This window comes from Ochotona princeps, chromosome 7, assembly GCF_030435755.1.
Source record: "Ochotona princeps isolate mOchPri1 chromosome 7, mOchPri1.hap1, whole genome shotgun sequence".
NCBI classification, from domain to species: Eukaryota; Metazoa; Chordata; class Mammalia; order Lagomorpha; family Ochotonidae; genus Ochotona; species Ochotona princeps.
This window is the reverse complement of record NC_080838.1, coordinates 33,129,144-33,248,974: the sequence shown is the minus strand read 5'-3', so window position 1 is coordinate 33,248,974 and position 119,831 is coordinate 33,129,144. Positions and strand designations below refer to the sequence as shown.

The 119,831-nt window shown below is 39.8% G+C and overlaps 2 protein-coding genes across 3 annotated transcripts; both read left to right on the top strand.

Annotated features, from left to right (window-relative positions):
* The first annotated feature begins 1,867 nt into the window (after positions 1–1,867).
* Positions 1,868–34,521, top strand: MYOZ2 (myozenin 2). The gene is made up of 5 exons (XM_004594530.3): positions 1,868–1,980; positions 14,353–14,522; positions 19,628–19,757; positions 23,151–23,334; positions 34,264–34,521. Exons 1-5 carry the CDS (start codon positions 1,905–1,907, stop codon positions 34,496–34,498), a joined length of 795 nt encoding a protein of 264 aa, XP_004594587.2. The 5' UTR covers positions 1,868–1,904; the 3' UTR covers positions 34,499–34,521.
* Positions 34,522–57,557: 23,036 nt separating this feature from the next.
* On the top strand, positions 57,558–118,808 carry USP53 (ubiquitin specific peptidase 53). Of its 2 annotated transcripts, XM_058666907.1 has the most exons (16): positions 57,558–57,671; positions 72,633–73,307; positions 78,751–78,843; positions 79,249–79,383; positions 82,092–82,205; positions 82,286–82,368; positions 85,385–85,490; positions 87,725–87,871; positions 88,630–88,779; positions 93,293–93,455; positions 94,237–94,389; positions 95,598–95,744; positions 97,028–97,763; positions 99,750–99,826; positions 113,604–113,700; positions 115,406–118,808. In XM_058666907.1, exons 2-16 carry the CDS (start codon positions 73,164–73,166, stop codon positions 116,376–116,378), a joined length of 3,318 nt encoding a protein of 1,105 aa, XP_058522890.1. In that variant the 5' UTR covers positions 57,558–57,671; positions 72,633–73,163; the 3' UTR covers positions 116,379–118,808. The 2 variants fall into 2 exon arrangements, with proteins under 2 accessions (XP_058522890.1, XP_058522891.1); XM_058666908.1 differs by lacking the exons at positions 57,558–57,671; positions 72,633–73,307; positions 78,751–78,843; positions 82,286–82,368 and having other exon boundaries at positions 79,362–79,383.
* Positions 118,809–119,831: the final 1,023 nt, after the last annotated feature.

The following is a 119,831-nucleotide window of genomic DNA, read 5'->3' as shown; positions in this document are numbered from 1 at the left end:
CTATCTTTTTTTGATTTGTTTTTTTGGTTGTTGTTGTTGTTGGTTAAGTTTTTGTTTTTGGAGTTTTCTGTCACTCCATTGGGCTTCAGTAAAAGAATAAGAAAAAAGAGGAGTAAGAAAAAAGAGGAGGAGGAGGAGGAAAATGATGCACAGTAGGTGACTAGAGACTGGCAATGTGTGATTATAATTATTATTTTTGACAGGGTACTTGGGGAAGAATTTTATGAAGAATGATATTTAAGCAGAGTTTTTAATGCTTGAAGGAGTAAGCAATCTGGGTAAGCATATTCCAAGAAGTGGAGAATGGTACAGACAGAAGCATGCTTCAGTGTAAACCAACAACGAAGATGACATGACTTACTTTTCTAACCTTTTATCCTATCACTCCATCAAATAGAAGTCCATGATATCTCAGATCTAGTAGTGACTGATCATTTCACATGAAGGTTGATTCAAGTCCCAGCTACTCCACTTGAGATCCAGACCTCTGAATGCACTTGGGAAAGCCATGGAAGAAGGTCTGAGTGTTTGGACCCTGCCACTCTCACGGAAGACTAGGATGGAGTTCTAGGGTGCTAGGTTCAGTTTGGCTCAGCTCCAGCTGTTGTGGTTATTTGAGAGACTGTGCCTTTCAAATAAGTAATAAAACACATCTGAAAAAAACAAAACAAAGGACATGATCCAGTCATGAATCTAAACTTCCATATGGTTTCTTGGTCCAAACCCTTAGAGTCCATTTAAAGATGCTCTTGTACTTCACCAGAGATCACTTATTGTTCTGGCTTAAATTCCAATACCTGTTTAAGGGCTGGCTCCATTGGTTAACTTCACATTGCTTTCTTTCTTCTGAAATATCCATATATATTACACATAGTGTTCAAGCTAACTATGATTAATATCTCATTCTAATTTATGTGTGTGTGTCTTGTCACCTCAACTGGGATGGAACAGAAGAACTACATGTCAAAAAGTTTTTTAAAGTCTCTTTTGGCTACTATCTGTTCAAACAGAAGGTGTTCAATAAAAGCTTTCTGCAATGTTTCAGTGTCCCAATGAATGAACATTTCATGCAACTGTCTCACAAACTAGAAACACAATGGAGAGAGCTTAATCTTTGCCTGTTCCTCGCTTTCGCCAGGAAGATATGAGTAGCTAAAGTATTTGGTGCTATAAATAGTCACTTGATGTCAGCTGGATGCCAGTCTCTTCAGAAAGGCTCAGTCCTCAGTTTGAGTCAGAGCTGGGGACCATGCTGTCCCAGGTTCAAGGATAAAAACCATCGGGCCCAAGTGCCATCCATAGTCCATCTCCAGAGTCCTCCTCCACAAGTGGGATTCATCCTTGCTGAAAAGCACAGTCTAGAAGTAAGGTAAGTATATTGTTTCCTTACATGTTTTATTAGTCAGTTGTGCAAGGCGATTCAGAGTTGTGACTCATAAATGGGCATTCTTTGCTTGAAAGGACAGCTGTTGATGCCAGTATTAAACTATTACCACAGAAGAGTTCTGGTTTAATCTGGTGTCTCCTTCAATCCTACAGTTTGCTGGAATTGATGTGTTATGATGCTGGTACAATTGAAGGAAACAATGACAGCTTAATATAAGCAGTAGAAAAGAGGGAGGGAGGAAATAGGAGGCCAGCTCTTTCATTGTCTTTCATTGCCTGATGGTCATTGTACTAATGAACATATAATTCTGGGTGTGAAACTCTATCATCCTCTGTTCACTGTGACACATTTTTTCACTGTACAACAAATGCATATTTAAATTTCTCAGTGGAAAACAATAACAAATCCTTAATAAAGACCAAAGGCATTCTCTTTCAAAAGGATGATGACACAACACTCTGAGTTCTTCAGGTGGCCTCAATAATGTCCCTTTATTTCCCACAGGGAACAAAACACCATGCTATCACATAACACCTTGATGAAGCAGTCGAAACAGCAAGCATCCGCCATCATGAAGGAAATCCATGGAAATGGTATTACTAAAAACCTTTCATAGCGTTAATGTAGCTCCTCCCTGATGCTATTTAATATTCTAGAGTTTACTGCCTTGAAATTCTTGCTGTTCTGTCCATGACAAACCTGGAGCTCTAAGGGACTTAGGGAAGCCTATGGCAACTAATCCTTTTGTAGTCATCCCTCCTCATTTGAAAGCTATTTTCAGATGAACAACTGCTGGAAAGGGAATGAAGCAATCTGACAGCTGATGTACATTCTACTTGGCTTGCCTTTCACGTTATAAGTTATTAGCACTCTCTATTTTCTGGACAGTTCTCATAAAATTTTTTCTTCCTTGTCTATCAATACAGCCTACCTTGATTTCTTTCACCTTGCAGTTCATAACATTCCAAATAGGCTCTGTCATTGTTTTTTAAAAGCAACAATTATTAGTTAAGTTGGACTTTATATGCGTTGCCTATTTACTTAGCTCTGAAACTAGCCCCTATATATGGTTAGTGATTTATTAAGGCATTTTACTTGCAAAACTACTTTCATTTATAAATTTTAAGAAAGCATAAGGCATTGTTTGAAAAATTTTAAATATGCAATAGATGCAAGGTAATATTCTATTCTGAAGTTAAAAAAATCTGGCAAGTAGGTTTAGAAATCAATGCTTTATATTTTGCATTTTGGTTGTTATGAAGCAAATTCAGTTTTGCTCATGAAAAAAAAGGATAGCAACAATTTTAAAAGCTAAGGAAGTAAAATATCTAGATTCTTTGAAGGATGTATTTGGGCCAGTACAGATATATTTGTGGAATTTCCAGAATGCCTTCCTATTTTTCTCTATTGACAAGGAATGTAGCCATTCACCACAACCACTTTGGAAGGTAAAAGCATGTGACCTGAGGGAGACAGCTGGAAATGGGATTGAGTACCATGTTGTAGCTCCTATAAAGCAAGCTCATCAGAACAGATCAAGGACTTTTAAATAATCTCTGGTTCAATGTAGTCATTTCATAAGGGTCTGTACTGGATATACTTCATTGCCATGTTTTAGTGTGATGTCAAACTAGTTTGTAATAAAATGAGAATAATTCTAAATAATATACTGAAAAGTCTTGGTACCCATATAAAGTTTCAAAACTTGTGTGTCTGTTCCATTTCTATTCTTCTCTGTATTTCCTGCTTTAGGTGGTTTACTTGAAATTGTATAGTTTTCTTGATCTACAAGGCAAAAGTCAGATACTATCACTTGAATTTGAGACTAAATTGTTTACCTAAAAACTAGACTTTGAATGAGTCATCACTTGCTGATTGCATTATCATCAAATCTAACAGTTTGTGTAATATATTCCCAGCCTAAATTATGTATTGAATTTTTCTGAGTGCTGCACTGATCTAGGCCTATAGGACAAGTATTTTCTTTTTCTTCTTCTTCTTCTTTTTTTTAAATAAACATCATTTTTATGAAACAAAGAAAAGAAAATATCCCAAGGGGAGAAAGCTATTCAGAACTACTATCTCATCCCCAGTAAACACTAGCCCTGTCAAGCCAGCTGGAGTCCTCCTGGCATCGCTGGGAGAGGTCAGGAGTTACATGTTCTGCCTTTGTTGGGATGTCAGGCATTCCAGATAACACAGGCATAATCAGACTCTTTACTGTCTGGATTAAATATCTGCAGCACCTTATGAAAGAGCTCAAGGGTTGAACTTTCCTCTGAAAGTATGGAAGTTGACAGTAAACTTCATGATGCTTAGAGACCTGAAGTTAGGGAAGAAACACTCTAAGTTTGTAGAAATGAGACATGAACTTCAGAGGAAACTTTCCTTGACAATAATTCTGCAAACTTTCAAAATCTGGATGCTAAAATCTGGATACTTTAAGATAATGAGGGTCAACTGTTTGGATATTAATTTTAAGACCAAATGAATGAAATTTGAATTGCATAACCCTTTGTGGAAATAAACAGAGAGGGACATTCAGTATTGTGTTTCATTTATTTATTTATTTATTTATTTTATTTTATTTTATTTTTATTACAAAGTCAGATATACTGAGAGGAGGAGAGATAGAGAGGAAGTGGAGCTGCCAGGATTAGAACCAGCAGCCATATGGGATCAAGGCGAGGACCTTAGCCACTAGGCCACACTGCCGAGCCCCATTTATTTATTATAATCATTCTGCAAACACTTCTAACCTGGAGAAGGAAATTCGGCAATCAATGGGCTAGGCCAGTTGTTCTCCAATTCAGTTCAGTTCTTGTAGGGGAGAGAGATTCTAGCTGGTGAGTCTTTGAGGTGGATCAGTAGGGAATATATAAGAACAAAGAGGGAGAGTTGTACATTGAGCACCTGTTCCATTAGGAGAGAAAATCTATTCTTATTGATGAATTCTAGAAAGATAGATAATTCCCAGCTTCTGCTAATAGCACTCCAAATGATGGCTTCTTACGCATCCATCATGACATGGTGTTGAGTTACATATCACAAACTAACATATCACTTCCCTACCAAATAATAGATACCAAGCATCCTCTCACACCAAGGCTGTGTACTCTCCTTTCCTTGCCATCATGTGGCCTTCGTCCTCATCATGGCATCATCCTAGTCACCTGGGCATCATCACACTAGCAAGAGTACAGCAGGTGGTGACATTTTGGTGGGTTCACTATTGTACAACAAACCTCTGTGCTTTCTACAAAATGTTTCAACCACGGTTTCTGCCATCTAACAATGATCTTTGGAAAAGAAAGGCAAAACCTGCCATTCTCCAGGCATGAGTTAGTTGTGGGGACAAGAAAGGTAATTGTAAGAGCCGCCTCTCCCCAGCCCTGTACAATCTATCCCTCCATCTGTACATGCTTTCCAATATTAACCATGTTCCTTTCTCACTCAATAACTCACCTGAAACTTGCATATGGAAGACTGATAGGGAAGAGTAAAATGTTGAGAAGCAATAAGCAAACTGATAGATGCAGACATGAGGCGTTAAAATGGATAAATTAGAGACACTCCTGAGCAATTAGTATTTGTTTAGAAATGATAGCGGAAAGGAATTGCAACAAAGACAACTGCATAAATTGGGACAATGACGTTACCTGATTTTTTCCCAGCTCTTGCTGCTAGTTTAGAATAAGAGCATCCTAAGTAGGAAAGACCACAGTCCCACATTCCCACAGTCCCACAAAAGACTACTTCTGTCACCCTTCATTTTCCTCACCTGGGCTTGGAAGGGCTTTTTTTGGGTCATGTTTCTGTTTGGTTTTTTTTCTCGTCAGAATGGGCAAACAGCTTTCCTCAGCGCATAGAAGAGCACTGGACAGATTATTTTTGTAACTTCAGGAAGGGAGTTAAGCTTTGTGGTCTGAAAACAGGAAGACCATGTTTTAAATGGAGTGCTGTTTTGATGGAGCATCAAGAACCCTGGGTTCCAGACCAGGCATCACATTTCTTACTAGTCAGTGAAAAATGCTGAATTTCTCAAAAAAAAATCTGATTTTAAAACTCTGTGTGCTATGTGCTGAATTCAGACTTCGGTATATTTGATTTTCTCTGCTAGGAACAAAGGAAATGAAAACAGTGAGAGAAACTGTGTGTGCCTTTTGTAAAAGTACAAAGACCAGAATTTCTGGTGAAAGATTAGAAGATTCCTTTTGTGTTTCTTTTATGAATGAATCTTAAATTGAAGATTTTCAAATCTATCAGGAAGGTCTTAAATACCTCATATCAAATATTAAAGGTTTTTTTTCAGGGGGGAGGAAAACTCAATGTTCAATGCTCAAGTTCGTTAGTTTTGTTTAGTTTTTTCATAGTTGAAGTAGGATAAAGTCAAGAAAAACCTGAGCTAGGAAAGTTTGCTTGTTTTGAAAACTGATAAGCAGCCATATCTTGCGAACTCATAGACTTTTGCAGCATCTAGCCTCTATCAAGGCTTCCTAGAAAACTACCACCAGAGAGCTGGGCATTTGTAAAAGTGCATTTTATACCAGTGTTGAAATTGCAGTGCTTAATCCTGGCTACACTATTCTGTTATCCGTGTCCTGGAATGCTTTTTTACCCCAAGATGCTCAAGATGTATCACATTTGAAAAAGCTAAATGATAATATTTGTATAATTCAATACATCAGCCACCTCATTTCTTTTTTATATATATATTTATTTATTGTTATTGGAAAGGCAGATATACAGAGAGGAGGAGAGACAGAGAGGAAGATCTTCTCTCTGATGATTCACTCCTCAAGTAGCCAAAACGGCCAGAGTTGCGCTGATCCGAAGCCCGAAGCCTGCAGCCTCTTTGGGGCCTCCCATGCGGGTGTAAGGTCCCAAGGCTTTGGGCCGTCCTTGACTGCTTTCCCAGGCCACAAGCAGGGAGCTGGATGGGAAGTGGGACTGCAGAGATTAGAACAGGCGCCCATATGGGATCCCATAGCATGCAAGGCAAGACTTATTAGCTGCTAGGCCACTGTGCCAGGCCCTCAGTCACCTCATTTCTTAAATGTTTATAGGTTTATACCAAATTTACATGATAGTATTTTCAGTAGTGGCAAATATGTGAAAATTATAAAGTAGTCTTATAATTCAAATTGGGGCAAAGATACATGAAAGAGCAAAGCAAACAATCACAGAGTGGTTTAAAAATTATATTTATGTAAAGATAATAATCAGTAAGAACTTTTTTTAGCAATTGAACTCTTTTTAGGCATTATTCAAAACCAGTCTAGACTGTGATCTTTTATGTTATACGTAATAGATGCAATATTACATAACAATATGTATTTTGTAGACTCTTATTTAATTCATGAAAGCTGTCTGTAATGATATAGACAATAGAATAGAAACAAAAACACAACAAATCTCTTAATCATCATAAGGTTGTTAAATAAATCAATAAACCCACCCCAAGTGATAAGCTTCAGCCAGCTCTCTCCCTGTGGTTTGCCCATTGTATCAGAACTGCAGTTGCCAGCTGAACACGGGGACATAGATTTAAAAGCTTTTTTGTCCTATCACAATTAGTGGTAACTGGGGTATCTTTATACACTGTGTGCTGGATCCACAATCTAAATGAAGTACTACCATCACTATAGATGACAGCAATAGGAAAGTATGCCTAGCAAAATTATTTTCAATAGATGATCTAATGTTACAAAGACAGCCTTCTAAGCCATGAGGACAAGGATATGTATCCTGAATAAGACATATCATTTATCAGGCAGCGAGATTAAATATACTAGTAAGACACTGTGCAGGGGTTTGGAAAACAGGGAAGGGAACAGCTGAACTTGGAATCAGTGTCCCGTTGACAGCATTCCTCACTGGGGAAGTTTAAGCAGTGTGAGGGATGGTAGGTGAGATTCCCCAACTCACAGATGGTCCTGGGATTCCTGTCCCAGTGACATCATAATTTGACTATTAGAAGAGAAGGGAAGGCAACAAAACCATAAATACAAAGTTATCAATGGGCTGTTCTTTCAATCCTTCCCACTATCACCCATGCTGCTGAGTTGATTTGTATCTGCCTGTGGGGTAGAATTACTACTATTGATACTTTGTAGTTATGATTTTGTTCTTAATGTACTCTATGTAATTAGTAAGTCTATATATTTTAAAAGCATATTTTCACTAAGTTTAACTACTTGACTAACAGAATTCTGAAAACTTTATCAACCAACTCCTGTGAATCTGTACAAGCTAGTTCTAGTGCATTACTAGATTTAGTATTCATTGCTTCTGGTCAGAAATACCGAAAGTGCCTTTCCATTAACTCACTTTGTATTATCTATAATGTAGGAGGGACAAAACTGAGGCAAAAGGGAGATGGATTAAGTATTAAGACAAGAAAAGAGGTTTGAGTGCATCTTCCCCCTTATTTCCACTTTTGTCTTTCATTCTCCTCTCTGGTGATGAAATACGTTTATTAGTACCTATGATTGTGCCTGTAGATTCTATTTTGTGGCTGAGCCACTGAGGACAGCTGAAGTTCCCATGCCTGTTTCTGTGAAAGTTAGTGGTGGCTGCAGTGCATTGCTGAAGAAGAGTGAATGTTTCTACTGAACCCAAATGAGACTACCGTGAGGGGTACATCCATCTTTTATGCCTCTGCCATCTTCCCTTTTTGCTATAATTTAAGTTGCAAGTAACAAGAATCAGACAACAACTAGCTTAAACAATATAAGAAGTTAGGAATCGCACCCACCAAAACCAAAGGCAAATGCAAAGATCATCCCAGTAAAATAACAACAGAACACTAAATCAATGAACAACCCATTGCTAAAATGACAGAACCAAATTACCACCCATTATATTAGCCCTGAATGTGAACAGCTTAAACTCCTCAATCAAACATCAAAGATTAGTAGACTGGATCAAAAAACAAAACTCATCCTTTTGTCGCCTACAGGAGACACATTTCACCAACAAAGATCAGTGGAAGCTACATCTCATGGATTTTGACATTTTTTTTGTTAACTTCATCTCTTCAAAACACTTTCTTCTGATTAAATTCTGCTATGATGTATAGATCATACAGAAGCATCATTTTCTTCAAGAAGGTTCTTGATTTTCTTTTTCATTTCTTCAGCGACACATTAGTCATTCAGTAGCCTGTTATTTAACTTCATGGCATTGTAAATTTCTATTTTTCTTCCTGTCATTGATTTTGTATTGTGGCTTTTCATAAGGGGATGTATAGTAACTGTGTAATGGGGACTGTCATATCCAGATGTGAGGATACAATGCAGTATGCATCTCTACTTCCAAAGATGAACTCCCAATGAAACTGTTTACTATATCTTGACAATAGGATGCTGGACTCTCTGCCATTGTCTGTGCCTGCAATGATGAACATATGACTGTGTATGAAGAACTATACTATAGTAATGATATAGGGGGACTCAGTGAAGGGGGAGGGTGTTAGGGAGGGAATAAGGGAAATCCCAGCACCTACGGAACTGTATCATAAAATGATAATAATAAAAATAAGTAAAATTAAGAAAATAAAGGAAGTTTACTGGCTCTAATAATAGAGAAGTTCAGAGATGATTCAATGGCTGCAGTGTGCTACCAAGACATTGACCCTTTCCTTGTTTCTATTCTGATTTCCTTGGGGGAAGCTTCAGCCCATCGCTGGTTCTATCATTCCACAAACTACTTGGCACCGACTTTCAAGGCAATATAATTGCTTGTTTATTCCTAGCAGGAAAAGAGAGTATTTATAAAATAATATTTGTATACTAAGTCCTGACATTCACTCTACTTGGCCTAGGTCAGATCACCTGTCTATTCTAGGTCAATCTCATAGATGATTAATTGTCCATCAAACACAAGCCCCATCTACTGTAAATCACAAGAACCAGAATGAGGCTAGTATTGTGGCATATCAGGTAAAGCTTCAGCTTGCCACACCAGCAATTCACTTCCCTACTAATTGCCCTGGAAAACCAGTGGAAGATAGTTCAAATCACTGGGCTTCTGTCATCCACATGGAAGACCCAAATGATGGCCAAACCTCTGGCTCAGTGACCTAGACAATGAACCAGTAGATGGAGTAATCTGTCCCTCTTTTTCTCTCTTTTTTCCCCCTTCTCTCTTCTTCCTCTCTCTGTAACTCTGCCTTTAAAATCAATCTTTAAAAAATAAAAAATAAGAGTTAGCATGACAAAATCTACTTATAAATTATGATAATTCCAGAAATGTTAATGGAATCACTAATACTGAGGTCTGTCAGAAAAAAAATGAGAACATGTTCTCAGATTTTTTTTGACATCTCCGAACTAAACTCATTGTATAACTTGATGTTTGGGACTTACAGAAATCAACATGTTATTCCTGCTTTCAGCTGTTCTATTTTTATATAACTGTTTATGATGACTCACATTACTCCCACTGATAGCAAAAAGGAAGAGAAGAAAAAAATGATGTTACTGTTCTGGTTCCTTACTGAAAACTTGCATTTCAATAGCAAGGAGATAGATCCATTTCTGAGAAGTCTGTCATCCCTGAATTATCTAATGGGGGTCTGCTCTAGGATCTTTCCTATTTCATCAAAATATGTCATTACAAAGGCTTTTCAGGAAAAAAAATCATTTAAAGACATGATTTAGGGCTGAGTGTTTGGTTCAGCAGTTAAGATGCCATTTATGGGGCCCAGCGCAATAACCTAGTGGCTAAAGTCCTCGCCTTGAACACGCTGGGATCCCATATGGGCACTGATTTTTTTTTAATTTTTTTAACTTAAATTTTTATTTTAGTTGATTACATTGCATTATGTGGCACAGTTTTATAGGTACTGGGATTCCTCTGCCCCTCCCCAAACCCCCCATGGTGGATTCCTCCACCTTGTTGCACTACCACAGTTCAAGTTCAGTTGAGATTCTTTCATTGCAAGCATCTACGAAGCATAAAGTCCAGCATCTTCTTGTCCAGATAAGTTCAACTGTTTCTTGGGGAGACCATCTCTGGTCTGAAGGTAGAGCCGGCAGTATCATCCCATTCAATTAAAAGCCCCGACATAACATCAGTAACAATTTATAACGTTATGGAATTAGTTGACATGGTATTGAGTAACCAATATGTTAAAAGAGAAAAAGAAAAAAAAAAAAGAAAAAGAATGTAAGTTCTGAACCACATCCTGTAACTTCTACATTGACATTTCAATTATTAGTTTATATACAACCGGGCTCTATGCATCTTAAAATGGCTATAGATTACTATTTAGCTGTCTCATGTCTATTTTAATTTTAGCATTTAGCAGTTTATAGCGTTGAAACGTGATTTTGCTGAACCTGGTTGTTTTTTGGGTAGTCTAATTCTATAACTCTAACCAGACATATGTCAACAGTTTAGGTGAACATTTTTAGGAGGGGTGTGCAGAGAAATCTTCAATACCCCAGTAAGGAGTAACTAATCTTTGTGTCCCACCCAGTGAGGTATAAGTGCATCTCCGCTGGCCGTTTCCTGTCTGATTCTAAGCTTTCCTTGTTGTTCTCTGCTTATCTATTCTAGTTTATTTGTTTATTTGCTTGTTTGTTTTGAGGGGTTTCTGGAGCAATCCTGATGGTCATTGCCAGAGAGAGTGGGGACCCAAAGTTGGAACCAGGCAAGTACCAGAGAAAGCTCCTCTCCCTAGTCCCAAAGGAAGTTTATTGTTCTTCTGTTTCTGGGGACTGCTCAGTGCTACTGGTAGTCGTTCAGATGACCTTGGATCCTGCAAGGCAGGATTTGGGCTTTTTCTATCCCATGTGGTAGATCCAAATGGGGTGGGTGACCTCAGAGTTCTTGGCCTCCGAAGGCACTCCAATTCCCCGTGGTATCCTTGGCAGTTGGGATGTATTCCTTGGTGATGGGCACTGATTTTAATCTCAGTGATCCCACTTCCCATTCAGCTCCCTAATTGTGACCTGGGAAAACAATCGAAGATGGTCCAAAGCCTTGAGTATGTGGGAGACCCGGAAGAAACTCAAGGCTCCAGGCTTCAGACTGGCTCAGCACCAGCCATTACGGCTGCCTGGGAGTGAACCAACAGATGGATGGTCTTCTCTGTCTTCCCTCATCTCGATATATCTGACTTTCCAATAAAAATAAATAAATGTTTTCAAAAGATGCCATTTATTACACCTGTAACCCACATTAGAATGCCTGGGGTAAAGTCTTAGCTTTGTTTCTAATTCCAGCTTCCTGTTGATGGACACCGTGGGAAACAGCAGGTGATGGTTCAAGTAGCTGGGCCCTGCTGCTCATGTGGGAGATGCAAGCTGAGTACCTAGATCCTGCCTATCAAAACCATTATTTGTAATACATGATTACATGGTATAGACTGTGCAATTTTAAAATAATTAGATGGACAAAATCTGTGGCCTTCAATGTTCTGTGCTAATATTCTACTCTTTCTCTTTGCTAATTGGATGCTTTTCAGACGCTTGTCAAGGTGGAGATTTTATTTTCCCATAGGGTTATATCAAATGTATAAGCAATGTGAGTTTCCTTTACCTCTTGGGATTTAAAAGGCAGTAGTATTTTTATTCCAGTATAAAAAGTCAAGATAACCTACCCCCTATCACAATGAACAGTAGATATGCTGAACACTAATCCAGCTGTTCCTTTAGTCATGTTCTAATACAAAGTGGCAAAGACTCACATCACTTGCAGATAAACAAAGATGCATATTCCCTGTAGCACTTGGTAGAGACATTAGGCAATCCCAGGAACCTGTGAAATACCCTTATCCTCTTCCACGGGCTATTTCAGCTATCCTTGATGATTGTCCTGTTTTGGTATCCCAGAAAGCTGGAAAAAAGCTGTCCTGCACTGCATTAGGAAGGGGTAGAAGTGTGGATTCCACACTTCTAGCTTTTTATGGGACGCTCCTTAACACTGGGAGGGGAAGCATTTTGGTTCCCATGTGATCACCACTAACTCTGCCAGGGGGAAGCACTTGTTGCTCGCCACAAGGATGGCAGTCTCAGTCTCCTGCTTGGCCTGTTTGACACCACCCCATGGGAATAAAAGGGAAGCATGCTATAGCCTCACGGGGTATAGAATTCTGTGCTTCCCACTCCATCTTTGTTGAACAGTGGTAAGGCAAATGTTTCCCCAGTGATGATTGACAAAAGTAGAGGAGTTATTCAACTGTTTTCTGCTTTACCTGGTTGCTACGTTCCCGGCCCTTTGGCTAAAGAGCATGGCTTTTAGTCAGTTTCCTCTGCACCTGTTGTTGCTCCTGGGTAACCAGTATCTTCAAATCTCAGATATGTGAAGTTAAAGAAAATCTAGAGAACTCCCCAACATGTTATTCCTAAGATCCTGGCCTCCCTGGTTGGTCTATCTTCTCTCAACTTTCCAGAATCCTCTTATTTCTGTTTTATACATAGTTTTAAGGTGTATTTGTTGTGCTTAGTAGATATGCAGGGAAAAATACATCTACTCTATCTTCCAAAAAGTGCAAGTCTTTTTAAAAGAGATTCATTTTTATTTATTTTAAAGGCAAAACGACAGAGAGGGAAACATAGCAAGATAAAGAGATCTTACATACCTTGGTTCACTCCCCAGATGGCCCCAATGACTAAGGTAGGAGTAGGCTGAAGCCAGAGGTCTGGAAAGTGAACAGTCTCCCTTGTGGGTGACAGGGCCCAATCCTTTGGGCCATCTCTCTTCCTTCCCAATAGCATTAGCAGGAAACTGGACAGGAAGCATATGAGCTAGGATCCAGAACCACCACTCCTGATACAGGATGTGGGTATTAAGCAAGTGGTGGCTTAACCCTGCAGCTCACTGCTCCAGCCTTGAAGTGGGAGTCTTGACATGATCTGCAAGCATGTAAACAAATTGAATTTTGGAAATCAAAATGAGGAGAAAATATAGGAAGTACTTCTATTGTTTTATGCTAAACACTCCCAACAGTCTAGTGACTGGCTCATTTTGTCACATCATCCAAGAATTCTGCCTCAATCAATCAAAATTATTGAAAATTAGTGCCCAGTTTTAATTCCAGTGCATTTAAAAGCTGTCAGCAGTGGCAAGAAGACTCTGTGGGTTATACATTACATTCCAGATTTTTAAAAACCAAGTGGAGGAGTTTTACTGCTTTAGAATTTTGAAACGACTCTTCAGTGTTAAATATGGAAAATAACAATCATTTACCGAATACTTCTGATGTTTAAGTACAAGAGGTACAAAAACTAAAACCTAAAGAGAATGAAAAGCATAAATCAAAGTCAAGAATACAGTGCTAAGGAAATACAGACAAGGTGCCAACAATCATGAACAGAAATTTTTAGAGAAGGGTTTTACAGAAACAGTATTAGCTAGATTGGAAGGATTTCTGTTACAGAATTATTGCTTGCCTACTTAATGCAGGTTCCTCAGTGCTGGATTCACAATAGATAGTGTTTTGACTGGGACTGGGAAAGGGGATGAGGTAGGAGGTTAAGTATTTCAGTAAATATGGATAATTCAAGCTGAAACATTAAAATGTGGGATGAATAACGATGCTCTTTACATCACGATGAAGCAGTGCTGTTTGAAAACTCACTAAATATTGGAAGACTAAATTGTACTCCTAGTAGTGAAAAATTTTATATGTTCTTTCTGTGTGCTGGGTATCATACAAAGAGTGTTTGATTTGAAGCATTTTATTTAATTCTCCTATCAACCCTTTCTTGTGGTTATTATTATTATTACCCACATTTTAGAGATGAGGAAATTGAGCCTTAGAGAAAGTAAACAACAAATGTGTGATCATGTAGTTAGAAAGTTGTATCACGAGGATTTAACCCAAGGCAGTCTGACTTAGGGTCTTGCTTCGTAATCACCACAATGAAGTTTAGCAAGATAAAAATGGCAGATTTAGAAAAACAGGAAGAAGTGCTGGCCTTGAAGTCTTCACGCATGGGCCTATTGTTTTACAGATGTGGATGGCATCGATCTGGGCAAGAAGGTCAGCATCCCCAGAGACATCATGCTGGAAGAGTTATCCCATCTCAGTAACCGTGGCGCCCGGCTCTTCAAGATGCGCCAGAGAAGGTCTGACAAATACACATTTGAAAATTTCCAGTATGAGACGAGAGCACAAATAAACGTAGGTCTATCTCAATTTGTACCCAAACAAGTACTCTGTATGTTTTCATTTGGCTGCTTCTGCTAAATGTATTTTTTGTTTGTTTTTTTCCCCACAATAATGAATAGTGTAGGTGGGTAAGCAAGGAGTGCTATGTGTGAAACAAACATATTTTCTTTCAGTTTGATAGGAATTGGCACTGATGAGCTGGTCAACTCTGCTAGGAGGAGAAGGAGTGGAAAGAAATGTACTTGAAGTTTCCACATCTTATCGCCAGTAGAAAATGTTTGTGATGGAAACATTTCCAAAGCTCATCGTGCTCTAGAAGGAAGTAACATGTCAGTTACTGAATGAATCTTGACCCAAGACAGACTTGGGGACTGCAGAGACATGGATCTCTTCCCAAGCATTGGTTCCACAGCACATAAGGAAATCTGGTACTTTGTAAGGACTAAGCTGAAACTCTGGGGACAAAGAGTTAGTTCTTCAACTGAAAGCTACTAAACATATTCATTAAATTATTGGAGACTGTACTAATATCAGATTCACTTGAGTTGCCGAGTCAGAGCTCCTGTAGAGATGGAAAGTCATGGGGGGCAGGCATCTAGCTTTGCAGAAATGGCTTTAAAATAAAAGACAGATATGAAAAATCAAAATGGAGTAGTACACAAGTTGAATATTTGAAGAGATAATGGAGATGACAACAAGCACAAGTTGAATTTACTGAGAGTCTGTAAGCTCGCTTGCGTATTTAAACTTGAAAATTCACTGGCTGCCATCATTAATGACAACATTACTTCTTGACAGCAAGTTTTATTACCATTACTGCTAAAAACCATCATTACAGAAATTAAAATTGACAGCAAAGTTTTTATTTATCCCCTGTTCTCTATTTCCATGGCTATGTTTCTAGTTAACAATGAATGCTGAGGTTTCAATATGTGAAAATAATGTGAAAAACTACTCACATTATTGAATATTTTAACATTACAGATGAAATCAAATTATGATTGCTAATTCATTTGGACCTCAAGTCTCATTTAACTCCAGTATTCTTTAGGGATAATTTTTCACTCGAATTCATGGGTAAATGTGTTTCATTATCCCATAATTATGTCAATATCCTCTTATTAGAAAATGTGACTAATACAATATGAGAACAAAGTAACACTTTTTCACTATTCTTAGACATGAGGCACTAAATAAAATAGCCTCAAGCAGGCATATGCAATAAATAATTATATTAATAAACAACTCAGAACAACAGGCAGTAATGAAGTGTACAATTAAATAATGTAACATAACTATGATGTCTAATGTACTCTCTTGTTTAGAATGAGGAAAGTAGTATTCAACAAAGTATATTGAATTAACTTAAGCAGCATTGTAATCATTGAAATCAATCTGTCAGAATCCTGGGGTTCTGGGCACCAACACCTCTCACATTGTAATGAAAACAAACCCTTGCTTGGGAATCAGGACTCCAGGGTTGGGTTCTGGCTTTCTTACCAGGGCTGTGATTTGGGATTAATTTCAGTTTCTTTGGTTTTTCTGGGTTTCTTTCTTTTAAAAAGAAGGATGAACTCAAATGCTCTTGAAAGTGCTTTCTCAATTTAATATTCTATATGTTCTCTGACCTTAATCCTCAAAGTGATCTGTGCATACAGTCAAACTTTGAGGAAGATAGTAAACCAGTTGTATGATAGTAGATTTCCACATTAACCATTGTGAATATGACAAGAATTCAAGACATAATTGGGTCCAAGTTTTCTATTTGTTGGTTTATATTTTGGGCAAATATTTATTGAGTGACTATTATGTTCTAGGTACTTTGCTAGAAGGTCACAGACACATACAGTCTTTATCTCATAGTAAAGAAATCAAATAAAATTGAAAGAGAGCAATTATTTACTTACAATTTAGTTCTTGATTATTTTTACATGACGTATACAACATCAATCTAATTTATTAACAACTCTTTGTGGAATAAACTATTATTGCTTTCCTTAAAATACAGATATTGTCAAAATAATGATTTAACTTGTTTTTAGGTATTTCTTATTTTCCTATGACAGCTAGGACTGGTCCAGGATGAAGCTGGGAGTTCTCACATCCATCCAGGTCTCCCACATGGGTAGCACCTTCATCCTGGTCCAGCCCTAGCCGTTGGGGCCATTTGGAAATAGAACTAGCTGATGGAAGATATTTCTCTCTCTCATAACTGTATCTGTATTTATTTCTATCTCCCCCTTCCACGTGTTATTCAGCCTTTCAAATAAATAAATAAATCTTTAAAAAGTGATTCTGAAATAATAATACCAAACTAAATGTGTTCAGAATTCTGAATGTGGATTTCACTTGAACAAACCAAACCAAAACAAAATAAAACAAAACAAACAAAAAAAACCAAGCTTGCTTTTTATTTCTACTGATATTCCAAGAGAAATTCTTTAACACAATATATTGTGTTTTTAACTTATATGTTTTTAATCTGAGAGATACTTCTCAAGTTTTCATTAGGGTCAGCTTGATTGAGATTAAAAAAAAGTACACTTTTATTTGTCTTTCCAAACTTTCTGAAGGGAATCCCAGGGAATGGCACACTGTAATTTAAGGCTTAAGTTGTATCTGAAATAAGTCACCACCTAACCATTACAAGGTTTTAGTTGTATATTTAATGATAATAGAGGCATTGTGTGCTTCCTGATAATTAAATGCTGACTGTATAGAGTGGATTTTCCTGTTTATCATTAATTCTCAGGAAAAGGTTACATAAGGTTGGTATTACAAGACTTACAAATTAAAATGAACAGAATGATTTGTAAGTCTAGGAGAAATCAATTTCTTGGACACATTCTAGGAACAGAGGGTGGTTCTTTATTCATTACACATTTAAATTTTCTATATCTAACTCAACTACTTTTTATTTACAAAATGTTGTCAGGAACTTTCTGCTTTTAAAAGAGTGAAGACTTAGAAGCTTAAGGCTTTAGTATCAATTTAGTCAATTATTAAGTCAAATACTCAAGAGCTAAGTGAAAATATAAAATATTAATGTGCATATTTTAAAATGTTTTAAGCTTTTCAGTGTAATACTGTTTTAGAACTGAGGAAAAATGATGTAAGCTAGACTTTACTAGATTAAAACCAGATGACAAACTAGTTAGAGACCCAACATGACATAAATACAGTAACAAAATCCAGTTAACCAGAACAAATGAGATCATGAGAGGATAATTCAGATCTTACTACAGTGTTGACATGGTACAAATTAGGGAGACATTTGTAGTAGGTAAGTTAGAGAAAAGAGGAGAATATTAATATGGGTTACAGAGGAAACCAATGTTTTGGTTTAGTAAAGGACAGGAAGGAGGGCTTTCTAGAATAACAGTGTTGGTGGTAAAGCAACTGAGATGAAATGGAATGTTGGCCATGGGAAACTGCCTTGTGTTATAGAAAGACACACAAAAAATGACAGGTTGTATTATGTCTGTTGGTAGGTTCTATCTATCTATCTATCTATCTATCTATCTATCTATCTATCTAAGAGACAGAGCAAGAGAGTGATTCTATCCACTTGTTAAAATACCCATGAGAGTGGAAGTTGAGATTGGGCAGAAGTCAAGATTCAGAAGCACAATCCAGGTCTCCCACATGAGTACCAGAAACTCAATTACCTGACTGACCCATCATTACTGCCTTCTGGAGTCTGCTTTGGCAGGAATTGGAATCAGAGGCTGCAACCAGCAACTGAACTTAGACACTCCAACTTGGATGTCAAGCATCTTTAACAAGCACCTAACAGTATGCTTATTAGATGAGCGTAAAAATTAAAAAAAAAATTGAGTCTATGGAGAGTAGGCGAACAAGAAAGTGGGCAAGCGAGAGAGAGAGACAGAGAGATGAATGAATCCACTGATTCATTCCCCACATGGCTGTGTGCCATCCTGTTCTCCCACCTGGGTGGCAGGGAACCAAGTACTTGAACCATCTTCCTCTCCCTTCTCAGGTACTTTAGCATGGAGCTGGACTGGAAGCAGAGCAGCTAGGACTCAAACCAGTGCTATAATATGTGAAGTTAGTGTCTCAAGCAGTGACTTAGCACACTGTGCCATGGTGCCAGCCTCTAGTGTAAGATCAAGATAGCAGGCATGAGTTTACAGTTTACTCAATAGGAAATAAGGAGCAACTTATAAACACTGGAGTGATGGTCTATGAGAAGCAATCAGATCTTTTTGTCTCTCTTTCTGTAAATCTGCCTTTCCAATAAAAATAAAAAATATTTTAAAATAATTTTAAAAGAAATTTTTTAAAGAAAACGGCCTGGGCTGGTCCAAAGCTAAGAGCCAGGTGCTTCGTCTGAGTCTCCCATGTGCATGCAGGGTCCCAAGGCTTTGGACCACTCTCTGCTGCTTTCCCAGGCCATTAGCAAGAACTTGGATCAGAAATGGAGCAGCTGGAATTAAAACTGACACCCATATGGGCTGCTAGCCCCACAGGTGGAAGATTAGCCTACTATGCCACTATGCTGGCCCTGAGATCTTAGATTTTTATCAATGAAATTTATTCTTTGATTGTTCAATCATACATTACTGTGTAAATTCTTGAAGTCTGGAGAAGCAGTGAAATATCATTTTATTCAAATGCTAAATATAAAAATTGATTTTAAAGTGACATAAAATTTTTTTCAGTAGTTTGAATTTGCCTATTTGTCTTTGTTTTAAATAAAAGTCTGATTTTAATGTTCTCTCACTGCTTTCAAGGAGCAAATGCTAATCTTAAAACAAAATTTATGACCAATCATTATGCAGAATCTTCAAAAAGTTCCAGCAATGTAAGGTACCCTAGAAATAATTGAGTTCTGCTTTAAAACTTTTATTAAACTTTCTTTTCTATATAATCTGCTGGAAGGACTTTAGGAATACTAACCATACATTTTATAAAAAGAATGATTTATGAAGTTTAATTAAATCATTTGAGATTCAAAAAAAATGATTTTATATGTATAGTTTCTCTTTATGTACCCCAAATTCCAAATATGAAAATGGATTTTTATGTGTATAGTATCTATTTGTGTACCCCACACTTCTGAGTTATCATCAGAGTTTACTTTTGGTCAACTGCAGCATAATATTGCCATGCAGAATGGGAAACTGGATGGAAGCAACTTGGAAGGCGGTTCCCAGCAAGCCCCACTGACTCCTCCCAATACGCCAGACCCACGAAGCCCTCCAAATCCAGAGAATATTGCACCAGGTAAATAACATCTTGTATATACACTTGTACATATGTGTCCATTTATGTATATACATATATACAGAGACAGAACATTTGAAAGCACAATTTCATATAGTCATTTAAATCTAGATATTGAATTGTTAAACATTTACACAATGTTTATGGAATATAGAGTAAGAAAAGAGAAAATTTATATAAAAAAGAGTAGTGCATTCTTTCTTAGTTGATGAGTTGAAAATACAAATTCTGGGAGAAAATGCTAGCTTATTATAATGCAGCTAGTTAACTTTTTAATGATTAATCTGCTAAGCATCTGAAAGTCAACTTTTTTCAACCATAACTCAGTGAGAGTATCATAATACTATAATGCTGTAGGAATAAAATTTCTTTGAACTGAAATCGGTTGTATTAAAATATATGTAAAATCCAAGAGAGGTTGAAACACAGCACTGCTGAACTGCAATGTTTCTAAGAGATTAAGCATGCACATTGTTTCTTATGCATAGCTCATATCAAAAAGGAGAAAGTCAATAATACTGTATACCATTGTCTCTGCCTACAATGTCATGACATACTTAAATAACAGAATAATGGACTTGTGACTGCTGCTGAAGAACTATATACTATTGTAGTAATTTGGCGGAAGATGGGAGTGGGGAAAGTGGGTGGGGTAGAATACGAAATCCCTAGGCTTATGGAATCAAATCATGAAAAATTTTTAAAAATTATATACAAAAATAAATTTGAAAATGCTGAATGAGAAAAGAGTACATAAATTATGTTAATTATTATATAGATTATACATATCTAACTCAAAAGATTATTATGAAACCCTTAAAATGATTCTGAACATTAGATGGAAATATTTGAAAGTATTTTGGCCAAGTTGGGGGAAAAATACAAAATTATGTATTCCCTAGAATCACAGTCATGTGATCATTATGCTTATGGTGAAGAAAAACTGGGAGAAAATATACAAAAGTAAAATTGTTTTAGAATAATGGGATTTTAAGGATTTTTTAAATATGAAATTTAGAAATATTCTGGTTTCTATAGGTCTGTCTTCCTTCTAATCAACTCTGTGGAAGGGATGCCAAATAATATAGTGGTTGTAGCAATGGACTTATGTATAATACACCATGGTACAATCCAGGAAAGGGAACTCCACTTTCCTAGGGATATGGGTGGACAAAAATGGCTAGATCTTAACACACAACTTTTATGTGATAAGAATTAAAACATTCCATGCCTGGAGAACAAATGGACTAAAGTAGAGCGACAATGAGCAGATCCATAGTCTTGGGGCAAAAAATGTGAGGGGCAAATGGCAGGAGATGAGGCTGACCAGGTGGGGAGTGCTATCCATGTCAGGTTGAAGAGCTGTCATTTTGTCCTCCAGGGCTGTTAAAGCAACCCTAGCAGAAGTGACCGTGTCTGCTAGTCAGGAAGGTGACCCAAAGGACAGGAAGGACAGTGACTGAGAGCAGAAAGATTAGAAGAAAGGATGCCAGGTGAGGCCAGGCAAGAGATGGAATCCCAGCCAGGAGAGGACAGAGCGGCTGTTTCTCAGTGCAGTGCTGGCAGAAAATCTGTGGAAGATTGGAGTGAGGGTGCATCAACAATTTGGGTTTGTAGGCTATACTTAATTATAACTGGAGCTAAATCTCTTAGTGAGAAAAGGGGAAGAACTGATTATCTCCAATATCAGTAATAAATGTGACTGAGATACACGGATACTTTGAGAGCAGTATTTTAAGAATCCATAAGAAGCATAGTTCCAAGATGGCATTGGATCATAATGTTAAAGTTGTGTCTTTAAAAAAAAAAGTATAGTTATTAGTACTTATAGCTTAGTTTGGGAAATGAGGGACCGCCAAAAATAATACTCTGTCTGGAGCATATGAGAGTAAAATGATGACATTTGCCAAGATAACCAATATTTAAAAAAAAAAAAAACAACAGAAGAACATGGCTGCATTGGAACTGGCTAATCCTCCACGTGCAAACACCAGAATCCCATATAGGTGCTGGCTTGTGTTCCAACTCCTCCACTTCCGATTCTGCTGCCTGTTTGTGATCAAGGAAAGCAATGGAGAGTGATCCAAAGCCTTGGGACCCTGTCCCCCTTGTGAGAGACCTGGAAGAAGCTCCTGGATCCTGGCAGCAGATGGGCTTATCTCCAGCCATTTTATCCATCTGGGGAGTGAATTAGTAAATGGCAGATCTTTCCCTTTGTCTCTCCTCTCTAAATTTGCTTCTCTAATAAAAATAAAATAAATCTTTGGAAAAAATGAAGAAAGAAAAATGACTGTCTGAGGTCTTGATAGGTTATCAAGAATGCCTGTACACTTAGGACAAAGAAGTAGTTGAATAGTATGGCTTGCATATTAAAAACAGTAGTTAGGATGGACACTTGGTGCAGCAATAAAATCATAGCTTTGGGGCACCAGCATCCCAAGTGGGGTGCTGGGTTCTTTTCCTAGGTCTACTTCTGATCCAGCTTTCTGCTAATGTGTACCTGGGAAGGCAACAGTTTCCTGCCACCCACATGGGAAACCCAGATTGAGTTCCAGCCTCCTGGCCTTGGTCTAGCTCTGTCCATTGCAGGTGTTTGGGAAGTCAGCCAGTAAATGAAAGAGCTCTCTGTCTTTTATTTGTTTCCCAAATAAAAATTGAAAATAAACAAATAGAACAGTTTAAAAAGTTGGAACCATCAATATGTAATTACAAATGTAAGTGGAATTCTGAATACACAGTGCCAAAATAGGATTTTGAGAAACATAAGGAGAGGAAGATTTTTGTCTTTATTGCTATTTCCCCAGGGCCTTGACTATAACACACATTCACATAGGCAGGTGTAAATTAATTAGTTGTGGTATCTAGAGTCCAGGATAAAGTAATGTAAAAAACAAAATTTTAAAAAATTCAAATGAATAGTTTCACATGAACAGATATACATTTAAACAGTCAAGGAAAAATTATAGCATAATTTGGAAAATTTGAACACAGAAGAAGAAAAGACAGAAAGATTCTTCCATCTGCTGATTGAAAGCCTGGAATCAGGAACTTCTTCTGGGTCACCCACAAGGGCAGGTACAGGGTCCCAAGGCTTTGGGCCGTCCTCGACTGCTTTCCCAGGCCACAGGCAGGGAGCTGGATGGGAAGTGGAGCAGCTGGGAAACAAACCCGTGCCCATATGAAATTCCAGCATTGTAAGGTCATGATTAAGTCACTGAGCCATCATGCCAGGCTCAAAATATTTAATTCTTATTTGAAGCTGTTTTCTGATGAATAGAATACCCTCTTCATAAATTATACCAGCCTGAAAAAAATAATCATGGCAAGATGCTAGGTGCAGCTTAGTAACTCTTGGACACTCTTTTTATTTACTCCTGCTACATTTTTCCAAAGGATATTCTGGACCACTGAAGGAAATTCCTCCAGAAAGATTCAACACCACAGCCGTCCCCAAGTACTATCAGTCTCCGTGGGAACAGGCCATCGGGGATGATCCAGAGCTGTTAGCGGCTCTGTACCCCAAACTGTTCAAACCTGAAGAAAAGGCAGAGCTGCCCGATTACAGGAGCTTCAACAGGTAATTCAGCCATCTTGCCTGACATTTTTGGCACGTAAGACCAAGGTTTTTCCATCATGATGCAGAGAACTGAATTTTGTGGTGAAAAAGAAAAACCATTTTCCTTTTCAGAATGGAATCTAAATAGCAAAGTAGGATCTTACCTAAGCCCAGGCAAAGATCCTTTGTTGCAATATTACTAATATTTTAAATCTTGGAACTTTTGAATATAAAAATTAGGTAAGTGAACCAGAAACCAACACCATTACAACATAAAAATAATCCCTACACCTTTTTTTTAAAAAAAAAGGTTATTTTAACAACATATTCTACTTCAAAGATTAATATATCAGTTTGTGTTGATTCATGGGATAGTGCTATTCAAGAATTTCAAAAAGAGTTCACATACAGGGCTGTGAGCATTACAGATGATAATTGATGTAGAGACTTAATCATCCTAAAATTCAGCACTTACATCCCCAAGTAATGCTAACAAAAAATACTGCCAAATTATGTCAGTAGTATATTTTGTGTGTTGGCCATGTATTTTTCTGTGTTACTCATTTTCTTTTTGTCATTTTCATGGGATTTTGAATAGTTTCAATGATACCATAATCCATGTTTCGATCATGTAACTATTTTTGAAATAAAATGCATTCCAAATGGTGTCTCACATTCAGAAAATACCGACTTAATTTATGGGCTACTTAGTAGCTATTCACTGAAGTTGAATAAATTAAGGAGTTAATCTTTGATTTACAGAAAAGAATAACACATAAATTGCTTTTAAATGGTAATCTGTGTTTTAATTATTGTCCTATTAAACATTTGGTTTTTCATACTCTGCTCTCACAGTAATCTATCTGTTGCATAAAAGAGACATAGCAAACTTTTTTGTTGTTGTTTCACAGAATTTGAGGAGCGGTGGGGAAAGGAGGTTGAAGGGTCATTCTCATTAATACAATCATTGTTTTACCAAAATGATAGTCTGGGAAGTTATAAAAGCACAGGGAAAAATGGATAGAAAGAGATTTCAGGCCAGTTTTTGAGATTAGTGGTTACGGGATGTTGTAAGACTTCTGTGTTACTTGACGTTTCGGTACCCCAAAGTCGCTGAGCAGCCAACGTTTAGTTCTACAAACACGCTAGTGCGTTTGAGTAGTTATAGAGAGTTGTCTATTGGTCATCTAAAGATCAAGTGAGTGCTGTATCAATGAGCGCATCAGCAAGTAGGTGAAAGAGATCTTGTTAACGCAAAGCTTCTGTCCACACAACATACTCATACTCCGAGTGAGCGGTGTGTGAGAGATTTAAACTGGCAATAAGTTCTATTTACTCCAGAAAATCTTGCCCCTTTTAATCCATACATAAGCATACTACCAAAAATATGACATAATATATTCACATGTAACAAAACACAGTGCAAAGCATAGGCACCCCAATTTGTGTCTTTATGTACATGCACAAAAGTATGCAATGCTTAATGTTTTGTCTATTCTATGGATTTAGAATTCCACTTAACAACAACTAGACAGTGTCTGATATACATATATATTTGGTATATATATAAATATAGATATATAAATATCGATCGATCGATAGATAGATAGATTTGGTTTAAATGTTTCCTGAAAGAAGGAGTGTATAACAAGTTCTGTAAGTACTATTTCTACTTCCAGCTATGGCATTCAAGTTTATATTAGAATTTCAGAAAAACAACTAGATAGGACAGTTTTGAAAATAATTTTTAAAATTATTCCAACACGCAGGAAGTGAGTGCTAGAAGAGCAGTATTCTGGAGAGGGGGAAATTTAGTCATGTAAAGCCATGTTTGATCAAACAACCTCCTAACAGGGACCCAGCGGCGTGGCCTAGCGGCTAAAGTCCTCGCCTTGAGCGCCCCGGGATCCCATATGGGCGCCGGTTCTAATCCCCGCAGCTCCACTTCCCATCCAGCTCCCTGCCAGTGGCCTGGGAAAGCAGTTGAGGACGGCCCAAAGCATTGGGACACTGCACCCACGTGGGAGACCCGGAAGAGGTTCCAGGTCCCCGGCTTCGGATCGGCACACACCGGCCGTTGCGGCTCACTTGGGGAGTGAAACATTGGACAGAAGATCTTCCTCTCTGTCTCTCCTCCTCTCTGCATATCTGACTTTGTAATAAAATAAATTAATCTTTTTTTAAAAAAAAAACCTCCTAAGAGGGTCAGGTAATGGAAAGTCCTGAAATAGGAGAGTAGGGTCTTCCAAGGTGGAGAACGCTTAGCTTGGGACCCTCAAATGGTGTATGCTTACAGTTAGGGCAAAGGACAATGAAAGCAGCCTTCACACAGCTGGCATGGCTCCTAACCATCACTATTATAGAGTGGATAAAGGTCACCTCCTCTAAATCAAACTCTTGATCACAAAAAAACAAATTCTCTCTGAAAGATGGTACTATTCAGGGACTCAATTCATCTCTACAAAATGGTGGATTTTTAAATGTTTTGTTGCAGTAAAATACACATAACTTATCATCGTGACCACTTTTAAGTACTGAAGTGAGTGGTATTAAGAATTTATTCTTATTCATAATGTTGAGCAATTAGAATCACCACTCATCTCCTGTTTTCATCTTGCAAAACCGGAACTCCGTGCCCAGCCCCTGACCACAACCATCTGCTTTCTGTTGCTATGATCTTTGCTTGTCTAAATACTTCATGTACATGGAATCAGTGGTGTTTATCTTTTTGTGACTGGTTCATTTCACTTACCATAAGGTCTTCAAAGTTTTAAAAAACATTCTATGAGTTTATAACACCATAATGGTCAAAATTTGATGACAATTCTGAGTAGTATGAAATTGTGATTGGGCTGGAAAGTGGATGTTGCTGAGGAGTAGCTCTAAGTATGCATGGTCATCCCAAGATTGCTCATTTTATGTACATTATTCACATTCTTTGAAGGTTGTTATATATATTAAATGAAAAAATGTTTTAAAAACCCCTATAACTGAAATCAAGGAGATATCAGACATGATTGAAAAGAGTCTTGGTAAACTGATAGAGAAAATGTTGTGTATGAAAGGCATATAAAAAAAAGGATTCAAAATTTGGTAAAAGACCAGAATAAACATGGAGTAGTAATAAATATGCCAACATATATCAAGGTTCAAGTTCAAGAAATACTATACAACCCAAGGAAACTGAATCAAAGTAAACCACACAAAACAACATGAATGCAAATAACAGAAGACAGATTCTTAGTCTGAAGGTGAAAACATCTCTGTTGTGTATTCTGAGTACTTGGTTCAATTCCTGGCTCTGATCTCCAGTTTCAGCTTCCTGCTCATGCTGACCCTGGGAGGCAGCAGTGATAGCTGTAATTGGATTCCTGCCACCCACATGGCACATCTGGATTGCATTTTCACTTGGGAAGCTCTCTTTTTCTTTTCCTTTCCACCTCTCAAACAAAACTACAAAAGAGACTATAAAAAAAAAAAATTGAGGGCCCAGGATAAAGTCCTTGCCTTGCATGTGCTGGGATTCCATATGGGCACCAGTTGATGTCCCTGTGTCCCCGCTTTCCATCCAGCTCCCTGCTTGTGGCCTGGGAAGGCAGTCAAGGACGGCCGGAAAGCACTGGGACCCTACATCCAAGTGGGAAACCCGGAAGAGGCTCCTGGATCCTGGCTTTGGATGGGTTCAGCTATGGCCATTGCGGCCATTTCCTCTCTTGTCTCTCCTCTTCTCTTTATATCTGATTTTCCAATAATAATAATAATAATAATAATAAAATGAACACTAGAGAATAAAAGGTATACTACATTAAGGAGTAAATTCATTTCCCAACTGAAAATGGAAAACAGTAGACTAACACCTTTTGCAATAATGAAATAATTGTCAGCTTATCATTTACTCAGTGAAATATTCTTTTAAAAAAGGTTAAAATTTTCAGACAACACATGATTTGTTGATCCCCTACTAGAAAATAAAGCTAGAAGAAAAAAATAAAGAAAAATAAAACAGGCATTATCCATTATCACAGTTATATCCACTGATACTCAAAAGAAGCTACCAGTAAATTATTAGAATAAGTAAATGAAATTATTGTACACCCAGCATAGACCTAAGTAATAATTACTGCTATTTTAATATGCCAGAAATTTATTAGAAAATAAGTAACATTCATTGACTTTTATTTTATCTTTTGTGTACTTTCCCTGTGCATTTTACATGTCAATAAAAACGTGTACATTTTAACATTTTTTTTTAGAAAAATTGGTTTACTTATCTGACCGTATAGAGAAGGAAAGGCCCAGAGCGAGGGACAGAGAGATCTTCCATTCACTGGTTCTCTTCCCAGATGGTTGCAGTGGCCAGTGCCAGGTCAGGCCAGAGCCAGGAGCTTCATCCAAGGTTTCCCACATGGTGGCAATGGCCCAAACACTTGCTTTTCCTTGATCATTGAAGGGAGCTGCATCAAAAGTGGAGCAACCAGGACATGAACTTGCATCTATATGGGATTCTGGTGTCGCAGGCAGCTGCTTTATCTGCCATGGCACAATGCTGGCCCTTGTGGGGTTTTTTAAATATACACTTCAATACAAAATTTTTAAACAGTCACACGGACTTTTATATGTTAAATGTGACAAAAGCAACTTTTCAACCAATCCAGAAGAAAAATCTAATCATTTAAAAGAGAAATTAAAATAATTTCCAGGTATAAAATAAGTTAAGATTTTCCTTGTTGGTTAGGAATAAGGTTATATTTTATTGAACCATTCTAGCTAATGATAAAACAAACTCACCAAAAATTTAGTTCCTCATGTAATTTTTATATGCTTTAAAATAAAATGCAATAAGTACCGTTTTCTTTATGTTGTTTAAATAATTCAACATGTTATTACATTAAGAATTCATTGGGCCCGGCGGCGTGGACTAGTGGCGAAAGTCCTCGCCTTGAACGCACCGGGATCCCATATGGGCGCCGATTCTAATCCCGGCAGCTCCACTTCCCATCCAGCTCCCTGCTTGTGGCCTGGGACAGCAGTCGAGGACGGCCCAAAGCTTTGGGACCCTGCACCCGCATGGGAGACCCGGAAGAGGTTCCTGGTCCCGCCACCGGATTGGCGCTTACCGGCCCGTTGCGGCTCACTTGGGGAGTGAAACATCGGATGGAAGATCTTCCTCTCTGTCTCTCCTCCTCTCTGTATATCCGGCTTTCCAATAACAATAAAATCTTTAAAAAAAAAGAAAAAAAAAGAATTCATTGAAACATCTATTTTTTTCTCATTTTTGTAAAAAGAAACAAAGCAGGTATATCCACAGTCCTTGAAAAAACTAAGGCAATATGATCTTGTTGTTCTTATACACAATTATTAGATATTGTTAATAATATATAAGAAAAATGTGGTTGTACAGGATTTAGCAGCTTGACTGGACAAAAATGGTATCTGAAGTCTAATTAAAATTTCAAAGTGCTCTGGAGTTTAATACAACTCTATTTTCCTGGATTTGTTTTGAGTATATTCAACTTTCATGCTGTATTCAAATAACACCCTACTCAACCTAGGTAATATAAGAAGTAAGCTGGGAGCAAAGAAGTTCCCAGCTCTGCTTCAAAAAGTACTCAACACTTTGAGTATATCAGTTAGGCTTTCATTTTAATTTCCTCATTGATAAAATAACTTCTGTGATTTCCATGATGTAAGTCCCTTTAAATACAATACATACATTGGCTGTTAAATAGACTATTATTTAAATTTCTATACAATCATTTTGCCTATTTCTTTACCCTATATAAATTAGTAGCAATTATAGCTGCATTATTTTCCCCACATTATTAATTCTACAAGTTTTTCGCCCAACACTGATCATTTTAAATAAGTAACACAGCATCTGTTAACTGTGGATCTGAGTGAAACAGGTTTATCATTCAATACACAGATGACAAAGTGTAAAAATTACTTTAAGTCACCTATGTTTGAAGAATTTACATTATGGGAGTTAAAGATACACACAACTATCTTTCGGTAGTATAGCTCACATCTTTCTGCAGAAATTTTTTGCTTCACTAACAATTTCTAAAATTTAAAACTATTTTCAGAGATCTTAAAAATCCTATAAGACAGCTCTTGCTTTGAAAGCCAACATTTCTGTTCATGGACTCCCTTTAATTTGTGTGTTGAGGGCAACAAAATTCAAACAAACAGGATATATTGTCTCTGTAGTGCCAAAAAAAAAAAAAAAAAAAAAAAGGTGGAGAAAAGTCTGCCTTCCAGCAGTAAACTTTTCACTGGATCTGTAACAGGAAGTGGTAGATGGGTGATGGAACAGAAGGGACTGTTTTCATTTATGAGAGAAGCAAATGACCCACAGATGTTAGGAAAAAAACCAAGGCAGAACCAGATTTAAAAAGGAGAAAAATCAGCAATCCAGCAAATGCCTAACACACAGATCAAGTTTTAGAAATACTTCCTTTTTTAAACTCATTTCTTGAATGAATAATAAGCATGGTTGCTCAAATTCTAAAAATACTCAGCTTTAGGCTTTAGAAAACCAGTCTTAACATCTCAATGAGTATGCTGTGCAAACTGTGCAATTACACAGTTAAAGAGAGTCATGCTTGACTGAGTGTTTCAGAATTCTCAGTTTTTGAACAAGGAGCCCTGTGTTTTCATTTTGCATTGGGCCCTAGAAGTTACGCAGCTGATTCTCTTCCAAGGCTACAAGTTCAAGAAAGGTGTTTTCGTGCCCTTGGCTTTTCTGGCACTCAGGATACTGTTCCTCAGCTTATTCCAAGTGTTTTCTTCTCCCTCATGGTTCATTGTCTCTAAACTCACTGAGGTTAAGACCTGTTCTACCATGTTCTTTTCATCTTGGACAAAGTCAGGTGTCTAGACATGCTAGGAAATCAGTAATTTGTTTCATGAATGAAAAATGAGCCCCCAAATAAACAAACTGTTCATTAAGAGTGACAAGATTTTCAAATGATAAAATATCACCTTGTATACATTCAAGAATAAGAAGTTTTGTTTTGTACTAAATCAAACTGGACTCACAAAGACTTTTCAAGTCATTAAATCAAAATGTGCACTGTATTACATTCGAATGTGTTATAACGTGGCAGCAACCTGGTTAGACATTCAGAGAGAAGCCAAGTTGGTAGTGATTTCTGAACATACTGCTGTATTCTGAAAATGATCTGAGAAAATTTTCCTTAATAGTTACCGTGTGGATGTGGTAAAAACAGATAGTGACTAGGGAAATGGGACTCCAGTGAGTCTGGCTGCCCGGCTTCAAATCCTAGTTCTCCAACTTAATAAACAGGTGACCTTAGACTGAGTCATTTCACTTATCTGTGCAGTTAAGTGGGCCCCTAAAAACAACCAGCTTACCAGGTGATTGTGAAGCTTGAATGAGACAATCCTGTTAAAGCTTTGGAGACCAAGGGTGTGGCCTGGCATCACCTGGGAACTAGTGAAATGCCACTTGACAGTTTTCCTTCCCTGACCCCCACCAGCATGGTTCATTGTATTTTAAAAGCTTAAAATTCTGACAAAGAATGTCTAGGTAGCAATTTTTTTAAAGATTTATTTATTTTTTTATTGGAAAGGTGGATATACAGAGAGGAGAGACAGAGAGGAAGATTTTCCATCCAATGGTTTACTCCCCAAGTGACTGCAATGGTTATAGCTGAGCCAATCCGAAGCCAGGAGCCAGGAGCTTCCTCTGGGTCTCCCATGCGGGTACAGGGTCCCAAAGCTTTGGGCCGTCCTTGACTACTTTCCCAGGCCACAAGCAGGGAGCTGGATGGGAAGTGGAGCCGCCGGGATTAAAACCGGTGCCCATATGGCAAACTTTCAGATCAATGTGCAAAATTTTAAATGTTTCTGAGTTAACCTAATATGAATTCAGAAGCCTTTGGAATGATTTTGCACTGTGTATAATGATAATTTTTTAAAGAATGTCAAATTATAAATTAAGTTAAAAGCAACAACAGACATTTTGAAACGAAATATTATAGTGAACACTTAGTATCTGCTGTTCTCACAGGCTGTGCTAACAGTCAGCAATTCTAACAATACTCATTTTTAGCTCTTATCAGAGGGGTTGGGTCAAGGATGTGCAGCACAAAACTTGAAACTGTGATTGGTTACACTCTGTTTTCAACAATTTGGTTGCTTCTTACTCAAATCCTCCCTTCCCTGTTGGGACTCCCACTGTGGTGGATCTTGAGACCAGGACAGAGTAGTAACTGGTCGTGACAAGGCGGCTTCTGATACAGAAGTTGTAATGCGGTGACTATGGGAAAATACAATAAAGTGAATGTAGCATAAGCTCAATTTGGGCAGAAAAATATTGAATTCAAGCAGCTAAAAATAATGGAATCATATTTGCAGTACATTGTAGACACAAATGCCTTTATAACTACTTTAATACAGGACATAATGATATTAACATAGTCAAGAAAATCGACTGAGTGAGTTAAAGAGAAAGTGCAATTCTTTGAGGGGATTTTAAGTGATCTTCCCCACAATTTTGGAGAAACTGCCAGGATATAGTCTTGCCAGTTTCTATTGTCTAAATGTTTATGAGAATCTAAGTACAATGTATCATACAAGTGCATTGTCATGAGTCACAAAGATACATCAGAGCAAATTCCAATGCTTTTGTAATGCAGTCTGGTAAGAAATAAAACAGACATACCAGTGGATATTTTTAAAGATGGAAAGCAGAGTTACAGAGGGGGTGAAAGCAAAGTTTAGGAACTAGGGAAGGACAAGTTTGCTTTTGTTGTGGGCCATTGAAAAAGATGCAAGAAGAAAGTGAAATGTGAGCTGAAACCTTGAGGCGGCATGGGTTGGTCATTTGGGTGCAATGGGTGAAGCCATGCCTTGGGATGTCTGTATCCCATTTCCCTTTGGAGTCCTGATTAGGACTGTGACCCAGCTTCCTGATGATGTGTGTGGGATAGCAGGAATGGCAGCCCTAGAATGTGGGTCCATGTTACTCAAGTGAGACACCCTGATGGAGCTTTTAACTCCGGACTTTGGTCTATCCTAGCCCTGACTGCAGGCAGCATTGCGGTGGCGGGGAGAAGTGAACCAGCAGATGGAAGATGCCCTTCTCTTTTTTTCTTTCTCTCTTCTTCTTTCCCTCTGTCACTCTGTCCTTCAAATAAATCTTTTTTTAAAAAGCTGAAAACGAAATTAAGAATGTACTAATAAAAAATTCCACATGGAGAAATAAAAGAGCCTCAGTAAGGGCACTGGGGCAGATCGCATAAATGGGTAGAGCAAGCAGGGAACTCCTCTGACTGGCACGTGGACATGACAAAACCTTTGTCATTGACCTCTCAAACTATGGTGTCAACACTATGGTTTCCACCCATACACTGAGCAGGTTCTTCTCAGTCTTCTCCCAGTCAGTTGCTAAAACTGCAAGCCTGGGAGTTGTTCATGGTGTCTCCATGCCCCTTCTAATCTAAATCCAGTTATCAGAAAATCCTGTTGAATCTACTTCTGAAACACATCCTGAAGTTACTTGCTACTTCTCCATGTTCACAGAGAACACTTGGCTCCCAAATCTCTGGTTCCCACTTGGATTGCTGTACCATCTTCTCTCCTTCCACTTTTGTCCTCCTAGAATCTGCTCACACAGCCCCTGCAGCCCAAAAGATCTTCATGAAACTTCATCCGGTGATGTTCCTGCCTTGTACAACACCCCACAGTAGCGTTACCTTTAAAAGGGATTCTATATCTGTTGGACAAAGCCCCACAAAATATGGTCTCTGTTTCCTCTTCCCACAGTCTCACTCTCATCTACAACCTAGTGAACAGGTCTCTTTCTTATTCTGAATGTGTTAGCGTGACATCTGCCGAGGCCTCCTGGCATTAGCCAGCTACTGGAAACAGCTCTGTGCTGGCCATCCTATACATGGATGATTTCCAACCTACCGAGGCCAGTTTAAATGTCACCTTTTTCCCTCCCTAGCTTTTGGTGAGTGTGTTAATCTAACTGGTGAGTTCACTGCAATAAGGGAGATAGACAACTCTGATTTTTAAACCTTTTCCCTATCTTTGATATTTTCAGTCTCTGCAGTGTCTTCGAGTTTTACCTAATGTATAGACTTTCTCACATTATGTGTTTCTGTTCCTTGATTCCCTTTATCTGGGACTCTGGTTAGACATATGCTAGAATTTTTAATTCTTTCTTTCCTATCTATGAGTATATTTACATGATGTATCTATCTGCTGGCTATATCCTAAGTCATTTCTTTCATTTTCTTATTTTTAAAAAATATTTATTTTTAATTGGAAATGCAGATTTACAAAGAGGAGGAGAGACAGAGAGGAAGATCTTCCATCTGCTGGTTCACTCCCCAAGTGGCTGCAATGGCTGGAGCTGAGGCAATATGAAGCCCAGAGCCAGGAACTTCTTTTGAGTCTCCCACAGGGTTGCAGGGTTACCAAATCTTTGAGTCATCTTTCGCTGCTTTCCCAGGCTACAAGCAGGGAGTTGATGCAAAGTGAAGCAGCCAGGACATGATGTTGGATACAAAATATACATAGCTGGAGAAAAGTTGGGAACACAGAGCCATAGGACATGCACAAATACAGAGGAAGGAGGGGAGGAATCATCAATCATCAATGGGGAAAAAATTGTTAGTAGTGGCACAAAAGCAAGAGATGTGACAAGCTATGGATATATGAGATAGGTTATTCCCAAAGTAAAGGCTATATTTTAAAAAAAATCTATACACTGAGTTGTTATCAAATGTTTGCTTTATCCTAAAGATACAGTTCTTAAATGAAAATTTTAGCCTCTGAGGTTGAAAACCAACAATGATACCAAGAACTTAAGACCCTACTAGCATGTGCACCACATTGCAAATTTGCTCTTTTCTATTTTTCAGCAAATGGATGTGAATATTCATTAACATTTCTTTTTCTTTTCATTTCCCACAGAGTTGCTACCCCATTTGGAGGTTTTGAAAAAGCATCAAAAATGGTTAAATTCAAGGTTCCAGATTTTGAGTTTCTACTGCTTACAGATCCGAGGTTCATGGCCTTTGCCAATCCTCTTTCTGGCAGACGGTCCTTTAATAGGACTCCAAAGGGGTGGATATCTGAGAATATCCCTATTGTGATAACAACGGAGCCTACAGAGGATGCCATTGTACCTGAATCTGAAGACCTGTGAAGAGAACGCTGCATGAGCCACAAAAGCATTCTACTAGTTACTGGCAAAGCTACTGACATTCTTCACCAGCAGCAATAATTTCATAGAGATATACCAATTCTTCTTTCATGGCATTCATTTCAGTCTCAGATCAACAATTAAAATCTTACTTTAAAGAATTTTTGAACTCACTTGTTTTATTTATAACATTCATAAACCTGGCTTATAAACTCTATAAACCTGGTTTAAGTGATTCAGGCTTTCCACTGAACAGGTTCACACAGAAGAGTAACAAAATGTGTAATCTCTGCATCATTTCATACAACTTATTTCAGAATATGTTTTTCAAGCAGCATCCAGAATCAAAATACAGTGCAAGCTGGGAAGACTTCTGACATTTATTACAGCCTCTGGTACAGTGGTTAGGATGCTGCTAAGGAAACCCACAGAGCAGTAACAGGTTAGAGTCCTGCTTCCTTCGCTTTCTATTTGGCTTCCTGTTGCTTGGCACCCTGGAAGGCAACAACAAAGGCTCAAGTAAAAGGGCCCTGACACCCACATGAAAGACCTAAATGAAGTTTCAGGGTCTTAGCTTCAGCCTGCCCAGCCCTGACAGTTACAGGCATTTGGAGAGGGAAGATCTCTGTCTCACTAGCTCCTCCCAAATCTCTGAATCTCTCTGCCTGTCTTATGAAATGAACTTTTTAAAACAAATTAAAGAGATGAAAACCACAGTGGACGCTGTACAGATGTTGTTGGAGGAAATTGTCGGGTGCTTCTCTTCTGGTTACCATGAGAAATGATGATGTTTATCTACTGGCATTTATGATAAGCTCTATTTATAGGCTCCCATCAAAACCTGTTTTGGGTTATTTTAATTTTAAAAATCACATTCATATTCTTTTATGCATTTTGATAAAATGACTTAATAATGTCATGGGATTAGTCATTTTTTTAATGAAATGGAATTGCATTATTTTGATAATCTGCAAATATGCATAATTATACTATATGATGTTTAACCGTTTTGTCAATGATTGAAAAAGAGATTAGCAATTGAACATGCTAGTTATGGATGGAACATTTCTCCCCAGAATCCAAAAATGTATTTAAAATGGAAGAACTTAAGTGTTTTCTCTTCTTTTTTTTTTTCCCCCTTTAAAAAAAAATTGAGTAGGAAATGAAAAGCTAACTTTGTGTTCACTCTTCCGTTTCGTACTTTCCTGGAAGCATCTATTAAGTCTAGCTCAGCTGATGCTTTTGGAAATACCAACATTTTGTTCTGGTTGCTGCACAACTAAGAATTCAAATGCAATTTTGAATGGGTTTTCCATTGACCTTAAAAGCAGCCAAATCTTTCAAAGTCAGAAGAAATATGATAGTCTCCTTAGAACAGCAGGAAAATTCTGGCATTTTTGCACTCGCATTTGTACACATGAAATATGAAAAAAAAGAAATAATATTAGAAGGAATGAAAACCACACTTGCTGATGGACTACTTAATGTCAGGCTTATATTTATTGCTTTTAAAGGCTGTTTAACACATATTTATTCAGTATTACTTTATCTTTACAGATATGCTTAAGTGAAAATATTATGAAAATAATCTCAATGTAAAAAAAGTTTCTTTTTAAAAAGTGTTTATTGTAACTTTATTTAAAAGGCAGAGGAATATGACAGATGGAGAGAGGGTCTTCCATCAGCAGGTTCACTAACCAAAGGCTTGCGACAGCTGGAGGTGGGCTAGGCGAAAAGCGAGGAGCCCAGAACTCCATGCAGATTTCCTACATGTGTGCTAGGGACCCCATCTCCTGTTGTCTCCTAAGCATGGGAAATAGCAGGTAACCAGTTCAAAAGTAGAGTAGCTGGAACTAGAACCAGGCACTCTGAATAGTATGCAGACATCCCAAACAGTGACTTAATTATTGTACCAAACTCTGATCCCAATAATTTCAATTGTGTAAAAGAAAACTGCACTTCAGAGAATTAACATGGCTTGGAACAAGGCTAGCGGTTAAGAGGAAGAATTTGGTGAATCTGGCTCTAAAACATATATTCTAAAAAATCATGGTTTATAACTTCTGTTTCCAAACAAAACAAGAAAATAAAAACAAAAAATAGAAAACAGTGAGGGCCCGGTGCGATCGTGTAGCAGCTAAAGTCCTTGCCTTCAATGTGCCGGGATCCCATATGGGTACCAGTTCTAATCCTTGCTGCCCCACTTCTCATCCAGCTCCCTGCTTATGGCCTGGGAAGGCAGTTGAGAACGACCCAAGGCCTTGGGACCCTGCACCCATGTGGGAGACCCGGAGGAAGCTCCTGGCTCCTGGCCCCGGATTGGCTCAGCGATAACCGTTGCAGTCACTTGGGGAGTGAACCATCGAATGGAAGATCTTCCTCTGTCTCTCCTCCTCTCTGCATATCCGCCTTTCCAATAAAAATAAGTAAATCTTTTTAAAACATAAAAAACAGTGAACCACAGAATCAGAGCTCTATCCATGTATCTGTCTTGTTCTCTGTGTTTATGCCTCTGAGATAAGTAAATCGAATAAAAGTTTTAAAAGACCTTAATAATCATAGGCTAAAAGAAATCCTGTAGCACAATAACATGCCAAAACTATTCCTCCAAATGATATTTCTTTATACGCTTCAAAATTTTAGAGGAAACTTTCCTAATTTCCCTTATACTATTTAACAGAGTATGAATCATGAAATTATATATCCAATATAGTATTTCATCCAGTTATTTAGTGCTAGTTTCCTCCTGTCTCATTGGTAAGATTGGTGATCAACTGGCCAAGTACCCTATACATAATAACTAGAGTAGCATTAATATTTAGAGGCTTAATGAAAACCAAACCACAGATTTCAACCCCTTACCCCCTTTAATCCTTCTTTGAAGTTAGCATTTTCCATCTCTAAAATCAATATTTGAAAGGATGTGAACACTCAAAAACTATTTCTTATTTATAAAATCAAGACAGATACAGACAATAGTTTTTAGTCACAGTGACCATTTGAAACATCCATTTTAAATTTTAAATTTTCTAAATACAAATGGACTCATTCAGGAATGTCTCAGCAGCCTGGATGTGGAGAGAGCCAGTCACACTTGCCAAAGGCAAATACAGAGCAAAATGTCCAGTCGTGGTGAGGCTGAAAAGAACATCCTGAACTTTTCAACTCAGGGCACAGCTGTACCAGCAGACTTATTAATTCTGGAATTTCCTCACTCTGTTGCTTATGCAAGATAAAACTTACATGACATCATTGCAGCTCTTCGGCCACAACTGCTCTTTATGGGGCTTAGGAAAACATGGCTTTGAGCACTGCTTTTCATAGGAAAAATGCTTTTACACGCTGCATGCCCTATTCTGTAGGAAGAAGGGCAAAGCTCTTTCCATGAAGGTAGAAAGGGCCAGGCTTCTGCCAGAAGAACAAGCAACAGGATGCACCCCACTTTAACTCATCAAGCTCCTTGCGAATGTGTAAAAGAATTATTTAAAAACTAGGAGGTTTTTTTTTTTTTTAAAAAAGCTTAACTTTCCAGAAGCAAGGAAAAAAGAAACAAAATTTTAAAATGATCTCAATGGCTTGAACCCAGATGTTATTAGATAAATAAGAGTGTGTGTCACTGTTTGAACTCTTCAGCTACAGCTAGATTTTAACACAGGACATGAACTTCCTTTGGCTTCTCAATGGAATGAGATTTTAGGAGGAAGAGTTGGTGGTCATGGACAGGGAAAGAGAAAACCCCCTCTTCTTTCTCAGAGGTCTTCATTCAGACTCAAATGGGAATTTGTTATTCTGTATTGTGTGAGATTTTGAAACAGATTTCACTGAGAACTTAGGCAGTGGAGACATTTCAGGAAATAGGACTGGAAAAGATTAGAAAGAGAAAAAAGGCAAATTCAATATCACTACCTGTTTTACAAGTGCTGATTGAAGAATTGTGATAGACACTGCCAGCTCAGTAGAAAAAATAAATACAAAAGAATAGGGGGAAAGGGGGTATGCCAGAATGAAGTAGACTGGAAGGAAATACAATTTAGCCTGCTCAAAAGTTGATTACATTATTGTATGGTTTCTGAAGCTTTTTTCTCTCCCCTCTGAAGGAGCTTTGTCTACATACACATAGCTTGATTTGCACTGCCACCCTATTAGATATTGTCATTATATTTTCTTACTATTCACATATAGTAAATAAAACAGTTTGTGCAAAGGTATCTACATTCAAATAATTATTTTGCAAATCAGAGTAACAGGAGAGAAGGAGAGAGAATCTATCCATTGGTTTAGTCCTCAGATGGCTACAGTGGCAGGCACTGGGGCTGGGTCAGGCCAAAGCCAGTAGCCAGGAGTTCATCAGGGTCGCTGCTGTGGAAGGCAGGGGCCCAAGCAGGTGACCATCTTCTCTGTTGCTTTGCCCAGGTCATTAGCAGGGAGCTGGATCAGAAGTGGAGAAGCCAGGACACAAACCAGGGCCCATGTGGTAGGTGGCAGTATCCACTATGCCACAATGCTGGCCTCGGGAGCTAGCTATGGAGTGAGAACTGCACATGCTGATTATTCTCATGTTGGTGATAGAATTTCAAGTGATTAACTTCACTTATTAATCAGGGTTTCCCCAAACTTTTCATAAGGCTTTGAAGGCACCTCCTCCTGAGTCCTTTCCTGATTACTCTTCCTGAAAAGGCACATTTTTTGGCTTGGCACAATGGCTCGATTGGCAAAATCCTCCCCTTGCCAGTGTTGGGATCCCATATAGGCATCACTTCATGTACTAGCAGCTCTACTTCCCATTCAGCTTCCTGCCTGGAAAAGCAACAGAGGATGTACCTGATGAAGCTCCAGGCTCCTGGGTTCAGATCAGCTCAGTTCCAACCATTATGGCTATTTGGGGAGTGAACCAGTGGATGGAAGATCTTTCTCTCTGACTCTCTTTCTCTCTGTAAATATGCCTTTCCAACAACAACAAAAATATTTTTAAAAGAATATGTTTTTTTCAACCTTACTGTACCCTATTTTTTCTTCCACACTTATTATTTGTTAACATAATATGTTAATCCAGATCTTCTGAGAAGCAAATGCCAAGATGACATTAAACATGCAAGAAGATAACAAGGATAGGGTAGGTGTTTGGCTTAGTGGTTAAGATGCCTGGCTCCTCAATCCAGGCTCTCAGTAGTGTACACTCTGGGAAGTAATGGGTTAAGGCATTTGGATCCTGCCACCCACTTGGGAGAGGCTGGCTCCTTGCTTTAGCTTTTGCAAGCATTTGGGGAACTAACCAAACCATAAGGGCTCGCTCTCTTGCCTTCCCTTTTCTCTCTTTGTTTCTATCACATGAATAAATAAATAAAATTCAGCAGGACTAGTATAAAAATGAAACAATAAACAGTTAAATATTTTTATTTTTTTATTTTGGGGGACTAGAAATTAAGTTTATCTTGTTACAAAAAAAATTGAAACCCTTACATAGCTTTCTTTTTTATAATACATGTTTCTATGAACTTTCAAAACTTTTTAAACAATTTTGCATGATACAGTTCCTTAGTCTTAGGAATTTCCCCTTCCACCTTCCTCTTCTCCGTCCCCCAACTGCTTTCCCTATATTGTGACAATAGTCTAGTCCTTCAACAACACTCACAAATCCATCATTCTGCTATTTATGTGCATCCTGACAGTGTGGGTCTAGAGAATGGTGTAAAGTCCAGCATTCTAGTGTCTAGATATGTTTAACAGCTTCCTTGGGAATCCATCTTTTATTCAGAAGTTGAGATGCACAGGCACAAGGTATCTGCATTTTATGATAGATCTACTTATCTCCATTATACAGATCCTCTAGATAAATTTATGTATATACATGCTTACCTATATATCTATTGATCTTATATTTTGCAGGAAGGCTGTCTTTTATCAGAGAGAACATATAATATTTGTCCTTTGGTGATTGGCTTATTTCATTGAGCATAATGATCTAGAGTTGGGATCATTTGGTTACAAATGGTAGAATTTCATGTTTTTGATGGCTGAGTAGTGTTCCACAGTGTAGATATACTGCAGTTTCTTTATCCACTACTCTTCCAGTGACCATTAGGGTCATTTAGAGTTTTATTAGAAATGCTTATGTGAAGGGTAACAGGTGTGGAGTACAGAATGGCTAGGAGGGGTGGGCATTTGATGTAACCACAAAGATTCCTCTTAGGATGACGGTAACCCTAGTGCGGTACTTGGTTTGAATTCAAGCCTTTTGAGATTCAGCTTCCTGTTAATGTGCACTCTGTGAGGCAGCATATGGTAGCTTAAATACTCCATGTGTAAAGACCCAGATGGAGCTGTGAGCTCACGTTTTCGGCAAGGTCTGCCCTTGGCTACCGTGAGCAGTTGAGGGAGTGATCATCAATGGAAAATCTCTCTCTTCCAGTTTTTTTTTAAATAATTTGAAAGGCAGCAGACAGCAAAGTGAAGTGCATGGATGTATTCTAGATTTTCATGCAAGAGTGCTGGGTAGAAGCCACATGTGAGTTGAGTTCAGACAAGAACAATGTAGGCTATTTTGTATTTACCCAAGTACAACAGGACAAGAGAAGGCTCACTACTGAGTTGTCTTTGTGGGAGAGGTCAAGATTCCTAGAAACAGCCAATTTCAGTGCCACTCTCATAGTCATTGCCTGGGAACAGCTAGTGGAGGGTAGTCTTTGCAAAAACGGCTGATGGAGCTGAACAGCACAACCAGCCCCAGGGTCAATTACATTTTTTTTTATTTGCAGGGCTAACACAGACTAAGGAACAATAAAAGGAGTAGTTGTTAAGCAACCATACCTGAATGATAGGAATAGCATTGCAGTGTGTTACCTGATACAAAGTAGGCACTTCAAAAGTGTTGGCTATTGTTAGCAATAAAATTAAAACAAGTACACAGAAAGCAAAGGCATTTAGAACTAAACTGCAGTAGCACTGAAACTAGATTACTTTGGGATGAATATACTTGGTTTTTAGCTGAAACAAATGTATGCTGAACCAAACAGTGACCTGACTCATTTTTAGGATAAGGAATGCCCTTAGCATTGTTTACTAGACTCAAAATTGCCATGGTATCCTTTTTAGGAGCTTCCTTAAAGCAGTCTATTTCTTCTGAATGTTCAGATTTTGCATGTCATTGAGAAAAGATAAACAAATCCACATGTTTGATATCACGATCAGAGGAATTTCTTATGTCTATGTAGTATTGCTTCATATTTTTAGAAAGACTTATTTATTTTTATTACAAAGGGAGATATATATAGAGAAGATACAGACAGAAATATCGTCCATTCACTAGCTGCAATGGCTGGAGCTATGCTGATTTAAAGCCAGGAGCCAGGAGCTTCTTCTGGATCTCCTATGCAGGTGCAGGGTCCCAAGGTTTTGGGCCGTGCTCTGCTGCTTTTCAAGCCTTATGCATGGATCTGGATAGGAAGTGGAGCAACTAGGATACAAACCAGAACCCATGTGGGATCCTAGGACTTGCAAGGCAAGGATTTAGCCACTAGGCCATTGCGCCAGGCCCAAGATTGCTTCATTTTAAAAATTAACAAAAATAACTTTTCATTTAATCATCTGTCCTTTTGAACTAAGGACAATATTGCACCTACCCCAGCTATCGGCAAATGCCTAGGCTGCACTATACCTAGGCAAGTGTTGCATTGCTGGGAGAAAAACATTATCTGGGAGGCAGTCTGGGTTAGTTAATGTCAAATTTGTGTTAATTATAGCAATGTTTCAGTATAGATGCATGTCTTATTTCTTTTTAAGGTATGTGGAGGGCAGATGCCAGCATGGCAGCAAACAAAATCTGAGGACGAGCATGAGTTCTCCCCAGGCAGGTGGGCAGGACCCCTGGCTAGCACAACACACCCTGTACTGGGCACACCTCTGATGGACTGTGACTCCCACCAACAAGCATGAGAATCAGGGCTGGGAATGGGCCTGACTGGATAGGCAATGGTGCCCAACAGTGTGAATGTGGGTTGGACAGTGGGGTCAGCTAGGCTTCGCTAGGCTGCAACACCCATTGACATGTACAACAAGCAAATGGAATGCAAGACAGAATGGACCAGTCTTCTGCACATACTGGCATGCACAGGAACTGGATTTAAGGTTGGGTTTGGTGGGAGCTATAGGGTTCGTACTGACTAGGTTGCAGTTCCTGCTGGTATATGTGAAGGCTGAGTGTGTGGTGAGCAGGGTTGGGCTGGGCTGCAGCATCCATTGGTTTGCATGAGATAGATAGGGGTAGAACTGACTGGGTAACTGCAACCACCAATGTGTGTAGGATGATGTGGATGACAGACTGAGCTGGACCTCACACTGGCTGGTGCACACAGAAGGTAGGTCTGGGGTCACCTATGGTGAGGTTGCTTTGGGGACCCCTCAACTGGAACACTGGATTCAAAACTCCAACCACAGGGAAAATCAAAGGATCTGTGGTCTGACAATAGAGACCATGTGTCAGAATTGGTCCTCCTCGGTTGCTTAAGCCTGTGCAGTAGACAGCATACCCAGATGCACATGGGGGGGGGGGCATGACAAATAATTGAGGCCTGCAGAGAACATCTAGCATTGTGGAGGGCAGAACAAATTGGACAGCTCTTTTGGCCAAGTGTTGACAGCAAGTATCTGGGCAAGTATAGACTCTAAGGTGGACTATGTCAGCCAATGACCCTTGGAAGGATTTCCTTATCCTTGGAGCAATGAGGTCCACAGCATCTTAGAACTATTGAAACCACTCGGGCAGTGGTTTCACTCAGAACATGCTGCACATCTGAGACCTGGAATGTCATTGATTGGCCAGCCGCTATCCCCATGTACTGATGTGGCTGGGATGCTGGGAGCAGCTCTCTCCCTTTCTCTCCCTCCTTGCCCCAGAAACAGGAAGAAAAAAGGAGATTAGAAACAGTTGTCTCACCCACTTCCCCATTTCTCAACCCTCTCCACCCACCCTAATTGGTGGTCCACATGGGTATTCATCCTCTTCAACTATGTAAACATCATCAAAAATAAAACAAATTTATTATAAAAATATTACACCTAAATGCAAGTTATTTGGTGTGACAACCTGTAAATGTATAAACAATAAGAGTAATCTTCCCCAGGTTCCTTGTTCCAGGTTAGGGATATGTCCACCTTGCTTACAGAAAGTAGGTATCAGGAAGTCATAACCAAGGAAAGAAGGCACTTGCTCTCCCATTAGAAATAATGGAAAATGCACCTCAATAAAACTAAGCTAAAAATATCTTCTTTCCTATCTTACCTTGAGTAAGCAGCAGAAATACTTGCCAAATTCCACACGTAGTTCCACTTCTCATAATTAAAATAAACAAATTTATTTAATGGAAAGTCAGAGTGACAGAAATCTTCCATCTGTTATTTTACTCCCCAGATGTCCAACTGCTAGGGCTAGGCCATGCTGATGATAGCAGCCATGATATCCGCCTGGGTCTTCCATGTGGGCAGGAACCCAAGCACCCTGGCCATGATCCGCTGTTTTTCAGGTGCATTAGTGGAAAGCAGAGCAGCTGGGACTTGAAGCAAGGCCCTTCCATGGGGGATTCAGGATACAGAGGCTCACCTTTCTGCACCACAATGTCCACTCCTCTCACACTTAATAATATCCATTTACTTCCATTCTATCTGTTTAAAAAACAGGGTTCATGAAGGTTCTATAGCATGGCTGATGGTGTTTAGTTCCCAGACCTGGATTCCACAGCATCGCAGGCTTGGTGCATATTTTGGAACATAAAGTTAAATGTGATGATTAACCACATTTATTTAAAAAATGTACAGTCTTACTGTAGATGCCTAGGCAGCCTCAGGGTGACTGGAGACTCACTCTAGGGGATGGCAGAATGGAGCAGGCCTGGGAACTGGGAACTCCTGCATGTGTTTGGGTCCCAGGTTGGTGGGGGAGGTTGTTAGGGCCACCCTAACAACCTTAGGCTGGCATGCTGGCATGGTGAACTTGTGGATTGGGCTTGGAAATTCATTAACATGCTTGAATCCCAGGAGGGTAGAGGGGTAGGGTCTCAGGCCAGTCTATGTGCCAGAGGACCAGATCTGGGGTCCTGGGTAGATGGGCAGGGCTCCAGGCCAGCTTACTACCCCCAATTCAGAAGACTGAACTGGGGAGACCATGTGCTCACAGGTGCAGGGGCTGTGGATTGATCAGAAAAGGAAGTATAGGATGTCTGGGAGGGGGCACCACTGAGGGAATACATTGCTGGTGAGGAATGACTTCTGAGAGACTTCTGCAAACAAGGCCACTGTTGTTGCAGGTAAGCAAGCAGGCTAAGACCTACTGGCATCAAGCAGGGCAACTGAAGATCTTTCTGGGTCAGATCAATATACCTGCCCACATGGGTGACCAGACCTGGGCTAGTTAACATCGACTACCACCCACCAATGGACACAAAAGCTAGGGCTGGGAGGGCCTATCTGGTAGGGCTGGACCACAGTACCCACTAGTGAGTGTCAGACCAGGGGATGGGTCACATTAGGCTGGGCCATGACACTAACCAGCACATGAAAGAACTGGGTCTGGGGGCAGATTCTGAGGGTAATATGTGGGCTCATTTCTGTGGGACTCCAGAATCCACTGGTTTGCTTAAGAACGGGGGATAATGACAGACCAAACTAGGGATAATAATGTAACTCCCTGACACTCATGTTTACTTGGGTTGGCAATAGGTCAGTCTGGTCCAGGTTGCAATGTCTGCAGGCACACCCAAGAATTGGGAGTGGGCAGGACAGCCTACAACATCCACTAGCACACACAAAGGCCGAGATTGGGGGACAGATTGCTGGCACATGTGAGATATGGGTCTGGGAGTGGGCCTGGTGGGAGAACTTGGGGAACTCCCCTGGTAGGCTATAGCTCTTACTGGTGAGCACCTGAGTCCATGCTGGTGTTGGTTAACCAGGCAGAGGTACTCCATTTGTTGGCAGGTGTGTGGGTTGGTTCTGGGGCAGTGGAACAGGCAGGGTGGGGCCAAACAGTAGCACACTAACATGTGCAGGAGCCAGGTTGGGGTTGGCCCCTCCTGGGTTAGACCATCACATCTACAAGTTTGCATGAAAGCCAGGGATGGGGGCAAGCTGGGCAGGGCTGGGCTGTAGTACCCGCCAGCAAGGGATTGGGGGCTAGCAGGGATAGACCAGGCTGCAGCAACTAAAGACAAAGACCAAGCCAGGAGATGGGCTATGCTGAGCTGGGTTAGAGCAACCATGAGCATACACAAGATCTGTGGCTGGGAGCAAGCATGGTCAGGAAGCTAAGGGGATACCCTAGCTGGGCTGTAGTTTTAACTGGTGAGCATGAGAACCAGAATGGGGCTGACAACTTGGGCTGGACATGGTTTCATTATCCCTTGGCATGGGATACTGGGTCTGGGGTGGGCCAGACTGGGCTAGGGTCCAGCACCCACTGGTGTTTGTAAGAGCCAGGGTAAGTGTAGGACAGGCTGGGCTAGGTCTGGGCATCCACTAAGCCACATGAAAGCTAGATTTTAGGATGCGCCAGGCAGGATTGGGCTGTAGCACCCAACAGTAACAACCAGAATGGGTGTGGGCTGGTCATGGAAGGCTGCTGTACCTGCCAGGACAGCAGGTGGATGAAGTCAAGGTGGGCCAAATACCAACAGGTGTCCATGAGATCTGCCACTGGGAGGTGACCTGATAAAGACTAGGGAACTCCTCTGTCAGGACACAGTTCCTGTATGTGAATATAATAACAAGGTCTGAGAGCAGTCCAGAACAGGCCTGGGCATATGTGTGGCTCAGATCTGGGGACTGGCCAGGCTGTGCTAGGGTGTAGCACCCACAAGCATGAGCTGAAATGAGGGTAGATCAAGCACAGCCAGGCTGAAGCATCCACCAGTGAATGCCGAGGTAAGGCAGGCCATGCCATATTGGGCCACAGCACCCACCAGCACATGTAAGACTCTGGGGGTTGGTGAGCCTAGCAGGGGGGTTTGTAGGGGCTCCCCTCCTGGGCCACTGCTCCCTCTAGTGAGGGTAAAAGCTATGACTTGGGGTGGACCAGGCTGGGCATGGCTATAATACCTGTTGGTCTGCATGTGAGCTTGGTTAGGGGGAAATACTGCTCCTTCCAGTCGTCGTATTGTGTTAGGGTGTCTAGAAATCAACTTTGTTGTATATGATGAGCAGCTTTTAGAATGAAATATAATGAAATGAAATATCAGAATATATCTCTGATAGAAAGTAATGTTTTATGAAATTTTGATGTTGTTTGGATACTAGGTAGTAATGTATAATACTAAGAATCCTGTTTCCTCTTGATTGTGGGCTGAAATGTGGGGAAGCTACTATTCTAGCTATTGCTAGTTTGAAACATGGCAGCACTATTTCTAGCAACTAAACTAGCTTCTTACTGCAACACTGAGCTATTATAACCTATTTGATAGAGTTCTTAAAAAATAGAAGTATGAAGTATTTGCATCATAAAACTTGTAGAAATTTAACCAAAACTTTGATTGTAAAACATATGAAAAGGCCTTAACATACACACCAGAGATGTTTCTTGGCAAGCATTAGTTTGTTTTTCCCAGTATGATTTCATGTTTAGAACCTTATTATAAAATAAGAGAAGGAAAACTTCAAGAGCCTGGGCAGTTGAGAATTAGAACCACTACTCTATTATTTTTGCCTTCATACACACTTGAAATTATTTCTGTCACTGAATATTTTTACTAAGGTTTTTTGTTTATTAAATATTAAGTCTTTATTTCCGTTGTTTTTTTTTTCCTTTTGACTGTGAAGTGAATTTCAATGAGGAAGCCCAACTTGAAAACATTGGTGCCCTGAATGTGTTTGTCATCTTTACAAAGAAATGGGCTCCTCAAGGCAATTTCCTTTGGATTCAGTGTTTCAGCCAATATGCTTGGAGCAAAAGACACTGTGTTACGTAAAGTCTTGTTTTCTTACAGAACTACCGGAAGAATAGGTCAATGTAAAAAAGTACTCTGTGTGTGTATGCGTGTGTATGTACATGCCACAGAGTCTTACATTCATCAGGTTGTTGAGACATGGGAAGGTAAGTTTGGTAAATTTCCAAATATCACAGTGCTTTTCATAAATCAGAGTACTACCAGCAAGATCACAGTCCAGACAAAGACAACATTTGTTTATAAAATCTTTGAGCCCCACCCCATTCCTATTTCCTTTCTTGCAAAAGAATTAAAGGTGCTAAGTTATGTTCACCAAAATTTGAATGTAGAATAAATGTTACTATATTTTTAAAGAAAAGTAAAGTTATGACCTCCTGAAAACTTCCAAATATTTTGGGGAAAACATTTCACTCCAGGCAAATTCGGTTTTGAGAATTAGGTTTCAATCGTGGTTCCATCAACCATTTGGTTGAATAATTTCATTCCCTGGAATTAATTTTTTTAACTTCTTAAATCTCTTTTAGACAGGGAGCAGTTTTAACAAATCATTTCTAATTCATATTGTAAACATCCTAAAGAATTTAAACAATCATATATATATATAGTTTCCTTAACACAAGGCTATAAAATGTTTAACAAAAACATTAGAAATAACTGGTAATTTACTGATAAGAACCATAGTCAACAACCTTATGATAGCAAAGACTCCGGATAGATACTTTGGTTTTAACTCCTGAGTCTATTGGTGTAGCACATTTTGCCTGTGTTTATTGCTATACACTCCACTTTAGTTCCTTGGCTAAAACCAGACAGCCTACTTGACTGTCTTGCTGTTTTATGAAGTGATTCATCTTATGCTCACTGCACTCCTATGTGCTAGATAATATGCTGGGTACTAGATAATATGCTGGGTGCATCATTTTATTATGTCTACATTGAAGATATTAATAAAATAGAGTCATTGCGACACTCAAATAAAATAATCCAAACAAAGCACTTCATTCCTGACAATTAGTGGCGAAATCACATCTGGGAAAATGGGAAAATGCCCCATCAGTTTGAAGTTTTTAGCAGTTAGAGCAGTTAGGGATTATATAGATAATCCCTTCATTTATAGAATAAGAAAGGAGAATTTAAAAAGGTGAACCACATAATTCCATATTGTAATCATAGTTCATACTCATCTATGTAAGAGGAATTCTCAATAAGTTCATGGAAAAGATGTACAATGAAAAAATCTATGCATGGATTTCAAAATAATTTTGCAACAGCATCAAGAGTGAATCTTATGAAATGTAGACGAAAATTTCAAAACCTTAATAGGAAGTGGAAAAGAAATGAAGGAAACAGATGATGAGATGCCTTGTGTTCTGGGACAACATAATTGTGTCCAGAGAAACTAACGGTATTAAGATTTGGGAAATTTGGCTTCACATCAATTCCTGAAAAGATAAAAATGAAGTAAAATACTATGTATTTTTAACATAAACATATATTGCCTAACAAAAAGACACAGTTGCAAAAGAGATTAAAATAATCTTATCTGAATTTTCCTGATAGAAACATGGAGTTTGAATCATGGGGAAAGATTTTATTCCCCACGCACAATCAGGGTAATTGTAAAAATCTGTTTCTATTTTTGGGCATCACATTTTTTCCCTGAAGTTGACAAACAGAAGTGCATCCTGAATTCAATTACTTGGCTGGCATAGGAAGCTCATTACTGTAGCTGGCAGCAGCACATTGGTGAGGTCATTATCCATGAACCTAACACTAAAAACCTCCTTAAATGAATACTTATTTGGGGGTATAAGCATTTTAGATGCTGACAGAAAAATGTTTTTCTGTCACTGATAAATATCTTATTCATTTTTGGTTTTAGATCAGTGTCAAACCGAAGTTTATTCATATTTCTGGGTATTTTTTTTTTTTGCTTTCATTCTTTAAATTCTACTCTTGATTTTCTATAATCTCATTTTTTCTCATTAGTTATATTTGCACATTATCGTTTATTATAAGCTATAATTCACTTTCAGTCCTTTGCAGTGGGCAGGCATTGAGCACAGTGGTTGCCACCTGGGATAACCAGATCTCATCTCAGAGATCCTGGGTTTGAGTCTCGACTCTACTTCAAATACAGATTCCTGCTGATGTGCACCTTGGGAGGCAGAAAGTACTAGCACAAGAATCTAGGTCCGTGTCTACCTGGAGACCAGTTCAGGTTCTTGCCTTCGGCCTGGCCCAGGTCCAGTTATCACAGGTCTTTGGGGAGTGGACCAGTGGATGAAAAATCTTTTTATGTCCCTCTGCCTTTCAAGTAAAAGAAATAATAAATAAATAAATTTTAAAAAATAATTTGCTTATGGCTTGGGAAAGCAAAAAGGATGGTCCATGTCCTTGGGATCCTGCACCCATGTGGGAGACCTGAAAAAGACTACTAGCTCCTGATGTCTGGCTTCAAATCAATTTAGTTTCTCCCGGCTCCAGGCTTCAGATCAACTCAGCTCCAGCCACTGTGGCCAAGTTGGGAGTGACCCAGTGGATGGGTCACTTTCTCTCTGTCTCCTCCTCTCTCTGTAAATCTACCTTTCAAATAATAATAAATACATCTTAAATAAAACATTTGTAGGTAGGATATGTAAAATGTGAGAAAAAATAAATGAACGGATGGGTTAATTTAATACTATGCCTTCAAAAAATGGTTACAACAGTACACTATTTTAGCTTGAAAAAACAAAAGATGTTTTCAATGTAAAATAATAGCTTCAAAAAAATTTTTTTAATTTCCATTTCATTTCAAATGAAACAGATAAAGAGAGTAAGCCCCTGGAACAAAAAGAGATCTTCCATTCTGGTTCATATCATAACAGTGCCCCTTCTGTAGGTCTGTGGCATAGATTTACTTACTGTTAAAAGGACAAAAAGCTGAAGAAGCATGGTTACAACAAGTATTTTCTTAGGTGACATCACTTAAATATAAGTTAATCAGACATCTCTAAACATACCTTTCAGGCAGCTTTTTCCCCCTCCTGATGTGTACACACACATACCATATATTTTAAACCAGATTCTCTAGCTCTAAAAATCAGTAAAATATCCGAATTTTAGCTCATTTGGGGGCAATAATTTCCCTTATATATTTTTTTCCCAGTTTTTATAGGTTCCCAAATAGTTGATTTGATCAGTAGCTTTCTTTTGATTCCTACTGTGAGAAGCATGAAGCTTGGTTCCTGAGAGTAGGCCAGCAGCTATCCAGAGGATACATTTGGTCGCAAGAACTTCTTTGCAAGTGTCCTTATCCTGCTTCTCTGATAACTGATTTCAAAAGAAAAGAAGAAAAGAAAGTCCTGCTGCCAAGTTTCTGTCCAGTCACTTATTACATTCACTTCCTCCGGTGTTGAACACCTTACTGATACCTATTCTGTGCTACTCCGTCGGCTTCAGAGACAGAATGATGTATCAGATATGAAGTAGGAAGATGAGAAGACAGATGCCATCCATGGGATTTTCTGCTCAGATGGTCAGACAGATAATAAAAGTGTAATAATTGTAGGAGGTGACAAACAGGTCATAGGTGCATACACAGGAAACTGGGATGGAGACAAAGCAGGGAATTGTTTCAAGGGCAGCTTTTCAAACAAAGTGAAATTAAAACTGGGGTAGAGAGGAAGAAAAGGAATCAGCCCCTTAGAAATGCCAGGGACGAATGTGCTAGGCCAGGATTTCTCCATCTTGGCACCACCAGCATACTAGGCTGAATAATTCTTTGTTGTGGGAGGCTGTTCTGCCCATCGTGGAATGGTTAACAGCATCCTGTGTGTCACTGTGGCAACCGAAATCTGCTAGTGCCAATGTCCACTAGGAGTCAAGCTACTTCCAGCTGAGCACTAGCTTTGGAAGCACAGGGAATAGAGAGCACAAGCCTTGCATCATACAAGGTACGTGTGTCTGGGGGAGGGAGGCAGTGTGATGACAGATCATTCAAAGACCTGGAGGCCTTGGCAAGAATTTCGATTCTATGCTACATAAATCCTAAGTCATTAAACAATGTTTTTAAAAGATTTATTTATTGATTTGAGAGGTATAGGGAGAGAGAGAAAGGGGGAGGGAGGTCTTCTATCCGCTGGTTGGTTCACCCCAGCAAATGACTGCAAAGGCCATGGATGAGCTAGGCCAAAGCTACGAGCCAGGAGTTTCATCAAAGTCTCCCACGTGAGTACTGGGGCCCAACCACTTTGGCCATCCTCTGCTGATTCCCTAGGTGCGTTATAAGGGAGCTGAACCAAAAGCGGAGTAGCTGAGTGTCACATAGGGAGCAATTGTCACCTATATGATTTGCTAGCACTGCATACTGCATGGTCACCAGTTTTAACTTAAAGTTGGGAGTGATAGGTTTAATATTTTCATAACAGTTTGCTATACAGGAAATGGTTTTAAAACCATGAAATATGGGGCTGGTGCCAATATCCCATACAGGAAATGGTGTGAGTCCTGGTTGCTCCACTTTCAATCCAGTTCCCTGCTTATAGCCAGGGAAGGCAGCAGAGGATGGCTCAAGTCTTTGGGCCCCTGTATTTATGTTTGACACCTAGAAGAAGCCTCTGGCTCCTGGCTTTAGATTGCCTCAGCTCCAGCCATTACAGCCATTTGGGAAGTGAACCAATGGATGGCAGATTTCTCTCTGTCTCTCCTTCTGTTTGTAAATCTGTCTTTCAAATAAAAATAAATGAATCTTAAAAAGCCACAGGAAGCAAATGATATCTCAGAACCATGCAGTAAGGTACACCATCATTTAAAGAAGATTGAGAAGTTCAACAGAAAAATAGATGGAGAAGGAGCATCCAATGAAGTAAGAAAGCCATGACAGGATTATGTAACAAAAATTGAGGTGTGAGTGTGTCAAGCAGGGAGTGGCTGTGAGCAGATAATTTTTTTTTGGGGGGGGGGAGTGTTAACTAACAGCCTGAAGATTTTTCTTCTTATCTAGCTACACTCTCCTCTATAATTCTTGGGTATCTTGCTCTCAATGACTCATCCTGTTTAGAACTTGTAAAGGCTTGCCATTACAGCCCTACTCTGATCTTGTTCCAGCCTGTTTGTAAAACTTTACTCTTTTCATAATCATATCCTTTTTCAATGTCATCAGACACATTTGCCTGTGAACTTTCCAAGCTTGAATCTCATAGTTCATCTTCCACAACAGTCCTCGCTAAAAATTTGGCTGAAAATTCTGTTCTCTGAAAAATCACTAACTGTTTCAATATCTCATCCCATCATAGAATACATATTTATTTACTATCTATGTCAGGCATTTTTGCTATGTCCTGAGACAAAAAAAAATTTAGTTCCCACTTTCCAGGCATTGAGTTAGCAAACAAGTATTTCTATGAGTCCTCCTATTTGCGTGTAGGAAAGATGAATTTTGTCTAGTATCATATCCTGAGTCAGTGAGTCAGCCACTATTTCTCTAGGCTGTATTTCACACTACCACACCCAGCTCTGTCATGGTTTGCCCCACCTTGGATCGTGGATGAACTCCTAGAACTTCTGGATCACAGCTGCTTAGGAGAGAGTATTGCTACTCCCACATCAGTCATCAATGGCAGAGGGAATCTAGCCACATGCTATCACATTTCCAAAAGGATGAGTTACAACCAATCCACAGTGACAGGAAGGGGTGCTGGTGGTGACGATGTGAGATTTTGACCCTCTAATGAACCATCTAGGGTACTTTCTGACCCTCTGAGCCATCTCCCTTTCATGATCCTGTATGAGGTGCAGAGATAAACCTTTATTGATTCGGGTGCACCGAATCAGGAACTATTAAATCAAACTCACACACACATCTCTCAAAAGAAATTTTTTATTCTGTGAGGCAGTACACTGAAATCTGTGCTATGATTTCCTGAACTACAAAGGTATCTGGGAGCATTTCCTGACCAGTATGTGGCACATTGATTCTCATCACTTATTTTTCATTTGCTCACTCCAGATTCTAGTCTCTTAATGTTTACACTGGAACATATTGTAAGCTTATCATTTAGGCCCCATGTACCTGACAGGAAGGGACAGAGTGGGGCCCAGGTGCTGTCCAAGCGATGCTGTTGCCACTGGGGTCCCCCATGGACCCTGGTGGTGGCAGGGAGGGGGTGGGTGTACATTGCTTGGGAAAGGGGAACTGGGGACAAATCAGAATGGGGGTCACTGAGGACACTTGACTTGTATGCACTGACTTCTAGGGGCTTCCATGGACCAGGCCACTGTACCTGCAGGTAACTGAGGAAGCTGAGACAAAGTGAATCAGAAGGCTATTCTGGTCAGGCCAAGGCAACTGCCTGTGCACAGGACTGCTGCGGTAGGGGGTGGCCTGGGCTAAGTTGGGTTGCAGTACCTGCCAGTGCTGAAAGCTGTGCAAGGGGGTAGGGGCCTGGCAGGGATTCTTTGGGGTCACGCCTATTAGCCTGCAAAACCCACCACACACATGAAATCAAGGTCTGAGGCCTCTCAGGCAACGTCGCTAAGGGGGCTTCCCAACTAGACCTCTGTGCTTAAACCACAAGGCCATGTGGTCTGACCCCAGAGCACATGTTGCAGGCCTGGGCCATCTCAGTTGCTGATTCTCACGCAAGAATGGAGAACATACCCAGCTGCACAAAAAAGACAAGACAGCCATGTTATCTAAGCCAACAGAGGACTCTAAGAACCTCATCAAAGCAAGGAAAAGACAGATTGAACATCACTCTTAGCCAGGCTTTACAGCAACTCCCTAAGTCTGAGATAGACCTGATCAGCCCAGACTTCAGAAAGAATTTCTTACCTCTGGTGTAATGAAGCTGCAACTTCCCAAACAATCAAGACCACTCAAGCAACACTCTCAGAACATTCTCCTTACATAGGAGTTTCCAGGGTGACATCAAATGACCATCTTCAATCCTGGGTGCTTATGTAGTTCGACAGCAAGGAGCAGTGCACTCTCCCTGCCATGGACACAGGAGGAAAACCGAAACATTTGCCTCACCTATCTTCCCCCGAACCTGGACCCTCTCCACCCTGATCAGAGGCCCACATGTGTCTACAACCTCTTAACTACATAATCAAATTAAAATAATAAAAAATTTATCACTTAAAAGTCAGCATTGGGCCAGGGTTGTAGCATACTGGCTTAAGCCACTGTATGTAACACTTGCATTCCATATGAGTACCAGTTGGAGTCTTGGCTTCTCTACTTTTTTTTTTTTTTAAGATTTATTTATTTTTATTGTGAAGTCAGATTTATATAAAAAGGATGAGAGACAAAGAGGAAGATCTTCTGTCTAGTGATTCATTCCCTAAGTGACTGCAACCACTGGAGATGGGCCAATCTAAAGCCAGGAGCTCTTCCAGGTCTCCCATGTGGGGCAAGGTACCAAGGCTTTGGGCCGTCCTTGACTGCTTTCCCAGGTCACAAGCAGGGAGCTGGATAGGAAGCAGGGCTACCGGGATTAGAACCAGCACCCATATAGGATCCCAGTGTGTTCAAGGCGAAGATTTTAGTTGTTAGGCCACAGTGCCGGGCCCATGGCTACTCCATTTTTAATCCAGCTTCGTGCTAGTGCACCTGAGAAGCAGCAGAATATGGTCCAAGTACTCAGGCCACTGTAATCCATGTGGAAGAACAAGATGGGGAGTTCCAGGCTTCTGCTTTTTATCTGGCTATTGTGACCACTTGGATAGTGAACCAGCAGGATGAAAATCTCTAATTCTAGCTTTCAAATAAACAGAACATCTTTTAAAAAGAGCCAGTCCTGAGGTATGAAGAGAACTGGTAAAAGATTTGAAATTCTATGATTTCTAAAGTACACAAAGTTAAGTCAAATTCTTGAGCAAGGTGTACTGAAAGTTACCCTTCTGTCATCTATAACACAGGTGGTACAGCTTTTGTTAGCCACAGTTCAAACTTCTCAACAGTAACAGGGAGGGTGGCTGTTGGTTTCAGGTGCAGAGAAAAAGATCACAGAGCAACCTAAGTATTCAAATGGAATTAAGTCCAAAAAGGGTAAAGAGAGGGCAAGTCCATTTCAGAAAGCTACCAAAGGGACCTTGGAAGAGATGAGTAGTCACTTGAAACCTGGAGGCTTTCGGGAGGGCCTAGTGGGACCACAAAAAAGGTAAAAAAAAAAAAAAAACAAACCTAGAATGGTGTGCATGGAGAGAACAGCAGATGAGGTCAGCAGTGTGATGCCAGACCACCATGGGGGAATCTGAAGACTCCTCAGCAGAGGAACACCTTGCTCATACTTTCATGCTTGAAAGATTACTAACAGAATGCAGGCTGGACTGGAAGGGGAATTAACTGGAGAATGCTGCACAGCATAGTACAAGGCAGAACTGATGATGAGGAGTGGAGATTCCTATGGGATGGGTCTGAGACACACTTGATATAAGAGTCAATAAAGTTGTTACAAACAGTCTGAAGGAAAAGTAACAAGGATTTCTGATTTGGGCAATTGGGTGCCATTTTTTGGAAACAGGAAATGGAAGTGGCCTAGGTTCCAGATGGTTGGGGAGCAACAGGGAATCAAGTAAATTAATCATAAAGATGCCCACTTCACTGTATGAAACTCAGGGAGACACTGGTTAAAAGATGTAACCTGAACTCCTGGTGCACAAGATATCTGGGATAGAAATCTAAGATGGAGATGAGACTACTCAAGGAGATACGAGGAGTAACCGCAAAGGAGTAACACACACACACACACACACACACACACACACACGAAAGAAAACAGGGTGCTGGGGCACACAGGAGGTGATGGCAGAAGCAGGACACAGTGCTGGGGAGCCAGGGTGAGGTTCACACTGTTAGTTCTGTCTCCCCCTGGCCGGTTGTTAGTGTCTCCAGGGCAGGAACCACAGTCTAATTTCACCAAATTGCCCTTGATGCCTAATTCAGTAAAGGGTGTATGCTACATGCGCAATACCTGCTCATCCATTCCATATCAAGCACTATAGACCAGTCGCATCTGTCGCCCATATGAACCTGCGGCTTTTTTTTTTCCTTTCAATCCTATTTTCTCACGCTGTTGTGGTTATGCATGAGTTTAGTTAAAGCCATCCCGTTTCATAATCTGTGTGTCTTAAGTATCACATTCTTCCTTAGGTATGTAGAGAGATGTGCATGCCAAAGATGGAGTAGGCTGTTCTTTCATCACTGTTTCAAGGAAACGATTACAGAAAAAAAAAAAAAAAGAACCAAAAACCAAACCCCAAGCCACCACCAAAAGGGTACTGCCCAAGTGAAGCTGTATTCCCAGCAGCAACAGGAAACTTAAAACCTGCTGGAGAGCACCAAAGGATGGGAGTGAGGGGGGGCGCATTTTTCAGAAAATTAACCTTTAAACCGGGTCAGCGCGCTTCCTAAAGCTGTTATTTTATTATTGGTCACGGAACCACCAGTTGGGGAGCAAAGACATTCCTGGCCTCGGAAGCCATTTAACTGCAAACAGATCTTAGTGACTCACAGCCAGCCACAGGCACCTAACCGCGCATCCGCATGGGGTTTGGATGCCAAGAGGAACAGGCTGTTCCCTCTCTGAGGTAGCAATATCTCCCCCAAGGCCCGTGCTGGGCGCATCACGTTCCCCAGCTGAGAACACGTCGCCGGAGCAGCATAACCATGCCGTCGGTGCCGTCTCCAGCCACGGTCCCCGCCAAACCTGCCCGCCCGGAGGGGCACGTCCCTGCTGCCGGTCTCGCGGGATCTCGCGCCTTCTCCTCCCCCGCACCGGCTCCCGGACGACCGCGCGCCCCACCGGAGCCCCGCGGGAACAGAGTTCCGCAGGTCCCGCCTGCCCGGACCTGGCGGGCGGGGCCGGCTGGGGGGGGCGGGGGCCTCCACGAGGGGCGGGGCCTGTCTGAGGGGCGGGGCGGGGCCTGTCTGAGGGGCGGGGCGGGCCCGACGCGCCGAGAGGGGCGGGGCGCCAAGGACCTGTTGATCGCAGGTGTCAGTGGCCTGACTGGCCCCTGGGCGTCGGGGCATGTGCGCATGCTCGGCGCGCGCGGGGTCGGGCTCCGGGAGGCGGGCAGCAGCCGCCGGCGCTCCAGTTCCCCGTGAGGCTCGGAGCGGTGGCGGCGGTCGGGGTCCCGGTGTGTGTGTGTGTGTGTGTGTGTGTGTGTCGGCGTGAAGCGGCGCTGCGTCCGCGGGAGGCAACCGCGTCCTTCCCTACCTGAGGCCGCACGCTCCGCGCGCTGGGAGCGGAGCGCTCCAGGTAAGTCTTGGGGCACTAATCCCTGGATGGAGATGCGGCGACCTGCGAACCCCCTCGGGAGGGCCCGACCGGGACACTGTCCTTCCAGCCCTGGTCCTGCGCTGTCCGCTGCCTTCCCGCGACCTCCTCCTGGCCTCGGGGGTGCGCGCAGCTCTCCTGCCCGCTCCTGCCGCCTGGTCCGGGCCCGGGCAGACAGCGACGCCCCCCTGGCAGGCTGGAGCGCACCGGGACGCAGGAGCTGCTGCACCTCCCGGGTCGTCGTCGCTGCCGCCTTTGGGGGCGGGGATGGGGCAGAACGCGAAGTCTCGCCGCGGTCGCCTGGGGTCGCCTGGTGCCGCCTGCTGCAGCGGAGGCTTGGCGCCTGCCGCCCCCTCACTTTCCGGCTCTCCCGGCCGTTCAGCTTCTTAAAGGGGTTCAGGAGGGCTTTAGGTTCAGGAGACTCTCGGACTTGGTGGTTTCGGGGTGGTAGTAGTGTCTAAAGTTAATGTTTAGCTTCTCGACGGTGGCTTATGGGGCATTTACCAAACTACTCTGGAACAGAGTTGGAGAACAGGAAGTGCCAGCACAGGTGTAATAGGAGCGATTCTGAAGCTTGCAACCCAGCCTGTTCTGAGGTTTTGTATTTCTTCGACCAGGTTTTCTTTATCAGTGCGCAGTCTGATTAATGTTTGCAGAATGTACTGCAAGGCTTAAACTGCTAGCAGGGTTTTGCAAATGTTTCCTTATCTGGAAACAAAATACATATGTATATGTATTTCCAGGGAATTTTCAAGTCTATTTTTAAAGTAGATTCAGCAGTAAGTTTGGGAAGTTCTTTGTGATTAAGCTCTGATTTGCTGTTAGTTCGTGTTTGAGGAAGAGCCTTGCTGGATTTCACTCCTTAAAAGAAGTTACAAGTGTTGACACAAAATTCCGCAGTGAGAAGAACTTTGCTGAAGTTGATAACTTGGTGGTCAGTGTATCGTTTTTTTATTATTATTGTTGTTGTTTTCAGTTCTACAATGATGATTTAGGCAGAGACTTCATCCTTTTGAAACATTAGAAATAAAGATGAGCAAAAAGAATTCTGTAAAAGCAATATATGATGTATCTGCTGTTGTCATAAGAATTCCAATAGGCAAACTCACTGTTAATTATGATCTGAAGAATAATTTTTTTGGTTTTATGCTTTAGAGACTTTCAAAATGAACTTATCACAGTTTGCTTGGGTTCGTGATTAATGGAAGTGATTTATTTGTTCGTTAACCAGACTAACCAGAGATCATTTGTATTTACGCTTAAGCTTTAACCATCAGGAGATCAAGAGCATGCCTTTTGTTTTCTCTTTGAATTAAATTTTAAAAAAGTATGCAAATTGAATAAGTTTATACAACTTGTCACTAATCATTCATTTGATGCTAATATATTAAGATTTTCTCTAAAATAATTTATGAGAAGAATTTTTTTAATGAGCAGGTGTATTTTTCAGCTTAGTTCTTTCCTTTAAAAAATAGTAACCTTTTTTTAGTACTCTTATTTTCAGAATGTATTATGACTCAAGGTCTTTTATACTGTTGGTGTCACCTAAATGTTTATGTAAAATCATGTAATGTCAAGAAATACAGCCTGGGTGGCACATGCTTTGATAGTTTGTTTTAGCAAGACAATGTTGTAGAATGATATATACTCTTCAAACAGAATTGGACTTATGTTCCTTCCTAACTCACCTGCTGGGCCAGAGGGTATGCTGCTTCACTCCCACAACCCTCCAAAAATACATCTTATCTGTGAAAGGGGTGGATTGAACAATCTTAGAAAAGACATCTAGTTCCTAAGGGACTAGCAGATCTTGTTTGACAATCCTTCCCTCCCAGAAAAGAGTCTACAGAAAGCTGGTACATTGTGTTTGGGGTCCAGAAGCATTGTGAACCCAGTGTATTAGGAGTGCTCGAGTCTGGAAACATTGTGAACCCAGTATTTTGGTACGCCAGACAGAAAGTTGCCTTGGGTCTGCCTTAGCCTACCTCTAGTTCAAGAAAGAGGTGAGCACATTTATGTCATTTATGAAGAGCTAAGTAGAAATTTTTGATGATATAAACGAAGAATTTGCCTATTACTAATCTGTACTGATGATTTTCAGAAGTTTTGCAAAGTTATATATATATTTGTATGTATACTGAACAAGAAATGGATATAGTTTGTTATGATAAAGTCCTCAAATACTGTTTTACCCTTAAATAACTGTATACTATTACAACTATAGCAAGTTACTGTGGGTTTTTTTTTTGTACTAGTAGAAATACTATACATGTTTCATATATAGGATATCTAGGTAAAAATGATTTGTTTTTGAGTTAATGCATTTATTCTGCTAGGAGTTCTTGATCCCAGTGTAGTCCAACTGTTTAGAAATGAACTTCAGTATAATCGGTTTGCTTTGTGGGCTCAGGCTTTTTCTTATCCTATGAATTGTATGCATTTACAGACATTCAGAAAAGATGTTCATTACACACAGTGTTCATGCACAGTGTAGCAGCTACAAACTGTTGCAGCTGTCCAAACACTTTCTTCCAATGTAGTGTTTATAATTCATCTGAGAAAAATATGTTATGCTATATAAACCTTATTTAAATATCTAAACTATTTTAATGACCAAATTCAGCTATTTTAAGTAGCATTTTATTTCTGATAGTTTGGAAATAATTAAATCTTATAAAATATTTATTGTTATATTCTTATTGAAAGGCAGATTTACAGAGAGAGAATGAGAGAGAGATCTTCTATCTACTGGTTCATTCCCCCAAAAAATGCACCAACCAAAACTGGGCTAATTCAAAACTAGGAGTGTGGAGCTTCTTCCATGTCTCTTGCATGGGTGCAGGGGTCCAAGTCATCTTTTGCTGCTTTCCCAAGCACAATAGCAGGGAGCTGAATTAGAAGTGGAGCAGCTGAGACTCAAACTGGTACCCATATGGGGTTCTGGCAGCACAGACTGAGGCCTATTCAACTATGCCACAGCATCGGCCCTCAGTGTTTTTTTTTTTTTTTTTCTTTTAAAGATTTTTTGGTTCTTTTGTTGGAAAAGCAGAGTATTGGAGAGAGGGACTGAGAGAAAAAGAGATCTTGCATCCATTGATTCGCTTCCTAAATGGTCTCAGCAGCCAGGGCTGGGTCAGTCTGAAGCCAGGAGCTCTGGGTTTTCCTTGTGGGCAGCATCAGCCCAAGTACTTGGACCGGCTTGGCCCCTGGACTTTGGGAGGGAGCTGGATTGGAAGCAGAGTGAGTGCTGAACGTGATGCTCTAGTTAGGGATCCTGGTGTCACGGGCTGCGATTAGCCATCAGGGCCATAATGCTGGCTTATGCATTGATCTGCTTTATCTGTATTGACCTGTAAAGAAAAAGTCAAGAAATGACTGCTCTTCTGGAAGTTTCTTTCTTTTATTTTCCTGTGGTAGCAAATTTATTTGTTTAACACTTCTTCTTGTATGGTAGGCGTAGTGCCAATCTAGAAATTCAGAATTGAGTAAGACAGTGTTAAAGTAGCTATAGAGATTCTTCCTTTTCTTCACCTTATCCTTGGCTAGTCTCAATCTTCCCTCAACTACATTGTGTTTCCAAAGAAAAATGTTTTTTCCCCCCTTTCCCCTTTGCCTTTGCTAGATTCTGCTTTTTTCTCTTCAACTGTTGACTTCCCAGTACCTGCTTCACACTTGTAAGACTTCTTCTGATCCAGCAAAGGGTAGCGAATGACTTCATCTCTGTTTACAGTGTACTTTGTGCAACCCAGTGTTAGAGATTTACACATGGTTGCTATAGACAGAAGACAGAATGAAGAGGCAGGAGAATCTGAAGATGATGATCTGTGAACTGTCATCTTCAGAAGTATGAGAGCACTGGACAGAAAGCACACAGGATGGAATGCAAGCAAGAGACTGTGGAAACCTGCAGACATGAGCAATAGAGCAGGGGCATTGTAGGTACTATGGTTCTTGCTTTTTAAAGATTATTTATTTGAAAGGCAAAGTTAGGCCAGAGAGCCAGAGAGAGAGAGAAGAAAGAAAGAGATATAATCCACTGGCTGGTTCACTCTCCAGATGAGTGCAGTAACTAAGACTGGGCCAGGTTTAACCCAGGAACCTGGAATTTTATCTGAGTCTCCCAGGTGAGCATCCTCTTGCTTTTCCAGGCATTTGCAGGGAGCTGGATGGAAGCCAAGCATTCAGGGATTGAACTGAAACTGTGATATCGGATGCTGGCATTGCGGATGGCACCTTAAGCTACTGCACCACAACACTGGCTCCATATTTGTTGATGGCCAGATAGGACAGTCATCGTCATGTCATCTTCCATGAAATATTGCCATTAAGGAAGTTTTTCGTTAGTTTTGTGAAAAGTTGTGTGTTGGTTCTTCTCAATTAAATCTTCTCTTTTGAAAGTAGTTTTTTTTTTTAAGATTTTTATTATTTATTTTCATTGTAAAGACAGATTTACAGAGAGAAGGAGAGACAGAAAGATCTGTCCGCTGGTTCTCTCCCCAAGTGACCTCACTGGCTGGAGCTGAGCCGATCCAAAGTCAGGAGCTTCTTCCAGTCTCCCGTAAGGTCCCAAGGCTTTGGATCATCCTCCACTGCTTTGCCAGGTCTCAAACAGGGAGCTGGATGGGAAAGTAGAGCAGCAGGGATAGGACTGGCACCCAAACGTGATCCCTGCATATGCACAGTGAGAATTTAGCTACCAGACTATTATCCTGGGCCCTGAAAATAGTTATTTTGAAGTTTACCCTTTATTTTCATGGATTCTTAACATTTTCTCTTTTTTTCAGGTCTTTATTTATATTGTTAAAAATAATTGTTCATGGAAGATAGTGTCGTTATCGTTGGCGTGAATTTGTTGAATACCTAGTACATTGTGGGCAATTTCAGATGCTATATACATGGTTTATGATTTTCATAATAACACTATGAATATTTTTATAGATTGTGAGTATAGATAATGAATTGATAAGCATGTAATGAGTAGTCAAATAATGTGTTCTAAGCAGTCGAATTACTGTATTGTTAGAGACTCCTGCCAGAGGAATAGTCACGGGAATTGTGAAGTCAGTGTCACAACATGCCTTCCATCCTTGCTGAGAAGCCATGTGGGTATTCTGTGCTCATTAGATACTCTTATTTTTATTCACCTCGTTCCCTTAACCTGTAGAGTAAACTCTTGTCCTCTTCGTACTGTGAGTAGATTGAGCCCTAGAACGTTTTCCTCTTTCATGATGTCTGCCGTATAGGCCTGACCTAAAACTAGCTGATTGTCAGGATGATACTGACACTGGCCCAGCTGCCAGAGGAGGGGAAATTGTCCTAGGTTGTTAGTGTCTGTATCATCATCACCTTTCAGAAAGTTTGTTGCCTGGGATTTCACTTTATTTCTGCACCTTAATCTATATATTTAATGAGTACATACCCTGTACTGTGTACTGTTCTAGGTACTTGGGATTCACTGTAGAGTACGAAAGGATCGGAAAGAGAGACAATAGCTAATAAAACAAAGGAATCAATTAAGTGATCTGTTAGAAAGGGGCAAGCACCAAGGAGATGAAAAGAAAGGAGAGCAGGGTAAGGGGAATTGGGAATGTGGGTTAGAGATCATAATGGCTTGGATTTTTAAATAAGTTAGGTGGTTTTTAGCAAAGCAGCCATGAAGGGAGGGAGGGCAGAGCTTGAGGCTTTCAGGGGTAAATACATTTGAGGCAAAGAAATAGCGCCACGCCTATAAAGAGTGGGAGTTTGCATGGTCTGTGGCTGCAATGGAGCAGGCTGGAGGTGAAGTACATGGAGATGAGGGCATGGACAGGCTGTGTAGAGCTGCTAAGATCTGGATGTGTGTGATTCTCCGCTAATTTACGGGCTGAGAGCTAATCCGGCAATGTGAGAGTGGTAGTTGGAGGTGGGGTTTTGACAGGTGATTAGGTCCTGAGGGCTTAGCCTCCTGAGTGGGGTTAGTACCCTCCCACAAGAGGGGAGCTTGCTCACCGCTTTCACTAGGTAAGGTTGCTGCAAAGGAGGTGCCAGTTCCAAGGCAGAGAATGAACTATAACCAGAGACTGAATTTGCTGGTGTTTGGATCCTGGACTTGACAGCTTCCAGGCTTGTGAGCAATACACTTCTGTTTATAAATTACCCAGTCCAAGTTGCTTTGCTATAGCAAGCCAAATAGACTAAGACAATGGCCCTTGGGCCCATTGTAAAGACTTTTTTTTTAATTTTTAATTTGAATGTAATTTTCATTACATGGCAAGGATTTGTGCCTGGATGTGCCATTGTGATTTATTTTTGGAAGGATCTCTAGCTGTTCTTGAGAATAGACTTTAAGTTACCAAATGGAGCAGAAGCTAGGAGATGGTTTCGTCACAGTTCTTGCAATTCAGATAGATGTGATGATGGTTAAGACCAAAATGGTGAAAGTAGACTGGTAAAATGTCATCAGAATATTCTGTTGCTTTTCCCAAACCATTAACGTGGAGCTGGATTAGATGTGGAGCAGCCAGGACTCAAACTGGCACCCACATGGACTGCTGCAGCTGTGGGCTACACTGGCCCCTAAATGCTCATTCTTTATAGTTTCATCTATTCCAGGCCTGGTGCAATAGGCTAGCAGCTAAAGTTCTCGCCTTCCCACACCTGCGATCCCATATGGGTGTCAGTTCTTATCCCAGTGGCCCTACTTCCCATCTGGCTCCCTGCTTGTGGCCTGGGAAAGCAGTTGAGGATGACCCAAAGTCCTGGGACCCTGCACCCATGTGGGAGCCCAGAGGAAGCTCCAGGGTCTTGGTTTTGGTTTGCCTCAGCTCTGCCTGTTGCGGCCACTTGGGGAGTAAATCAATGGATGGAAGATCTTCCTCTCTGTTTCTCCTCCTCTCTGTATGTCTGCCTTTCAATAAAAATAAATCTTTATAAAAAAATTCATCTATTCTGTGGTTTATTATATTTTTATATGCTCATGACTGCAAATTTCACTATGTCCAACCCTGAATTCTTTCCCAAGATTAACTTGTTTGTCTGAATGTTAATTGGACCTCTCCCTCTATTTCTGTAGGAAGACATTTTGTGCCAAACGAAACTCAGTGTTTTCTCTCAGGTTGAGTTCTCTGTTTATGGGAGTGCATGCTGAGTTTGTGTGATCAGTTAGTGTGGAGACCCAGGAACTTTCTTTGCTTCCTTCTTGGCTTCATAGATTTGCTGGCTTCTCCTCTGAAACGTATCACATATTCATCACTCTGCTTGCTCCACTGCCCTGGCTCAGGTACATGTCAATCTCTGCCCCACATTCCTCCACCAGCTTTGTGTATTTCCTCCTTCCTCTTCCTTCTCCTCTTAGTTGTGTCTGCTGCCATCACACACTGGGTTTTGTGTAGTTAGATCCTTCAAATCCATTTTTTGGTATCCTTCTGCTTTTATGCTCTTTGAACTGCTGATTGTTATTTGAGTGTATCATGAATTTACAAAAGTGGCTTTGTGCTGTCTTGCTCTCCTTTTTTATTCAGCATTTGTGCATCCACCTGTAAAAGTAGCCTAGTTTTCCTGACATTGCCTGATTGCCCATCCTGTATCTTTTTTCTCCTTGTGCTTATCTAGTCTGCTAGTAATCTGCACCTAATATTATCGCATAATATTCACATTCAATTCATGATTCGGCCTGCAGGAGTCCTGGATCCAGAGGAGGCCAGTTGGTTCTAGTGTGTGCACATTTTAAATGTCACTCAGCGTCAGCACTCAGTAAGTCTGATTCTGAGTTTGTGCTGCTGAAAGACTGCTTCAGTTTGCAGTACCCGCTAGTGGTGCCTCAAGTGTTCCCGTTTTCCCATGTAAGAGCAGGTACTTTCCCACAAAATAATAACACAATAATGGTATTATTACTATTGCTAGAATGAGTGCTATGTTTTAGTTTTATTTTTTCTTATTTTGAAATAGCATTTTATTAGTGATTTAATTTTCTCCACTGAATTAGTTTCAAAACTGTTATTTAATTACCTGTTTGTTTGAAAGACATACACAGAATGTGATCTTCTGTCTGTTGGCTTACTCTCCAGATGCCCCCATCAGCAAGGGCTAGGCCACAAGGCAGGGACCCTAATGCTTGGGCTGTCATCTACTGCCTCCCAGGTGTGCATTAGTAGAAAGCTAGATAGGAAACGGAGCTGGGACCATGCCCCAGGCTCTGATATGGGATGCGGTGTTCCCTCGTGGCATCTTGCTTGCTGCATCATGCACTTGCCATAAGTTGTGGATTTGTGGTTAGGCCGTACTTGTTTTTCCTTTGTAAAAATCATCTCTCTTGGGCCCAGCGGCGTGGCCTAGCGGCTAAAGTCCTCGCCTAGAACGCCCCGGGATCCCATATGGGCGCCGGTTCTAATCCCGGCAGCTCCACTTCCCATCCAGCTCCCTGCTTGTGGCCTGGGAAAGCAGTCGAGGACGGCCCAATGCATTGGGACACTGCACCCGTGTGGGAGACCTGGAAGAGGTTCCAGGTTCCTGGCTTTGGATTGGCGCACACCGGCCCATTGCGGCTCACTTGGGGAGTGAATCATCGGATGGAAGATCTTCCTCTCTGTCTCTCCTCCTCTCTATATATCTGACTTTGTAATAAAATAAATAAATCTTTTAAAAAAAATCATCTCTCTTTCCCTCTCTCTTAATCTGCTGGGGCTCTTTATGCGATTGATAAATGATGCTCTATTGGTTACAGTTATGGCTGCCTGGCTTGTTCTATTTCTTTGGGAGGGAGGGAGGTTTTCTTGCTGATTTTTATAGCTCTTTGTATTGGACTGATTTCATTTAGTCTCTTCCTTTTTGTTATATATAAACATTAAGCTTTTTGCTAAGTTATATTTTAGCAATGTCCTACAAATTATGATATGTATTGCTTTACTTTTGAATTCTGGAATTTAATAATTTTTTTGTGTCACCAAAGTCATTTAGCTTGTTAAGTTCTAACTCATGTTGTGGACAAGGAACACAGTCTTTTTAGTGTGATTTTTTTGGGGGGGGGATTTCCTTTGTAATCTAACATTCAGTTTTTTGCATTTCCTTTAGGCATGTTCTGAAATCAAATAGATTCTTGGTGTACATTTGATTTTCCTCAAGTATGAGTTTTATCACCTAATATTTGCTCTCAGTTCATGTTAACCAACTGTAAATTTGCCTCATTAAATTTCTTTGAGTTTATACTTTCTTGGTCTATTTTTTTTCTAATAATTTTCTGTTAAAGCATACATACACATAACTTGGTATAATAGCTGAATGTGGTAAGTATACGCACTGTGTTTTTAGTGTAGTCTCCCCTCCCCTTTGTTCTCCAGCTTGACTGCCTAGTCCCATTTTAATGACATGCACATACCTCTTCCTTAGGTGATTACATAAAACGTGTGGTTGTACCCATACTGTTTTTACTAAGATGAGATTAGATTGAATGTCTGGATTGTTAGTCAGAAACACTGTTATGTTTTATTCCAGTGTGGTCTTGGGATGTGTCTCTGGAGAGTGGCAGTGAACTGCTTCATTTGATTTGGTCATGGCTGTTGACAATATGTCTTTTACCAGGTATTTCTTTCCCCTGGATGTGACCTATTGCTTAGCAGTGTGCACCTGGTGAGAACCAAGTCCTCAAGGAACCACAGTGAGGAACTCAGAGAAGGTAGAGAATTGGAGAACGTCAAGGGTACCTAAGCCCTGCTTTGGAAAGTCTCAGCAAATCTTAGGAAAGTCCAGCTTTCAGGTGGATGTCAAGGCAACATCAAGATGTAGCAACTGATGAACCTAGCCTGCTGTCCAACTGTGTCTGCATTGATGGGCAGTCACTTTGTTTTTCTCATGTCTTACTGCTACTACCTAATCGAGTGCAATAAAGCAGGACTTTTATTTCTGGGAAATGGAATCTTAGTATTGGATCTTGTGGTTGAAGTAAAAGTAAATTAAATGTTTTTAATTTTAGTAGTTGCTACCAAGTTGATATAATACATTACCATAAAATATGATCATATAAAATTTGATTAATCTACAATAAAAGAAATTTGCTCTTTCATTCTCAGGAACAGTGTTACTTATACATTTTTTTGCTTTCTTTCATTTTTTCCCATATAATAGAAACAAAGAAGCTCTTAATCACTGGAACACTTGCTCCCTCCCACCCTTTAGTTTTGTTGAGTCTCCAGGACTCACAGGGCACAATGCATAGTCCTATTCATTACTGAAGTTTGTCACAGGGAAAGAATGTGGAGCCAAATCAGCAAACAGAAAAGAAGCACGAAGCAAGGATGGAAGAAACCACACAGAACTTCAAATGGACTTTTCCCCATTGAGGCCCATGGGACCCATTAGTTCTTCTAGCAGCTAATGTGTAAACTGTCTGCTGGGAGCTCAATGGAGACTCAGTGCACAGTGTTTTTATTGGGGGTAGACGGAGGAGTGGTCCAGAATTCCAGACTTCCATAAGGAAAACAGACTTGCAGGGTAAAACCCCATTGTTTATTGCTTTAGGAACAGTGACCCACTAGTCTTACTTAGGCTGTTAGAAAACCTCTGCAAACCCAGTTCCCAAAGGCTGACTTCATGGCTTCACAAAGCAAGCCATTCTAACGGGAACAGTCTGCTATGTTGGGTTTTCTTTTCCTTTTTTTTTTTTTTTTTTTTTTAAAGAATCTACTGAAATAAAATCTGGGCACCATGTAATTCACCTACTTAAAACTTTGCAATTCAGTGGGTTTTGGTACATTCCTTGATATATATAATATATACACCACCCCAGCCAGTGTCAGAATATTTTCAGCATCTCTAAAGGAAGCCCTATGCCTCACTATCCCTTCCCTGCTTGTGGTTGCTCCAGAATTCAACAACCTCCAGTCTGCTGTCCACCTCTGTATACTTCATAGTTCTGCACATGTCATGTATAATCGATTGTGAGTGACTTCTTGTATTTAGCACTTTTCAGTGTCTATCCATGTTGTGGTATATACTACTGCTTCATTCATTTTATACGCAAATAATGTCCCATTGGATGTATGCTTATTTATGTTTTCATCACTTGATGGACATTTCTGACTACCATAAATAATGTTGTATACTCTTTTTTTTTTTTTTTAAGATTTATGTATTTGGGCCTGGCATGATAGCCTAGAGGCTAAAGTCTTGCATACACCGGGATCCCATATGGGTGCTGGTTCTAATCCCAGCTGTTCCACTTGTCATCTAGCTCGCTGCCTGTGGCCTGGGAAGCACTCCAGGATGGTCCAAAGCCTTGGGACCCTGCGTTTGTGTGGCAGACCCAGAAGAAGTTCCTGGCTTCAAATCAGCTCAGCTCTGGCCATTGCGGCCACTTGGGGAGTAACCCAGTGGATGGGAGATGTTTTCTGTATCTCTTTCTCTCTGTATATCTGCCTTCCCAATAAAAAATAAAATTTTAAAGAAATTTATGTATTAGAAAGAGTTACACAGAAGGAGAGGAAGAAGGGAAGGGAAGGAGAGTAGAAGGGAGGAAGGTAGGGAGAGAGAGCGCGCGCACGCAAGCCAGCGAGCTGGAGCTAGGTTGGTCTGAAACCAGGAACCAGGTGTTTTTTGGGGTGTACCGTGTGAGGCAGTGGACCCAAGGACTCGAGCCATCTTCTGCTGTGGTCCCAGACAAGCAATCATGGAGTTGGATTGGAAGTGGGGCAGCCTGATGGGCCTGTGCTCATATGGGGTGCCTCCCTATGCTATAGTGCTGGTTCCCCCGTTAACTCTCTTCTACACAGCCTCCCAAATGTTAATAACTTTTTCAACCTATAATCATGTTTCTGAGATTTATTGTGTTTTGATAGCAACATTTTGTTTGCCTTATGAAATGATTTGGCATTATTATGTATTTTGTTTTCTGTATGACCTATAATAATTTAATGTCAGAATTAATACTAAATAGTCCTTTGAGGTTTAGATCAAGTTTAATTTTGAGTCTGTTTAATCTCTATGTCATTCTAAAATAGGAAAAATTTTCCTGCTTTCTAGTCTAAACTATTTAATATTTTCAGTTTTTTCATGAGTTAATCTTGGCAGTTTGTTTTTTGCTAGGACATTATTCCTTTAGATTTTCAGTTATTGGCGTAAGGTTTAAGTGGTAGCTTATATATCTGTGAACATTTTCCATCAATTCCATTGGTGTTTCTTTTTTTTTTTTAGATTTATTTATTTTTATTGGAAAAGCAGATATACAGAGAGGAGGAGAGACAGGGAGGAAGATCTTCCTTCTGATGATTCATTCTCCAAGTGGCCACGATGACCAGAGCTGAGCCAATTTGAAGCCAGGAGCCAGGAGCTCCTCCGGGTCTCCCATGCGGGTACAGGGTCCCAAAGCCTTGGACCATCCTTGACTGCTTTCCCAGGCCACAAGCAGGGGAGCTGGATGGGAAGCAGGGCCGCCGGGATTAGAAGTGGCGCCCATATGGGATCCCGGTGCGTTTAAGGTGAGGACTTTAGCCGTTAGGCCACGCCGCCAGGCCCTTACTTTCTGTTTTTAAGATTAATTTTATTTACTTGAAAAGCAGAGTTACAGAGAGAAGGAGGGAGATGCCCCAACAGAGTGGGTGGCAGAGAGAGAGACATGTTTCATCTGCTGGTTTATGCTTCAACTTCCACAACAGCTGGGGCTGAGCCAATTCCAATGCCAGGAGCCAGGAGTTTGTTCTGGGTGTCCCATGTGGCTGCCGGGGCCCAAATATCGGGACCATCTTCTGCTGTTTTCCCAGGGAGCTGGCTCTGATGTGGAGCAGCCCCTTTGAGATGCTGGCGTGGCTAACCTGTTATGCCACAATGCTAGCTACTACTTTCTTCCTTTTCTAAAACTTAGTGAAAGAGTTTCTGGGTGAACTTATTCCTCAAAAATGTGTTCTCTCCTCATCCCCATTTGGTTTGCTCATTAAACAATACTTTGAGATGTTTTCCTTTATTAACTTTTTAAGTGTATTTTCAGTTATAAGTTTCTACTATGTTGATTTTAAATATGTTTTGGTTTTTCTTTTTTCTATGATATGTATCGTTCAGTTCATTACCTTTCTTTTTCATACTGCTTATACTCTTCTAAATGTGTGATTAAATCTTTCCTCCAAGGGCCGAGTTGTAAATTGGTAATGTTTACCTGGGAGGAGATTTGAAAGACTGCCATAAGTGCGTCTTTCAGGTGACTTTAGGTAACAGAGGTGGAGTCTAAGGGCTTAATTGTGGGTAATGGAGTTTGAGGGCTGATTCCAAAAAGGGATTTTCTGTTGCCCTGCAGAGGCAGGATCTTATCCGTGCTTGCTGTCCTCTGTCCTATGAGGCCAGCATGGACAGGAGTCTTGCAAGCCACCTGTCCTCATTTGTGCCTTCTGAGTTAGTGTTGCTACTGTGCAGGCCTTACGATCATGTCCCTTACCTTCAAAGTGCGTTGGTGGGGGCAGAACTTTGTGTTTCGTTGTGTTGTGTGCAGTGTCAAGATTGGGAGAAGTCACAACTGTTGGGAGTGAGGTAGGGTTCTAAGCTCCCTGTCCCAGGCTCTTGCCCTTAACCCAGAGAGGCAGTCTAAGTACAGACACAATTACTATGCACAAAGAGATAAAGTTTATTTAAAAGGTGAGGAAAACACATGCACAGATTGGCATTGTTCAGGAGTAGAGTGGGCCAGGTAGGGGAAAGAATGGGGAAGGGGGAGAGAGAGTTTTTCAGTACCTTGCTTCCTGAGTCAGCTGGAGGAGAGACCCTCCCACCTGCTGGCCTGTTTAAGAGGTGATGGGCAACACATCCTGGAAAAGGGGTTATTTCACACACAGGTAGGCAGGAAGGATTGCATGGGGTGAAATTGGGGGAGTAGTTTGACTTCCAGTTTGTGGCCCTAATCTGGCTACCTGCTTTGTGTCCTGTTGCAGCTAGAAGGAGCTTTCCTCATCTGTGACATTTGGCTTTATCTGTCTCACAGAGCTCTCTTCTCTCTTCCACTCCGTAAGTTTCAGTTTGGGTATCCCTACATTTATCTTTGTTTCTTGTTGGACTCTTTTTTGCTTTTGTGTAGGCTTAAGGAATGGATTGGAAGGTAGGGAACCAGGGGCCTATACCAGTTCGATAGCTTCAGCAAGAATGGAAGCCATAGTATTTCTTTTCTCTCCTCTCTCATCCCCTCCTTGAAGTTGCTGTTCACTCTGTTTGGAATTCCCTCCTGCAGGTGGCTTTTTCATTGGGTTTCCAAAATAATGGCAATTGTAACTTTGTTGAAATCTTTCTTGGCTGTCCTATTTAAAAGTGTAGAAGTTTCACAGTATCTACCTTTCCCATCCACCTTTCTTGAATTGTTTTTTGGTTAGCACTTTACACAGATGCCTCAGGCCCACTTTGCAGTTTGTGATACGTTGTAGCATTGTCTACCTTCCCTCATTATGTTAGTTCAGTGCCAGGGACCATACATGGCTTAGTAAATATTTGTTGAATGAGAGTGCTGGAAGAAAATTTGGTTAAGCAAGAACTTTATTGGTAATATTTGATGGTTTTTAATTCAGTTGTTTAACATTTGAAGTCTATTTCACCCTGTTTTGTAAGACAGAAACCTACTGAAAGTCAGCCAGATTTGTCAATTTCCCAGTTGTTATGCATATCATTTTACATAAAATCTACTGCCTTTCATGGATATGTTACTGTGCTTGAGATGGATAGCAATATGGAGTGTGCATATGTGTTTTTTGCTGTGATGTACAAAGCAACTTAGTGTTGACAAACAAAAGATGTCCTTACGGTTTAATTGAGCTCCAGTAGTTTTTGGAACATTTTCCTTGTGAATCTGTTTTTTGAATATTTTAAGTTTGAAGTGAGTGATACACTAATTAAAAAGTTTCAATTATGAATTATGTTGTCATTTACATTTCTGTATTCAGTATTTCTGAGTTGCTCTGATCAGTTATTGCTTTGGTTTATACTTTTTTTTTCTCTTTCTTACAGATTTGCTTTGAGGTCACATTGATAGGAAATTATGGCGTCATCTTTGATAACTTCACCTGGGAGAGAGAGAGATGTCTTTCTTACGAAAAAGACGTAAGGAAAGCGAATGACCAAAGGAACTGTGCCAAAGGTCACTCTGCATCTCTTTGTGTCGTCCATATACATCATAACCTCTCAAGAAATGGCTTGCAGATTAAGAATTTGTTCATCGATGTTATTTTTAGCAGTTTGAGAAGAATCTCTTTTTGTTTTAACACGTATAAAAACCTTTAAGGCCTTGTTTACTCTTCAGCATTTTGTTTTGCTTTGTTTACGTTTAGAGCTTCAACACTGCCATACTCTGTTTTCACTTGTCAAAGTTCTCAAAAATTTGCACTGTCAGGAAAGATATGGACTTGGAAAACTGTGTCATCGTAACTGATTGCAGTGAATTTAAGTGGACAGTTCAAGACGTCATTCATTTCATCATCCGAAGTATCACATGAGTGTGTAATTCTCACAGAGAATTAATGCACGCAAGATTGCTTGAAAATGGCTTGGGTGAAATTTTTACGGAAACCGGCTGGCAATCTTGGAAAAGCTTATCAGCCAGGGAGTATGCTATCCCTAGCCCCAACCAAAGGCTTGTTAAATGAACCAGGACAAAATAGCTGCTTTCTTAATAGTGCTGTACAGGTGAGACCACAATTGTTAAATTTGTAACCTTTATTTTCTTTTTTCTTTCTTTTTTTTTTAAAGATTTATTATTATTATTGGAAAGCCGGATATACAGAGAGGAGGAGAGACAGAGAGGAAGATCTTCCATCCGATGTTTCACTCCCCAAGTGAGCCGCAACGGGCCGGTGTGCGCCGATCCAATGCCGGGAACCAGGAACCTCCTCCAGGTCTCCCACGTGGGTGCAGGGTCCCAAAGCTTTGGGCCGTCCTCGACTGCTTTCCCAGGCCACAAGCAGGGAGCTAGATGGGAAGTGGAGCTGCCGGGATTAGAACCGGCGCCCATAAGGGATCCCAGGGCTTTCAAGGCGAGGACTTCAGCCGCTAGGCCACGCCGCCGGGCCCTGTAACCTTTATTTTTAAGAAATTGGTTGCTCAATGCTTCCTTGATTCATCAATTAGGGATAAGATTATTATTGACTAGAATAATTGCCTAATACCACTTTCAATGGAAACAAAAGTATTTCGGCTGAGCACTTTGAACTAGAAATTGTTTTGTGAACAAAGTGGTGTATCACTATGATATGTTAGAAATTAAAATCTATTACGAATTTTATATTTAAAATGCTTTATATGTAAATATAAAAATTATGAATGTTTCTAAAACACATACATTGAAATATTTTAAACAGCTAACACCACCCCCTTCAGCCTTAAAAAATTCATTATATGCCCCAGTTATAGATAAAAAGAAATAAATTTCTTGGGCTGAAATGAGAATATGTATTTTTTTTATCTTGGTGCTTAAATTCCCTTCTCTCAGTGTGGCCCTGAAATCATTGCCCACCTGAAATCATGATTTGGGTATCATTTGTGTGGTCAAATGGAAGGCTAATCCATTTTATTTCAGTCCTTGTTAAAATCCCTTACGTAAATAATATCTATTAGTAAATAGATTATCTTAATAAACATCCTTTCTTATGTACAATTTGGTATATTATTCAACATTTCTAGGTAGAATTAACAAATAGCTGTATGGTACTATAGGTAATTAAGATTTAGGACATTGAAATGTTTTTCCGTTGACCTTAGAATATATCTTTTAAAAATTCTTCAGAATAAATCACGTTTGACAATAGATTCTGATTTATTGAAAGGCAGAGTTATAGACAGAGACAGAGCAAGAAGGCTGAGAGGAAGGACATGGAGGGGGAGAGAGAAATCTATCCACCTGATTTACCTCCCAAATGGCCACAATATCTGGGGGCTGAACCAGGCTGAAGCCAGGAAATGGGACTTTCACATGGGTGTTCCACATGGGTGTAGGGCTCCGAGGACTTGGGCCACCCTCTCTGCTTTCACAGACCCCATAGCGGGGTGCTGAATCTAAAGTAGATGAGCCAGGACTTGATTCAGCGCTTAAGCGATACGCCAGCATTGAGGTGTTAGTGGAACCCACCGCACCACAGTGTTGGCCCCTCACATATGTTCTGTTTTCTTCTGACAGCTGCAAACAGAAACATTGTCTGATAGCAACATTTGATAAATGTACATCTAGAATCTGTCCTGTACTCAGACATCTCACATCTGTGTTGCCAGTTGTTCTCCAGTGGGGACAGATGACAAACTTGAAAGTTCTTAAAGTTATCCAGGGAAAAAGAGCCAGTTCGTATTAGGGAAGTATCAATTCTCTTCTACTCCAGACTCCTTTGTCAGTCAGTCATTTGCCCTTTCTAAATGTTTCTCGGGGCATTAAATACTGTGAGAAAATAGGAGCACTGTGAAAGTAAAAGCTTTTGATTGAGTAAGATCAAAATTGAATAAAATAAAAATGTCAAAACTGATATTTTGGGGAAATGCTCATTATAAAGCTGGGAAAGGCACCACATACCTACATTCTTTGGGAGGCTTCAGGACAATTAAAATGTGAACTTCTGTTTTAATGAACGCAAATAGCATCGTATTATAAAGAGATTTTTGTCATTTATAAGAGACTTTGATCATTTCAGATCTTTTCCTGTTACCTCTTTCCTACTGTCCTTCATATTTATATTTTCTCTTTTGCTTCTTTTTTCTTTTCCTTAGTTGCCCAAATACTGCATATAGTTTAGGAAGACGAAAAATATATTATAACAACAGAAAATTCTGAATAAAGACGCCTGTGTGGAAAAGAAATTGGAAAAATATACCTGTAATAGTTCATTAAATTTCATTTTGTTTATTTGAAAGATACAGAGAGCTCTTTTCGCCTGCTGATTCAGACTCATGGCAGCTTGAATGCTAGCATATTGTTGACAAGTTCTTTTAGCTTTTATGTGTTAGAAAAAAATGTGCAGTTCCATTTTGATTTTGAAAGACTTTCTGTTCCTTTTTTGCTTTGACTGAAAGGATCTGAGCTGACATTTCTCTTTCAGTGCCTTGATGATTTTGCTTCTCTCCATGTTAACCTGCCTGATCTCTGTTGGTTTGATCTTCATTCCACTGTATGTGATGTGTCCTCTTCCTTTGTTGCTGTCAAGACTTTCCTCCTGGTTTAGATAATTTACTGTGTGTCTTGGCGTCATGCCTCTTGTGTTTTGATTTGTTGAGCATCTTGGATCAGCAAATTTTTCCATTTTAAACAGATTTGAGAACTTGTTGACTATTATTTCTTCAAATATTTTTTCTGTCTCTCCCTTTTACAGGGCTCCAGTTTCATGTGCATGCATGGTTGTGTATTTAAAATGGCTGCATGGTTCATTGATGTTCGTTTCAATTTTTTTTTTCTGTTTCATTTTGTGTGGTTTCTACTACTGTTTGAAAATACATATTTCCTTTTGGAATGTCTTATCTGTTCCTAATCTCATTTGTTTTATGTTTTATTTTAGAAATTACATTTTTCTCCTCTGGAAATTTAGTGTGGGATTTCTTTTTAAACATTTGGTTTATCTGTTTGAAAGGCAGAGTTATGGAGACAGAACGCAAGAGAACAAGAGAGAGATCATCTATCCGCTGCCTCAGTTGCCAGGTGGTCACAGTGGCTGGGGCTGGGCCATGTCAAAAGCAGGAACAAAGGAACTTCTTGGTCTCCTGTGTGCTTGTAACATGCAAGCACTTGAGCCACCTTTGGCTGCTTTTGCAGGCACATTAGCTGGGACCTGGATTGGAAACATAGCAGTCGAGACTTGAAGTGCCACCTAGGTGAAATGCTACCTGCTATGCCACAGCACCAACTCCATGATATAAGTCTTTTTTTTTTAAGATTTATTTATTTTTATTACAAAGTCAGATATACAGAGAGGAGGAGAGACAGAGAGGAAGATCTTCCGTCCGATGATTCACTCCCCAAGTGAGCGCAATGGCTGGTGCTGTGCCGATCCGAAGCCGGGAGCCAGGAACTTCTTCCGGGTCTCCCACGTGGGTGCAGGATCCCGAGTCTTCGGGCCGTCCTCAACTGCTTTCCCAGGCCACAAGCAGGGAGCTGGATGGGAAGCAGGGCAGCCAGGATAAGAACCAGCACCCGTATAGGATCCTGGCGCGTGCAAGGCAAGGATTTTAGCCGCTAGGCTACCATGCTGGGCCCTCTCCTGTTTAATCTTAGCTGTAGTTATTTAAATGTATGTTGTAGTTGTAATAGTTGATTTGATACACTTGCCTAAGTGTGTTCCAGTATCCATTTCCTTTATCATTCTGGGTTATATTTTCTTTGTTTCTTTGAATGTCTTACGATTTTTATTAGCTGATCAGACAAATGTAATTTTGTCAGGTTATATATAGTTTCATATTCCTAGAATTAATCTTGACCTATGTTAAGGGACCTGGTTAACTTATTTGGAAACAGTTTGATTGCTTTCCTTTTTTGCTTTGTTGGGACAGAGCTGTTATTTTTTTAATGAGAAAAATGTATTTATCTCTCTAGAATTTATCTCTCTCCACTTGAGACCCTTCTTTCTTCTTTTACCGAGACTGTGAATTCTGAAGTTTCCTGCTTTGACTGCTGGGGACAGGACACTGCCCTGGGCCTGTTTGAGTTCTGGGTGATGCTCCTTTGAATCCTGTTCAGTTTTCTTTCCCAGACCTCAGGCCACCAGAATACTCAAGGGATCTGTTTAGAAATCTCTGGTTTTGGGCCCGGCGGCGTGGCCTAGCGGCTAAAGTCCTCGCCTTGTAAGCCCCGGGATCCCATATGGGCGCCGGTTCTAATCCCGGCAGCTCCACTTCCCATCCAGCTCCCTGCTTGTGGCCTGGGAAAGCAGTCGAGGACCGCCCAATGCATTGGGACACTGCACCCACGTGGGAGACCTGGAGGAGGTTCCTGGTTCCCGGCATCGGATTGGCGTGCACCGGCCCGTTGCGGCTCACTTGGGGAGTGAATCATCGGATGGAAGATCTTCCTCTCTGTCTCTCCTCCTCTCTGTATATCCGGCTTTCCAATAATAATAAAATCTTTAAAAAAAAAGAAATCTCTGGTTTTAACTGCGGTTCTCTCCTTTGCTGTGCTTTGCTGCACCAACTGTAGCAACTTTGGGGGCACTTGTTGACCCCTGATGTTTGTTATGTAAAATGGCTGGCAAAGCTGATTCTTACTAACAAAACAGCTGTTCATATAGCTTTTCTCTGGATGATTTGTGGTGGAGAAGGTTAAGCCCATGTTGACACTGCTATCCCATACTGGAGTCCTGATTCAAGTCTTGTTTGCTCCACTTCCAATCAAACCCTTCTGCTAATGTGGCCAAGAAGGCAGTATATGATGGCGCAAGTAGTTGTGTCAGATTTAATCCTTGCAACAGCCTTGAAGTAGGTACTAAATTTGTCCTTAGTTTACTGAGTCTTAGGAAATAGTTCGAGTCAGGTACAAGGACAGGTGAACAGCGAAGCTGAAATTGGAATTCAGGCAGCCTGCTTTCCATGTTGAGCTGTTAGCCAAAGTGTGGCACTACCAGTAAAGTTGTGCTGTCACTGGTCTTTATTGGTAAAGTGCATTCCAAGGTAGCATTTTTTTAATCTTATGATAAGAGATAATGTTCAGGAAAGTTATGGAATGTCTATGTTCTTGGTAACACACTGAATTGCTTGTGATGGATAAATAGGATCTTATTGTGCTATTAAAAGCAGTAGCTTTCAAAGGGGAATTTTGAAAGGCCTTTAGTTATTACACAGTTAATGACACAGGGACACCTGCATGCCATATTGGATCGTGTGAATTTGAGTCCTGTTCTGGATTCCAAAACCCTTCTAACGTGTGCCCTGGGTGACAGCGAATGCTGACTCATGTGACCCAAGTGGATCTCTGCCACCCACATGAGGGGCCTAGGTTGAGTTTGGGTTCCCAGGCATTTGAACAATGAAAGAGTGGTTGGAAAGATTCGGCTTGGTCTCCTCCCCTTTCAAATAAAATAAATACATTTAAAAGGAAAGATCTTACTGATTCACTTTTTGCAACTTAAAAAATATCTGAATCTTTCTTTCAAATTGTTTTTTTTAGGTTTTATGGCAGTTGGACATATTCCGACGAAGTTTGCGAGTTCTCACTGGACATGTTTGTCAAGGAGATGCCTGCATATTCTGTGCATTGAAGGTAACATTCTAACTGCTTGGATTTTAATTTCTGTAGTTTGTTTTTAGGGTTCATGCAACTTATCCCGAATCTTTGCCCATAAATGATGTAAGTCAGATTCATCAGAGGGAACAGTTTAGAACTAGGCCTCATGTGAAGCTTACATGCTCAGAATCTCTGGGGGTAGGACGTGAGAACTCCAAGTGTCTAATTCTTACATTAGCATTTCATGTTGAGACTGCTGCTGCTATTTCTGTGCTTTACTCATTGAAATAATCAAGTAAGTTTATATGGAATTTTAGAATAAGACTGTTCTGTAATAGTTTGGTAGTGTACTATTTTGAATGTCTCTACATTGCCATGAAATGTTAAAGTGTTTTAAAAGTGATTGGCATTAAACTTACTGATGTGCTTGTTGATTTCCAGACAATATTTGCACAGTTTCAGCACAGCCGAGAAAAAGCACTCCCATCAGACAACATCAGGCACGCTCTCGCAGAAAGCTTCAAAGATGAGCAGCGATTCCAGCTTGGCCTTATGGATGATGCTGCAGAGTGCTTTGTACGTACGTCTGATAATCCTTAGGAAATTCAAGTAGTAGTTGTCATTGCTTAGTTGATGCAAATTAGGGGACAGTAGAAAGCAGAAATACCCAATAATGGAAAAGTATCGGAACTGGTCAATGGATTTGAGTTTTTATCCATCCTGCCAGGTCTAAATTAAATCCATCTCTCATTTGGGTTATTTATGTTACTGGAATTTTAATTGTTAGGCCACTCAAATTACTTTAAAATTTATTGTAGCAAAAAGCATTGAGGAATGTATTTTGTCACTTGAATCACTTTTCTACAGGATATTGAAGTATGCCACATTCTTGGCAGTGCTGTTTACCATTTCATGCAGTGGTTCTCAGGGAGAGAGAAGGGAACTCTGGTGGGTTAACAGTTTCTATACTTGAACTTCAGCTTAGGAGTCCCTGCAGCTGATGTTTGGCTCTGTACCACAATGTTCGTAGTTACAGTGTTCCTTTGTTTGTCTGTGATCCTTATACACCTTCTACAATATGTACGTTAATTATTTTTGTAATTTTTTCTATTTAGATTTACAGACAGAGTGACAAAATCTTCCATCCACTTATTTACTCTCGAAAGTGGCTGCAACAGCTGGAGCTGAGCCAATTTGAAGCCAGGAGCAACTTCAGGGTTTCCCATGTGGGCGCAGGGTCCCAAGACTTTGGGTCATCCTCTACTGCTTTTTCAGGCTGCAGCAGGGAGCTGGATAGGATGTTGAGCAGCAGCCAGAACATGAACTGGCACCCATTTGGGATTCTGGCACATGCAAAGTGATATTTTAGCCACTGAACCATTGTGCTGGGCCCATGTTTATTATGAAATATCTGTTTTATAAAAGGTTACTTCATGGAAAAAAATGAAATTGAAAACTAAGCTAATTTTGGCTTTAAAGTTTTTTGCCATCCATGTGTAGGTTTTTCATTATATGTATTGTCCATGGTCTTTTTGAAGACCTGTGATTGCATGGATATAAAAAAATTGGGGGGGATCTGATGTGATGGCTAAGTGTCTAAATACTTTTTTCCTTAATTAGCATCTTCCTGGTTTTTGGACAGAAGGAAAGCACTTTCACTAGCACATGGCCATGTGCTCTTTTGTATTGATTACAAAATGTGTCAGTACTAGCACACATAATAACAAAATAAGTTTCTAATATTTTTCTGTTTATAATTGAGTACTTAAAACATGACTGTATTTTGTACAATATAGTTTTATTTTGGCATTAGTGAAATTTACAAATATATAATAGTGGTAATTCATGAAATATCTAGGAAACCAAGCTTACGTCACTGAATGGTTTTAAATGTCCTAGGGAGAGAGGAAGGTTATGTTAAAATCTATTGGTTAATCGGCTTTAGTAGAAAGAGGGAGTATTGTGTTAAATAAATCCCTCTTATTTTTTTGTACTACAAATCTGTACTTTCATATGAAATTTGTTGCAAAGCACATTACCTGCATTATCTTGTTTATTGTTTTATATTTCATTACTATGATGAAATTACCCCAGGCAAGCTAACTTTATAAAGAAAAGAGGTTTGCTGAGCTCAGAGTTTTGGCAGCCAAAAGTTTCAAGAGCATGATGCAGCTCTGGGTGAAAGGCCCTTTGCTGTGTTACCTTGTGGCAGATGGCAGGGATGTATGGAGGAGGAGGAAATCACATTGCCAAACAGGAAGCTGAGAGATGGTCATGTTGAGGGCAGGGAACAGGCTGCGCCTCTTATAGCTGACCACTGAGCCCTGAAAAATATCCTAATCCTTTCTTTGGGCTTGTATCTTGTTGGCCTTAGGAGTCCTTAGGCTCCACCTCTTGAAGATTGTGCACTGACTCCCTGCCAACCACCACATAGGCAAAAAGGTCCTGATACATGAAATTTAAAGGACAAAACACCTACAAAACGTAGTGTGGTATTATTGTGGCTTCTGAGTGTTTATCATTGAAATTTTGGTGTAAGTTGTATGGCTGTCTAAATAATTTAACTAGGATTTAAAAATAGCTGTTTGGTGTTTCTTAATACACGGATGCTGAAATTATAGGACACTGTTTTCTAATATTCTAGGTTGCAGCCACTGTTAGTTGATTTGGAAAGCATTTAAAATGTTATAAAAATGCTAGTTATAGGGCCCGGCGGCGTGGCCTAGCGGCTAAAGTCCTCGCCTTGAAAGCTCCGGGATCCCATATGGGCGCCGGTTCTAATCCCGGCAGCTCCACTTCCCATCCAGCTCCCTGCTTGTGGCCTGGGAAAGCAGTTGAGGACGGCCCAATGCATTGGGACACTGCACCTGCGTGGGAGACCAGGAAGAGGTTCCAGGTTCCCGGCATCGGATTGGCGTGCACCGGCCCGTTGCGGCTCACTTGGGGAGTGAATCATTGGACAGAAGATCTTCCTCTCTGTCTCTCCTCCTCTGTGTATATCTGGCTGTAATAAAATGAATAAATCTTTTAAAAAATGCTAGTTATATATTTAATTTCTTTTAGCAATTTCTAAGATAGCACTTTTACGAAAAGTAAATAATTGAGCTACCTTTAAAGTATTGACTAGAGAAGGAAGTTGGAAAACTAATAGTATATGTGGCATTTCTACGTTTACTGTTAAAAGAGATCTTACATTTAAAAGAGTTTTTTTTATTTTTTGAAGTTTTTTTTAAAGTGTTTCTTCTAAGGTCAACACTCATTTTTCATTTTAATTTTTCAATTAGGAAAACATACTGGAGAGGATTCATTTCCACATCGTGCCAAGCAGGGACGCAGACATGTGCACCTCCAAGTCCTGTATCACCCATCAGAAGTTCGCCATGACTCTGTATGAGCAGGTGAGGTGACCTCAGTATCTTATTGGCTGTTACGCTTGTATTTTATGACCGATAGATTAAACGTGTGTTTCTACCTGTAGTGTGTGTGTCGTAGCTGTGGAGCATCATCTGACCCTCTACCTTTTACAGAATTTGTGCGGTACATTTCTACAACAGCCCTATGGTAAGAACCTACTCAAGACTATTTACAAAGATATTGGTGACACCTGTGCACATATTGAATAGCCTATAAAAGCACAACGTACATAACTTTTCCCTTTGATAGAGTCTAATAGATATGCTGCCACTAGCAGTACCACAGGATGTCCTTCTTTGCTGCTATTTTTTAGCTTAGTCTGACATAGGTTGAGTATCCCTAATCTAAAACACTGAGGTCCAAAATATTTCAGGCATTTTTTAAATTATTATTGTTTTGGAATGCTTACATACACAGAATGATGTATCTTGGGGATGAGAAGGGGACTGAAGTCCAAACACGAACGTGATCTCTGCTTCATGTACATATTATACAAATAGTCTGAAGGTAATAGTTACACAATGTCTTTAGTGTGCCTGGACTGTAAGACATGTCACATGAGGTCATGTGGGATTTTCCACTTACAGTTTCATGTCAGTCCTCAAAAAGTGTCATATTTTGGGTTATTTTGGATTTAGGATTATAGATGCTCAACATGTATGTGTCACAAAGTGAAATTTACAAAATATGAGTCAAAAGTTGTTTCTGTTTATATCAAGTTTTAACAGAGCTTGGTTTTTTCTCCATTTTTGTTAAAATATTCCCTTGGTAGTGTTTGTATTTCCTGTCACTTTACTGTACTTTTATTGTGTTGAGTTCTAGGGTAAGCAGAAAACAAAGATGTGAATATACCCCCATCTTAGATTGTTGTATTTGAGAACTCAACATTTACCTGAAATTAAATTTTCTGTGGTTTCCTGTTTGTCCTCCCTTTCTCTTATTACCTTGCTGTCCAAAAACATTGGCTAATTAAGCATCTAAAGACAGTCCTTGGACCTTAAATATTTATTTATATATATATATATATATATATATATATATATATATATATATATACATACATACATATACATATATATATATACACATACACACACATTATTTGAACACTTTCAGGAGGTGTTTGAGGGTATAAATATATAAAATTATATAATGTTTTTATATAAGTATGACTTCTGTTAGTAATAATTATTCAATATCAGTTATTCCATGCTTACTGTGTTCTGGGCTTTATGTAAACTCTTATCTTCCTTCTTATTAAAAGCAATATTTTGTAGGTTTGTTAGATCTGCTAAATAATTTTAATAACATTAATCTTGTAAGTGGAAGAATTAAGATTGACACCTAGATTTGTCAGAACTCAAAGTTTGTCTGGTTAACACACAGTAATGCTGTCGGTTTTGTAACACCATTATGTGCAACGTGAGGGAGCTTATCAGATTAAGTGCTCTCTGTTATGCTTGTGAAGTGTTTTAGAAGGGTGCTTCTACTTATCAAATACTTGTAGCTTAAGCCATTGAGCTGGTTTAATTTACTCTAGCTCTAGAACAGACATATTTCTGCTAAGTAGAACCGGAGCATCTGAACTGGAAACCAGTAGGAGTTTCACCTTACCTTACATTCCACTTCAGAAGTATTTACAAAGTTGTTTCAAGATAGTACCTAGTGTGAAAATGAGACTTTTGCGGTGGCGGAATGAAAACTAGCAATTACCCTGTAGTGTATTAAAAGGCCTTCCTAGGCCCTACTACACAATTAGCATTCGTTATAGGAACAAAAGCTTCATGTCTTGGGAAATGATTTGGCTGTGATTTCAGTGAATCAGTGAAGGGCCTCCTCTGGGCTTGAAAAGGGTTACTTTGTTTAGAGAACTTTGGGCCAGAGCGCACACTTTATCTGCAGTTTTGTTTAAACTGAAGTTCCTACTTCAGAAATAGAACAAAAGAAATACCTACCTTAGGATATCCTCTAGATAGTGTCATGTCCAATTCTAGTAGTTTCAAGCAAAAGTGCAAGGGGAAATTTGAAAGCTCGTGGAGAATTAAAAGAACTTATTTTCTGAAGATTCATGCATTTTTTTGTCGTTGCTGTTGAAACTCAGCTACAGACAGAACGGGGAGCGGGGGAGCGAGTGAGCGAGAGAGAGAGAGAGAGAGAGAGAGAGAGAGATCATTCATCTACTGATTTACTTCCCTCAATGGTCACAGTGGCTGCAACTGGGCTTGGGAGCCAGGAACTTCCTTTGGGTCTCCCATGTGGGTGTTGGAGCCCTAGGACTCAGGTCCTCTTCTGCTGCCTTCCTGGGCTACCAGAATGGAGCAGGCTTGAAAATGGAGCCACCAGGATTCAACTGGTGCCCACATGGGGTGATGAAATCACTGGAGGGGGCTTAGCCTAGCACACCATGGCACCAGCCTCAAAAGGTGAACTTATTTTGTGGAAAAAATTTTGAAACCTCTACATATGAGCAGTATTCAAAAAATTTTATGGGAACCTGGCATGGTAGGCTAGTGGCTAAAGTCTTCGCCTGGCATGTACAGAGATCCCACATGGGTGCTGGTTTGTATCCCAGATGTTCCATTTCCCTTCTAGCTCCCTGCTTGGCCTGGGAAAGCAGCAGAGAACATCCCAGTGCTTAGGGACGATATGCCTGCGTGGGAGATCCAGAAGAAGCTCCGGACTCCTGGCTTAAGATCAGCTCAACTCCGGCCATTGCAGTTGCTTGGGGTGTGAACAAGTGGATGGCAGATCTTTGTCTCCCTTTCTCTCTGTAAATCTGAGTTTCCAAAAAAAAAAAAAATGTATCTTTAAAAAACACTTTATGAAAAGTTTTCATTATGAAAGATAGAATAAGTTTTAAATTTTTTTGTACTTTTTTTGCATTTTCAAACTTACTCCTTTAATAGTCATAAGCTCTTCAAGGCCCCTTGCATAATTTAGTGTTATTTTATTCTATACTTGGCCTGATTGTTTTGATTATACAACTTCCAGTTTTAAAAAATATATGAAAATATTGTATGAAAATTAATTTGTGGTTACTTTCTCAGGCACAGTCATGTTTAGACAGAGGATATACCTGCATTAGCTGCTTACTGTTTTTTGTGGACTTTATTATTATATCTGTTAAGTTCATAGGCTACATTTGGAGCTACTTTTTTTGCAGCAATGAAGTTGAAAGAATGATGGAAAGAAATGAACGCTTTAAACCTGAAATGTTTGCAGAATTGCTGCAAGCAGCAAATACAACAGATGACTATAGGAAATGTCCTGTAAGTATAATTGAAGAATGGCTGGGTGCTTCTGTTTTTGTAGTTTGAAAGTAGGCATTCAGAGATGATCATAATTATATTAATTCTATATGGGGAGTTAACTTTTTACAATTATTATTATTTTGATCATCTTTACATAGTTGATTAGGGCACAAAGGGTCAAGGGCTACAGGAAAGTGGGTAAGACTATTATTTCCATATTCATTCTCATTCTCTCTCTCTCTCTCTCTCTCTCTCTCTCTCTCTCTCTCTCTCTCTCTCTTTTTCTGTATCTGGGATAAGAGGGGAGACAAAGGGAGAAGCCCCACCCAGCCTCCCACCCATCCCAGAGTTCCTGATGTGGGGCATTCTCTGAGGGTACTGCTCAAGTGGTTTTGATAGTTCCACAGTTCTGAATTACTGCCAGTCTCGCCATTCCAAGCATGATGAAATTGCTGCAGAATCCACTGGTTGACATAGTCCACCTTAGAGTCTCCGTTTGCCCACATTGTCACTGCCAACACATGGCTGGGGTAGATTTGTTCTGTCCTCTGTCCTCTGTTGTGGTACCAGGTGTCGTCTACAGTTTCCAATGGGCTGCCATATCTTCCATGTGCACCTGGATATACTGTCCACTGTTCCATCTGAGCCTCTGAGGAGGCTCAGCTTTGACATATGCACTCCATGGTCAGACCATGGAACTTGCACTTCTCTTCATGGTTGGGGTTCTGAGATCAGCAGTTCAGTTGGATGGATCCCCAAGGAAACTTCCTCTGAGGTGATCCCAGACTTGATTCTTGTGTATGCATGCCAGTTGAAGGTCTGGCACAATCTGTTGCCTCAGTTAGCTTATGCACACGCTGGTGGTTGCAATTGCTGGGTCAGTTCTGCCTTGCCTCCAGCCCTGACTTTCACACGTGCTAATGGGTGTTGGAGTCCAGCCTGATCCTGTCTGGCACACACTTGGCCCTCATGCAAACCAGTGGGAGCTGCAGCCTAGTTGGAGTGACCCACAATACCCCCCTTAGGCCAGCCCCCTGCCCTGGTTCCCATGCTTGCCAGTATGTACAGCGTACTGGTCCAGTCTGTTCCACATCCCATTCAGTTCTCGTACATGTGGGCATTGAAGCCTAGTTCCACCCAGCCGGTCCCACTATCTACCCCACACACATGCTGGTTGGTGCCTTTCTGTTTAGCTACCCCTGCCCCAGTCCTGATTTTCTTGCTTTCCAGTGGGAGTGGTAATCCAAGAGGGAAGTGCCCATTATTTCCCTACTGGGCCCACCTGAGGAGTTAACTTTTTAAAACAGATTTATTTATTTGAAAGTTGTAGTTGCACACACACACACACACACAAATACACATACACACACAGAGAGAAGGGAGTGGGGAGTGGATCATCCATCTGCTATTCTATTTTCCAAATGGTCACAAAGGCAATGGCTGGGCAAGGCTGGATCCAGGATCCAGAGTCTCCATCTGCATCTTGCGTGTGGGTGTCAGGTCTCCAAACACATCTGCTTTTCTGGGAGCATTAGCAGGAAGCCTAATTGGCAGCACAGCAGCCGGGACTAGTAATGGTGCTCTCATATTGGATACCAGCATTGCAGCCCTTGCCCATTGTACAATGCTTGCCCAAATTTCTTCTTCTTTTCTTTTTTTTTTTTTTTAATGAAAGTAAGGGTTCAGTGTGGTAGAGTCCTTGCCCGGCCTGTGCTCGGCTCCCATATGGGCACCAGTTAGTATCCCAGCTGCTCCATTTCCCTTCCAGCTCCCTGCTTGTGGCCTGGGAAAGCAGTAGAGGATGGCCCGAAGCCTTGGGACCCTGCACCCGCATGGGAGACCCAGAGGAGGCTCCTGCAGATCAGCTAACCTCTGGCCATTGTGGCTTGGAGAGTGAACCAGAGGGTAGAAGATCTTTCTGACTTTTCAATAAAGATAAATCTTTAGAGAAAATAAAAATAATAAATTATTTTTCCATCTAATGTTTACGACTTCAGTGGTTTATTTCTGCTTTAAGTTGCATTTTTGCTTCATAGTTAGGCAGGAATCTATTAATGTATTTAGAAAACTTAATTTTTAATAATTAAGACAAATAGCAGATTGGAAGTCAATTAACAGCATGTTGGGGAAATAAATTTCAGGTAAATGTTAAGATTATTACAGTTTAATATAAACTGTAACAACTGCCCATGGTGTTTCTGTTTTGATCATTTCAGAACTTGTCTTTTCTGTTTTTTTTTTTTTTTCATTAGAGCAACTGTGGCCAAAAAATAAAAATTCGTCGTGTTTTAATGAATTGTCCAGAGATTGTTACAATTGGATTAGTCTGGGATTCTGAGCATTCAGACTTGACTGAAGATGTTGTTCGGAATCTGACAACACATCTTTATCTTCCTGGGGTATCTGAACTTTTTAAATTCTTTTCCCCCTTTAATTTTATGTTTTTGTAAAACAGTTTTGCATGCTATGATACAGTTAGTTTTGTGCTTTCAGAGCTAAATTTTCTTTCTAAAGGAAAGATAACATTCAGATGCACTCCTAGATGTTTAATCAAATCTAGCTGAGTGGAATGCCTGTTCTGCGTAGACTGGGAATGGCTTTCAGCTACAGTGTCAACTAACCCTACCTGTTCTTTCTTCTTTATCATGATGATGATGATATGGTTATCTCTACAGGATCATGATTTTGGAAATACGTGTTAGTCTAGAACTATTTAAGAGTTAAAATTTATCGGCAGCGCTGATCTTTTTTATGATTATTATTTCTGCATAGATTTTGAATTGGCTTATGTTACCACTAAAATTTTAGATTATATGATACATGTTCAGATAATGTACTCAGTCACAAGTTATCAGAAATTTATCTCATATTTGAAGTTTGTGTCAGTGTCAGTCATGTTATTGGAAATGTTGTGTCACTGAGCTGATGTGTAGTACACTTATGTCATTGGATTAAAGTTTCTATGAACTAATTGAAGGTAGCAGTTCTAGCAGAGCGGTGATCAGGACTGCTTTCAATGGTATGACCATGATACTGGATTGGGCAGGATACGTGAGAATTTTTTTTTGTTTTTCATAATGAGCCAAACACGTGATTCTTAAAGTTCATCATGTATTAAAGCTATAATATTCAATGTACTTGTTAATTTTTTGAACAGCTTTTTTATAGGGTAACTGATGAAAATGCCAAAAACAGTGAACTTCACCTGGTTGGTATGATCTGCTACACCAGCCGACATTATTGTGCCTTTGCTTTTCATACGAAGAGTTCTAAATGGGTGTTTTTTGATGATGCCAATGTAAAAGAGGTATGTGGGACTTGATAATAACTGGAGTTTTTGCTTTTTTGAATAAATGACTTAATAATATAAAACACATAGTCATGTGCAGTAATTCATGATAACACAATAGAGTTCAAGTATCCTTAATATTGAAATTTGACTTATTTTGAGGCTAACTTGAAGTTGTTCATTTTGGAATAAGAGATTGATAATAAATACTAGTGTACATGGGCCAGCTCTGTGATTTCTTCTGTGACCTCCTGTTAATTCAGGTTTGTATTATACAGTCTCCATATAGCTGCATATAATCAAAGTTTCTTTAGTTGTTCATTTCCAGCTTCATTCTCTCGTGGTTAGAAAAGGGTTCCATGTAAGTATTTAAATTTTTTTGAATGTTCTGAGGTTTGTTTTATGGCCTCATGTATAGTGTATTCTAGAATAAGTTCCATGTGCTGATGCAGAATGTGTATTCTGCAACTACGTGATGAAATGTTTTGTAGATACCAGTTAGGTCCATTTAGTCCTTTGTGTACACTGGCTTTGATATATTTGTTGATTTTCTATCTGTTTGATTTGTCCCTTGATGAAAGTGGGATATTGAAGTTCCCCATTATTATTGTGTTAGAGTCTGTTTCCCTTTAGATTTGTTGAAATTTGTTTTAAATAGGCAGTGCCCTGGCTTTTCATGTATATACATTTAATATAGTCACATCTTGCTGAATTGATCTCTTAGTCATTATGTAATGGCCTTCTTTGTCTCTTTTATTAGCTTTTGTGTTAAAATATATTTTGTTTGATATTAGGATGGCTGCATTTGCTCATAATTTTGCTTTCTGTTAACATGGAATATCTTTCCATCCTTTCTCTTAGTTTGTGTTTATCATTGTTAGTGAGGTGTTTCTTGTGGGTAGCAAATAGTTGGGTCTTGTTTTTTAATCCATTCAGCCAGCTTTTATATTTTAATTGGAGAATTTGGGCCATTTACACTCAAGATTATTATTGATATGTAATGACTTGATTCTACTGTTTTCCCATATATATTCCTATTGTGCACTTTGGTTTTTCTTTGTGCTTTTATTAGGTTTTCTACTTTCCCATTCTTTCATTATGAAGGTTGTCATTCTGTTTGTCTGTGTAGCTAATCCTTAAGTATCATGTATAAGGCTGGATAGGTGGTAATAAATCTTTCAGTTTCTGCTTAATTTGGAAGGACTTTATAAACGAGAGCTTTGCTGGATGCAATATTCTGGATTGGCAGGTTTTTTATGACTTGATTTCTGTGTTTTCATCTTTCCTAGCTTATTGTCTTTGTGATGCGAAATCAGCTCTTAGTCTAACTGGGAATCTCTAGAGGTAATCTGGTGTTCCTCTTGTGCACATGTTAGAATCTTTGTGTTTCGCTGCTGGAAGTTTGAATGTAATATATCATGGTGAATGCCTTCTATGATCAAACCTGTTACAAGTTCTGTGTGCTTCTTAACTTGGATGTCTCCATATTATAGAAGGTTTCTGGTACTGTTTTACTAAGTTTTCTAATTCATTCTTTCTTTCCACATCTTTTAGGAGATACTAAAAATATATGTTTGGTTACATGAGAGTATCCTATAAATCTCAAACACTATTTCAGTTTTTCTAAGTTCCTCTTTTTTCTTTCTTCTTCTTCTTCCTCCTTCTGTTCTGCTTTGTCTTTGTCCTCATCTTTTTTTCTGTCAATTTCCAAGGGCTTATCTTCTACCTTAGGCTTTCTTTTGCCTCCCCAAGTCTTTTGAGACTTTGCACTGTATTATTTATTTCGTACATTTAATCTTCATCTCTAGTATTTCAATTTGATTTCTCTTCAATATCTGAATCTGTCAGCAAAATTTTTCATTCATATTGTACAGATTTACCTCATTAGTCTCTGTGTGTTTAAGTAATCTGGTGATCATTTTGTCCTTATATTTTTAGACACTTCCATCTCTTCATCTAATGGTAATCTTACATTCTAATAATGAAGTGCTGTTGTATTCCTTGTGAGGAGTCATTACCTTCTTGTTCATGTTTCCTGTATTTCTGCATTTATTTTTAGGTACTTGTTGCTTTTATGTCTTGATGGTTTTTATCTTTCAACTATGCCTTTATGGCTTAGTAGAGTGACTGCTTCTTCAGTGGATATCCAGAGGTGTGGGTGGGGTCAGGGTGCTCTGGTCAAGGTTCAACTGTGGGTTAAGAGTCCAGGGTGACACCCAAGTTGAGCATGATAGAGCTTCTCTATTGTTAGCTGAGGGGAAGGTATGATCATATCTGCTAGTATAATCACAGCCTCACCTCCTCTCATTCAAAGTGTTCTGTGTCCAGGGTAAGCTCTCGTTGGATACAGTCCCCTCCCACACTGGCACATGAACCATACAAAGGATCTGTATAGTCCTCAGTCAGAACCCAGAACCCTGCAGTGATCCATTTCAAGCAATCAGGGATCTTTTAGCTTCTGACGTAAAATATTTTGATTGTCCAGAGATGCACAATACACAACACGTCCTATTGTTCAGTCTCAGACTTCCCATGGTCATAGCATGTGTGACCCTCAGAATCATAGTATGTTAGGAATCTCCTGAGCTTTCCAGCCCTGCCCCACCCACGGAGAGAGCAGATGCATTGCCAGCCCCAACTACCTGTGGGTGCTCTATCCTGGCAGTTTGAACATTGCCACTTGTGGTAGTAGTTGTGTGTGTGTGTGTGTGTGTTGAGGGGATGGCTGTGTATACCTTACAGTCTTAAGTGGGTGTGCAGCTCCTGCCAAGCTTCTAGCCCAACTCAAAGTTGATGAGGACTACAAAATTATCCCTGTAATGCTCTAGCTGCAGGTGCGTGTGCACACACAGGTGCATGCTAAAGCCACTATAACTCTACTTCAGGGAGCTCCCAGGGCTGAGTGAGAGGAAAGAAACGTTTTTTTCCCCACCCTAGCCCCTACTTTGGCCCCAGAGGCATCTGAGTGCAGTGTGGTCTGCAAGACTGCATCAGGCAGTATTGCTAGTGACACTGGCTGCTGTGCTCTGCTCCCATCTCGCTCTCTGGAGCTGGTGGCTCCTCCAGCCCGTCAGGGGCCATCACTGGTGGTGTCCTCGCTCACTGCTGTGTGATTACCCTGCCCATGCTTCTCTACACTGTCTCCCTGCTATCTGTGGAATTTCCACTGCAAACTTCTCTCCAGCTCCTTTGGGAATGCATGTTCTCTGCTTTTCTTTTGTGAGCTTCCCCTTGTCAAAATGGGGATGTCTTCTCCCTGTAATTACTATATAATTAGTATGTAGAATGTTATGACTCCAGAGAAGCTCTCTTTTTGCTGTCAGTCTCGTTATTGGATTCTGGGCCCAGGAAATTGCTGATTTCACTATAGATTAGCTTTGTATAAAATCTTCAGTTTTATGTAAATGGACTTGTATTGAATGTTCTGCTGTGTCTGGCTTCCTTCCCTTAGCATACTGTCTTTGAGATTCATTTGTGTTGTCTGCAGCAATGCTTCATTTTCATCTTGTTTCTTTTCATGACTGCAATAACTTATCCATTTACCTGTTGAAGAATGACCAGTCTTTGTGTGAAAATGTTTTTTCCCCTGCCCAGAAATGAAATTTCTGGATAGTGTGGTAAATTGTACAAGAAACTGCCAAATGGATTTCCCTAGCTTATATTGCTGTTGGCAGCGTACCAAAAGTGTCATTCCACACTCCAAGCCACACTGTGTTGGCAGTCTTAAATTCTGGCCTTTCTAAGTGGATGCATCATGTTGTTGCATTGTGATTTTAATTTGTGTTTCTCTTATACTGTTCATTTTTTTCAGCATTTTTTCCTTGCTGATTGGAAATTGTAACATCTTTTTGGTCAAGTAACTGTTCAAATGTTTTGTCAGCTTTTCAGACTGGATTATCATCTTGTTAATGAATTGTAGAAATCCTTTATTCTCCACCAGTCCTTTATTAGATTGATGTTGCTTATTTAAAATTTTTTGTGATGTCTTTCTAAGAACTGAAATCATTAGTTGATTTTGATTGAAGTCACTATAAATTTTATTCTTCTATGATTTGTTTTATATCCTATCTAAACAAATCTTTACCTTCCCCAAAGTGTAAACATTTTCTCTTTTGTTTTCTTCCATGAGTTTAAAAAATTTTTAACTTAATCCATTCAGAGTCAAGTTTTGTGATTTAAAATTATTTTTATGCAACTGTCCTGTTTCAGAACTTACTGAAATAACTTACTGATACTCTTTTCTGAATTACCTTGAAATAACTGTGAAAATCAATCAGCTGTGTATATGGAGAATCTAAGAATTCTGTGATTTCTACCCATTGTTTTTTTAAAAAATACTGCTTACAAGCTTTTTTTTTGTTGTTGTTTTGTTTTACTAAATAAAGTTAATTATGTAATAGGATGGGGAGTTGAACTGTTAGCATTTAAGTATCTTTAAAAGTTTTTCAATTGCAAATAAATTCAGTGTGTCTTGTTGACACACTGTTTAAGAAGTGTTATTTTGCTTTTCTTGTTCGTTGTTTTAAAAAAGGTTGGAGCTAAATGGAAAGATGTGGTCTCCAAGTGCATTCGTTGCCACTTTCAGCCGCTGCTTTTGTTTTATGCAAACCCAGAAGGCACAGCAGTTTCTACAGAAGATGCACTTAGGCAGGTGGTCAACTGGTCACATTACAAATCTGGTGCAGAAAATATGGGTATGTCTTTTAAAACAACTGTTTTTAGTGTTTTTCCATTCTCATAATGAGCTAGGAATACTAATATATTGAATATAAAGTGAATAATTAGGATAATTTCACAACCAAGTTTCAGAGCAGTAGAATGTGGAAAGATTGTGGTACTTTTTATTATGTATGTTTAGAAGGGAACCTTATCAGAAGTCATGCACTGTCAGGCTTACATAACAGAAGGGGCTGCTTATCTGGTAACCCTGTCGATGAATAGTGAAATTTAAAATGATTCAGTAGGGAGAGATGCAGAGTGTAGCTGCATCTTGTGATCTGTGCATCCCATATCACAGTACCTGAGATTAAATCACCATTTCTAGTTCTGCTTTTCTTCCAGTTTGCGCTCGGCATGCAACAGGTGATGGTTCAAGTGTTAAATTTCTGTCACGTATGTGGATGTTGGAGTTCTTGACTTTGGCCATACTCAGTCTTGGCTGTTGCCAGTGTTTTAGGGACTACACCAGTGGATTTATTTATCTCCTTCTCTCTCCCCCTCCTGTCCCTAACCTGTCGTTCTTCCTTTCAAGTAAATAAGAAAAAATAAGCTCTAGAAACCAGTTCAGTAAGCCAAAGCAGCTAGACCATTTGGGGATTCATTATAAAGCATGTAGAAATCCTTAGACAGTGTTATCTATCTGAGTTTTAAGCAATTATGTGGATAGTCTTAAAAATATCTGAAAAGATAACTCAGGCATTCTTTTCTTGGTAGGAAGGAAGACAATGACACACTTGTACTTTTTTTTTTTTGAAGGACATGAAAAGCCTACATTTTATAAGCCTGATAATTCAAGAGAAAATGAATTTGGTGATCAGGTAAAACAGAGAGAAAACCAGAAATTTCAAACTGATCATATTTCATTGTTTACTCGAAACCACATTCAGACAAGTGGAGGGAGAGGGCCAGGTAGGTGTTTATATGGTCATTTGTTGCTTGTTCCTGGGCATGTCAGCCACTTCGTTTCATTACTTACTGAGTCTGTAGTTCTTAGAATTGTTGGCTGTCTTAGTCAGGAAGAGAAAATGTAGATTATAGAATGTGGTCCTTTGATGCATTTCTCTGAGAACCGTCGTCCCTCAGACCATGTTGATAGCAGAAGGTTTGAGTTTCTCCATACCGTCAGAGATGTGCTGGGTTGGAGGCAGTCTACAATTGAAGAAGGCTCTGACATGTCCCTTCCTTCAGGGAGTTAAGACAGTTAATTTTGGAGAAAGCAAATGGTAATAATTTGACTTATATTCTAAAATCTACTAGTTATGGATGAATGTAACAGTGGCTCAGTTCCTGGAGTTAATGTTTATAGTTAGCCTTATTTTTAGTCAGTTCTGGTTTTAGCTCATGAATATAGTTTTCACAATCCTGGTTCTGTGACTTGAGTCCACAGTGAGGCGTCAGAGTACCATACTGTGTATAGTTACAGTTTAGAAATACATAAAACTCTTATATGTATAAATGTCCAGGGTGACTTTGTTGATAGCTTTTAAATGTATTAATGAAGTTGTATCAGACCATTAAAGTGAATGTTTCAACAAAGATTCACAATACAGGCTTTTAAAGAATCTTAAGACTGTATCTTTTGTCTCTCGTGAATTGTTGATGCTTAAAGATTAAGGCAATTTTTGGTTTTTGAAAATGCCACATAAACCCAGAGGTAGTGTGCATGTAGTGGAGAACGCAAGCATTGGACTAGAGATCTTGGGATCATATTTCCGGTTCTATGCTTACAAGGTATGGGAATGTGGGCAAGTTTCTAGTTTTTGCTTGCCTCAGTTGTAGGTACCTCAGGGAACTAAATAGGAGTATATTTAGAGCAGTGCTTGGGAAATAACCATCAGTCATGTGCAGCTCTTGTTATTCAAGTGGCAAGTCATTTGTTTTCCTCTCTTACATTTGCTTTAATTGCCATGGAGGAAGTTTTACAAGACAACAATGCAACACCAGAAAAAAAAATGATACTGAGGTTTTAGCTAAGCATAAAAATGAGTTCATTGTGTATTTCAGTCTGTGTTGTGTTTCATGTAAGGAAAATATTAGCATTTTTGTATAGCTCAATTTTTATTCTTGTTGGATATTTCAAGAAATGATTTGTAACACTGTGAAAATTTCTTTTGCAGTAAAGTTAACTCACAATGATCAAAGGGAAAAGATGAAAGACATTTCCAGAGAATGTGCCCTGAAAGCCATTGAACAGAAAAATGCACTTTCCTCTCAAAGGAGAGACTTAGAGAAGGGGCAAAGAAGAGATGTAGGCCGACATAAAGGTAAGGGAAGAGCTTGTGGTGTTCGTTTAAAGAGAGGCTACTAACATTTGTATCTTAAAATTGAATGAATGCTAAAACTTCAGTATAATTCCTATGTGTTTGCATATTGTATGTATCTATTTATTTGTTAGTATGAATTCTTTATTACACATAAATCAAACCTAAAAATTCAGTTTTCTTGATTTTTATTTAAGTCTGGATTGGGGTGTGAATGTATGTTTGTGTATGTGTGTTTAACATTTACTTATTATTGGAAAGGCAGATTTATAGAAAGAAGGAGAGACAGAAAGATCTTCTGTCTGCTGGTAATCACTCCCTAAGCGGCCTACCATGGCCAGAGCTGCGGTGCTCTGAAACCAGGAGTCAGGAGCTTCTTCTGAGTCTCCCACATGGGTTCAGAATCCCAAAGCTTTGCGTCACCCTCCACTGCTTTCCTAGGCCACAAGCAGGGAACTGGATGGGAAGTGGAGCGAATCATCTGGGACACAAACCAGTACCCATATGAGATCATGGTGCCTGCATGTTGAGAATTTACCGACTAGGGTATTGCCCTGGGTCCCGTTTTGATCTTTTTTTTTTTCTTTAATCTTGCATTTGACAATGTTCTTCACTGATGTGGCATATTCAAGTAACAGGGAGGGCTATATGCTTAAGTGAAAGGCTTCTTTCCCTGAAATACCTCACCTTGCTGTGGTCTCAGGTACCACTTCCTGAGTTGTTGTAAGCTTATCTTCCTTTTTGTGGGTTGATGTTCTTTTTTTCTTACGCATAGCATCATTTGAGTAACTCTTAAAGACTGAAGATTTTTACTGCAGGGAAGTCCCTTTATGTCACCTTTGTGTATTTTTTTTTTAGATAAAGCCATGGCATAAAATCCTTTTGGAGCAAGTGCTGGGCCAGGACTTGTTTATTTATAATTTTGACAGACGTGAAGTGGCTCAGTTGCCTGAAAGACTGCTTCATTCAGTTAAGCAGCGGCAGTTGGCCTAACACACGTTTAAGTCTTGGCCAATATATTTGGAGACAAATATTTCTGTGACTTGTACATGTGAGATAGAGTGCTTTTCTCAAAAAACCACTTAAGTTATCTGCCTTACAGATCATTTTAAAAAGTGTTTATTTTATTAAGTGCCTTTCATTAGCTGAGGAAGCGTTTCTGAATATCAGAGTATGTGGCTGTTACCCTTTTTTTCTCAAATAAGGTGTTGGGCTTGTGATGAACGAAGTGGCTCTGGGGAGTTATTCTTTTGTTAGTGAATTATTGTCATGCCTTGTTTTTTCAGATTTGGTTGATGAGGATCTGTCCCATTTCAAAGCCGGGTCTCCCCCTACCCCAAATGGCTTTCGACAGATTGGGAATCCACACCTGTATCAGAGTCAAGGAAAAGGACCCTATAAGCAGGAGCGGGTTGCGCATCAGGGTCGATCCTCTGCACAGGGAAGTTCAAGCAAATCCCAGATTCCTGCTGCAGGAGAGAAAGTGGCTGGCAAAGCGAAGAGTGACAGCGGCACTGGCTATGAGACAGACAGCAGCCAGGATTCCAGGGATAAAGGAAGCAGCTGTAACAGCAGCAGTAAGAACCGGAACCGCGGTTGGAAACCTATGAGAGAAACGTTAAATGTGGACAGCATTTTCAGTGAAAGTGAAAAAAAGCAGCACAGTCCAAGACATAAATCAAATATCAGTAACAAGCCTAAATGTAGCAAAGAACAGAATTTTAATAATTGGCCAAAGGAGAATCCAAAACAGAGAGGCTTAATGACCATTTATGAAGATGAAATGAAGCAGGAAATCGGAAGCAGAAGTTCCCTTGAATCAAATGGAAAAGGAATGGAGAAAAACCGAGGCCTCCCCGAGAGTAAAGTTCACGGCGACGCTTGGCAGGTGCAAAGGGCTGAGTCTGGGTATGAGAGCAGTGACCACATCAGTAATGGATCCATGAACTTGGACTCACCTGTCGTTGACGGAAATGGTACCACAATAGAGAGCGGTGGTGTTAAAGAAACAGTAACCTTCAGGTAACACACTAACTGGTGAATGATGTTCCTGCTATCATTGTTTTTTGTTAATTATTTGCAGTGATTTTCAGAGTTTGGCCTCAGTTGACTATAACAGAAGCAGTACTTTTATATGATTTCTCAGATTTTAATTTTTAACATTGAAATTATTGAAACTATCCATTTTAGCAGTTATTTCCTGATTCCAGAAATAACAAGTTGTTTTTAGCAAAGCTCAAATGTACTATCATGGTGAATTATGGATTTTTACTGCCAGTTTTAGAGCACACACTTAAACAGATTGTATCCCAGTCACTAAGTTGAAGTTTTCAGTCTGTCTGGTACTGTTCTGACATTTGCAACTCTAAACTGGGGCTATGCTTTTCCCTTTAACGATACAAAAAAAATTTTGACAAGCAACAAATTTTCTGTTTAAAAGTTAATTAGTTATGTATTTATGTACACTTACTATATTACTGTTAGCAGTACATTCGCACTTGTCTGTATAATTTTTAATTTTTTAAAATTTGACTTATTTATTTAGAATTACAGACAGAGATGGAGAAAACAGAAATGTTCTTCTGCCCTCTGCTTCATTCTTCAGAAGGCCACAGTGGCTGGGAGTAGGCCAGGCTGAAGTCAGGAAGCCAGGAACTTCTTTGCTGTCTCCTATGTGGGTGCAGGGTCCCAAAGACTTGGGCTGTCCTCCACCGCTTTCCCAGGTGCACCAGCAGTGAGCTGCATCGGAAATAGAATATCTAAGACTCAGAATAGCACCCATATGGGATATTGGTCTGGTGGATAGTAACTCCAGCTGGTATACCACAGTGATATACCCTGTGTCATTATTTCATAAAGCATTTAATTACTTTTATTTATTTGAAAGATAGAGAGCGAGAATGTACACTTGATTACATCTACTAACATACTGCTTCAAATGCTTTCAGAAAGGAGCCTGGGGCTTCCTTGTAAGTGGCAAAAACCCGAGTACTCAGGCAGTCATCTGCCACCATCCAGGGTGGATATTAACAGGAAGCTGGATTAGAAGTGAACATGGGAGTCAAACCCAGAAATAAGAGATGCAGACATCCCAAGTGGCACTTCTGCCCGTTCTCTGCCTAATTCCAAAACTTGCCCACAGCTTAAAGCCTGGTATTTTTAAGTCACTCTGATTGCTTTTTCTACTTATAATCCTTCTAAAACATCTTAACTTAATATTAGCTGGATTTGACCACATTAATTATTAAGAAGCTAGATTTTTAAAAAATCAACTGTCCATGTTTTATTAAAACAATTGTTTCAACGAAGACTTAAGGAAACCCTTTATACTTTGCAGGGTAGCTTCATCATGCTTCTTGCAAAAATTAGCCTAGAGTAGTAGAAAAATAAGTACTTAGTAACCATTACCAGATAGACTTGAAGTTAAATTATCAGGCAAATTAATTAAGACTTTTGAAAAAGAGATTTTTTGTTTTTATTGGAAAGAGATTTATAGAGAGAAGGAGACAGAGAAAGGTCTGTCCTCTGGTTCATTCCCGAAATGGCCGCAAAGGCCAGACCTGAGTTGATCCGCAGCCAGGGTCAGGAGCTTCTTTCATGTCTCCCATGTGGGTGTGCAGTCTCAGCACTTTAGGCCATCCTCTGATGTTTTCCCAGGCCGCAAACATGAAGCTGTATGGAGTGTGGAGTGCCCGGACAGGAATTGGTGCCGCTATGGGATGTTAGCGCTTGGAAGTAAAAGATTAACCAGTTGAGCCAAAGCGCCATCCCCAAATTAATTAGACTTTTAAAGCCTTACTCTCCCAATGTAAAATGAGGACCATAGGTAGTTATGAGCCTTGTGAGGTAGAAATTGAATTATGTACATTAAACCCCTAGGACAGCATGTGAAATATAATAAATATTTAGTATAGTGAATAAAAGTTTAAAGTGTCTGGAAAATATTCTTTCTCTTAAAATAAATTAAGGTAATCCCTTATAACATGTGTTTTATGTTTTGTTTTCCAGTGATCAGAGTAAGATGAGCAGCTCAAATTCAGAACACCTGAACTGTAACTCCCATCAGAGTAAAAGCCACTTAGAAGGTAAACATTTTACTTAAACATAATAATTAGCAGTAATTTATTGTTTGCTGTTTTGGAAATTCTAAGAGGGAATCCTGTATGGCTATAGAAATTACTTAAATGTAATTTTGAGATATCCAGGAACAAATTGTTTAACTTAGTGTTATAGCATATTTTAATAATGCAGTAGAAAGAAGGCAATGAATAGTTCTTTTCGTGCATGCTGTATTTTTCTCAAAGCATTTGATCTCATTTTTATTTGATTACCTAAATACTGCTTTTCAAGTTTGCAGTCTTTTAAAATTATTGTCTTATTTATTTGGAAGGCAAAGTTAGTAGGAAGCACAGGGAGAGGTCTTATATGCTGGTTTACTCTCAAAATGGCCACAATGGTTGGGGAATGGACTACATAGAAATCAGGAGCCTGAACTGCATCTGGGTTTCTCATGTGGGTGGCAGGGCCCCAAGCACTGGAATCATTTTCCATTGCCTTCCCAGGTATAATAGCAGGGAGCTGGACCAGAAATGGAATAGTCAGGACTTGATTCAGCATCCTGTTTGATTTTAGCAATACAGCTGGTGGCTCAACCCACTGTGCTACTGCAATGCCAGGCCCTTTGCAGCCTTTCTGATTATGATTTTGCGTATGCTTTTGATGTTAGAGTGTTATAATACTAAAATACTTGCTTTCTCCTTATGATGATTTTTTAAGTTATTTATTAATTTGAAAGTCAGTTGCAGAGTCAGAGGAGGAGAGACAGAGAAATCTTAACATCCACTAGTTCATTCCCTAGATGGCTGCAGCAACTGGGACTGAGCCAGGCCACAACCAGGAGCCAGGAGTTTCAGCCAGGTCTGCTGTGTAGACATGGGGGCACAGGTGTTTGGCCTTCCAGTGATTTTCCTGGGCCGTTAGTAGGAAGCTTGATCAGAGTGGAGCAGCTAGGTTCAAACCAGTGTCCATGTGGGATGCCAGCGTCACTGGTGGTAGCCTTATGTGCTGCGTCATAGTGCTGGCCCCATGATGAGATGAGATCCTGGAATTATTCCCTCCCCTTGGCTCCCCCTAAGCAGTCTCCACTTTCAGTTTCTATACTGGGGTCCTTGAGCACATGCCTTTTGATACTAGTAGTGATACTTATACATAAGTAGTTATTTGAGCAGGAGTCTCGGTCTTGTGTATGATCATTCTTGATACTTTTTTACTTAAAAGAAGTCATATTTCTATATCTACCAAGAAAAAAGGCCATGAGCTCATGGTTTAGAAACTGGATTCTATAGATTAGTCTGTTTTGTCTAACTTTCAAAACTCAAGCCATTCACACCATTTGTTTCTTGCTCATAATGCATGTGCAGTGGGAGTCAGCATGGAGTCTTCGGTGTAGCAGCCAGGGCCCTGGAGCTGGTGGGCTGGGAGGGGGATGTGAAGTAGGGATAGGTGAAGGAAGATACCGCATGGGGAGTCATCTGCGAATCCTTCAAGTTTCCAGCTAGAGGCGATGCATGCTCTTGTACTCATCTCCTGGCCAAAGCCAGTCAGTCTACAGCCAGGTCTACTTGCAGGGATGCTTGAAAGCACAGTTTTGTGGGTGCCTAGAAGGATATGTGTAAACAGCTGTAATAACTACTACAGGAATTAGGTACAAAGAGAAGCATGAAGAAAAGCTTTCTGAAAAAGTTCAATTTTAAGTTTGTAGTGATATGGCGTTATAGGTGGTTTGTTAACAACTCAGAGCCAACCAGAAACCAGGACAAATATTTGAAGGCATGCAGGGTTCAGGAGTGCTACTGTAGGGTGATAGCTGAAGGATCTAGATGAAGAGAAGTCAAGGAAGGTGATGAACAAAGGAAATACTGATATTACAAAGACAGAGTGTTCAGGTTTTTAAAATTTGGAAGGAAAAGAGGTATATAATTTTTCTGTAAGAAGAAATCACCACAAATAACACATTTTAAAGTCTTTTAGTCTTTTTCATCTTAAGAGGTTGGTGGATATTGTCTGAATATGATTAATTGTTAAGTTATTTTGTTTTTATCAAATGTTATAATATCAGAAGGAAACATTTATATTAAGGAAATAACTTTCCTTTCCCATATTAAAATGTCTCGCCTGTTTAAAAGATCTGATAAAAGTCTGGTAACCAAGTATTACAGGAAACAGTAAAGGTTTGGCCAGAAATCACAGCAGAAGCCCATGAGGTGGAACAATAGCTGCAAGTTCAGTACTCTTTTCAAAATGATGCTTGCTTCCTGATGGTTATGAAAACACGAGGTCACAGGGAGTCTGATGGCCAGAGTACATTGCTCTGTGAGCTTTGCATCGACTTTCTGCATTTGCCTCAGTGTGTGCTGCAGTGTATTTAAAAATTGGTTTTTTTTTTTTTATCATGGCCAAGGATATCATAAGGTTTATGATTTGTTTTTTAAATGTACAGTTTAGTGAGTACATTTACATATTGTGCCTGCCACAGGAGTAAGAACAAATAGGAGGAGGATGTTATGGTGCAGGGGTTAAGCCATCGTTTGGATGCTTGTCTCCTGTAGTGGAGTGCCAGTGCGAGACCTGGCTTTTCTGCTTCCGTTCCATCTACCTGCAGGTGTGCCTGGGAGCCAGTGGATGAGAGTCCAGGTACTTGACTCGCTGCACATACTTGGGTGACCCAGGTGTAGTGACTAGCTCTTGGCTTGGCCTGTCTCAGCCCTAGTTATTGTAACCATTTAGGGGATCAACCAGCAGATGAAGACCCCCCCCCCGACCCCGTCTCTCCTGCTCCTTGTTTCTGTGAATCTGACACATTTCCCAAATGCCTTCCAGAGGCAGAGTCACAGAAAACAGAAAAATCGACAACAACTTATGGAAAAGTTTGCTTTGGAAAAAATAAAACTGTAGTGGTTTATGATGTTTTGTTAGCATAAGGCAGTAGAGAAGCAACTGAAATGTTGAAATATATATAGAATTCAGGATTGCTTTTGGGAGAACTCCCTTGGAAGATTTCGGGGGACGGGAGGGAGGTCAAGAACAATGGTAGCAAGAAGTTGTTGATGTTGTGTTTACAGTGTTGTCCAATAGTGGCTGCCATCCGTCTCTGGACCTTTGGTGTCCTCTCAAACCATTTGCCCCTAATCAGCGTCTCTACATTTTCCTCTATCCTCAGCCCCTGGCCACCACTTTAATACTCACTTTTCTCTGAATTTGACAATTCTAGGTAGCCTGTGCAGGAGGAATCAGACCAAATTTGTGCTTTTGTTTTCTGACTTATTTCTCTTAGTACAAGGCTTGCCAACATTGTAGCATATCAAATTTTTATTCCTTTTTGAAATAATACTCATGTTTCATTATATGATGTATTACATCTTACTTATCCATTCATCCACTGATGGACATCTGAGTCGTTACGCCTGTTTAACTGTTGTGCATAGCTGTGAATATTGGTTTGACACTGTATTTGCATTTCTGCCTTCAGTTCTTTTGAGTACATATTCAGATACACACTTGTTGGATCCTGGGTTTAGTTACTGAGGAACTGTCATACTGCTCTTCATGGCAGCTGTGTTTACATTTCTGCCAGTCATGCACAAGATTTCCACTGCTCATAAATTTGCCAACATTTGCTACTTTGTTTTTAAAATAAAATTTTCCTTGTGGTTTTGCGTAACTCAGTTTTAACTGAACTACATACATGTCACTATTTTAATGTTATTCTTTATTTTGTAAATCTGCCTTGGTTTTCTAAACCAGTTTTCCCTGACAATCTTTGTTCATCTCCTGCTGTGTGGGGGACGTGTTTCCATCCCCTAGTCCAGGACTGAGAAGATTTGAGAAAGTGATATATGAGTCTTTTTCCCAAACTGAAAGCTTGTCATGTGATGTATTTTTTTTTTCTATACAACAACGTGACTGCATATGATATTATTGCTCTTTTATTGCTCATTTAAATTATTTTTATTTTTTTAAACACCTTTATTTGCTTTAAAAACATAAGACTTCTTGTACAATAAAGCATAAGCATGTTTCAGCTACAGAGTCAGAGTATCTTCCTCATGGAACACGCAGGAACACACACATGGCAAAGTAGTCACAGATTACCTCTAAAATAATTAAGACTTTTGGCCAGAAAAATTAATCTTTTGAAAATAAAAGTATAACAATAACAAAAAGCCATATTTCACACCTGGTACTAACAGTAAACATTCATAGTACAAAATTACCTGTTAAAATCCAATTCCTATATATTGAAAGTATTAATATCGCCAAAATACCCATCGTACTTAAAGCAATTTACAAACTTATTGCAATCTCAAAATACCAAAGACATTTTTTTTCTCATATCTAGAACATTTTTTTTAACTATTTTTCGGATTGACATCATTTCATAACAGCCACATCAATCACGGCATGAATAACAACAGCAACAACGTCAACAACAAATTGTAGCACCTTGATTAAGTAATGTGCCACTGAGTAGGCAGCACATGCTTAACTAAAAGGAAACACAGAAGTCTCTTAGGAACTATGTTGCCATTGCATACTCCATGGGCACTTGATGAACTCCACTAGAGAAAAGAAATTATTTGGAAGCAAACAAACCGACATAAAAACATCAAAACATCTGAGTGATGGAGAGTGCTTGGAAAATTGCAAATAAACCTGCCATATGACCCAGCAATCCTGCTCTTAGGAATATACCCAACAGAAGTAAAATCTGCATATGAGAAGGGAATCTGTAATCCTATATTTACAGCAGCACAATCTACAATAGCAATGACATGGAAACAAACCAGATGTGCGTCTAAGGAAGAATGGTTAAAAAAACTGTGGTACATCTACTCAATGGAATATTATTCAGCTGTCAAGAAGAACGATATTATTCTATTTAAAACCAGGTGGTCCCAACTAGAAACCATTATGCTCAGCGAAATGAGTCAATCACAAAAGAATAAATACCATATATTCTCTCTCATATAAGGAAGCCAACATGGAAAGGGTAACTCCAATAGTCCAATCTATACTGTTTTTTTTGAGCGTCTGTTGGCTGTTTTGGCTGTGTCTCAGATGTTTTAAATTATTTTTAAGTGTCTATTCTATTTTCATCTTCTGGAAAGGCAGATCAGGCTATCTATCTGTGTATCCATGCCTATGTCTTCATCTGTATATCTATATCTGTTTTTCCATCTGCTGGCTTCCCAGATGCCTACAACAGGCAAGCCTAGGTCACTCAGAAGCCAGGAGCCTGAAATTCCATCTAAGTGGTAGGGGCCAGTCATTTACCGCCTTATAGGATGCATTAGCTGATCGTTGGATTGGAAGCAAATGAGCCTGGGCTTCCATCAACTCCCTGACACAGGATATAAGCATCAGCCAGCCTCTTAATGGCTGTGCCAGAACACCCATGCCAACTTAAATTACTGACCTATAGCACCATTCTCTACCACTAGCTGAAAGAAAGTATTTTGTTTGATTGTTAAGTCAATTCTTAATATGTGCTCTTACAAGTATATTTGTTGTATTTATTTGAAAGGCAGAAGAAAAGACAAAGCTCGAGATCTCTCACTTAGGATTGGGTCAGGCTGCAGCCAGGAGCTGGGCACTCAGGAGTTCCCTTTGTGGCTGTCAGGACACCTTTCATATCATACATTTGCAGGAAGCTAAAGTCAGAATCAGTTGAGATCCACCCAGGCACTCTGGCACAGGCTGTGGACCTCCCCTCATACAAATAGATCTGATATTAGATAATCAAAATCTCTAAAATATGCCTGAAACTATTTCTTTTTCTGTTCATCAAGAGACATTATACCAGCTTGTTTGTTGTCATCTTTGTGGATTCTACTGCAAAAACAACAACAACAACAACAACAACAAAACACCTCATATTTATACCTACCCAATACCGCTATTTGGGGACATTGTCAAAATTGCCACGATATCTTTTGGAGTATTTTAGTTTCTATTTTAGAACGAAATTTTAATAGAATTTCAAATGCCTAAAATTACATTTGAGACAGGAAAACTTTTATGTCCAGAAGCATGCATTTGGGAGAAAGAATAATACATTTGAAGAATGCAAATGGTTTGTTGCATGCCGGACTGGCGTCTGAATGTGGAATTAGGGGACAGTGGGAAGAGGCTAGAAACCAAATCCTGATTAAATTGGAGGTGGAGAGACACCAAAGGGCAAGGAGAGTGTGGCAAACTCATTTACCTTTTAGTAAAGACTTTATTTAGGTTGTAGCATGGAAGACCTATCTGGGGCAATGGGGAAAAGTTTTAACCATTGTGATCAGGCAGGAGTGGAAAGAAGAGGGCACAGACTAAAGCAGCTCAGTCCTGAGATTTGAGCATCCGGCAAGCATACACAGGCAGCATCATCGGTTGGCTTTTGTAACTCATACAAAATGAGGGAAAGCAAAAAGCAAGGATAGCTGCACTGGGGTCTTAGGTAACTAGATCCACCAAAACAGGGAATAGGGGAAGAAGCAATAAGCTAGGTAGAGGTAGTTGAATTTTTAGATTTCTGTGGCTTATTGTCTAGGTAAACAGAATTAATAGGCACTTTGGTATTTAAGTTTAGTGCTCAGGAAAGATTATGGGATTGGGAACCATCGCACATGGTAGTGTTGAGAACCACAGTCACAGACAAGACCATTCAGGAAAGCTAGAGATGGGGAAAAACAAAGTGAAGAACACAAGTCAGCTGGGCAGAGAGGTGAGCTAAGGCTAGAGGGGAGAGGGAGCTGGAAAGGCATGAAAAAATACCCAGAGAGAGTTCTCAGGACTGGAAGGTAGAGAAAGGCAAAACTGTAAGGAGAGTAATGTGTGGTGCTGGTGTCCCATCTGGGTGCTCGTTTGAGTCCTGACAGCTCCATATCCAATCCAGCTCCCTATTAGTAACCTGGGAAGACAGCAGAGGATATCCCAGGTGTTGAGAATCCTGCATGTATGTGGGAGACCTTAGAAGAAGCTCCTGCCTCCTGCCTTTTGGCTTTGGACCAGCCCAGCTTTGGCCTTTGAGGCCGTTTGGGGAGTGAACCGTGGATGAATGATTCTCTGTGTGTCTGTCTCTCTTAACTCTTTCAAGTAAATAAATACATTTTGGAAAATCAACAACAGCAACAAAAGGAGAGTGGCCACAGGCTTGGCCGAATAAAGCTGCAGCCCTTGGCCAGTTTGATGTCCCTCATCAGTAATGTTGGAAAGGCACTGTTAGAGGAACTGTAGGAATAGAAGCAAGACTGACGTGGGAGTGAACTACTGATTGATTTAGAACTAATCTAGACGTCAAGGGCTGTGATGTCTGTACCTTACTTGTAAATGGCTCAAGGTGAGAAGAAAAAAAGGAAGAAGGGAGAGTAAAATGTTTAAAAGTAGTTGAATCTGGATAAAAGAAATACCAATACTCTTTGAATTGTTTTTAATCTTTGAACTATTCTGAACTTTTTAAAATGATTTCCAGATAAAAATTGAAAAACACAAAGTAAAAGAAAGAAAGAAGTGCATTTTGTCTGTCAAAACATTTCTTTTGACTAGCAAAAAGGCAGCCTTTGGAAGACAAAATGAAACCACATAGTTTGGGGTAAATGTCATCTTTGAAGTTGGAGGAACTTCAGAGTTTCAATTGCAGATGGTGATCACATCTGGTAGTAGAGAAAACTGTAAAGAATAAGCTAGAATGATAATTGTCAAGTGAGCCCTGTAAAGCAGATTGAGAAGGAAACAGAAAGTTAGAATAAGAAGCTTTGAATGAGAGGAATGAGGCTTTTCCTTTCAGACATGCGAAGATGAGTACAGGTGTGTGTGTTTGTGCTAGCTTAGGCAGCAAAGTTAGTTCATATCTAATGGACTCTGCTCTCCATATAAAAGGGCCTGGAACTCTCTCCTGAAGTTCCATGTGCATTCCAGGGGCCCAAATACTTGGACCATTGTTTTCTGACTTCCCAGGGGCATTAGCAGGAAACCGAATTGAAAGTGGAGCCAGCTAGACTTCAGCCAGCACTCCAGTAATGGGGTACTGGCGTCGCAGACTGTGGCTTTCCTCTGAGCCACAGTGCTGAGCCCTGCCTTTTACTTTTTAAATCGTCTGCAACTTGTGTCTTCATCTCAATCACCAATAGAAATTAGGTTTATTTCTTATTGAGAGTCTTGATCTTGGACATGACAGGAGTGAAAAATTAATCACTGCTCCAGAAATCTGTTATTTCTTATTAAAAAAAATCTATACTTAAGTGGAATATTTATACTTAATTTTGTTAAATTCTATGGTTAATTATTAGAAATTTTTACAAGTGTTTACACGTGCATAAATTGATAATTTTCTTAAAACATTTTTTTTAGTCAACTGCAGAATGTGTTCATCCTAAGTAAATACTAGTGTATAAACATCTGCAGAAAGTGAGTGAAAATGCGTATTAGGAAAAACAGCATGGTTTACAAATGTTTTTTTGAGGTTTTGAAGTTTTTGAAGTTTTTGAAGTCACATTGTGTTCAGAGAGAATTTCTGTGTTAGCAGTGCTATGTTACATAATTTTTTTGTAAGAATTTTGTAGGCTGTCAGCAATCTACAATATTAACACATTGATTTTTTTTCTCTGTTGCTATGGTGTAATACCTAATTAGCTGTTTGTCTAATTTCTATACTTAAAATTTTTGGTACTGGAATTTGTAGTAAAACGACAGTATTTGCTTTTCCTTCAGAGTATAATCCCAATAAAAAGATAAGATTATCTCCTGCTTTTTTTATCTTGTAACAGCTTAAAATTATATATTATGTATTGTAATTATATACTGAAGAATTTCCACTTTTTTTGGTATATGGTAAATTAACCAGAAATACCAGTTTAAAAGTTTTATGATTTTTCAAATTATTAAAATTTTCTTTAAATGCATTTTTGTTATAAATGAGGTCCATGATTAGGTTCTTGCTTAAGGTTTGTAGCTGTGTCATGTTATAAGGTCTATGTGTAAAAGTAAAGATTACATTGTGTAGACTGGTAGTTCAGTTTTATTGCTGTATTAGGCGATTTTAAAACAGAGGCCACCTTTTCATAGGAAATATATATTTTGATTTCTTAAGTATTGTATTTTTTGATGCAGAAAGAAAAATAGGATTAATTCAAACTTCTTGACATTGAGGTTTCTTCTGTGCCCGGTATTAAAATTGGACTGTCTTAGATTTCCAGAGAACCTGGAGCCAGCATTCCCTGTGCAGACACATGGATGTCTGTGTCAGCAGAAGAGAAAAATAACACATCTATTTTTAAGTTTGTTGGAATTCTGAAGTCAAACCACTGGGTTGAATCCTTGCCATGGTGATACTAACATTTCAAACATTTTATAAAACCTCTGCTGCCTCCTGCTGTCCAGTGTGTGAATACCTTAACAGAAATAATTATTTTAAGAATTAAGTGTTTATTTGTTTTAAATCTTTTCAGTTTACTGAAAAATTTTAGTTGCATATATTTATGATGTCCAAAGTGACATTAGGATTTTTAATATAATGTAAACTTGTGTTAATTAACTTTTTAACCTATGTGTAACTTCAAGTCAAAATAGTCACAGAGAAAAATATATGTACAATTAGGCATTGCAGATAGACCAAGAAATTAGCCTATTTCTTGGAAACTGCTTCCAATTTAACTGTTAGAACCTGAGCATAATGAAATAGATTTTTTAAGGGAGGGGGACAGTTACGTATTCTGATCCACTGTAGATTCCAGTTGAATTTTGACTGAGAATATGGTTTTTTAGTGGCACAGCAGATTTCTCTGCCACCTGCAATGCTGACATCCGCATCTCAGTGCCGGTTTGAGTCCTGTGTTTTGCCTTGAGGTCCCTTCTAATGTGGCTAAGAAGGTAGCAGAAGCTAGTCCAAGTTTCTTGACTTCCTGTAACACAGGTGGTAGACCTGGACGGAGTTCTTGGCACCTGGCTTCAGCCTGGTCCAGACCTGGCTGTTGTGGCCATTTGGGATATGATGCAGCAGATTAAACTCACTCTATCCCTCTCTATGTCATTCAGTTCAGTAGTTTTTTTTTTTTTAATGTAAAATCAGCCTAGGGGTTAAAAAGGCATATGAGGGTTGGCATTGCGCACAGCGATTGAGATGCCGCTTGGGACATCTGTGTCCCATGTTGGAATGTCTGAGTTAGAGTCCAGGCTCTGTTTCCCGATTGCAACTGGTGCACAACCCAGGATGCTACAGATGATGGCCCAAGTCCTTGGGTCCCTGCCACCATTATGGGAGACCTGCATTGAATGCCTGGGTCTCAGCTTTGGCTTGACCCATCGGCAGCCGCTGGAGGCATTCGAGGATTGAACCAGATTTCTTTTCTGTCTATATCTCCTTTCAAATCAATTTTTTTAAAAGAAGAGGTCTAAGGCCCAGCGGCGTGGCCTAGCGGCTAAAGTCCTCGCCTTGAACGCCCCGGGATCCCATGTGGGCGCCGGTTCTAATCCCAGCAGCTCCACTTCCCATCCAGCTCCCTGCTTGTGGCCTGGGAAAGCAGTCGAGGACGGCCCAAAGCATTGGGACCCTGCACCCGCGTGGGAGACCTGGAAGAGGTTTCTGGTTCCCGGCATCGGATCAGTGCGCACTGGCCGTTGTGGCTCACTTGGGGAGTGAATCATCGGACGGAAGATCTTCCTCTCTGTCTCTCCTCCTCTGTGTATATCTGACTTTGTAATAAAAATAAATCTTTAAAAAAAAAAAAAGAAGAGGTCTAAAAGTTTTCTTATTGTTTAAAAAGTAAGCTTCTACTTTAATAATCTTGATGTAGTTACATTTTCTTTGTAGCTTTTTTAGATTTGTTTTACAGTGGACTAAAAGCAGAATAAAAATGTATAAAATCAACACGACGCAAAAGCTAAAAATGAAGGAAAGCATACTAGAAATACACAAGAGTAGGCAATTGCCTGACAATTCAAGCTGACACTGTATATTTTGGACTTCCTGTGGGAATCAACTTTTCAAAAGAATTATGTTATTTGATATTTAAGTGAGAAGTCTCGTTGATAAAGCAGGTTTAGTAGATGACTGTTTATGAATGGCCTGTGTGGGAGAGGGCTCCCAGGGCAGGTGCCATGAGTACTCCTTTGGTCTTGATCATGGATTGCTTGAATGTTGCTCTTACCAGCTGTATAGTGTCGAATAGCTCGCAGTTGATTTCCACAAACTCAATTAGCCTGAATGTAAAAAGGGAGATTATTTCACAGGATAGCTGTGACTGAGATTCAAAAAAGACAGTATGGCCAAGCAAGTAGAAGGGCAATTTTTTTATCTTTCAGGATTCAGGATATATCTACACTGTTAGAAAAAGATTGACATTACAAAAGAATTTTTCTGTATGTTGGTTCTACCAATATTTGCTGTTAGTCATTATTACTGAAAAGTTTTAAATATTAAAGAATAATACACCTATTATGATCATATAAGTAATATATCTTTTTTGAAGATTTATTTTTATTAGAAAGGCAGATTTACAGAGTGAAGGAAAGACAGACTGACGGATCTTCCATCTACCTATTCACTCCCCACATGGCTGTAATAGCCAGAGCTGAGCTAATTCATTTTTTTAAAAGATTTATTTTTTTTTTTATTATAAAGTCAGATATACAGAGAGGAGGGGAGACAGAGAGGAAGATCTTCCGTCCGATGATTCACTCCCCAAGTGAGCCACAATGGCCGGTGCTGCGCTGATCTAAAGCCGGGAAGCCAGGAACCAGGAACCTCTTCCGGGTCTCCCACATGGGTGCAGGGTCCCAAAGCTTTGGGCTGTCCTCCACTGCTTTCCCAGGCCACAAGCAGGGAGCTGGATGGGAAGTGGAGCTGCTGGGATTAGAACTGGCGCCCATATGGGATTCCAGTGTGTTCAAGGCGAGGACTTTAGCTGCTAGGCCGTGCTGCCTGGCCCAGCTGAGCCAATTCAAAGCCAGGAACCAGGAGATTCTTCTGTGTCTCCCACAGGGGTGCAGAGTCCCAAGGAATGGCCATCTTTCTCCAGTTTCCTAGGCCATAAGCAGGGAGCTGGATCAGAAGTGGAGCAGCCAGGACATGAATTGGTGGCCATATGAAATGCTAGTGCTTAAAAGTGGAAGATCAACCTTTTGAGCCATTACACCAGCCCCATAAATGTATCTTTTAAAATAATTATTTGCTTGCTTGAAAGAGTTAGAGAGGGGAGAGACAGATTTTTCCATCTGGAGATTCACTCTCCAGCTGGCTGTGACAGGTGGGAGAAATAGAACTGCTTGCTATCTTTTATGTGACGTCACATTGTCCTGGAGGCCCTAATCCCATCTAGTTAGAGTGGAGGGGAATAAAAGAACAGGTAAAAAATTATTCATTTAATGTGAAGACTTAGAATGCATTGGGCTCAGAAGTAACAAGCATCCCACTGTAAGTTGGTGTAATTTTTTACTTACAAGGTTTATTTAAGATTACTAAACTATATGGTGTATTTTTCCTTTTTTTTTTTTCTAAATGTACTTTTTATTTATTTGAAAGAGTTACACAGACAGAGATCGGTCCTACATCTGCTAGTACATACCTCAAATGGCCGCAATGGCCAGCACTGGGCAGGCCTCCTCCAGGACTCCCCCTGTGGTGGTGGGGTCCAAGCATTTGGGCTGTCATTTAATGCTTTCCCAGGCACATAATCAGGGAGCTGGATCTGAAGTGGAACAGCCAGGACACAAATTGGCACCTAAATGGAATGCCAGTGCTGTAGGTGGCAGCTTGACATCCTGTGCTACACCAGCCCCATATTTGTTCCATCTTTATATGTTAAACTGGGGATAAGTTAACACTTTCAAGGAGGAGGTACAGCATTATGCCTAATGGCATGAACTTTTGAAATCATACAGATCTAATTCTGCATTTGCTGGCTGTATGACCTTGGGCAAATTCCTACTTTCTAAGCGTGTTTCCCTCAGTAAAACAAAGATGACAATGATTGCTGTGGCATAGTAGGTTAAACCTCTATACTGTGTTGCTGGTGACCCAACTGGGTGCCACTTCAGGTCCCAGTCACTCTACTTCCGACCTTTTGGTGGCCTGGGAGAGCAATGGAGGGTGATCCATGGCTTTGGGACCCTGTACCCTGTGGGAGATCTGGAAGAAGCTCCTGGCTCTTGGCTTTGAATGAGCCCCGTTCCAGCCATTGTGGCCATTTGGGGAGTGCACCAGTGGATGGAAGATCTCTCTCTGTAATTCTGCCTTTCAAATAAAAATAAAATGAATATTTAAAAACTATTAAAACAGTCTCAACATCGTAAAAGTGACTATACAGTGAATAAATGGTAGTTAGTAGTGGTGGTGTTTTTGTTTGTTTGTTTGTTTGTTTTGTATGCTGTCTCAGTACCCTCCTGCCCACTTTAATTTCTGTTGGTGTTTCTTGTGGTGCGGTTAAATTGATTACCATTATCCTATTACCCAAATAAGGAAACTGAGATTGTGAAGGTTCCATCATTTATCCATAAGTAGGGATCCAAAGTCTTCCACTTTCTGAGGCAGGATTTTTCCAGCAGAAAATTTTGCCGGTAAAGCATGAGAAGCACTGTTGTGTTATTTCTGACACCCTCACGTGATGATCAGCAGAAACATGGATTTTGCATAATGGGCTCAAGAAGAGGTGTCATTTTGGATTGTGCCTTGCATTCATTTTTAATTAGAAGACAATAATTTATTTATAGAAAATGTGGTAAGTATAGGTGAATATATATGGAGTAAGTTCTGCAAGATTATTCAAATACTTTGGTTTTCCTCCCTTTTCCTCCTTCCACTTCCCCAAGTCCATACCCACCCAGGTTTTAGAAAAGAACTCAAGAACTTGGAAGCAGGTTGTAAATCTCCTGAGTTCAACTCGGAATCACACCCACAAATAAAAAGTCATTTGATAAAAAGGTAATCACAGATATATGGATATTTTTAAATCTTTGTTCCTTAACACTTGTGTTCTAGGAATTTCTTATTAGAAGAATTTAAATGTATATTACTAGTCTGAAAGCGATGGGTCTACAGTGAGTACTTTTAAAAAAAAGTTTGTGGAGAATGGAATTAAAAGATGTTTGTTTTGGTGTAAAACTTACAAGTTCATGCATAGTTTTTCCATAAAGTGAATTATCCATGAACTTTCTGAGGAGCTCTCATGTTTATAAAGTTGGAATGTTTTTGTTCCAAAGTAAACTTTTGACTCCGTTTTTCCATGAACTTACTGGGAGTCATTCCCAGGATTTTGAGCTAAGGATAGAGGCTTCAGAGTACCAGGTAGGATCCCTGACTCTGACTCCTCACAGTAGTTCTATGGGGAAGGTAACACAAGAGTCCTCTGATCTGCAGCAGATAGCTTTCCACCTCCCAATGGAGGCCTGGCCAGAACACTGAACTTCATATACACCGTGAGTACGTACACACATATGATGCCTTTTCCATCTTAACTAAGTGCTCATCACACTTCTGGGCATAACTTTTGCTGTTTGAGATGGGAAAGCAAAGCCAGCACAAATTTCTTTTTGCTTTACAGTGTTATGGATACATGCAAAAGGGGTGGTGAACCTTTTTATCCGCCAAGGCCATGTGGATAAGTATATAATCATTCACACACAATATAAAATTATCAGGTTAAACATTAATGTGCTGCAGACTCATTGAAATGTAATTCCCACCTGTGGTTGCCTTGTCAGGGCCACACAAAATAATTAAGGCCAGTGGACTGGGTGGTACCCACCCCTGGGAGATCTTAGCAACCCTCAGGATAAGGATTTCCTTTCTTTTGAGAATTTCACCTTTAAAGGCAGCACGTCATGGCTTCTCTTGGCTTATCCAGATTGCAAGCATCACTACTGTTATGATTCGGGACCATTATTAAGTAAAATAGGGGTGACATGAATGCATGCACTGTGATGCTGTAACAGGTGATTTGATAACAGAGTTTACTAAGTAACTGGTGGCTAAGTAGCAGGTACAGCAGATACGGTATACAAAGGAATGATTCATGTCCTGGGTGGGACAGAGAAGGACATGCTAACTTGTGCACAGAACAGTGGAACTGAGATTTGATTATAGTTGTATATAGGTGGCAAGGCTGCAACTCTTTTTAACCATTCTGCTGTTATTCATGTCATTCTTAAGAGAAAACAGTCACAAGAGAAAAAGAATTTCTAGTGTGATATTATTAATCTTCACCTTAGAAATTAACTCTTACCTAAATAATGGTCATTGTGATAAAATTATTTTAAATTAGCACATAGTTCTTATACTATTAAGTAACAATTTAAAAACCTCTATCTATGCTGCCTTTACACTTGGGATGTCCGTGAGGAAATATTTTAAGGCTTGAGCTATTTGCCTGTAACATTTTCCTTACATTTTATGCTACATTTTATCATAAATAAGTGTAATCTCAGTGTTTGTAAGTTGGAATCAGTTTTTTAAATGATTTGAAATATGGTTGTGATAATGATACTTGGTTGGTAAGCAGATTACAGCATATATACCTCCCATATTGGTCATGTTAGAAAAATAATGCAAATTGTATGCTGGGAAAATCAAGCTATAGGACAGTACTTGTCTGTGGTGTCTCAGCTGTGTTTTTAATGTCCTACTTCAGGCCACATATCCTTGACCCCAGTGGAAAGCTGCTTTCTTCATCCAGTCCACAAGTACTCAAGGATCATACTGTTAGAGAGCTCTTCCACCAGTCAGACGGACAGAAGCTGGAAAAGCCTGAGGATGGAAAGTTTTCTGAGTGGCGTAATCCAGAAAATTCTGAGAGAACAGATATTCCTTTTCCTGGTGACGGTAGCTCCACTTCTGGGAAGAAAATGAACAATAATGAGATACCATCACCGTCTTCATTGTGGTTATCACACACAAGAACTGTTGGGTTAAAACCAGAAACCACTCCTTCCACCCATCAGCAAAGTATGATGCAGCAAGGTTACTCTGAAAATTCTCTGTCAAGGGAACATGTAACTAAGTCAACCTGCAGAGCTGATGGTTGTCAGTTGCCAAAACTTTACCAGAATTCACCACCCCCTTTGCCACCAAAGAAATATGCTGTAACCAGTGTGCCACAGTCAGAGAAAAACGACTCTACACCTGATGTTAAACTTGCAGAAATGCTTAAAGCTAATTCTTCTAGTCTTCCGAAGCACAATTTATGTACAGCTCCAGAAGCAAGGGTGGAAGTAAATACATATATGAATGATGGAAGCTGTAAAGAAACATTCCAAGTGAAAGAGCAAGTTGGCAACACACCAAACTACTCGGGAAACCCAACTAAAGATTTTCAGTCAAACAGAGGGACAATTGTTGATGGATTTTGCCAACCCAGTTCTGCATGTCCAAATGAGAAAATGGCATTAACCACGTATTTTTCCGTTGATAGCTGCATGACTGACACATACAGGTTGAAGTATCATCAGAGGCCCAAGCTCTGCTTTCCAGGGATCAGTGACTTCTATGATGAGAATTCACTGTCTGAGAGTGAAAGAGGGTTGGGACCCATGTTACATACTAGTCTTGGTTCAAACTGTTCTTCTGAGCAAAGATGTAAACCTACTCTACACTGTAACAGATAATGATGAAATTGGAAAGCATTTATTTCTCACAGGCCATTAAAATATAATAGGATCATACTGAGCAAACCTAAAGATACATAAAATTAAAACTCATGACATTTTTTGTCACTTAATCTATGTTATTTCGTGATGATCAGTTTGTTGGATATTACAGAAACCTTTTTGGCATGCCCCCCAAAAAAGAAGGGTATCTAACAATTCATTTTCGTAACTATAGCTGAGCAAACATTAAATTTTGCCCCTCTGTTACATGGCTAGTAGTGCCATTAATTATTAAGTTATATAGTGCTTAATATATGCAGATTAGTTAACCATGCTAATTGAAAAAAATGGGAGGTAGTTTAATTAGTCCAAGAAGTATTTGCTTTATGAAGACGCACTTTTTAATGGGTAACAAATGGCTTCACCCATTTGTTTTTGACTTCTGTGAAAGTCCACTAGATGTGATCCCTTTAAGTGTCTTTAAAAACACAGCTGACCCATGGATTTGACAGCATTTCAAAAAGAATGCCTTAATAATGAAAAAATGTTAAATTAAACCTTGGCGCTCAGACAGAACTCAATTTAACTCCTAGAACTTTTATTTTTCAGAAAGTCTAGTTACGATAAATTAGGCCTCTGGCTATTATATATATTTACTTCAGCTGTGTAAGCTAAAAGGTTAAAATACTTAACATTTAGTGTATTTATCTTGTTACACATTTTTCTAATTTTACATGAAATGTGAAAGGTTTTTATATTTTGGTTTACTTTTGACTGCTAATAACCAGTGTTAGGAATTAACCGTGGGCCGTATTATTGGGGATATCTCTCTGCTTATATTTTCTGTCTGTAAACTTTACCTGCTTAAAGGCTGGCATCCACATTGCTTAAATCTGAACGTTTTTCTGGTTTCCAGGTAAATCTCCACCTTCATATGGAAGAGTTAATTTTAATGAATGGTTAATTAATTTGAGTATCATTCCCTTTTTCCTTAAACAGTAATTTACTCTAGCTAATTTCATGGGGAGAGTTTTCTTTTGAAAGTAAAAGGAATTTTGTTATGATAACCTTACCAGTGAAAATAAGCTACTTTAATTGCCTTATTTCATTTGTTGTCATTCTCTCTGTACTAAGGTGGTACACTGTGGTTTAGAATAGTTTTTAAAATGTCCACTCCAAGAACTGAGTCACAGAATTAAGTTTTTTTTATATTCCTAAATGGATAGACTTCATAAATTTAATTCAGCAAACAAATGATTATCTCCTGACAGATTCAGTAAATTGCATTAAAATATTCCAAAATGTAAATGATTAAAATAAATACTTTTTGTAAAACAGAATATAATTACTTATAAATGTCTAAGCTTACTGTTTTCAAATATTGTTCAGAGTTTATATTCTGAAAGTTGTAGAAAAGTTTGTACTGGCTTTTTCTAACTATAATGGTTGGTGATTATTCCTTTATAATCTCTTAATTTAGAAATACTTGAATACTAACTAAAATTTTATCTTTTCAGAAAGCTTATTTTTTAACAACTTTTCATATGAAGGATTTGTAAATAATGTGAATATTGTGAATTTGTATTTGAAATGTCTTTTTTATCACTGCTTTTAATAACTAAAATACTAGAAAAATGGGCTTCAGGTAGTCAATGGCTTTCAAAGACTTTGTAAATCTTTAACTTCAATGTGGTTAAGCTGTCCAGTTGGAAATGTATTATTTCCAGCATTTAAGCAGCAGTTTCCCACACTGTGCTTCAACTCACGATTTGAGCTGTAAAACATCAGGTAGTTCCAGTCTTGCCTCTCTTCATGAACTCTCCAGTTGGAATCTCCTGAGTCATATGAAACTAAACAAACACGTTTTCATAGTGACTCAACACTCCAAATAGATTTTACACGTACACTTGCTAGCTGGTAATTCACATGTAAAATTTTTACTTCTAGGGTGCCTATTTATTTTTATAGATGTCTTCATCTAGTTACAGGCTTCTACCTGTTTAAAAAACACAGCAAAAAAATTGTAAAGCTTAAAATACTTATTTTTAGATGTTACATTTTCATGTGAAATCAGTTTCTTCCAGTTCAAAAAATCTTTAAGATAAACTGAATTTTAAGTCAATATGCTTGGTATTTTCTTTGCATCCATGAACTGTGGTACCCCTTCCTCCATGTATATTATGCATTTTATGGGAAATAGGAGCCAGTTTAAGATTCATGAGAACTTGGAATTTCACTGTTAATATGGGAAATTCCAAAGTTAAATTCCAAGGTCTGTATCACAATTCTAAAGGAGTGAGCAAGCTTCCCTTGAAGTTACAGAAAGCAAATAATTTAGAACTATTCCATCTATGTAATTAGTCGACTCTGCTTTTGTAACGTGAAAGCAGCCATAATATGTAAAAAAGTAGGCATCACTGTTTTCCAATAAAACTGTCAACCTTAAAATCCCGATTGCATGTAATTTTCATATTCAAGTAGTCTTGATTTTTCAGATGTTTTCATACCTAACAAGTCATGTCTTCTTTATACAAGCAGCCAGCCAATCAGATTTGGCCCACAGGTCTTAGTTGGAGAACCTTGTCCTGGAGCAGAACCTACATTAGGTGGATGCACCAATCCACCACAGCTTGAGGTCCCTGCCTGTTTTCCTATGTCACTTAAGGGGCTAAGTGCATTACACTTCTCCAACCAGGACCAGTTGGATGTATGAGGAATCTTCAGTTCAAGAACAAATGCATATTATGGGGGGAAAAAAAAAGCTCTGGGACCCAGTGCATTGACTTAATGGCCAAATCCTCACCTTGGAAGTGCTAGGAACCCCTATGGGCACTGGATCTGTGTCCTGGCTGCTCCACTTCCCACCCAACTCGTTTGTGCCCTGGGAAAGTTGTCAAGGATGACCCAAAGCTTTGGGACTCTGCACCCACATTGGGGTCCTGGAGGCTCCTGGCTTCAAAAGCAGTTGCTGTCATTTGGGGAGTAAACCAGCGGACAGAGGCTTTTTGTCTTGTCTTCTCTTCCTAAAGTTCTGCCTTCCCAACAGAAATAAATGTCTTAAAAGCCAGACTATGCACAGAATTCAAATTATTTTTGTGTCAATCTTTTAGTTACTATTTGGTTGAGATGATCACACAAACGAACCCCTGTATCTGCTCTCTCTAAGCAGGAGGTCCAGGGAAGTCAGTAGTGTAGCTTCAGCGCAAGCCTACAGGCCCGAGAACCCAGGGCACTGATGCTGGTCTCAGGCTGAGATAGCGCCCCCTTCCTCTAACCTCAGATTCTATCCCCCAGGGGAAGGAACGGGGGAGCTCTTCCTGACTCCCTCTACTGGTTCAAATTTGTAATCTCTTCCAGAAATATTCTCTGGGATGTATTGAGAAATTTATCTTCAGCTACCTGGAAATACCTGTAAGCAGTCGAGTGTACAAGAAAGACAAACAGGACCAACAATATGTTTGTATTGTCATC

Bases quoted from the DNA above. Each gene is read 5' to 3' on its own strand.
- MYOZ2 (XM_004594530.3), top strand. From the start codon at position 1,905: ATGCTATCACATAACACCTTGATGAAGCAGTCGAAACAGCAAGCATCC. The intron at 1,981-14,352 runs GTATTACTAAAA...ATTGTTTTACAG, and splicing joins GAAGGAAATCCATGGAAATG to ATGTGGATGGCATCGATCTG. The intron at 19,758-23,150 runs GTAAATAACATC...ATTTTTCCAAAG, and splicing joins TCCAGAGAATATTGCACCAG to GATATTCTGGACCACTGAAG.
- USP53 (XM_058666907.1), top strand. From the start codon at position 73,164: ATGGCTTGGGTGAAATTTTTACGGAAACCGGCTGGCAATCTTGGAAAA. The intron at 85,491-87,724 runs GTAAGTATAATT...TTTTTTCATTAG, and splicing joins ATGACTATAGGAAATGTCCT to AGCAACTGTGGCCAAAAAAT. The intron at 95,745-97,027 runs GTAAGGGAAGAG...TTGTTTTTTCAG, and splicing joins AGATGTAGGCCGACATAAAG to ATTTGGTTGATGAGGATCTG.